The following is a 144,179-nucleotide window of genomic DNA, read 5'->3' on the forward strand; positions in this document are numbered from 1 at the left end:
CGCGTCTCCCTCCTAGGAGATGCCAGTGCTCGCATCTGCCCGGCTCTGCACTGGTCTCTAGGGTGCGCACGTGCTCATTACAGGACTTAAAGGGCCAGCGCGGACATGAAATTAATTACAAAAATATCCCCAGATAACCCTGTACTATAAAAAGGGCTCTGCCGATCTTTTAGGTCCATTTTGCCTAGAAGACACTTGACCCACATTCTCCTGCCTTTCCCCCCTCTTTTCCCTCTTTCTCTCACTCCCATTTATTCCTTCCTTATTAATTTTTTACATGTGCCAATATTTGGAATATATCTGTCTGTCATGATTCGATTTATGGGGAACGCCCGCGGCTGCTACTTGCATTGTTTGATGTACAGTTTAGCCTTCCTTGTAAATGTTCAATAAAAAATACTGAAACACAAAAAAAGGGCTCTGCCCTTTCACTCCTTGCCTGAGTGTTGTTGTGTATTCCCATGTTAGTCTTAGCAAATGGTCCCTTAGTCGTTGCCTGATCCCAATGTTCCCCGTGCCCTGCTACCTGTATCTCATGCTGTGTTTGTTCCTGTACCCTCTCTAGTGTTGGAATTGTTATGTGCTATCTGCCACGTCTGCTGTCATACACCACGTCTGGTGTCATCTGCCACACCTGGTATTATCCGCCTCGTTTAGAATTATCTACCGTCTAGTTCCATCTGTGTCTAAGCCTCTGCTACTGTCTGGACTATTACAGGAACTCTTGTGCTAGGACTTTGCATAGACTTTGTATACTATTGTTTGGCCAGCTGCTTCTCCGCTACGGCAGTGCGGCCTAATAGGTCCACATACCCATGGATCGTGACAGTGGTGCTCTGTGTGGCACCTTATTGCTGAGTTTTTTGCTACTGGAAGCAATGCTATAGCATCTGATGGAGAATGTCGTAATTGTTTTTTGTCTTGGATTCATATTGTGTTTGAAATCTGAGACATACAAAGTTGCAGTAGGGTCCCATTAAAGCCTATAGCTACCTTTATTACAGCTCCATACAACTTGGAAGTTGAAAGGAGTCACAATACAGTCATGTGAATGAGGCTTAAATGCTGCTAAGGTGTTATTAGTATATTAGTAATCTGAGCTATAGATATATATTACTTAGAATCTTTGTCTGTAAAAAAGTAATCTGTCCATGATTTCTCATTTTTGTGTCCAAGAAAAACAGAGGTTGGCAACCCTGGTGGTAAGCACCCAGGCTATAATGAGTGTGTGTGAATGTTATTTCAACACCCTACAGTATAGGCTTGGCTCATCATACGGTGTGAACTTTCCCTAAAATTGATAACTAGCTACTTGCCCCTGTTAAATAAATGCACATATGTTTTTAAGTGTACGGTGATATTTTTATAAAATATAATAAAATAACATATGCAGGTGATATCCTGGATATTTTTTTCAAGTCCTATCACTGAGGCTATAAGGTCAGATTGCACAGTGGTCATCAAAACTAATTTAACTTGTGGCGCATCAGATTAGGGGTGAATTGCTCCCAGCTTTTGCTTACTGTTTTGTTCCAGATGCTGCACCGTGCAGACCAAATTATACAACACAGGTCTTCTTCTACATCAGAGGATAGGCTTACTTCTATGGAAGAAATGGGTACTGCAGGCTGAGGGAGCAGAAAACACTCAAGGTCTGCTCCCTATGCTCTCTTGTGACACCTGAGAGTATGGGGGGCAGAGTTTCTTCAACTTATGGATGTAGTCGCAGTGAAGAGGTAGCATGATCAGGCAGCACCTGCAAAGAGGTGGAGGCAGTCTTACTCTTACGGCCCTTGGCCAGGAGGTTGGATGCAGATAAAGATCTACATACTCTGAAATACAGCCAGATCGGCGGGAGCTCAAAGATGATGGTTCCTCACACCGCCATGCCATGAACCCTCCCCCAGGTAATGTCTCTTTTCTACAATTCTCCTTCATATGAGCCTGCTGTAATGGTCTCAATCACAATGTTCTCAACTTCAATCACAATGTTCTCAGCTGAAATCACAACGTTCTGAGCTGCAATCACAAAGTTCCCAGCTTCAATCACAATGTTCTCAGCATCAATCACAATGTTCTCACCTCTCCCCACATGCCATCCTGCGGGAGCAAAAGTCTGTAGAAAGATAATATTCAACAGTAAATTGTTTCACAACACTTTTAAAGAAAACATTTGCAGGGTGTTTGCTGCCTCTCTTCCATGTCTCCCACTCTCTACCCCTCCCACACCATATTGTGTTATTCTGAAGTTCTCCTAAATAAACATATACAATTGGGCCTCATGCACACGAATGCAGCCGCATGCATGGTACGTGATTACGGCAAGGACGGCCCGATGAGTCTTATCTGTGGTCCGTCCACAATCACGGACTGTGCACATACACATACACATACACATACACATACACATACAAAATGTGCACTGACTTTAAGGAGCCCAGACCGCAAATGTGGCCCATAAAATGGAGGGAGCTAGAGACATTGACGTTTAGTAGATACAAGGGATATATATAAGAGAAACTTGCAAATATTTTTGAAGCAATAATGATAAGAAGGTCAATTCTCTGAAACGTGTTACTATGTAGCTGGTAATATTGGTAACTCTACCTATTTTGGAACTGCAAGAGCAACTTAAATGACATCTCCAGTCATCACATACTGTAACTTCATAATGATGACTACCCTTGTATGATTCTGATGTATACTTTATCTGTATGTTATTAAGTTATTATACATCATTCCCAACTGCCAGTTACTGAACTGCCACCCTGGGCTGAGCTTAGTAGGAGAATGTCAGTTTGTGCACCCGACAACTACAGCGAGTGACAACTGCTCTAAGAACATATGAGTTGCCCACTTTATCTTATGTTTGATGCACTCACCTGGAAGGGAAGGACATTTTGTCGCATAGAGTTGAGGATGGGAACCATTTACCACAGGGGAATAAGACAGGACAAACAATTAAAACTCACCTCTACGCAGAGCATCATGAGTCCTATGTAAACTTCATTTAGCAGAAATGCCAGTGAAACTATTATAAGCCACATGATTTCCAGTATCGATAATAAATTATAGGCCATATTGGCCACTATGTGAGCACAATAGGCAAAAAAAAAAAATTAACTAAATACTTCTCCAAAGAGCAGTGAAATGTATCTTGAGTGAGTTTCTAGTGAGCACTAGTAAAAAATCAGACAGATTCTAAGCCTAAATGGTCCCAATGAAAGTAATTGTGATGTCATCAGCTTCTAGTATCCATGGCAACAGTCATGTAAGGCATAATATAGGACAGATAAAGATATGTAAGTTTATATATATATATATATATATATATATATATGTATATATATATATTTATTTATTTATTTTTGACATATTTATATATATATATATATATATATATATATATACACTTTAAATATCTACATCACCAATTTTAAAGGCTACCTTTGCAGCCCATTTTTTTATTGATAATTAAAAGATACATTTTGCAAATAGTCTTGAATAAAAATGTCCTATTGTTTTGTGACTGCAACCTGTGTCTTCATGGTTACAGACTACAAACGAACACTGTGTAGTCTGAGACTGCAGTCACAATCCCCTCTATCCTGTCCACTACTTCTTGCTAACCTATCTAATGTATTTGACCAAGATGTAAGTCTCATCTGGACAACCCCATTTTCAAATGAAGACAGCCCATCGATCAACAGACTGATTAAACAGATTCCTATTCGGAAATCCCTGGCAAGCAGCTGATACTACAATGTAGTATTAGATGGCTCGCCTTTCAAATGAATGCTTCATCATGTAATACATGGCTAGGGCAAGTCTGCCAAACTGAGAGATGATTTTTGTTAGTGTCTCTCCTTTCTGACTAACATAAGGGGTGACCCAAGCGGGGGGTCCCCCCTCGATGACATCCATTTAACCTAATAGACAGGTTGCGAATTTGCGCTAATAAAAAAAGAAAGAAATGGAAATATAAGCCAATGGAATCACTCTTGAGTGAATATTTTCTTAATACTATAGTCAGTTAGTTTTTAGTTATCTTAGTCGAACAGATGCTGAATATCCAAAAGGTGACAACAACTTAAAGGGGTTATCCAGGCTTTAAAAATTGATGGCATTGCAGTGTTCATTCACCTAAATGGGACAATGCTCCAATGCCTTTAAGGAAGCTATAATGCCAAAACAGTGTTCACCAAGCTTGTCATGGCCAGAATGGCAAATTTTCAGTTACCTCCCATGTCATGTCTTATTTAATGCTACCATATTGTGTAGTCACATAAGCTGTTTTATTTTATTCAAGTGCCAACAAACTTGAAATGTGGAAACATGTAAACTTTTTGTTTTTCGATTGGAAACTCTTGAGCTCCTGATTTCCCTGTTTGAGCTGCAGACAAAAAATTACGACACAGACTTAACAAGAGAAAGTAATTTATAAACCAGCTACACTTTTCTAACCTAAACATTTTTTTCAATGTTTTTAATACATTTTACTACCTTTTATAAGCACTGTTTAGAAAATAACCACCCAGGATTCTGCCTATTGCAACCATCTTCAAGTAAAGATTATTCAGGACGCCGTATGCTTCCTAACGAATATCGTACGCAATGCCATTGAAAAGTACATATGGAATTCTAGTAAGCCCAGAGGGAGAGGGCCAGGGAGGTGGAGCGTAGCTAAATACTTCCCATACAATAAATCACAATATGGAAGCTCCTGCCCCCATTTATGCACAGAGAACGCTTTAACACATAATAAGTTAAAATAAAAATGTCTATATCTCAATAAGCGTACCCTCAATCAGCACATAGCAGGTGTCGTTGGAATTGTCTGTTTATGTTTTGTTTATGAAATTGGAGGTATGATGTAAGTATAACAGACACCTAGGGAACGGAGACAAACAGAAAGCAAATGAAACAAAATAATTACCATTGAAATCCATGGTAACTCTAACGGAACCGTTGCTTTCTGTATAATCTTTCGATCCTCTCTTCCTGTGATGGAAGAGAGGTAAACATATACTAGCGGTAGTGTGAAAGAATATATTATATTATTCTCAAATGGATATTTCTGTCTCTCCGCTCAAAAATAGTTTCAGACATTTCTAAAGAAAATAATCTGCAGTGTAATCATTGTCTCTCCTGCATGAAAAAATAAATAATAATAATACCTTGGAAAAAAAAACATTGTTGCAGCATGACAAGCAGTGGCGGATTAAGAAGACCATGGGCCCTGGGCTGTTACCCAAACTTGGGCCCCCCTTCTCCACCGCCACCCTGCTGCGCCATAACTATTGCTAACACTACCTTTTTGCACAAGCATTAACAAATGGGTGTTACGATTCCCCTTTCACAGGGCTGTGTCCCTACATACTGAGGAAGCATACCGCGAAACGCGCGTTGGGGTTTTCCATACGTCCGTCAGGCTCCTAATATACTTCATTATGGGTAAGATACACCTTTTCATTTGGGTTATACTTGCAAACCTTACTAATCATTAGATTGAATGTTGACTGCTTTACATTGCTTACTATAGGATACGACTCAGAAACTTACACATGCATTACATTGTGTTTCTGATTTGTATTTCTGTACATTTATATCATGTCATGCTCTTTGGTATTCATGTTTGCCCCTGTTCACACATGACAATGGTAATCTTCCTGTATGTTCATACCTGAGTTACTGAGCCTGCCCTTCTGCATTGGAAATTTCACAGAGTCACTCTTTCCAATTGTACCTCTTTTTAAAATTCTTCTGTGTTATGTGTATAACTTATGTAATAAAGGTTTATTTTATCATATGGCTTCTATACTCCCTGTTCCTCTTTGTGTATAAAATGCTTATCTAGGAGTGCCTTCCTAATAGATTATTCTGGTAGTATGCTTTACGCTTATAGCATCTAACCCTTTATACCACTTGCAAGAGGAGCCCTTTTTGTGTATTACATACTGACAGTATCACACTGTGCAGGGACACATCCTCCTGACAAGGGGATTGGTAACACCAATATTTCTATCAGTCCTGGACTGCACAAAGACTTTATGTGGAATACAAGGATTTCCTATAATAAACATGTCAGGAGAGGTGACAGATTCTCTACAAATCCAGTGACTCACAGGTGATGACGTCTCAGATGCTAGTAGTTTATTATCCTCTTTTCTTCTCCATCTGGTCCAGAGCTCATGACAAATTCTCCTGGCCATGACCCATTTCTGCAGCCCTTAAATATAATATCACCATGCACTGCTCCCCTGAATATAATTGTGTCACACACTGTAATGTAAAGCACCACATACACAGTGCCCCCTGTAGATAGCGCCAACCCCCCATGTAGACAGCGCCACATACACACCTCCTGTAGATAGCGCCACACACACCCCCTGTGGATAGCTCCACACACACACACACACACACACACACACACACACACACCTGTAGATAGCGCAACACACACAACCCCATGTAGAGAGCATCACACTGCCCCCTATAGATAGAGCCACAGCTCCCTATAGATAGAGCCACACAGCCCCCTATAGATAGAGCCACACAGCCCCCTATAGATAGAGCCACACAGCACTCCCCCTTGTATATAGTGCCACACAGCGCTCCCTTCCTTATATATAGTGCCACACAGCGCTCTCCCCCCCCCCCCTTCTATATAGTGCTACACAGCGTCGCTACAGTGCAGCCCTGGGATGACATTTTATCCCATATGACTGCTGCAGTCTGTGATTGGCTGCAGCGGTCACATGCAGTGAAACGTCATCCCAGGAGGCCGGCCTGGACCAAGAAACAGAATTCTGGGCAAGTACAAGATTTTTTTTTTTTCTAAACTGTGATTTTACATAACATCTGTTATTTGTTGCGGGTTTTACCTTCCCATTGAATTAAATGGGGAAAACCCAAAACAAATTAGCAGCGTTTACGCAAATACAATTGACATGCTGCGGAATAAAAACCCGCACCGCAGGTCAATTTCTGAGCTTGTTTTCCCCACTTATCATTTACGCAGCGTATGGATGAGAATTGTTCACATCTAATCTACTCTGCTGCTACTGTATTAGGGCTTGTCCATACTTAACGGAATTGCTGCGTAATTTCCGCCCGGAAAATACACAGAATACAGTAGTGGCAAAGTGAGTGAGATTTACCAAATCTCATCCAGACGCTGCGTAAAATTTCCGACCAGACATTTTGTCCTGCGGTGTGTATTTCTCGTACTGCAGCATGTCAATTCCTGCTGCGGAAAGTGGACAGAATTTCTGCGTTTTTTCAGAGGAGATGTCACCATCCCCCAACATTGTGAAAAACGCAGCAAAATACGCACCATTTTCTGCAGCAAAAATGCAGGAAATGGTGCTTTTTTTCTGCAGCGGAATTTCTGCTACTTTCTGCAGAATTGCTGCAGAAATATATATATATATATATTTATATATATATATACACACACTATACATATATATATATATATATATATATATATATATATATACATACATACACACACTATATATATACACACACACACTATATACAAACATACACACACTATATATATATATATATATATATATATATATATAAACACACACACACTATATATATACATACACACACTATACACACACACACTATATACATACATACATGCATACATACACACACTATATATATATACACACACTATATACATACACTACCGTTCAAAAGTTTGCGGTCACCCAGACAATTTTGTGTTTTCCATGAAAACTCACACTTATATTTATCAAATGAGTTGCAAAATGACTAGAAAATATAATCAAGAAGACATTGACAAGGTTAGAAATAATGATTTTTATTTGAAATAATAATTTTCTCCTTCAAACTTTGCTTTCGTCAAAGAATGCTCCATTTGCAGCAATTACAGCATTGCAGACCTTTGGCATTCTAGCTGTTAATTTGCTGAGGTAATCGGGAGAAATTTCACCCCATGCTTCTAGAAGCCCCTCCCACAAGTTGGATTGGCTTGATGGGCACTTCTTGCGTACCATACGGTCAAGCTGCTCCCACAACAGCTCTATGGGGTTGAGATCTGGTGACTGCGCTGGCCACTCCATTACAGATAGAGTACCAGCTGCCTGCTTCTTCCCAAAATAGTTTTTGCATAATTTGGAGGTGTGCTTTGGGTCATTGTCCTGTTGTAGGATGAAATTGGCTCCAATCAAGCGCTGTCCACAGGGTATGGCATGGCGTTGCAAAATGGAGTGATAGCCTTCCTTATTCAAAATCCCTTTTACCTTGTACAAATCTCCCACTTTACCAGCACCAAAGCAACCCCAGACCATCACATTACCTCCACCATGCTTGACAGATGGCGTCAGGCACTCTTCCAGCATCTTTTCAGTTGTTCTGTGTCTCACAAATGTTCTTCTGTGTGATCCAAACACCTCAAACTTCGATTCGTCTATCCATAACACTTTTTTCCAATCTTCCTCTGTCCAATGTCTGTGTGCTTTTGCCGATATTAATCTTTTCCTTTTATTAGCCAGTCTCAGATATGGCTTTTTCTTTGCCACTCTGCCCTGAAGGCCAGCATCCCGGAGTCGCCTCTTCACTGTAGACGTTGACACTGGCGTTTTGCGAGTGCTATTTAATGAAGCTGCCAGTTGAGGACCTGTGAGGCGTCTATTTCTCAAACTAGAGACTCTAATGTACTTGTCTTGTTGCTCAGTTGTGCAGCGGGGCCTCCCAATTCTCTTTCTACTCTGGTTATAGCCTGTTTGTGCTGTCCTCTGAAGGGAGTAGTACACACCGTTGTAGGACATCTTCAGTTTCTTGGCAATTTCTCGCATGGAATAGCCTTCATTTCTAAGAACAAGAATAGACTGTCGAGTTTCACATGAAAGCTCTCTTTTTCTAGCCATTTTGATAGTTTAATCGAACCCACAAATGTAATGCTCTAGATTCTCAACTAGCTCAAAGGAAGGTCAGTTTTATAGCTCCTCTAAACAGCAAAACTGTTTACAGCGGTGCTAACATAATTGCACAAGGGTTTTCAATTGTTTTCTAATCATCCATTAGCCTTCTAACACAGTTAGCAAACACAATGTACCATTAGAACACTGGAGTGTTGGTTGCTGGAAATGGGCCTCTATACACCTATGTAGATATTGCATCAAAAACCAGACGTTTGCAGCTAGAATAGTCATTTAGCACATTAACAATGTATAGAGTGTATTTCTGATTAATTTAATGTTATCTTCATTGAAAAAAACTGTGCTTTTCTTGCAAAAATAAGGAAATTTCTAAGTGACCCTAAACTTTTGAACGGTAGTGTGCATACGTACATACACACACTATATACACACACACACACACACACTATATACATACATACACACACACACTATACACACACACACTATATATATATATACATACATACATACATGCATACACACACACTATATACACACACACACACACACACTATATACATACATACATACACATCACAGACACACATGAGTATGCACATTATACACATATAAAGTACACATTGTAAACACACATGCACTTACTGTTTATGTAGTGTATTTGTGAAGGGCATTCAGCAGGTTGATGTGGTGGGAGTCTTCACACAGCGTTTCTCCTGCTCACAGACCGACACAGAGCCCGCAGACAGTCTCCCCTCCCCCATGTCCCGTTTGCTAGCAGCAGGAGGAGAGATGTGTAGAGCAGGGAAGGGGGGCTGGAGGGGGAGTTTCAGCACAGACCACGGCTGCTAAGTAGGACAGAAGCTCACCTCACCTCATGACAGGTGCGGTCTTGGCATCGGGGCTCCCTCCGGTGCTAGCAACGCCACCGGGCATGAGGGGGTTCGGGCCGCTTTGGGCCCCGGGTGGCCACCCGAACTGCCCTAATGATGATCCACCACTGGTAATTTTTCCCTACAAGCACAGCACCAGAAGTCAGGGGCGTAACTAGGAAAGACTGGGCCCCATAGCAAACTTTTGACTGGGGCCCACACCTCCCCGGGTGTCACACAACCCCCCCTTGTAGATAGTGCCTTTTTTACAGCCCCCCCCTGTAGATAACGCCATACAGAACCAACCCCTCCCTGTAGAAAACGCCATACAGCCCCCCCCTGTAGGTAACGCTATACAGCCCTCCCCTATAGGTAACGCCATACAGCCCCCCCCCTGTAGGTAACGAGATACAGCCCCCCTGTAGGTAACGCCATACAGCCCCCCTGTAGGTAATGCTATAAAGCCCCCTGTAGGTAATGCCACACAGCCCCCTGTAGGTAACGCTATACAGCCCCCCCTGTAGGTAACGTCATGCAGCCCCCCAAAAAAATCCGACCTATAGTGTGTCCTACAAAAGATATGTATCCCCTATCCACAGGATAGGGGATACATGTGTGATCGCTGGCACTGATAAGGAGAACGGGGGATCGAAAGTCCCCCGAAGTTCTCCATGACTAACCTCTGACATTCGGAGTCTGCGCAGCTCAATAAAAATGAAAGGAGCGCTGGTCATGCATGCGCACATGCGCGACCGGCGCTCCATGCATTTCTACGGAGCTGCCAACACAGACCCCGGAAGTCCGAGGTTTCTCATGGAGAACTTCAGGGGACTTTCGGTCCCCAGTTCTCCCTATCGCTGCGAGCGATCACACATGTATCCCCTATCCTGTGGATAGGGGATACATGTCTTATGTAGGAACAACCCCTTTAATGGCAGAGTGGGGAGATACCTCCCTGCTCTGCCGTAGTGTTCAGTGGCGTCGCGCTGTAGCAGCCATAGCGGCAGCTAGCGGAGCCTCCGGCCATGGTGGGGGACCGTGCCGGCGGGCGACCTATAGCGGTAGTTACGCCACTGCCAGACGTGCTGGGGGCACTTTAGTCTACCAGCCCTTGTGCAGAATAGAAGGTGGCCACGCTGATCTACAGAAAAGTGCAGAGATCCAATGTGGACTGGTCACTTCTGGCTGTTTCTAGACAGTCGCTCAGACTCTTAGCCCTTACTCACACGACAGGGTTTCCCGGCCAGGTGACGGCCGTTCATAAAACGGCTGTCATCCGGCTGCAGTAGGAACAAAAGACCCCTAATGGGGCTATTCACAAGACCGATTTTCTGACGGGCTGGGAAAACCAGCCGTCAAAAAATGGGACATGCCCTATTTTCGGCCGTTCACCCGGCCGCCCGGCTCCCATAGAAGTCTATGGGGCCGGGTAATACACGGCCATCACCGGAATGTGTCACGAGTGACGGCCGTGTCTACCGTCGCTCGCTCTCTCCTCACAGCGCAGAGTGCATGTGAGGAGGAGGAGTTTATGCCATTCAGACGAATGACTGTACGCTGGAGGTAAGTTTCTACACTGTGTGGCAGGGCCCGGGTGTACAGCAGGTGGAAGGGAGCACTGCGCTGGCTCCCTTCCCCTGCTTGTTTTAAAAGCGCCCTGGCCCGGCGACACCTCCCATGGCCGATGGCGCCGCTAGCACCTGCTGCGGCTGCTACTGCTGTAGCGACGCCACTATAGCAGAGCAGGGATGTATCTCCCTGCTCTGCTATGTGCTAGCCCCACTTTAGCTCCCTGAAGGAGCGGAATCCCTGTGTGCGACCTTCTTACATGTATCTATGACATATGGCCTTTTTCTGTGACTTTAAGTAAATTTGATCCCATTTTCTGGGATTCATTAGTATTTTTAGTGTAGGGACTCGCAAGATGATGCAGACACTTGACGCAGATTGCGAGCTTGTGTATTTTTGCCAAAATATCAACTAATACCTCATGTTTAACATTTTTTCAGGATGCAGTCTGGCTTTGTGTTGGTGTGGGAGGGGGTGGGATAGGGGGTCAGTACTATGTGTAGTACACTTAGAAGGTGCTGGGCAGCCTGCCTAATCCAATAGTATGTGCGTAACTAATAAACTGTAAGTCAGCATGGTGCACTACATCTAACCGTGTCACTAGCACCTTATAGAAGCCTTATCTGTGTGCAATTGTAATACTAAGCAGCCGCCCCCCTCATGGATGATAGGCGTGTGAGTGGAGGCTCATTAGTATTTTGCACCTGTTCGATCTCCGTTATATAACATTGTGGTTTGTCTGCATCCTTCTGGGAACTGGTGTTTCAACCTGCTCTTGTATTAGTGAGTATGACCTTTTTCTGTGAATTGAAAGTAAATTTCATCCTATTTTCTGTCATTTACATATTGACATATCAGAAGATAATTTTAACTGTATCTCACCTTTCACGAATACTGAAAACAAGAACGGAAGTCTGCGGTCTCCATAGACACCTAAGGCCTCATACACTCGGCCTTATTACGGCTTACGGTTTTGTACAGAGCTGTAATAGAGCACTCATAGAAGTGTATGGAGCTCAACTCTACTTCTGTAAGCTTCCGATTTCATACAGAGAAATGGAGATTTTGTTTTGTAAGATTATTTACTCTGAAAGAAAAAAATATTGAAGCATGCTCAATTTGATGACGCACATAGACAAGGGCCGCCATCTGAAATTTCAGGACCCCATACAGTGAGATTGGTCAGGGCTCCAGGGAGTTTACCATTTGAGCCTTTAAAGGGAAGAAGTGAGCAGAATTAGTTTAATAGGACTTTAGGTTGAAAATAGATCAAATTGTTATGTACTTATCTTAGTAATTCTATGTCATTCCTGCACCGCAGGTACCCGCGTGTCCCCAGTCATCTATTTACCTTGCTTTCACAATGAGGTGATGTGTTCATGTCACGTGATTGTGGCAGCCAGTCACCAGCATACTAATTAAGGGTACTGGAGGTGTGGGAACGGCACAGTATTTACAGTAAACACAAATACAATTACCTTTATTTTTAAAGTTCTAGCCCTGTTGAACCTAATTTAAATGGAATCTGTCACCGGGTTTATGCTGCCCTATCCTAGGGCAGCATAAAGTAGCGCCGGTAACCCTGATTTCATTGATGTGTCACTTTCATTGATGTGTCACTTGTCAATATGGTGTAGTTGTCATAAAATCCCAGTTTATCAGGTTCAGCGCGAGCCGAGCCAGGGGTCCTCCTAATGATGTGCACCCGCTAATTCAGGAGTCCTCCATATTCATTATATGCGGGATAATCCCATCCACCACCGCTGATTTACAGCTTTCTTCTCTATGCACAGTAATAGGGAGGAAGCTGCCTGCTCCGCTCAGCTTGTGCTGCAACTGGTAAACAGTAATTTTATGAAAACTCCACCATATTGACAAGTGACAGACCCCCAAAGTCAGGTTATCTGTCAATACTTTATGCTGCCCTGAGACAGGGCAGCATAAATCTGGTGACGCGTTCCCTTTTATCATAATGAACAACATCAACCACCTCTCACCTACCCCTTCTCATATACAGTGTGTGAATTTTTATATATATATATATATATTTTAAAAAAACTCAAAAAAGGCCATACTTACTAAGTGGGTGGGTGAAGACCCGTTCCCAGCAGGACGCAGACAGGTCAAAAAATACTGCAGAAGGAGGGTGCATTAAATAGTGATAGCCACTCCCACTAGTCTTGAGGGGAGTAGCGAACTAAGTGCTCACAAGTGTGCGATAAATGAGTGTCAGTGTTAGTGTAGTGCTAGGGTGTGAATGTATGCGAAAAAAGAAAAGTGTATGTGTGAAAGTGTCAGAACTGTGTGATAATGTAATAAGAAATAAATGTGTGATGAATGGTAGTCAGTGCTGTGAATAGTACATGGTGTGTGAGTACTATGTGTTATACGTGGAGGGACAATGTGCTGGTCGTCAGGCATAGCAAATCTTGCCGAATCACAGCCTATTTGTAACGCCGCTACTGTTAGCTAAGTTGGGCTGCTCTGCATGCCAAACCAAACGCCAGCACATCATGCCCTCCCAGCGTATAAGACCTGGCCGCGTCCTGAAAAAAAGTATACATAGTAAACATATCCATGAAACATGGGGTATTAGTTTCTATAATATATTAGTGATGGTTATCACTTGCCACTCGACCAGTCCACAATATCTTGCTGTTGAGAGCAGAATGTATTGGCTCCCCTTGCCGGCTCTGTCTTCTTCCATGCAAGCACAGCACGCAGCAAACATATTTTAAAATTGTGTCAGGCCCTAAAGTCTCTCATCTAGTGTTTTAATAAACTTGCATTACGTAGCGACGCAACGTTGGCATCACATTACATCGCTAGGTCCCCATGGAGATAAAGGCAGGGCTCATGGGCCCTGGTGTAAAAGTTCTTCTTGGCCCCCCCCCCCAAACTTCTCATGGTCGACGGCATGCAGCTTTCAGCTATATCGCTGGGTCTCCTAAGTGACCCAACGATGCAGCACCAGCAGCCAGGGGCGTCACTAAGAACTTAAAACGTCAGGGGAGAAAATATATATAGCACTACGACCCTATAGCTATGGATAGGATTAGATACAGTGGCTCCGAAGACTAAAACACTGCATAAAAAGAAAGAGCATGTCATATCTTGAGCCGTTTTTGGAGCTGTTTTTCATAGGGTCAATGGAAAAACAGCTCCAAAAACGGTTAAAAAAAACTCTCAAAAAACTTTTTCAGCTTCAAAAACGGCTCCGTCATTTTCAGTCGTTTTTGATTCAGCGTGTGAACATACCCTTAGATACAGGGCCCGAGCAGACAGTAATCTTATACAGTAGGGGTATGTTCACACACCGTTTTTCCCATTGATTTCAATGGGCAGATGTTCTTAGGCGTTCAGCTACAGTTTTTCAGGCGTACAAATAAGCCTGAAAACATAGCATGTGAACATACCCTAAAAGATTACTGTCTGCTGGGGCCCTGTATCTAAGCCTACAATGTGGTAGGCTTAGATACAGGGTGCATCAGACAGTATCACACATGGGCCAGGTATCTAAGCCTACCATGAGTTAGGTATAGTTACAGGGCCCATCAGACAGGATCACACATGGGCCATGTATCTAAGCCTACTATGTGGTAGGCTTAGATACAGGGCCCAGCAGAAAGGATCACACCATATACCGTATAAAATTCCTTTCTGCTGGGGTCCTATATCTAAGCCTCCATGCGGTAGGCTTAGATACAGGGCCCATGTGTGATCCTGTCCGCTGTGGCCCTGTATCTAAGCCTACCATATGGTAGGGTTAGATACAAGGCTCATGTGTGATACTGTCTGTTGGACCCTGTATCTGAGCCTGCCACAAGGTAGGCTTAGATATAGGGCCCAGCAGAAGGATCATACCATGTGTGAACCTGTTTGATAGGTCCTGTATCTAAACCTTCCACATGGTAGGCTTAGATACAGGGCCCCAGCAGTCAGTAACATTATACTTACCCTCCTCTTCGGCTCCGGGCGCAGCGGAGCATTGTTTCACGTTGTGATGTCATGAGAAAGGCTTGAGAAAGACCCTTTACTCACCATGGGTTGAAACGTTGCCAATTTGTGCTGGATATTGACAAATAAATGTAATCTTTGATGTAATATCTGGAGACGTCTGCTATTGTCCAACCACTAGCTTCTGAATACTACATCATATCAGATTTGGTTTGTCTGATTTGACAGCGTGACACCGCCCTGGTTATCGGGACCTGTGCTGCTTTAACCTGCCTATTTTTAGGTCATGACGTCAAAGACATCGGGACCGCCGCTGCACTGGGAACGAGGACGGTAAGCATACAGCCTATAGTAACAGAGGAAATGTGTGGAAGACCACCTATCACACAAGATTGTCAAGAGATCACATAGGTGTGCACCACCCAATAAAGTCATATGATTGAGGAAGGGAAAGGGGGAAGAAAGTATGTGATCTGTAATTAAGAGTTAACTTTTATTGGTATACATTAAATGAACAATTGAACTCAATTGTTCATTTAATGTATACCAATAAAAGTTAACTCTTAATTACAGATCACATACTTTCTTCCCCCTTTCCCTTCCTCAATCATATAGTAACAGAGGCCCATGTAGTTTATTACATAGGCCCCAGTTACTATAGTAACTTTTAATAGACGCAATTGTGACTGCTGTGACCCCTATAGCTACGTCACTGTGTCCAGCTGTTTAGCCCGGGCCCCTGATTGGAGTACCATCTGTACTGCCCTGATGGCGACCCTGCACATAGAGCACCCGACGTAGCATTGTACAGCGGCACATGGAGGCCCTGTGGCTCCATTGTACGAAGTTGTGCGGGACTCAGTGTGTTGCAATGCAGCAACCATGCCATGTGCTCATGCCTAATATTAACTTCCTGCACTAAAAAAAAACCACAGCAACTTCAGTTCCTACTGATATTTCTCATGGTTTACCTACCACTATACAAAATAAAAGACATTTTTCAGTCTATATAATATTTTTATTAAACATAATTTAAATCAAATTGAAACAACATATGTAGGTGATGTTCTTCTACAATTCTGCTTCATAAGAACCTGCTGTAATTGTCACAATGTTCTCAGATAGACATACAATATGTCTGTGTCCCTCCACTTACCATGCAGTGGGTATAAAGAAAGCTTGTAGAAAGAAATATGGTAAGAAGTCTGTAATTTGTTAGGATTAAAAATTGCCTTATATTGCCAATATTTAGGCTTCGTTCACATCTGCGTTGGGACTCTGTTCATGGGTCCATCATGAACCATGAACGAAATCCAAACATCACCATTGATTTCAATTGTGATGGATCTGGTGTAATGATGATGTAAATGGAAATCTTCGGTTTCCATTTGTTTCATTTTATATTCCGTTAATGTTTCCCCTGACGTAAAGCTCAGACGAAACCCATGAACGGAGTCCCAACGCAGATATGGACGAAGTCTTAGGGAGAGATGTCAAATGTTTATCAAACATAGTGGCTATATATAGTATTTGGTAAACTTGCATACATTTATGCATCTACAATGGTTGGAAGGTTAATATCATGAAACCGCATCGGTGGCAGCGCCAAAAAATGCCTAAACCCCCCCCCCCCCATTGATTTAAATGAGAGGCGGAGGCGTTTTTTTTCCCGAGCAGCTTTTAGCTGCTCGCAGGAATAAAAAGCTGCTTGTCCTTTCTTGCTGCGGTTCCGCCTCTGCCCTCCCATTGAAATCAATGGGTGGCAGAAAAAGCGTCTTTTGCAGCGTTTTTTGCCCGCGGTTGGTGGTTTTGGCAACTTTTATTATTGAGACACCACAGGAGCATCCTAAAGCACATCTCCTGTCATTATATGACCCCACAACAATGGCCGTAAGATATGGATGAGGCTTCACAATTACAAAACATATAATCACATTATCTTTATGTCAGTAATTCACAACTTTAATTTTCTATGGCAGCATTACAGTGTCTGAGTCTGCAAGCTACAGGTTGCTCAGTGAACAGATCTGTTGCCCACTTTGCCTTATGATTCATGCACCCACCTGGCAGGGAATGAAAATTGTGGGGTATAGAGCTGAGTATTTCCATAAGGAAAATAAAACTATTTTAGCTCACGTCTCTGAACCACATCATAATTTTTTTGAAAATGTGATTGTGCCATAACATCAGCAGAAGAATTAGAGGCTGCTCAAATTTCAGCACCCAAAAAATTGTCTTGTCCATATTTGCCTCCATTTGGGCACAAAAGGCAAAGAATGGAAATACTTCACAGACCAGTAAAATTAATATTTTCATTAAAAAAGAAATGAAAAATGGCCCCAAAGAGAAGTGAAATCTTTTGATCAGAGTCTAGTGAGCACTAGTGGAAGATTCTTATCCTGAATGATCACAATGGAAGTCATTATGATGGCATCAGCTTCTAGTATCCATGGCAATGGTCATGTACAGAGTTGCCAGGTCTAAATTTCCAAACCAGCCAAAGCCGATCTGAAAAATAGCCCAATGTTTACATCGCAAACACACACAATATATTTTAGTAAGAAATAGATGGAACATTTTATTACATTATGTAGATAAGATCATACGTGTTTTTAACAAATAAAGTAGTGACAGCAAGACATCCCCAATTATAGTGACAGCCACAGTGCCCCCGGATATAGTGACAGTCCCCCCAGTATAATTTAATTCTTTGTACTGTGGGTGAAGCCTGTCTGAGCAGGAGGGAGCAGAGACTCTCTGATGGTGATGCTGCCACCTGCTGGCTATACTTGTTATATGTCTTCTATACCAGCGGTCCACAACCTTTTTTGCACCAAGGACCAGTTTCATGCAAGAAATCTTTTCCAGGGTTCGGTGAGGGGGGGGGGGTTGCGATTGGGTGAGTTAGGGTCCGTTCACACGTTGCGTAAATACCGCTGATTTTCCACAACGGAATTTTTTGCGAAAAATGAACAGCATAATACAGTAGCAGCAACGTGGATGAGATAAAATAAACCTCATCCACACACTGCGTAATAGTCAGAAATTGACATGCGATGCAGAGTTTTATTCCGCAGAATGTCAATTGTATTTGCATAAACGCGGCTTATTTGTTGCGGGTTTTCCCAATTGAATTCAATGGGAGGTAAAACCCGCAACAATTGGCAGTTGTTGCGTTTATTGCGGCGTAACTTATACTTACCCAGAAGTCTGTGTTATTCCTCCAGGCCTGCTTCCTGGGATGATAATTTATCCCATGTGACCACTGCAGCCAATCACAGGCTGTAGCGGCGGTCACATGGGATGAAACGTCATTCCAGGAGCCTGGCCTGGATGACGTCAGAGGGCAGGCCGCCTGGGATGACGCTTCATCCCATGTGACATCCGTTGCAGCCAATCACAGGCTGCAGTGGTCTCATGGGATAAAACGTCATCCCAGGAGATAACCTGCTAGCAGACCGGCTAAATGCTCAGCAGTTTTCCGCAGTTGACATTCAAAAACTGCACCACAATTTGGTCAGTTTTTTCGGCCAGAATTCCCTGCAACCACCGGGGCGGATACTAGATACCGCGGTACGGTACTAAATGATCCATGGCCCGGTATTGGTTCGCGGCCCAGTGGTTGGGGATCACTGATGTAACACATATTACAGGATATAAATTATGATATTCAGGATCAGTGTTAGAGACAATTGGGCCCTGGGCATCCCTAAGTTACCCCTCTAGTGGTATCAAAATGCTAGCCATAGGGAAAATAGGGCCGGTCAGACAAAAAAAATTAAGAATGGATTTTTGATAAACGTATTATTTTTGTTTTTTAATTGTATTCTGTTACACTAGCAACATATAGCTCCATGTTTTTTTGATAATAATGGATGTCGGATTCACCAGAGCCTTCACACTTATTACACGTTGTGTAAGGTTGCCGTTTTTTTTACGGAATCAATAGCGCAGTCGACTGCGCTATTGATTCCGTCAAAACAAACGGAAACCTTACACATCGGTGACAAATCAATGGTAATGCAAACAGAACCTATGGTTTCCATTTGCCTTTCCGTTGAGGGGTTCCTCCAACGGAACGCCTCAATGGAAGCCAAAGCTGGTGTGAACAGGCCCTTATACAAGGAAACAAAAATTATTCACACCTTCCTATGGTGTAGTATTGTGAGGCATATGGAGATTGAACAAATACATGAATATATACTCAGATGGGACAAATGACTAAAGGGCTTGCCTCGATCATGTAGATATCCATAGAGGAGGCTATCCGTGTCAGAACATGGATTTAGTGTAGGGAGTGAAAGAAGAATAAGTAACTACTCATAAAACCGCTATGCAACATAAAATGTAAATAAAATATGAATACAATAGTTCCCCCTTACCATTTCACATCCTCAAATCATTAGACTCTTACCTATTTGTTATAACCTACAAGCTCCACATTATCATATGCCATTTACTTATGCTCCCTCGTATTCATCTGCGGACTGTGGTCCTATCTTTATGTAACTTCATGAACGCCGTCTATACATGAACACCAAGAACCGTATGCGTGCCTGTGCACACCCCATCTGTACATTTCCATTCTGTGCATGCACTTCCCTGCCTCAACCTTTTCTGTGTTTTCTCTCAATTCATGCATGCCCATCGTACAACACACGCCTTATACGCTTATTTCCTTTGCCTGATCTTCAGCAAGCTGTTTTGTACAATCCATGCATGGGCTCTATCTCAGAGTACATGTATAGTATATCATTATTTCTTACACTAGTCTACCAATCTTTTCCTTAACATCATATTTGCTTTACTTTAATACTATGTACTGTGCTACCATGGGTCGCCATGTATTATGCCTTCCCCCCCCCCTAAACTATGCCTGGTGTGCCCAATGCATTATGCCGGCTGTGTCCTCATGCACTATGCTTGCCGTGCCCCCTACGTTCCCTTGCTTTTCATGTCTTCCACCAAAGTTACCAAGAGACATTACATAAATGTTGGATGATCTTCATCCTTTGTTCTCCTCGGAGATAAGTGCTGACAGATGTCTGAAAGTGGCTTGTTCCCCCGCTCCTTATTAAAATAAACATGCATGGTTGTCTGACCTGAGCGTGCATGTTTATGGGGAAGTCTATCAATATCAGATTGGTAGGGGTCCGACTCCCGGTACTTCCACTGATCAGCTGATTGAAAGGGCCACAGTGCTCTGGTGAGTGTCGCGTCCTCTTTATTATTTACGAGACACAGCCACGTACATTTGGTAGTGGCTGTGCCTGGTAATGCAGCTCACTCCAATTCACTTGAATAAGACAGAGCTGCTTTGAGCTGCAATACCAGGCACAGTCGCTACTCTACGGAGCTGTGATTGGTAAATATTGAAGAGACCACACCGCTCATGAGAGCGCAGTGGCCCGTTCATTCAGCTGTAATATTGATGGCCTATCCTGAGGATAGGCCATCAATATAAAATTCCTGGAAAATCCCTTAAGGCTATATTCACACAGAGTTTTTTGATGAGTTTTTTGACGTGGAAACCGCGCCAAAAAACTTGTCAAAAACGGCCCGAAAATGCCTCCCATTGATATCAATGGGAGGCGGAGGCGTCTTTTTCCCGCGAGCGGTAAAACCGCCTTGCGGGAAAAAGAAGCGACATGCCCTATCTTCCGGCGTTTACGCCTCTGATCTCCCATTGACTTCAATAGGAGGCAGAGAAAGCGTATTTTGCGGCGTTTTATGCCCGCTGCGCTCAATGGCCGCGGGCGAAAAACGCAGTGAAAATCGGCATGCAGGGAGAGGAAAATCTGCCTCAAACTTCTAAACGGAATTTTGAGGCAGAAATTCCGCCTGCAAAAAAACTCTATGTGAACATAGCCTTAAACTCCAGTATTTTGATCATATAAAAGGATACTAAAATATAGTAATAACTTTAAAAAATAACAACTTTGAAGGAAAGATTGCTGTATGCGTCTTGAAAAAAACTATTGAGGATCTTGGGATTTTAGTATGTAAAATTTGGAGCTGCTTCATGACTGTGGACATGGCAGACTGAAAGTTACTGTAGCATATGATATAGTATGTCTTTTCATTCTCTGCTGATATTACTAAGTGTGTGTATCTTCTACTGCGGTACTGGGAGATCACCCATTACAAAGCTTATTATGAGAAGGGAGAAAATAAAAAGAAATTAAATAATTGGTATTTTATAGTAAACCATAATCTCTTTTTACATCAGCAAGGATATAAAAAAAAGCCTGTAAATATTCTCTACGTGCCTAAGGAACAAGTAGGAACGAATATACACTGACTCGTGAGTAGTAGAATAGAAGAATATTAAATACAAGAATCTGTAAATGAAAACATTGTTTTAAGGATAATTAGTGAATGTCTAAGGGCGGGTTCACACATGGCGGAATTTCACTTAAATTCCGCTGCGGACACTCCGCAGCGTTATTCCGCAGCGGAGCCGTTTCTCCATTGACTTTCACTTTAATTTAGCAGTGTTCGTTTACACGATGCGTACAATTCCGCTGCGGAGCAGAGGCTGCGGAGCGGAATTTGGTGTCCGCAGCATGCTCTGTCTGTTGCGGAGCAGTGGCGGACTCATGGCGGAATTTCTCCATTGACTTCAATGGAGATTCAAAGTTCCGCAATGAAGTCCGCAGCTGTCATGCACATGTCATGTGTGCTGCGGATGCGTCTTGCTTTTTTAACTTGACATTTCTTCATTCTGGCTGGACCTATGTATTTCTAGGTCTACAGCCAGACTGAGGAAGTCAATGGGGCTCCCGTAATGACGGGAGCGTTGCTAGGAGACGTCAGTAAATAGTCACTGTCCAGGGTGCTGAAAGAGTTAAGCGATCGGCAGTAACTGTTTCTGCACCCGGGACAGTGACTACCGATCCCAATATACATGTATCTGTAAAAAAAAATGAAGTTCGTACTTACCGAGAACTCCCTGTTTCTGTCTCCAGTCCGGCCTCCCAGGATGACGTTTCAGTGTAAGTGACGGCTGCAGCCAATCACAGGCCAAGCACAGGCTGCAGCGGTCACATGGACTGGCGCGTCATCCAGGGAGGTCGGGCTGGATGCCGAAGGAGGGACGCGTCATAAAGACAACGGGCGGTAAGTATGAATTTCTTTTACTATCACTAGGGAAAGTGCTGTCCCTTCTCTCTATCCTGCACTGATAGGGAGAAGGGAAGCACTTTTCCCGCAGTCCGCAGCAGCTAGTCCGCATCAATTTTCTGCACATTTTGTGCAGATCCGCAGCCGTAATCCGCAACCCGGATTAGGTGCGGCATTGATGCGGACAGTTGCGGAGGAATTCCGCCATGTGTGGTCATGCCCTAAAGCTCCAGTCTACTGATCTAGTTAATGACCATAACAGATAATACCGGATTATCTTGACAAATACATAATTAGAAGATCATTCATTTGAATAATACACATGACATTTTTCTATAATTTTTTTATTAATTTTCATTAGTTTATATAAATACAATTCTCAATCACAAATATTGTTTGTGATGAATTGACAAATGACATATAAAGTGTATATACCTCTAAAAACATCTCATTATACATACATAAAGTAAGCTTTAATATGATGTGTTCCTTATAATTCACCCTTGTCCCCTACACCCCTTCAGACACTATGTCCCTAATGCAAAAAAGTTTTTTAAGACTTCTCTTTTATCAAAATTAATTTAAAAAAATGTAATTAAATGTGTCAGCAGATGTTAAAGTTCGAGTTATACTTGCAGCTGGGTCTCCCATCAGAAGGTTAAAAGTGATAGATGGAGATGCAGTCGAAAGAGCAGGCAGTCCGGTTACCTAGGCAACCATTGGAAAATTGGAAGGTTCTCCCGCGAAAGGTACACTTTAGAATATTGAACAAATTGAAGGTTCCCATGTCTTGTATAATTTAAATAGAATGGAATAACTCAATGGAAAATAAATGGAAATGGAAACAATAAGATTAATTTATTCTCAAAACTTTGCAAGTCGTGTGCTTGATTACAATTAAGCCATCGATCACGTCTGGTAACATTATACAAATAAAACGGAGACGCCAGTGCTTGTTTGAGCTTGAGGTTAGCAAACCTACTGTATCAGCTTCCGATATGTATTCATCATTGAACACAGTAAGTTAAATAACCTGGGATCATCCTACTTGTTACTTTCTTATAGGCTATCCGTTGCCAGATAAATGTTGGGAATGTTTGCTTCAGAAAAACCCTAATTTATTATTCAGACTGCGATGATTTTGGCAAAAAAATGCACAGGTTAAAAAGCTGCATCTGAAATTGTGCCAACATTTCTCTTCTCACGCAAAGTTTATAGCAGGCCTAAAAAACAAACAATACCAAATGGTCCACGTGTATTAACAGGCATGCACCTGTTAATAAGATAGGCGCAATAATGCCAACTACCCTCTCAAAGTTAAATTAATGCAAAATACGCCGTTATTAATAAATATAGGCCAAAATAATTTCTGTTTCATTAATACTGGAAGTATCCTCTCCTGGTACAGTAGATCTGCAACCTAATCATCTTAAAGGGGATGTCTGACTTTATAAATGCATGCGCGCTGCCGCTCCTTTCATTCTCTATGGGACTTAAGGGGATAGTGCAGCACTATACTTGGCTATCTCCGTTAGTGCCATAGAGTATGAATGGAGCGGCATCGCTTATGCGTGACTGCCACACCGTTCAAACAAGGGACTTGGGACCCCCAGCGATTCGACACTTATCACCTATCCTGTGGATGATCAAAGAGTATATTCACCAGGGAGGGTGAGTATATTCTTTTTTTAAATTATTTTAAAGTTGAAAAAAATAATGTTTTCTTCTAGTTGCGACTTTTACTTTGGGAATAAAGCTATTCCGCAGCAAAAAAAAAGCAACATTTGCCATTTGTTGCAGATTTTCCCTGCCCTATTAAATCTCATCCACTTTGCTGCTACTGTAATATGCTGAAGACGGAAAATCCACAGCAATTACGCTACATGTGAACATAGCCTTAAAATAAACATGTCACTGAAAATGCTGTCCAATCTAGGTACAGCATGTTATAAAGCATGAGAGGCTTAGCAGATTGATATACTAGTATAGTTTTGTGGGAACAGATTCAGTATTACTAATATTTTATTTATAATGTTCATTATGGGGTTAGGAGTCCCGTGGGCTTTCTCATTCAATGATTGACAGCCTTCCCTGTATGAGTTTGTCAACAGAGATAGCCGTGTGTACGCCCTGTGATTACGGTACGGCTGGGCTGGTGCTCACATTAAAAAGTATAGGAGCTCCGTCCGTAAATGCAAAAAATAGGACATGTCCTATTTTTTGCGGGTCATTTCTACGGGCCGGACTCTTACCCATAAATATACGGGAAGGTGCCCGTGGCCCACAAAAATTAATGGATCAGTATTTTTATCCGCAATTACGGATCCGTAATTGCGGATAAAAATTTACGGTTGTGTGCATGAGGCCTCAATCACTAAGTAGGACTGCCCACTGGACTCCTAAGCTCAGAGAGAGCAGAGCTGTATGTAATGTATCAAATGAACACCTATTAACACATTGCTTACTTTACCAATGTCTTACGTTAAAGCAAATTCTCACTCCTGAAGCTAAATATCACCTCAGTATTATCCAGCTCACACTGTGACTTCTTCCTGTGAATCTACTGATAATACAATCTTCCTCCATCCTTTTTATGCTTTTCTGTTTTCATCTTTTATGCACTAATTGAATTTGTCTGTATTTTTATACATAGAATAGTTTGATACAGGAATGACTGTAGTTCATTGTTAAGGTAAATGCAAATGGATATAGGCTACTCAGCAGTACTTTCAACATTTCTTATCTCCTATGTCCAAACTGGTTGTAGATCTTCTTATCATAATAGTTCATATTTTACGGTTTAATTTAGCTTTTGTTAATCCTTTAGCGACTGTCAAAAAGGATATGTTTAGACCAATGCTCTAATAAACCGTAAAAGGGCTTTCATTCTAATGCATTTCATTTTTAATTTGTCCTAGGATTAATATAATAGTCTAAGAAAGGTTAGTTCTACACTGGGTCTTCACGGGTTTCTTTCATATATTAGTGTATATGTCTGCACAAGATTTTGCCACAATTTTTCATGCGAGACAAAGAGAAGTCGACCACATGCAACTTAATTATTTTGTAATGGGGAGACTACTTTCTGCAAATACTGACTCTCCAACATCCTCATGTCAAAAATACTTACAAATCCCAGACCTCCCTGCCCTCACCCCACTTGTTACAAGCTTGAAATCAAACCATGAAACCCCAAAAATACAGTCCTTCAATCAGCAATGGTGTGTATGACCTTTGCATTCGCAAAGGGCACATCACTTATAACTGCTCAAGTAGGCACTACGAATGGCGGAGTAACTCCTATACCGCTAGGGGCCGAGTACGTTAATGGAGAATGGGTCTAGAGGAAAATTCCTCCCCACAAAAATGTTTCGTTCGGTATAGGCAACATCAGCTTACCAATGTGTGGTATGTGGAAGACGAAATTAAAGTATTCCACTGTTGCCAAGTATTTATGTAGCGGGTGGTTGCCACTTGGGTTTGGGCAATAAGATCATCTGAACCAATGCAACCTCCTGGAACCATTCATCCAGGGTGGGAGACTCCGTTGATTTCCACTTGCGTGGAAGAATTGCTTTTGCTGCTTGTAATAAGTCTGGTGAGGGATCATTTATATGCGTAAATGGGCATGGGGAACATAAACAATAATGTCGCCTCAGGGGAGTCAGGGACTAAGACTCCATTGGTTTCATGGATGAATCTAATCACTGCCTTTTAAAAAGACCTCAGTAAGGGGCAACCCCACCAAATGTGTGTCATAGAGCCGCCAGGTACGCCACACCGCCAACAGTAATCAGGGACCGAGGGGTACCATTTATGGAGTATAGTTAGGACATGGAACCATCTAGATACAATTTTAAAGCTGCTTTCTTGAGCATGAGTGGCTATAGAAGCCTTATGGGAAAAATAGAAGAATCTATTCCACTGTGCATCAGTGAATTTTTTACTTAATTCACATTCCCAGGCTTTGCAATATGTGGGAAGCTGTTGTGACCGTTGGGTAGATGGTAGAGTGAGGTTATAGCACGTGTAGGGGGTGTGGGGAAGGTGCAGATTCGCTCAAAGTCAGTCAGTGAGCGGTGGAGGTTCGCATGTTTTTTCTTAGTAGTGTTGAGATGTTTCAACTGGTTGTATTCATATAGTTGACGATCAGAAGGCGTGGTGTCCGATAATATTGTTGTTAATGGGAGTAAAGAGGAATCAGAGAGGACATGTGTAAAATGAAAAGAACGTTGGAGGGAGCCGCCGAGGAATAAGCGGTGGACTTGGCCATAGGGAAAATCTGGATTGTCAGTAATTGGAGTTAGTGGACCTAGAGCATCTATGAGGGATCCACCTGATCCCGCTGAGCGTAATACCATAAGGGTTTGTGAAATAGTGAAAGAAGTTTGAAGTGTACCTCTTTTAAGTGAGTGCTGTGTCCAGGGGAGGGTAGAGAGAGCAAATGGCTTGAGCCAGGCATACCCATAATTTAGAGTCTCAGTTGTAAAAGAGATCTAGGATGCACAAATGGGTTACTGTCAAATAATAGAGACGGCAGTCCGGCAAACCCACCCCACCTGCATCTTTAGGACGAGTGAGAACAGCCCTACTTATCTGAGGGCAACCTGAGGACCAAATAAAGGATCCAAAGCATTTTTGGATGCAGAGCCAAAAGGATGAAGGGGTGAGGATGGGAATGGTCTGCAGGAGGTATAATAGTCTGGGAATCAGTGTCATTTTCAAAATGTTTATCCTCCCGAACCAAGAAAATTCCCGCTTAATCCAAGTATTCAGGTCCCTATGGAAGGAAGCTAACAGAGGAAGGAAGTTAGTGGTATATAATTGCGATAGATCGGCCATAATTCGTATTCCTAGGTAGGTTATGCTCTTGGAAGGAAGGCCAAGCGAAGAGGAAGTTGGTTTTGAGAGTGGCGACCAGTGTGTCTGGGAGTGACACATTAGGGGCTTCTGATTTGGAAAGGTTAATTTTAAATTTGGACCATGTTCCAAATCGAGACAGTTCCGACATCAGGGAAGGAAGGGAGATATGTGGGTTTGTGAGGTAGACCAGTAGGTTGTCAGCAAAAGCCAAGCATTTATATTCTACTCCCCCTATAGCAATGCCCTGAATGTCGGGATTGTCTCAAATAGAAGCCATAAGATGTTCCATGACCAGTAAATATAGGAGAGGGGAGAGGGACAACTTTGTCTAGTGCCGTTGTGTATGGTAAAGGGTTCCGAAAGAGAGCCATTAATTTTGAGTTGTGCAGAAGGACACAGAAAAAGGGCTAGAATTTTTGTAATAAAAGAGTGGTCTAGTCCTATGTGTTGGAGGGTAGTACAGAGAGCGGGCCAGTAGATTCTGTCAAATGCCTTTTCGGCATCTAATGAAAGACTCATGAGAGGGGTTTGGTGGGATTGGACATGGTGGATCTAGGGTCTAGGGTCTTGAGGATTTTGTCATGGGCCTCCAGGCCAGGCACGAATCCCACCTGATCAGAGTGTATCAAGGTGGGTAGGTGTTTGTTTAGTCTATTGGCCAGGAATTTGGCATAAATATTTAGATCTACATTGAGTAAGGAAATGGGCCTATAGCTGGTTCACAGTTCGGGGTCCTCACCCTGCTTAGGGAGGACAGCAACAAGTACTAATGTAGAGTTAGAGGGGAAAAGGACCTCAGGGGAGATTGCATTAAATTATTTGAGTAAGAGGGGTGATATTTGGTCAGCTAAGAGTTTATAAAATTTGGCAGTATATCCATCCGGTCCAAGGCTCTGCAAGAATCTCTTGAGCGGAGAAGTCCTTCTGTCACGTTGGGTGCATGGACCCACTGGTCCGTACCGCCTTAATGGTATGGCAGATGGGCAGCAGGACACAGATCAAAGTCTATAGTTCAAATAGGTGTACTTGTGGCAACTTCGGACAGTGGCAAGACAGGCTCGGATTAGACTTTGGCAGCAGGCAGACACCAGGCGTGGGGTAAAAGGACAGGCGTAGCACTTAGCGCAGCATGACTCCAACTCAATACGGCACTTGGTTCTAGATCGCACGGGACACAGGATACAGGGAGCAGGAACGTGAACACTGGGAACTAGGAAACACTAAGGGACCATTTGCAGAGACAAACAAAGGAAATGACAACAATGCTCAGGCAATGCAAGAAGGGGCTGGGCCCTTCTTATAGTCCAGGGTGCCCATGGGCAAATTTGGTACTTTTAACTACGGGACCCGGCCAAGTGAAGCGGAAGTGAGTGCTGGCATCTCCTGAGGAGGAGATGCGGGCCAGCTCTCACTTATCCATTGCTGCGGCCGTCAGGAGGTGTGTGAACCTGACGGCCCGCGGCCATGGGCATTAAACTTTCTCCATATCTGAGATGTTTTCTACGGATAAACATGCAAATTTAGAGGGGGGAGAGTCCTGAACTTCCGTTGGTGGGGATGGAGGAGGGCGTAGGTTATGAAGATTGGAGTAGTAGCTGTGTAAGTGTTTAGCAATATCAGGTGTGGTGTGGGCTAAGGCCCGTTGGTATTTGATACTAGGAATGTGAGATTGGGAGATCTGGTCTCTCATCACCCTGGCCAATACGGTAGCATTTTAGGGTCCTTACTACAGCTACAACATCCAGACCCCATATTATCCTGCTAAACTGGTCATCGATCATTGAACCCTATGATCCAGTTGTTGCAACTATAATATGGACTACAAAATGTTGCTGTATTATGACCATCTGAAAGAGGCTCATGTAAATGATAGAGCAGCCTGTACAGTGGCACATGAACTCCCTATGGCTAATAATGAGAACTCCATGTGCCCCGGTATGGTGCCTCCACACAGCACCATATTAGAGAAGTATTCTCCCCTAGAAGCAATGAGTGTCTCCATAATATGGCATCCAACGGAGCATGTCGTAATTTTTTTTTTCGGAACGGATTGCATTTGAATCCCACAGAAAAATTTTTTTGGGATGTTATTCCCAAACAATTCCAAATTGTAATATGTCATATTATAATATCTGCCACATCAGCTGTAGCGTTCAGATGGAAAACATGTAACATCCCGACCATCACAGACATCATTAAAAAAGTCAATACAAACTATCAATATGAATATATTTATGCCTGTAGCATACAAAGACATGACCGGTTCTGTAAAGATTGGATGTGTTGGAATAACTCTGTATATGCCGTAGCACTCCCTTTCTAGTGGGAGCCCATACATTGTCTGTTGTATACATTTTATTTTTTCTTTATGATGACCTGTATATGTTCTTCACAACATTTATTTTATTTACCTTTCTTTTATTATCCATATTATTTTGAATCCCATTTTCTCAAAATGTTAAAACTCATAGGAATTAACGATTTAATTATTATTTGAGACTTTAACTATTTACTTCTACCTGCGAGTAGAACTGTTCACATATATTTTCTGATGTCTCAACTGTTTAATAACAGAAAATTGGAGGCATACATTGGTACAGTATTATGGCTCGGTACAACTCAGAGCCATCATATGGAGCCGTAATACATCTGTGTGTGTGTGTGAATGTGTCCTAAGAGTGTTTCTTCACACATTCTTGCAAATAGTGATCTCCTACAAGGGACAACTTAGTTACCGCTTTACGAATAACAAGATTTACTAATTATCTAAATTAATGTCCAAACCTATTAAAATATCACAACCCATACAGAATGAAAAATCCATCAACAAGTCATGTAGACAGAAAATATCCTAGAAAGAAAATGAATTTTATAACAAATAGATACTGTTGTTTGAAAACTGGACCCCTTAAGGCTAAGTTCACACTGAGTTTTTTGCCGAGTTTTTTGACGCGGAAACCGCGCCACAAAACTCGTCAAAGACGGCCCGTAAATGCCTCCCGTTGATTTCAATGGGAGGCAGGGGTGGTTTTCTCCCGCGAGCGGTAAAACCGTCTCGCGGGAGAAAGAAACGACATGCCCTATCTTCGGGCGTTTCCGCCTCTGACCTCCCATTGACTTCAATGGGAGGAAGAGAAAGCGTATTTCGCAGCGTTTTATGCCCGCGGCGCTCAATGGCGAAAATCAGCCTGCAGGGAGAGGAAAATCTGCCTCAAACTTCCAAACTTCCAAACGGAATTTTGAGGCAGAAATTCCGTGTGAACATAGCCTAAAGTCTATGTAAAGCTTTGAATGGCATTTCTTTCTTTTTTTTTAAATAAACAGGTCAGTCAGTGTGATTGGTTCAACTTTATAAATAGAATTTATTAAAAATGATTTTTACTTTTTAAGATACAGCTGCTCTGTATCCTGTATACAGAGCAGATGTATCGTTCGCTAAATCCTGTTCCCATCAGGTCCGCGGGACTGACGGGTTCAGAGAAAGCGGGTCCTGTGTGAATCCACCTGTAATCTATTACATCTAAGTTCATAATTTAGATGTGATAGATTACAGGTGGATCCGGCATGTCAGAGACACTGAAGACACTGAACCCGTCAGGTCCGCGGGGCTGACGGATTCATGCCATAGCAAAAGATACAGCTGCTCTGTATAGAGAATACAGAGCAGCTGTATCTCAAAAAGTAGAATTCATTTTTAATAAATTCTATTTATAAAGTTGAACCAATCACACTGACTGACATTTTTATATAAAAAAAAAACATAGCCTTTAATGATATAAAAGTTACAATATCACAATGCTAGGTCATAGTCACATAATGCCTCATTTATATTGAGTTTGAACAAATCTCATCCACATGCTACAGAAAAAATCCACCGAAAAAACGTTCATAAATTGACCTGCGGTGCATTTTTTTAATCCGCAGCATGTCAATTTATGCTGTGGATTCACTGGTTTTCTGTTTCGCGGGTTTTCCTCATTAAATTTAATGGGGAGGTAAATCCTGCAACAAATAGCAAATGTTGCAACTTTTGCTGCGAAGAAGCTGCGATTCCACCGCAAAAATCTCAACTCAGAAAAAAAAAAATATATATATTATACTTACCCAGATCTCTATACTCCTGCGTCCAGCCTGGCTTCTTGAGATGACGTTTCATCTCATATGACGGCTGAAGCCAATCACAGGCTGCAGAAGTCACATGGGACGAAACGTCATTGCAGGAGGCCCGGGTGGCAGGACATCAGAGGGACACAACGCCAAGATGACAGGTGAGTATAGTTGTTTCTTGTTTTTTTTTTTACCTGCTGCTTTTCGCAGCTGACATCCCGCCCGAAAAAACGCACCACAATTTGGTGCAGTTTTTCGGCCAGAATTCCCTGCGGCGTCCAGGGCGGATACGCTGTGTGCTTTTATGCAGCGTATCTGCCCTGTGTTAACATAGCCTTATAGTGAGACTGCCCTTATGAGCTTAGCTGCCAAAAAAAATATAATAGCACACTGCTTTTAGGTTATCTCGCGGGTACAACAATATTACATCTAAATAACCCATCTATCTACTGTACTTAGTTTGGGTAGTCTATATACATGGTTAAAAAAATTTGGGTGAACATTCAGTTAGCAGCACATATGGTAATATCAGCCACACAGCCTAAATGTGCACCTACTGTTTTGTCAGTACTTCTTGTATCATCTGCTGTAATGGAACTCTAAATCTAAAATGCAAATGTATTCATGTAAAATAGCTAGACTAATCTTGAGCAAAGTAAAAGTTTAAGGAGCTTATTAGAATTAAATATAATTTAGAACAAAATAGCGGCATTTTTCTAGACTTTTCTCAGTAGACCAATTAAAGGGGATTCCCATCATAAGAAGTGATAGCATATTGCTAAGGTATGACATACCTTCATGATATGCAGGGAAACTGTGTGAAGGAGCTGCAGCTCCTTCATTCTGAGGATTGTTGGTGTTATGGGAGTTGAACTCACACCAATCACGAAGTGATGACATATTCTAGTGATAAGCCATCACTTCTAATGTGAAAAATACCCTTTAATTGCAGTAAAACCAATCATTTTATATTGTTCCAGAAAAGACTTGTATAGTAAGTACTTTATGTCTTTTTCTCCAAAGTTCAGCTTCTTTTTCCTCCAGGTATATAAATACAATGGTCTTAATTTACAGTTCGCTAGAGAAGGATGTGCCTAATTTATTAAGAGGTGCATTATTTAGAGCTCATCTCTGGCCGTCTGTGTGCCAGAGTCTCAAATCTATGCCAGCTACAATCTATAAACTATAGTAAATGTGTCAGGCCGACGGTGTCCCTACCTCTTTCACTAGGCACCGCTGATAATTAAGAACGGTGTCGTGAGCAGCAAATCGGCACTAAAGTTTATGTTTTTCCTGCAAATTTTGATTTTTGTGCCATTTGTAGTTTTTCTACCCAGAAAACTGGTGTAGAATAGTGGATAAATTCCATCCCAATGTCGGTTTATGGGGATGCAGTCTCCTTCTCAGATTACAAGCCGGTGTGCTTTCATCCACATGTTCCCTTTACTTTTCTTCCTTCTTCCCAGTCAGTCAGTGTGAATGCTCTCCCATAATGATGCCCCTTCTGCCTCCCATTTGGTACAGCATGACATGTGCAGAGAGCGAGAGACAAGCAGAAAATAATGGGACAATCCACAGCAAATCCTCAACAAACTACGATAGATAAAGTATGCTATGGTTTAAAAAAAGAAGGGGAGTGTGCTCGAAAAAAATTGTATTTTTCAGCCAGAAAATAACATGAATGGCACACGTGACCCCAGAAACACCCAAAACTCAACTTCAATTTTTAAAACCATCACTAGAAAAATGACATCTAAATGTTGACAGCATACAATCAGCAATAAGTCCAATTTTTACATAAACAACTTACAATCTGGATGAATGTTGACTACGTTTAATCTTCACACGGGAAAATATATATATAAAAATATATATAAATAAATTCTTGAAAATAAATTTCATTGTGATCTTAGGCTTGTGTGCAGCCATGGAAACATGCGCACAGTTCTTGTGCTGATGTCAATTCCAGAGGCAGTTTGGAACTAAGTGAGTGATACAACAGAGGATAGGAGATTTTTACATGTCACTCGCTTCAGCACTCGGCGGTCCCGGCAGTCAATGAGCTATTCAGTATGACCAATACTACTACCAATGTTTGTCTATGGACATTACATGGCTGTGTGCTTGACTTTATGAACCTGCAATGGAGGTAGCTGAAAACATCTGAACTCAATAATTATTAGGGAGGGCGTCCACATAAATTTAACCACACAGTGTATATGTACAGTGGATATAAAAAGTCTATGCTCCCCTATTAAAATGCCAGGCTTTGTCATGTCAGAAAATCAGTCCAAGCTCAATCATTTTAGAACTTTTCCACCTTTAGGCTATGTTCACACGGGGTCTTTTGCCGAGTTTATTGACGCGGAAACCGCGTCGCAAAACTCGGCAGAAACGGCCCGAGAACGCCTCCCATTGATTTCAATGGGAGGCGTCGGCGTCTTTTTCCCGCGAGCAGTAAAACTGCCTCGCGGGAAAAAGAAGCGACATGCCCTATCTTCGGGCGCTTCCGCCTCCGACCTCCCATTGACTTCAATGGGAGGCAGGAGAAAGCGTGTTTTCTGCCCGCGGCGCTCAATGGCCGCGGGCGAAAAACGGCGCGATCATTGCTATTCACACGGAGTATTTTGGGGGAGGAATATCTGCCTCAAAATTCCGTTTGGAGCTTTGAGGCAGATATTCCTCCCCCAAAATACTCCGTGTGAACATAGCCTTAGGCTATGTTCACACGGAGTATTTTGGGGGAGGAATATCTGCCTCAAAATTCCGTTTGGAACTTTGAGGCAGATATTTCTCTCCCTGCACGCCGATTTTCGCGGCAATTATCGCGCCGTTTTTCGCCCGCGGCCATTGAGCGCCGCGGGCATAAAACAGCGAGATATACGCTTTCTCCTGCCTCCCATTGAAGTCAATGGGAGGTCGGAGGCGGAAGCGCCCGAAGATAGGGCATGTCGCTTCTTTTTCCCGCGAGGCAGTTTTACTGCTCGCGGGAAAAAGACGCCGACGCCTCCCATTGAAATCAATGGGAGGCGTTCTCGGGCCGTTTCTGCCGAGTTTTGCGACGCGGTTTCCGCGTCAAAAAACTCGGCAAAATACCCCGTGTGAACATAGCCTTAATGTCACCTATAATCTGTACAATTGTATTGAACAACAAACTGAAATCTTTTAGGGTGGAAAAATAAAATAAAGAACAAAAATAATGTGGTTGCATAAATATTAACATCCTTAAACTAATACTAGTTGAATTACCCTTTGACTTTATGACAGCAGTCTTTTTGGGTAGAAGTTTATTAGCATGGCACATCTTGACTTGGCAATTGTTGCCCACTCTTCCTTGCAAAAGCGCTCCAAATCTGTCAGATTGCGAGGGCATCTCCTGTGTACAGCTCTCTTCAGGTCACACCACAGATTTTCAATGGGATTCTGGTCTGGGCTCTGGCTGGGCCATTCCAAAACTTTGATCTTCTTCTGGTGAAGCCATTCTTTTATTGATTTGGAGGTATGCTTTGGGTCGTTGTCGTGCTGAAAGGTGACATTCCTCTTCATCTTCAGCTTTTTAGCAGAGGCCTGCAGGTTTTGTGCCAATATTGACTGATATTTGGAACTGTTCATAATTCCCTTCACCTTGACTAAAGCCCCAGTTCCAGCTGCAGAAAAGCAGCCCCAAAGCATAATGCTGCCTCCGACATGCTTCTTTTGGTGATATGCAATGTTGGCTTTGCCCCAAACATACCTTTTGGAATTATGGCCAAAAATGTCAACCTTGGTCTCATCAGACCATAACACATTTTCCCACATGCTTTTGGCAGACTTGATGTAGGTCTTTGCAAAATATAGCCAGGCTTGGATGTTTTTATTTGTTAGAAAAGGCTTCCGTCTTGCCACCCTATCCCACAGCCCAGGCATATGAAGAATACGGGAGATTGTTGTCACATGCACTGCACAACCAGTACCTGCCAGAAAGTCCTGCAGCTCCTTTAATGTTGCTGTAGGCCTCTTGGTAGCCTCCCGGACCAATATTCGTCTTGTCTTTTCATCAAGTTTTGAGGGACGTCCAGTTCTTGGTAATGTCACTATTGTGTCAAATGTAATCCACTTCTTCATGGCCGTCTTCATTGTGTTCCATGGTATATATAAGGCCTTGGAAATTCTTTGGTACCCTTTTCCTGACTGATGCCTTTCAACAATTGGATCCCTTTGATGTGATGTAAGCTCTTTACGGACCATGGCTTTTCCTGTCACATGCAACAAAGAAAATGTCAGGAAAATCCTAATAGAACAGCTGAATTTTATATGGGATTACTCAAAATCACTTTAAATAATGGCAGCTGTGTACTGACTACTATTTAACATGAGTTTAAATGTGATTGGCTAATTCTGAACACAACCACATCCCCAATTATAAGAGGGTGTTCACACTTATACAAGCATATTATTGTAGTTTTGTTATTTTTATTTTTCCCCTATAAATGATTTCAGTTTGGTTTTCAATGGAATTGTACAGATTATGCTATGATTAAGAACACCTGTTCGAAATGTGTAAGCTGTGACACGCCTTACCTGTGTCCTCTATAGATTTTTTTAAAGATGATCTAATAAAGCTCTTTTTATACCATATTTTGCGGATGTGCTGAGAAAAAAATTCTCTTTGAAATCATTGTACAGATTATGGGTCACATTAAAGGTGAAAAAAGATTCATCTTGTACTGATTTTTGACATGACAAAAACCTGACATTTTAACAGGGGTGTGTGGATTTTTTATATCCACTGTATATATTTGTGTATATGTTTATACCTGAAATAAAAATGACAGCGGCAGAGTAAAGAAAAATAAAAGTTGGTGTACTACTAAAAGGAAGGATCCTCAGTCTATATAATCCACAAACAGAAGAAAAGTAGCATTCAACTTCAATATCATAAAAATTTACACTGGAGGACAACTAAATCTGGCCATAGACACAAGATTTTTGGCAATGGATTATATAGATGTTAATAAGATCCATGGGGTGTAAGGGGCACAGCAGACTCATCTTTTTCTTTATCTTACCCAGTGATCAGTGGTGCCAGAGACGATGCTTATCTCCCCTGTTCTTTTTAAACAATATGTATATCCAGGTAATTTTTCAATATTAGGTAAAAAATTCTCTGGTTAAACTGCCATATTATAGACTAACTGTATTGGCATTTCTATTAATCTACACGCACCATTACTTCTCTGATTTGACATACTTTGCTAATTCCTGATAAACCACTGAAGATTATTTATGAAAGTCGTGAATTTTCGCACTCTCCAAAAAATAGATTGGGCATTTCTTCAACTATTTTGTACCAAACATCCTCCTTGGCTGAAAAGGCATTCATGAGAATTGTAGTGCTCACAGTAATATTACTGTACAACAAATGAGCAGATTGCTGAAGACAGACACAATATATCACGCAACATGCCCGGAGAGGATAGATTGTTCCCAGATCTGATGCTTATATCATTATTCTTGGAGGGGAACCTGCATAAATATTCGTCTGTCACAATTAGACGCATTTACATAGAGAAAAAAAAACATGTTTTTAAATAGAAAACGAAATATCCTACATAAATGAAAGGCAACTGATGCGTACTGTTATATATTGAATTAACCTTTGCGAAGTGTCGTTACACCGCATGTGGTTATTTTTAGATATTTTCATTTCCAGATACTACACAAGCCATTCTTAAATCGTGCTGTGTAAAATGATGAGAGGAGAGCACAGATTGGGGAGGAACAAGACCACTATTGTCAGTTTACTGTATTCTGTTGCTACCTAGCAGTTTATGACATGGTTTGTAGTGGGAGGTCTGAAAGACTGAACCCAGGCACTCTGGAAGAAATGCCATTCCTGGTTAAATCACTATGTAATCTCATTGTGGAGACTGCTCTTTCTGGTTACAGGGAGCTGCTGCCATGTGAGTTTTAATTCAAAACAAAACTGTATATTTGTTCAGCTTTTCTGGATTCTCATCTGTTAGCTTTTTTCTACAATGTGGTGTTGGACAGTCAACAAGCTGAGCAGATCCGTGATGGGGAAACTAGATTCCTATGGCATGGACTGCCTTCAATTCAAAAGGAACATGTGAAGTTTATAAAATCCTGCTGGAATGTTATCAGGCTGGACATTTAAAGAGTAAGGAAAAGACAAAGACGGCACAGGATGGAATAGCATTCATAATGTGCAACTCCTGTAAGTCACTTAACTCAATATGTTTTCTGTTGTGTGTTTTTCTTGCTGTCTTTATTATTCAGTAAATGACTTGTATTGTTTGCACTAATGTATCTATTTCCTTATTTGAACCATGTTCTTAATCAATTTCTAAAGTCAATTTTAGTTTATCCCCAGGCTGCAAAGTGAGTTACCAGCTGGTGAAGACAGTAATAATACACCAAGCTGTTGTAATGACTACATTATTGATCAGATGTCAAATATACAGATTCACGTTAAGATAACCATATTAGCATGGAGATTTTGTCAGTCGTGTTCTCTGTTTGCTCCTACTAAACGTGTTACTATTGCAATTGTTTTTCTCAGATTCCTCAGGAGGTGAAGGACTTGAACACTGGGAGAAAGATTACAGTTTAGGATGATTGTCTCGAGCGGAAAACTTCCTAATGCAACATCAGTTCAGACGGGATTAAATGTATTTGCTATCTGATGCCTGAGTATAAAAGGAACCGTAGAAAATTGCTTTAGTGCCCTGCAGTTGTGGTAAGGAACCTATGGATCTTACAACCTATAGACTTAGCGCGGACACCCAAGTGAGCTTCTCAGTAGAATGCAGGACCATCTCTTATGAATTTCTCCATTGTGGATTAAAAGCAGTCCAATGCTTGAGAAAAGTTACTCCCTTCTGTTCTTTCATATCATTTATCTGCAAAACTCAGGATTAAATATGGATATTCTTGAAAAGGGGAACTTTCTGAATATCTCCAAGAGCTCTTTCTTTCAACTAAACTCTGACAAAGAATCCTACAACAGTGAACCCACTGCAGGAGGGGTTAATACAACTGATATTTTCAACTGGACCTTGACTTCGGAAAATGTAACACATCCCACTACAGAGGGAAGTTCATTTTCTTTGGAAAAGAACTGGCCAGGCTTTCTGATAGTCCCAGTCATCTTGGTGACCATTGCTGGAAATATACTAGTGATTATGGCCGTTTCTCTGGAGAAAAAGCTTCAAAATGCCACAAATTATTTTCTCATGTCCCTTGCCATAGCGGACATGCTTATAGGCTTCCTTGTTATGCCCATCTCTATGCTAAATATACTGTTTGGTAAGTACAATATAGCAAACACTATCATTTATAATTACAAGTGTACATATCCGAATACCCAGCAATGTTATAGGAACTATGTTAGGCAATAGAGCATTTAAAAAGCCAGATACACACGTACTGTCATTTATTATGACATGAATATGGAGTCTTTGGTGTTTGGAAAATACTGTATGTGATATTATAGTGCACAGAAAAAGACATGTTGCTGAAAAATGCAATCTGTTAAAGGAGTAGTCCGGTCATGGACGGTTTTTCGTACTGATGACCTATCGACAGGATAGGTCATCAGTATATAATCGATGGGGGTCAAACACCCGGACCCCGCACCGATCAGCTGTTCAGGCTGCTTTTGGGCACCGGATGTTATGCAGTGTTCCGAGCTGGAAGCAGATGGCTCCGTACACTGCATAGTGGCCATGCTGCAGAACTGCAACTCTGCTCTTATTGACTTGAATAGTAGCAGAGCTGCAGTACTGTGACCACTATACTATGACCGGAGCCATCTGCTTCCGTCACGGACATCCGGTGTCCGGAGGCAGCCGAACCAGATTATCGGTGCAGGGCCCGGGTGTCGGACCCCCACCTATCATATACTGATGACCTCTCCCGTAGATCAGTATGTTAAAAAGTCCTGTGCCCAGACAACCCCTTTTTAAGGGTATGTTCACACGGCCTATTTTCGGCCGATTTTCCGTCCGTAAACGACCGAAAAACGGCTGAAAAATCGGAAGCAGAAAACGGCGTTCTGTTCCGACGGAACGTTTTTCGCTGCGTTTTTTACGCGTAAAAAAAGGCCATGAAATAGAAGTGCAGGACACTTCTCGGGACGTTTTTGGAGCCGTTTTTCATTGACTCTAGCGAAAAAAGCTCCAAAAATGGCCGTAAAAAACGCAGCGAAAAACGCAGCGAAAATCGCGAGTGGCTTAAAAACGGTCTGAAAATCAGGAGCTGTTTTCCCTTGAAAAGAGCTCCGTATTTTGAGACGTTTTTGCTCACTGCGTGTGAACATACCCTAAGGCTATGTTCACACAGAGTTTTTTTTGCAGGCAGAATTTCTGCCTCAAAATTCCGTTAGGAAGTTTGAGGCAGATTTTTCTCTCCCTGCACTCCAATTTTCGCTGCGTTTTTCACGGTGTTTTTCGCCCGTGGCGATTGAGCACCGCCGGCATAAAACGCCGCAAAATACCCTTTCTCTGCCTCCCATTGATGTCAATGGGAGGTCAGAGGCGTAAACACCCGAAGATGGGGCATGGGAAATCAATGTCAAAAATCTCATCAAAAAACTCTGTGTGAACATAGCCTAAGGGTATGTTCACACGCTTAACAAAAAACGTCTGAAAATACAGAGCTGTTTTCAGGGTAAAATAGCTCCTGATTTTCAGACGTTTTTTGAGCAACTCGCGTTTTTCGCGGCGTTTTCGCTGCGTTTTTTACGGTCATTTTTGGAGCTGTTTTCAATAGTCTATGAAAAACGGCTACAAAAACGTCCCAAGAAGTGTCCTGCACTTCTTTTGACAAGCCGTCATTTTACGCGCCATATTTTGACAGCGACACGTAAAATTAATGCTCGTGGGAACAGAACATCGTAAGACCCATTGCAAGCAATGGGCAGATGTTTGCAGACGTAATAGAGCCGTGTTTTCCAGCGTAATTCGAGGCGTAAAACGCCTGAATTACATCTGAAAATAGGTCGTGTGCACATACCCTTACTGTTTTTTCCCATATTCACAAGAGTAAAATAATTATTATAGACCAAGTTCATAAATATACATATCACATGGAGAAGACTATACAGTCAGTGGTTTGTGTGGTGCTTTATTCAAGAGCATTCAGATATCCATCATGTCAATAATAATTCTCAATTGAGAAAGGACAATGCATCACAAACATACTATTATATGTGTGTTTTATTATACAAGGGAAAACATATGATGACTATATTATTAATGCATTTTATTGTGTTTTGTTTTAAACATATTGGCTAGTAGTAGTCAGAAGTATTAACCACTAATGACATACATTTATAGTTTTAGTTTAGATGCACACAGCAAAGCAAATATGAATAGCAAATAGGCATCTTTTTAGTATTGAGGGAATTTCTGTAGCACTAGGACTCCCCCTGCTGGTGACATTTAATTTACATTACTACAGGCAAAGTAGATGATAGTATTGATGCTATAATTCATTCTACTTGACAAGACGAAACTGAGGAGAGAGAAAATTACCTTTTTATTAACAGTGTAGTGAAATTATGCAAATAAGTCCGCATATCGTCCCGTCTTAATGTAACATCTTTAGCCGAGAAATAAGCAATTCATACAACGTGTCTTCAAATTCTGCCAAAAACTGGACTTTAGCTGTGCTCTATCTATCATCAAGTCAACAAGTACATGTAGGCTATGACTGCCCCAAGCTGCCTGTGTTTTCATAGGAACTCTCTTTTGACCTTTACTTTTATATGAATTAGAGATTCACAAAGATATTAGACAACCCCGGACACAATCAAGTGGGAAGCAAATAGTAGAAATGTTCTAATACTGCACACGGCCGTAGCTGTGTCTACGGTCCGTGATTACAGCACGGACAGGCCACGGAGTGTCATCCGTGGGCCATCCACAATCACCAACCGTGCACACAGAAGATGTACATTGATTTCAATGAGCCCGGCCCGCAAATGCGGACCGTATAATGACATGTCCTATTTTCTTTGCGTTCCGGGCTCCGAGCAATGCATGGACCTTTGAAACCACGGTCGTGTGCATTGGCCCATAGGAAGGCATGCATTCTATACTATACGCAATTGCAGATAGTACATGGCCGCAAAACTGTGGTCGTGTGCATGACGCCTAAGACACATACTTTTAAGGAGGCAAACTTTTTGATCATTTCAACCATGTATAAAACCATATATCCAATATACTGGAAACAAACAGACAAGCAAGGATGAAAATCTAAACGCAATAAGGTTTTCGAAGCCTGAAAACTGTATCTGTAACCCAAATAGCAATGTGATATAGCAGACAATAACAGCTGACCCTTCAGTATAGTCCAGCCTAGAAAGGACAGCAGGTCAAGAACAATTCCCCATCCTTGTTAAAATTATATTAGGCCTTCTGTACATCTAAAAGGTACAAGAAAATAAAGATCATTCACAAAGAACACTTCTGTATGGGCCTGAGGGACTAAAAAAAAACCTGACTGCTTAAGGGTATGTTCACACGCTAGCTGTCATTTACGGCTGAAATGACAGCCTGTTTTCAGAAGAAAACAGCTGCCTCGTTTCAGCCGTAAAAGCTCCTCCTCGTAATATACGAGGCGTCTGTGACGCTCGTATATCTTGAGTTGCTCTTCATTGAGTTCAATGATGAACGGCTCAAATTACGTGGCAAAGAAGTGCCCTGCACTTCTTTGCCGAGGCAGTCAATTTACGCGTCGTCGTTTGACAGCTGTCAAACGACGACGCGTAAATTACAGGTCGTCGGCACAATACGTCGGCAAACCCATTCAAATGAATGGGCAGATATTTGCAGACGTATTGTAGCCCTATTTTCAGACGTAAAACGAGGCATAATACGCCTCGTTTACGCCTGAAAATGGGTCGTGTGAACCCAGCCTTAGTCCGATGCTAAATTACAAGAATGCAGAATTATCAATGCCAGTCTGGTCATGCTTGAATTCACGATCATTTATTACCTACAGTTATACTGTATGATACAGTATAATCTGCCATATTCTAGCCACTAGATGCCTTTCTCACTCATCAATAGACTAGGAAACTGTCCGACTATCATAACCTATCCCATATACATTAACCCTCATGAAAGAGGCTTGCTATATACTATCCAACAAGAAAGCGGCTTTGCTTTCTATATTAGCCTTCTTAGTGGAATGCTTTTTATAGTTGCTAAAACTATGGATTTAAGGAACCAGGGAACAGACATGCAGCATATTCCCAGAAGTGGTGCTCAGACATATGTGAATTTGATGCAAGTTCTTTATATTGGAATATATCCCCCCAAATCATTCATAGATCAATGCAATAAAGCTATCAAATTAAAATTTCAGCAAGAATGCAAAGACGTCATTAAAAAAATTCTGGCAGAACAAAAGACACTTTTGGGGGAATTTATCAGCCTTTCTACGCCCGTTTACGCCGCCATCGCCACTTTTGTGAAAGCGATGTGTCTTCCAAAATGGGGGCAAATCCACAGCAGCCCAAGAGATGTATTATCATTTACACCAGAAAACTGACATAAATTATAGTGGAAATCTACGCCAGTTTCTTGCTGCCTTAGATTTTAATCTCTGGAGCGTACTTTGCTCCCTCACATCGGAATATTCCCCCATCAGACAATTCAATTTAAAAAAGTATGCTCACCTTACCGATCCTCTTGTATCCTCTTGGTCCCTTAGCATGCTGCTTCTCAAACAATGTACTGACGCCGCTCAGCGTGAGGACGTTGTGCGTGATGCAGCACTGATGACACTGAGTGCTGCGTCGCATATAAGGCCCTGACGCTGCTCGACATCAGGACCTTATATCATACTTCCCAACTTTTTAATTTGGAAAAGAGGGACATTTTAAAGCCACGCACCCTAACCACACCCAATATCCCGCATAAACACATCAAATCACGGCCAGATCCTTCTTCAAATAACGCGCGCACATTCTCACTGCGGATCTCTAGACTGTCTGGATATTACAGATATTATGGATCCGGTTATATCGTGTTTATGTTACTTTTCCTAACTTGGGTATAACATTTGCTTATCACGGCAGCAGCAGCTGCAGGACAAACCAAAAGGCTGAGAACAATGAAAGTCAAGAGGGAGACCCTGTGGTGGATGACTTTTCAATTGACAGATAACAGAGTTACATGATAGGGAATTTTTTTGTATAACTCTGCTACCTGTCAATAGAAAAATCTTGCACCAGAGGGAAAAATGTTTCCCCATGGCAGAGTACCACAAAGAAACACCTGGGAATCAGACATGATGGGGAGACATTTTTTCCCTGTGGTGGATGACTTTTCAGCTGACAGGTAGCAGAGTTACATGAAGGGGAATTATTTTTCAATGATGTCTAGTTTCTATTCCAGCGCAGGGAAGACAGAAGTCGCTGGAGGTGAGGAGAAGTTTTTTAATTCTTCATATTACTAACTTTATTTTTTTGTTTTGCAGGTTCCGCTGGACTGTTTGGACTATGTCGTAGATTCGTGCGACTACTGCGATGATCTACGGTTTTTTTAAATAAAATTGTGAGAGAGGGTTGTGTGGGGGAGTACTTATTTCAATAAAAAATATTTTCTTATGTCTCTATGGTTTTTTTAATACTTTATTAGCGCCTTGGTAATGGCAGTTGTCTGACCGCGTCCATTACTAAGTTGGGGCTTAGGGTTAGCCAGTAAAAAGGCTGCAACTAACCCCCATTATTACCCCGGTACCCACCGCCACCAGGGGTGCTGGGAAGAGCCGGGTACGATCCAGTACTCGACCATCTGTAATGATGGGCGGGCATTGGGATGACCGCAGGCTGTTATTATTAGGCTGGGAGAATCCAGAAACAGTGACCCTTCTCAACCTGGTAACGCCAGGCTGTGTTGTATCTGGCTGGTTATGAAAATGGGGGGGGGGACGCAATGTCGTTTTCCGTGGTGTCCCCCCCGTTTTTCATAACCAGCCAGACACAACATAGCGGCAGCAGGCTAGTATTACCAGGGTGGGAAGGGCCACAGTTTTTGGCCCTTTCCAGCCTCATAATACCAGCCTGCGGCAGCCCCAGTACCCGACTATCACTACAGATGGTCAGGTACCGGATCATACCCGACTCTTCCCAGTACCCCTGGTGGCGGTGGGTACTGGGGTAATAAAGGGGGGTTAGTTGCAGCCTTTTTACCAGCTAATACTAAGCCCCACCTTAGTAATGGACGCGGTCAGACAACTGCCATTACCAAGGCGCTATTAAAGTATTAAAAAAAAAACACAGAGACATAAGAAAATAAATATTTTTTTATTGAAATAAGAACTCCTCCACACAACCCTCCTACCCCACTTTATTTTATTTTTAAAACGTAGATCATCACAGTAGTCCAACGAATCTACGACGTAGTCCAAACAGTCCAGCGGAACCTGCAAAACAAAAAAATAAAGTTAGTAATATTTACAAGGGGGGGCTGTGTGTAGATAGCGCCAGACACAGCTCCCCTGTAGGTAGCGCCAGACACAGCCCCCCTGCAAATAGCGCCACACACAGCCCCCTGTAGATAGAACCACACACAGACCCCCTGTATATAGCGCCACAAACAGTCCCCCTGTAGATAGCGCCACACACAGCCCCCCTGTAGATAGCGCCACACACAGCCCCCTGTAGATAGCGCCACACACAGCCCCCTGTAGATAGCGCCACACAAACACCCTGTAGATAGCTCCCCACACGGCCCCCCTGTAGATAACTCCACACACAGCCCCCTGTAGATAGCTCCACACAGTCCTCCTGTAGATAGCCCCTGTAGATAGCTCCACGCACGGCCCCCCTGTAGATAGCTCCACACACGTCCCCCTGTAGATACCTCCCCACACGGCCCCCCTGTAGATAGCGCCACACCTAACCTCCTTGTAGATAACTCCACACACGGCCCCCCTGTAGATAGCTCCACACACGGCACCCCTGTAGATAGCTCCACACACACCAACCTGTAGATAGCTCCACACATGGCCCCCCTGTAGATAGCTCCACACATGGCCCCCCTGTAGATAGCGCTACACACCACCTCCTTGTAGATAGCTCCCTACACACGGCCGCCCTATAGATAGCTCCACACACGGCCCCCTTGTAGATAGCTCCACACACAGCTCCCTGTAGATAGCAAAACACACAGCCCCCATGTAGATAGCTTCACACACGGCCCCCCTGTAGATAGCTCCACACACGGCCTCCTTGTAGATAGAGCGACACACGGCCCCCCTGTAGATAGCTCCACGCATGGCCCCCTTGTAGATAGCTCCATGCATGACCCCCCTGTAGATAGCTCCACACACAGCCCCCCTATATATAGCTCCACACACGGCCCCCCTGTAGATAGCTCCACACACGGCCCCCCTGTAGATAGTGCCACAAACCTCCCTGTAGAAAGCTCCACACACCGTCCCCTTGTAGATGGCCCCAGTAGATAGCTCCACACATGGCCCCCCTGTAGATAGCTCCACACACGTCCCCCTGTAGATAGCTCTACACACGGCCCCCCTGTAGATAGCACTACACACAACCTCCTTGTAAATAGCTCCACACACTGCCCCCCTGTAGATAGCTCCATACACGGCCCCCCTGTAGATAGTGCCACACACCTCCCTGTAGAAAGCTCCACACACTGTCCCCCTGTAGATGGCCCCAGTAGATAGCTCCACACATGGCCCCCCTGTAGATAGCTCCACACACGTCCCCCCTGTAGATAACACTACACACAACCTCCTTGAAAATAGCTCCACACACGGCCCCCCAGTAGAGAGCTCCACACACGGCCCCCCTGTAGAAAGCTCCACACACAGCTCCCTGTAGATAGCTCCACACACAGCCCCCCTGTAGATAGCTCCACACGCGGCCCCCTGTAGATAGCTCCACACATGGCCCCCATTTAGATAGCACCACACACGGCCTCCTTGTAGATAGCGCGACACACTGCCCCCCTGTAGATAGCTCCACACACAGCCCCCCTGTAGATAGCTCCATACACGGCCCCCCTGTAGATAGCGCCACACACACCCCCCTGTAGACAGCTCCACACACCGCCTCCCCTGTAGAGAGCTCCACACACGGCCCCCCTGTAGAAAGCTCCACACACAGCTCCCTGTAGATAGCTCCACACTCAGCCCCCTGTAGATAGCTCCACACGCAGCCCCCTGTAGATAGCTCCACACGCGGCCCCCTGTAGATAGCGCCACACACGGCCTCCTTGTAGATAGCGCGACACACGGCCCCCCTGTAGATAGCTCCACGCATGGCCCCCCTGTAGATAGCTCCACACACGGACCCCCTGTAGATAGCACCATACACGGTCCCCCTGTAGATAGTGCCACACACACCCCCCTGTAGATAGCCCCTGTAGATAGCTCCACACACAGCTCCCTGTAGATAGCTCCACACACAGCACCCCTGTAGATAGATCCACACACGGCCCCCCTGTAGATAGCTCCACACACGGCCCCCCTGTAGATAGCGCCACACACGGCCTCCTTGTAGATAGCGTGACACACGGCCCCCCTGTAGATAGCTCCACGCATGGCCCCCCTGTAGATAGCTCTACACATGGCCCCCCTGTAGATAGCTCCACACACCCCCCCCTGTAGATAGCTCAACACACATCCCCCTGTAGATAGATCCACACATGGCCCCTGTAGATAGCTCCACACACGGCCCCCCTGTAGAAAGCGCCACACACGGCCCCCCTGTAGATAGCTCCACACATGGCCCCCCTGTAGATAGCTCCACACACGTCCCCCTTGTAGATAGCACTACACACAACCTCCTTGAAAATAGCTCCACACACGGCCCCCCAGTAGAGAGCTCCACACACGGCCCCCCTGTAGAAAGCTCCACACACAGCTCCCTGTAGATAGCTCCACACACAGCCCCCCTGTAGATAGCTCCACACGCGGCCCCCTGTAGATAGCTCCACACATGGCCCCCATTTAGATAGCACCACGCACGGCCTCCTTGTAGATAGCGCGACACACTGCCCCCCTGTAGATAGCTCCACACACAGCCCCCCTGTAGATAGCTCCATACACGGCCCCCCTGTAGATAGCGCCACACACACCCCCCTGTAGACAGCTCCACACACCGCCTCCCCTGTAGAGAGCTCCACACACGGCCCCCCTGTAGAAAGCTCCACACACAGCTCCCTGTAGATAGCTCCACACTCAGCCCCCTGTAGATAGCTCCACACGCAGCCCCCTGTAGATAGCTCCACACGCGGCCCCCTGTAGATAGCGCCACACACGGCCTCCTTGTAGATAGCGCGACACACGGCCCCCCTGTAGATAGCTCCACGCATGGCCCCCCTGTAGATAGCTCCACACACGTCCCCCCTGTAGATAGCACTACACACAACCTCCTTGAAAATAGCTCCACACACGGCCCCCCAGTAGAGAGCTCCACACACGGCCCCCCTGTAGAAAGCTCCACACACAGCTCCCTGTAGATAGCTCCACACACAGCCCCCCTGTAGATAGCTCCACACGCGGCCCCCTGTAGATAGCTCCACACATGGCCCCCATTTAGATAGCACCACACACGGCCTCCTTGTAGATAGCGCGACACACTGCCCCCCTGTAGATAGCTCCACACGCAGCCCCCTGTAGATAGCTCCACACGCGGCCCCCTGTAGATAGCGCCACACACGGCCTCCTTGTAGATAGCGCGACACACGGCCCCCCTGTAGATAGCTCCACGCATGGCCCCCCTGTAGATAGCTCCACACACGGACCACCTGTAGATAGCACCATACACGGCCCCCCTGTAGATAGTGCCACACACACCCCCCTGTAGATAGCCCCTGTAGATAGCTCCACACACAGCTCCCTGTAGATAGCTCCACACACAGCACCCCTGTAGATAGATCCACACACGGCCCCCCTGTAGATAGCTCCACACACGGCCCCCCTGTAGATAGCGCCACACACGGCCTCCTTGTAGATAGCGTGACACACGGCCCCCCTGTAGATAGCTCCACGCATGGCCCCCCTGTAGATAGCTCTACACATGGCCCCCCTGTAGATAGCTCCACACACCCCCCCCTGTAGATAGCTCAACACACATCCCCCTGTAGATAGATCCACACATGGCCCCTGTAGATAGCTCCACACACGGCCCCCCTGTAGAAAGCGCCACACACGGCCCCCCTGTAGATAGCTCAACACACATCCCCCTGTAGATAGATCCACACGCGGCCCCCTGTAGATAGATCCACACGCGGCCCCCTGTAGATAGCTCCACACATGGCCCCCCTGTAGATAGCGCCACACACGGCCTCCCTGTAGATAGTGCCACACACACCCCCCTGTAGATAGCCCCTGTAGATAGCTCCACACACAGCTCCCTGTAGATAGCTCCACACACAGCACCCCTGTAGATAGATCCACACACGGCCCCCCTGTAGATAGCTCCACGCATGGCCCCCCTGTAGATAGCTCCACACATGGCCCCCCTGTAGATAGCTCCACACACATACCCCTGTAGATAGCTCCACACATGGCCCTCCTGTGGATAACGCCACACACACCTCCTGTAGACAGCTCCACACACCGCCCCCTGTAGATAGCCCCTGTAGATAGCTTCACACACAGCTCCCTGTAGATAGCTCCACACACAGCACCCCTGTAGATAGATCCACACATGGCCCCCCTGTAGATAGCTCCACACACGGCCCCCCTGTAGATAGCTCCACACACAGCCCCCTGTAGATAGCTCCACACAGCCCTACTGTAGATAGCTCCACACACACCTCCCTGTAGATAGCTCCACACATGACCCCCAGTAGATAGTTCCACACACAGCCCCCCTGTAGATAGCTCCACACATGGCCCCCCTGTTGATAGCTCCACACACGGCCCCCCTGTAGAAAGCTCCACGCACAGCTCCCTGTAGATAGCTCCACACACAGCCCCCCTGTTGATAGCTCCACACACGGCCCCCCTGTAGATAGCTCTAGACACGGCCCCCCTGTAGATAGTGCCACACACGGCCTCCTTGTAGATAGCGCGACACACGGCCCACCTGTAGATAGCTCCACGCATGGCCCCCCTGTAGATAGCTCCACGCATGGCCACCCTGTAGATAGCTCCACGCATGGCCCCCCTGTAGATAGCTTCACACACAGCCCCCCTGTAGATAGCTCCACACATGGCCCCCCTGTGGATAACGCCACACACACCCCCTGTAGACAGCTCCACACACCGCCCCCCTGTAGATAGCCCCTGTAGATAGCTTCACACACAGCTCCCTGTAGATAGCTCCACACACAGCACCCCTGTAGATAGATCCACACATGGCCCCCCTGTAGATAGCTCCACACACGGCCCCCCTGTAGATAGCACCACACACGGCCTCCTTGTAGATAGCGTGACACACAGCCCCCTGTAGATAGCTCCACCCACAGAGGCCCCCCTGTAGATAGCTCCACACACGACCCCCTGTAGATAGCTTCACACATGGCACCCCTGTAGATGGCTCCACACACAGCCCCCCTGTAGATAGCGCCACACACAGCCCCCTGTAGATAGCACCACACACAGCCCCCTGTAGATAGCTCCATGCACAGCCCCCCTGTAGATAGCTCCACGCACAGCCCCCTCTTGTACATAGTGCCACACAGCCCCCCTCTTGTACATAGCGCCACACAACCCCCTCCCCCTTGTATATAGTGGCACACAACCCCCCTCCCCCCTTGTACATAGTGCCACACAACCCCCCCTCCCCCTTGTACATAGTGCCACACAACCCCCTCCCCCTTATACTTTGTGCCACACAACCCCCCTCCCCCTAAACTTTGTGCCACACAACCCCCCTCCCCCTTATACTTTGTGCCACAATGCCGCCAGAGCGGTGAGCGGTAGAGGTAGCCTACTGCTACCACTCCCCGCTCGGCCTTCACATCACTCACCATTAGGAGAAGGCAGGAGGTCTTGCAGGGGCATTCTGACTGGTGTCGATGATGGCCCGGGAGTGGACAAGTCCTGCCACCTGACCTGTCACCTGACCGGTGAGGTCAGATGACAGGTCAGGTGACTGGACTGGTCCACTCCCGGGCCAGCATCGACACCAGTCAGGACACCGCAGCAAGACCTCCTGCCTCCTTCTGACGCTGATTGCTAATCGCTGCTGCAGTCGTCTGGCATGCAGGGCGCCTGTCAGCAGCGATCAGCTGTTTTGATACAGCTGCAGCGCCCATTGGGACATTTTTCAGACAGCCCGGGATGGCGGGACAGCGGTGAGAAACTGGGGCTGTCCCGCCGGATCCGGGACGGTTGGGAGCTATGCTTATATGAGCCGCAGCATGCTGAGGGAGCCTGTGGAGAGAAGAGGAGTAGTGAGTGGAGTATACATCGTTTTTATTTTATGTCTGATTAGAAGGGGGTGGGAGGATGGCACCCGGTCAGCCTAAAGATGCAACATATGTGAGTGCAACTAATGTCAACACAGTGAGATGCAACAAATGTGTTGCATCTCACTGCAACTTTCTAGATTAGTGTATTAAATGCCAGTCTTAATAAATTCCCCCTTAGTTCACTTATTTGGTGCATAATGTTGGAGTAACTTTATAAATGGGAGTTGCACTTATGCACAATTTTTGACCTTGCACACACACACGGAAATCTCCCGGCCAAGTTTGAGGTTAAGACTTCCATTCACCAGAAACTATTAGCAGAACATTTGGTACATTAGTTTGTGGGCAGAGTTGTTCATTCTTTTATATCCAAATTATACATACCTATGGTCATTAGAATATGAAATGGAAGGAGTCCTTTTTGTTATAGATTTTTTCTAGATTTCGAATATTTTTTATTACACGTGGAAAATCTCATAAGTATGTTTTCTCAATAAAACATGCTGGTCAAATTTTCCAGTGCAAATTGTTGTGGCAAGTGTTTAAGAAACGTACAGTACAGGCCCTGGAGCCATAATAGTAATGTTGTTGAACCCTTGGATATAACCGCCAGAGATGTTGCGCAATGCCTAGCGGCAATTAAGTTGCACATACTATTATGCCAAGTACTGCAGATGTAATGCAAATCTACAACTAGTAACGTGCCAGTGATACAATGCAAAACGTCATGACAATGGGTCATTGTATCCCTGATACCCACAGGCAAGTCCTCATGGTACCTTCCTACTATCCCCTCATTACAGTAATAATTCTAATACAGTATTAAGAAAGATTATGAACAACAACAGCTTCACACTATGGAACAACGTATACCTCAGACAGAAGGAAAAAACCGCAGAGTGAAAGGGGCCTTACTTGTTCCTATCTCTCCATTCTGAAATGTTTCTCTTCACGGTCTATTTAACCCCATATGGAAAATTTCTCATTTAAGGTATGTTCACACGATAGCAGGCATTTACGGCTGAAATGACAGCCTGTTTTCAGAAGAAAACAGCTGCGTCGTTTCAGTCGTAAATGCTCCTCCTCGTAATATACGAGGCGTCTGTGACGCTCGTATATCTTGAGCTGCTCTTCATTGAGTTCAATGAAGAACAGCTCAAATTACGTTGCAAAGAAGTGCCCTGCACTTCTTTGCCGAGGCAGTCAATTTACGCGTTGTCGTTTGACAGCTGTCAAACGACGACGCGTAAATTACAGGTCGTCTGCACAATACGTCGGCAAACCCATTCAAATGAATGGGCAGATGTTTGCCGACGTATTGTAGCCCTATTTTCAGACGTAAAACGAGGCATAATACGCCTCGTTTACGTCTGAAAATAGGTCGTGTGAACCCAGCCTTAGAACTCTGGAGACGACAAGTGTTTTTATAACAATATCATTGCTTATTATAATAATAATAATAATAATAATAATGGGGAAGGGAAAGATTCTTACAATAACTGTAGTTCTGTCCCCTTCTCATTATGTGCAGGTCCATTTCAATAAACAGAATCTGGAACTTTTGGGAAAAACTAAATAAAATAGGTTGGCTGCCAGTGTATAATAAAGTCACTGCTATAGATCTACATATATTTGCTTTTTCAGAGTTTTGCTGATGGACAAATTCCTATTATGGAGTCATAATTCCCCTTAGATAAACCAACAGTAGAATATAGATCTATATTAAAATATTTCAGCCTCCAGTTTCTTATATTAGGAAATACGGTTGCGTATTGGGAAATTTGCTTGTTAGCGAAACGCCTGCAAAAAATAAGTGCAAAGTTTCATCAGCTCATCACTAGACACTACAGTGTAGATAGTGTACATACAGATGAATGTAAATGTGAATTTATTGTATTATAGCCAGCACATTCCATCCACGACATTAGGATCCTTTAATATGATATTTTATGATGAATTGTCGTACTCAGACGTACCTAGAATTGTACTAATGTGAAATATGAACATTAAATCTTTTTATTATATACTGAGCCTTGAGTCCAATGGCAGCACTGTAGTTTAGGTGTCATGTAATGCCCGGTGCCAATTAACTGTGTTGATGCTAATGAAAGAGCAAGTGACAATTTGTTAACAGTTATTTCAGGTGGAAAGTCACTGACCTTATGGCCAGAATGTTAACATTAAACTTTATAACTTTATAACTTTGCAGAGTATTTGAAGTAGGTAACAGTAAAACTGACCTCCAACTTCTCTGAAGATATATTAGTAAATGAGTCAGCACAGAGTGTTGGACCTACAATGTCATAGACCTTTCTAGCCTTGGCTCTCTAAGGATCTTATGGTGGGCCAGTCCAACCCTGGACATGCTGCTGAAAGGTGGACATTTACTTTAAACATTTTACATATTTAGTATGTTAACAGATTAACAACTTTAACCCCCTCCCAACATCCGCCATATATATACGGCTCACTTCAGGTGGGGGAGTATGGAGCGGGCTGAGCCCACTTCATAGAACGAGCGTGTAGGCTGTGTGTTACAGCCGACACTTCAGGGTAATGAGTTGGATCCAGCTCAAGCACGATCCCGCTCGTTTAACTCATTCAATTGCGACCGCAGCATTTAAATGACTAGAAACAGGGGGCAGTCCCCTGTAACATTGCACCGCCCCCCCACGATGCGATTGCGTGGTGCCGTTGGTTGGCATCGCAGCCTGGGCGCCTGATGAAGGCCCCCAGGTCTGCCGTCTTTGAACTCCTATGAAGCCCTGGGCTTCATAGGAGTGTGTCAGTATCACAATATACTGCAATACATTAGTATTGCAGTATATCATGCAAGCAATCCAATGATCGCTGGTTCAAGCCCCCTAGTGGGTCAAGTGAAAAACAGTAATATGAAGTTATTTTTAATAAAAATTAAAAGTTAAAAAAAAAAAAACTTTGCCCATTTCAATGTAAAAAAAAAAACAATCTGTGTTTTTTGATCACTTCATCTTCCACAAAATATTGAATAAAAAGTAATCAAAAAGTCTCATGTACCCCAAAAAGGTAGAAATAGAAATTACAGCTCGCACCACAAAAAATAAACCATCATATCGCTCAATTGACAGAAAAACGTAAACGTTATGGCTCTCAGAATATGGCATTTTTTCCTTGTAAAAGTAGTAAAACATAAATAAAATCTATATAAATTTGGTATCGCTGTAATCGTATTGACCCACAGAATAACGTTAACATGTCATTTTTACTGCACGGTCAGCGCCGTCAAAATAAAACGCCTAAAAGATTGAGTAATCACAGTTTTTTTCCTATTCCACCGCACAAATATTGTTTCCCAGTTTCCCACTACACTATATGGTAAAATAAATGGTGCTGTGAAAATCTACAACTCGCTATGCAGTGTATGGGGCCAACTGCTTCCGGCGCCGTACATTGCATATTGTGCAATGTTTTCCCATGCCCGTAGGCAGCCAGAGCAGCTGATCTGTGCGGGGTCCGGGTGCCGAACTCCCACCAATGATATACTGATGACCTATACGGTAGATAGGTCATCAGATGTCCGGTAGTGGACAACCCCTTTATCAAACTATTCAATTATCTGAAAGGAAACAACTGAATGGGTGTTATCATTAAATTACAATATCCCTAGTCCTTGAAAAGTCTAAGAACTTTAAAGCGCTTTTGGGTTTAAACTAAATGTATTCATAATACATAATGTTTGCTAGGCAACTTTTCCTCCTAAGGCCTTATTCACACAGTGCAGATTTAATACAGATTTCGCATGTATTTTTTTAAGCCATAACCAGTAATGGAGCCTAAACAGAAGAAATATACAAAGAAAGGCCTCTTGTGGATCCAATTCTGGTTTTGGCTTTAAAAAAAGCATGCAAAATTTACATAAAATCTGCACTGTGTGAACAAGGCCTAAATGGAATGTACAAGAATAAGTCTTCTTGCCCCTTCTCTGCCCTCAGTTCAGTGTCCATTCCTGATGTGTACCTAGCAACTAGCTTGTCAGATGTAACTCAGCTGTGCAGCTCAAATCTAGATTGGCAGCAGTCATACCATTCTAGTCCTCATCTCAAGCTGTAATATTAATCAATTTTATTAAAAACAAAAATAAGTAGAAAACTTCTTTCTATAGGTAGTGCTTACATATCATATATAAAGACAAATTGGCTGAATTGTTACTTCCAAATAACTGAGAATAGCACTGTAAATTATTTTGCAGAAGGAGTAATATATGACAACTGTATGAAGTCACAAAAGATTAGATCACTTCAATGATGAATTGCGGCAAAGATGTATAGGAAATGTGCTAGTACTGGATTTTTACCTAAAACATGAATCTGGCCATATATTAGTAAATCAGAAGTTAAAGCAGTAGCTGAAGTTTGGTAATTGTGTTTGAGAAATATCAGCATTTGTTTATTCAGTTGTGGCAGACATTTTGCAAAAGTAAGAACAGGCAATACAGCCATGTAGGTTGTCACCATTTATTGTTGATCTTCATTGATCATGCTGCCATAAAATGATCATTATCAGCAGCACGATTGTAAGTGTAAATGCTGCTTGTAGCGACATTTACATTTACACAATGCATCGCAACTCTGCCCTCGCTAGGCAACAACGACTCTTCTTGACTGGCGGAGTGAGTTACCTCTCCACTGGCTGCAAAGATCATACTGATAGAAAGTACCATCATGCCCCCAGCCACAATTTTATAAACCAACAATGTTTAGTTTTTAGAGATTAGAAAATTGATTCTATCTTAAAGTTTAGCTCCGGTTATGAATAACTTTGCATAAATCAATAATACAAGCAAATGTAAGAAACTTTGTAAAATATCTTATAAGAAAAAATGTCTCTTTCTCCAGTTATCAGAATCCTTTTCTACTCCCCCCCCCCCCCTTATTTTCTTAACTGTTAACTCACTCTGAATTTACTCCTAGAATATGTATTCAGTTAAGGCCCTTTTCCACGGGCCAATCATCAGGCAAATGAGCGTTCACAGAATACTCGATCCGGATCATTACCCTGTGTAAACAGGGCAACGATCAGCCAATGAACGAGCAAACACTCGTTCATCAGCTGATTGTATCATCTATGCAGCCAAAAGTATTATCGTTGTTGGCAGCACATCTCCCTGTCTTAACAGGGAGGCGTGCTGCTGACATAATAGAAATTTTATGGGGACGAGGGATCATAGTAATGAGCGCTCGTCCCCATACATAGCTCGTGAAAGGAGCAAACAAGTGCCGATCAACGAGCTGTCTCGTTGATTGGCGCACGTTTACACGGCCCACGCCGGGCCATGTAAGAGGACTCTTAGGCACAGAAGAAATGGTTGCTAAGCTCCACAGAGACATTATGTTACAGCTGCCAATACAAGTCTATGGAAAGGGGAGGCAGGAGCAAAAAGGAGGAAGCTGAGGAGTGAGAGAAAGACAAAGACTTCTGGTATGTGTTTTGCTGTCTCACCCCAGTCCTGGATTCTCAGCTACACTGCTCCTGACTGCTGTGCAACTCCTCTATGCTGCTTCTAGTAACTGTTATATCTCACCACAGTGATAGATTCTCAGCTACACTGCTCCTTACTCCTGTAGAATGGATCTTGTCTGTATGCAGTGTATGTAAGACAGTTGGGCTGGGTTTTCATGTCGCGGTCAAAATGCATTTTTTGCCGTGGATCCACAACCGTGACATTTTGCCGCAAATCGTGTCAAAATATGCATATTGACCACAGCATGAAAACCCAGCCTTAAAGTGAACCTTTCAGCTCCTATTTGCCTACCAAACTGGTTCCAGTGTTTGGTAGATCTTATAAAACTATGTGCCCACATACCTTTTATTTGGTATGTATTACCCTGTTTGTCTAGATAAATGACCTTATTGCCAAATTGCCTTATCCAATTGTCTCTGTGAGTGCCACTTGGGCGGTCTGTTTCCCCACAAGTGTTCCTGTTTTCGACATTTTAGCATGACTCCGGCCACTTGCTCAGGATTGATATTGTCACGTTATAGCCAAGTCACTCTCATCCTTACAGAGTGGGCAGAGTTGAGCAGGCTAAAATGGTGAGTACAGGAGCACTTGCAGGGAAATGGACCTCCCGAGTGGCACTTGTGGAGTCATTTGCATATGGCAATAAAGTTGTTTATCTTGACAAACAAGGTAATACAAACCAAACAAAAGGTATGTGGGCACATCGTTTTACAAGACCTACCAAACGCAGGGACCAGTTTGGTAGGCAAACAGGAGCTGACAGGTTCTTTTTAACATGTCTCCTGCCTCCTCCTCTCACTCCCCTCTCAATAGACTTCTATGGGCAGCTGTCATTTGATCTCTCAGCATAGCTACTATAAGTGAATTCTGAGTGTGAACAATTAAAGGGGTTTTCCCAACTTAGACATTCATGGCATATCCACAGAATATGCCATAAATATCTAAGTTGGAAATACCCCTTTAAGAAAACAGAGGGGGTAGAGGAAAGGAGTGTGATAAATGGAGAAAGGCATTTTTCTTTAATAAGATATAATACAAAGTTTATTATATTCCCTTGTACTATTGATTAATGGAAAATAGTTTGATACACTTTATCTAATTTGGTCCAAAATGCCCCAAAATTTTGGACATGGGGCAAATCGGGGCAAATTTTTATGGATTTGAAAAAGGATAACTTAACCTTGGAGGCCTTCCCCATCATGACTTGCAGGCAGCTTTCGCAAAATGCACTGCAGTCATCCCTCCCTCTAACCATAGTTGCTGTCACTTTGACATTGCTAATTCCGGCTTGGCATTAAAAAAAACTTGAAAGGTATTGGATACAGTCCTATAAGACATCAGAGAGTCAGACACCGGTTCTCAGGGAAATCGGGGGAACTTGCAATTGATGGAAAATTCAACCAAATTAGACCCGAAACGAACTTCGTGAAATTTGCTCATCTCTATTAGTCGGTTGTTTAAAAAATCATGGTGTGTAAATAAACAACCAAGATCATTGTGTGAAATATATTCTACACTACAGAATGTACGTAAAGGATCTTAACAACGTTTTTTAGATATATATTTTATATAGTCAATTTAGTAAAACTGTACATATACTAAATATATATATATATATATATATATTTTTATATATATATATATATATATATATTTTTTTTTTATATATATATATAAATAATTTATTGCATATTATTTGTATAGTTAATATAGTAAAATATAATTATATATTATTTATTGCATATTATACATATAGTCAATGTAGTGAAATATTTAGTTTATATTTATATATTATTTATTGCATATTATATATATAGTCAATGTAGTAAAATATGTATTATATATTCATTATTTAATGCATATTATTTATAACGTTAATATAGTAAATATATATGATTTATTGTGTATTATTATATTAATGTATGTAGAAGTAGTAATAAACTACAAAATATAAATATTTTGTTTTCAACAAATGTTCTTTTTATTTTTTCAATTGTAATTGTAGAAATATATATCACGTTATTCTACAAATATTGCTTCTTATTATCTCATAGATTATGAATGGCCTTTACATAGAAAAATTTGTCCTGTCTGGATATATTTGGATGTACTGTTCTCCACTGCTTCTATCATGCACCTCTGTGCAATTTCTTTGGATCGGTATATTGCAATACGAAATCCTATCCATCACAGCCGATTCAACTCAAGAACCAAGGCTTTCGCTAAAATAATTGCTGTATGGACTATATCTGTGGGTAAGTGCAGTAATATTTCAGGCATAGGAAGCTAGATATACAGACAAACTATGACAGAATAATAGCAACCTAACAAATACTAAAGACCTGAGAAATTGTGAGTTATACAGCTCTTCTTTTTATTAACATCCTTAATACTTCTTTATTGTGCCAATAGAAAATGTAGAAATGAACTTCCCCATTCTATTTGTAATAGTAAAGCAATGATTCATTGGTAACTGCCTTCACGGAATACACAAAAATATATTGTAAAAAGCGATAAGCTTGCTTGTACAGTGCATTCAGAAAGCCTTCAGACACTTTCACTTTTTTGACATTTTGTTATGTTGAGGTCTTATGCTGAAAAAAAAAAAAATTCACGTTTTCGCCATCATTCCACCCCATAATGACAAAGTGAAAAAATGTTTTCGACATTTTTGCAAATTTCGCATGGACAGAAGTATTCTGACCCTTTGCTATGACACTTGCAATGTTGCTCTGGTGGCCTTCCCTTTCTCTAGATCATGTATGAAATGTTTCTACACCTTGATTGGAGTCCACTTGTGGTAAATTCATTTGATTGGACATGATTTGAAAAGACACACCCCTGTCTATATAAGGTCTCACAGCTGACAATGTATATCAGAGCAAAATCCAAGCAATGAGGAGGAAAGAACTAGTAGTAAAATTAAAATATATTTCTAGCTCACCGGTGTCCAGCGTCTTCAGTGATCCAGTGCACGGACCACACCCTGGCCCACGCGTGTTTAATAGCAGCAAAAAAACTATGGCTATGACTAAGAACGCAGTTGGTGTTTGAAACACGTAAGCGTACTGGTCCTTTGTCTTTCTGTGCTGGGTGGATTTTTAATTCTTATACAATTATGTCCTGAGATTTCTTCATGAAGTGCTGGATCATACCTTTTTTTTCTGTGGAGGAAAGAACTACCTGTAAAGCTCAGAGTCAGGATTGTGTGGAGGAACAGATCTGGAGAAGGGTACAAGAAAATTACTGCACTGGAAGTTCCCAAGAGCACAGTGGCCTCCATAATTCTTAAATGGAAGAAGTTTGGAACAACCAGGACACTTCCTATTGCTGGTCGCCCCACCTAACTAAGTAATCGGGGGAGAAAGGCCTTGGTAGGAGAGGTGACCAAGAACCCAATGGTCACTCTGGTGAGTTCCAAAGATCCTGTGTGCATATGGGAGAAACTTCCAGAAGATCAACCATCACTGTAGCACTCCACCAATCTGGGCTTTATGGCAGAGTGGCTAGAAAGAAGCCTGTCCTTAGTAAAATTCACATGAAAGCCCGCCTGGAGTTTGCAAAAAAAGCACCTAAAGGACTCTCAGATTGTGAGAAACAAGATTCTGTGGTCTGCTGAAACCAAGAATGAACTTTTTGGCCTCAATTCTAAGCATCATTTCTGGAGAAAACCAGGCACTGCTCATCACCTGCCCAATACCATCCCTACAGTGAAACATGGTGGTGGCAGCATCATGTTGTGTTTTTTTTTTCTTAGCAGCTGCAATAGGGAGACTGGTCAGCGTTGGGGGAAAGATGAATTGAGCAAAGTACAGAGATATTCTTAAAGAAAACCTGATCCAGAGTGTCTGGACCTTAGACTGGGCCGAGGGTTCACCCTCCAACAAGACAATGACCCTAAGCACACAGCCAAGACAACACAGGAGAGGCTTAGGGACAACTCTGTGAATGTCCTTGAGTGTCCCAGCCAGAGCCCTGACTTGAACCTGAGACCTGAAAATGACTGTCCACCAACGGTCCACATCCAACCTGACAGAGCTTGAGAGGATCTGTAGAGAAGAATGGCAGAAAATCCCCAAATCCTGGGGTGCAAACCTTGTGGCATCATACCCTAGAAGACTGGACAGTGTTATCACTGCCAAAGGTGCTTCAACTAAGTATGGAGTAAAGCGTCTGGATACTTATGTCAATGCAATATTTTCGTTTTTCCTTTTCAATAGATTAGCAAAGATTACTAACATTCTGTTTTCACGTTGTCATTATAGGGAATTGAGTGCAGAATGATGGGGAAAAACTTGAATTTTTTTGTATTTTAGCACAAGACCTCAAAATAACAAATAAGAAAAAAATTAATGGGTCTGAAGACTTTCTAAATGCATTGTATACAAATAAATATTCAATCTGTATTGGTGTTATCCTCAATAAAACAAGCAATAACTGTAACACCAGTGCTTTGCGCTCGTCGGTGTATCATCTCTCACAGCAGGCACAGCTGCCAGGTTACCTTTGGTACACGCTGTACGGTTCCTTGATTGCCACACTGCCGTGCATGTGCACTTCCTTCTGCTGCTGATGTTGCTGGGCCTGCCCATAGGGAGGCCGCACGCTCACTTCCTGCATCTTATAAAGCCAGCACGTGCACCCAAATCCTTCCCCAGCCTATCCCTGTCAATCATCAGGAATATTAGTCTGCTTCACTGGACACACCCTGCTTGAGCAACATTGGAACAAACCAGTTGTCTCCTGAAAAGGTTCTTGTTTGCAGCTGATTCCAGTCCGCTATTGCTCTCTGTTATCAGCCTGTATCCAGCTATCTGTTACCAGTCTGTATCCAGCTCTGTTATTAGCCTGTATTTAGCTATCCACTAATGGCCTGTATCCAACTCTCTGTTATGAGCCTGTATCCAGTTATCTTTTATCAACCCTTATCCAGCTACCTACTACCTGCCTGTGTCCAGCTGCCCACCTGTGTTCAGCTACCCAACTGTGTCCAGCTACCTGCCTGTGTCCAGTTACCCTACTGTGTTCAGCTACCCGACTGTGTCCAGCTACCTGCCTGTGTCCAGCTACCTGCTACCTGCCTGTGTCCAGCTACCTGCCTGTGTCCAGCTACCTGCTACCTGCCTGTGTCCTGTCCCGCCAGCCGCTACGCTAACCGGGGGAGTAACCCAGTGACTCCACAACCCAATAGTTATAACAATAGCCAAGTTTAACTCAACAATGAAAAGAATCATGCAAACAGTGATACAATAAAAATATTTCCATAAGATTTTGGAGTGTTTCTGTGGGAACATTACCCTTCACTGGAAAAAAAGGTCCTAGCCCAAACAATTAAAACCGGCCCGTAACCCGTTATCCCTCCTCTACCAAATTTTACAGTGGACATTCCAGTAGCTAGCGTTGTCCGGGCTTCCACTTATCCAAGATTCATCCATCAGACCACCAGATAACGAACCATGATTCATCCCTCTAGAGAACACATTTCCACCGCTCTAGAGTCCAGTGGCTGCGTGCTGTACAGTACTACAGCTGACGCTTAGCATTGTGCATGTTAATCTTAGCCTTGATGGCAGCTGCTTGTCGATGGAAACCATTTCATGAAGCTCCTGACGCAGAGTTCTTGTGCTGTCACTTCCAGAGGCAGTTTAGAACCCTGTAGTGAGCGATATAACAGGAGATAGGAGATTCTTACCCTTCATGCACTTCATCAATCAGCAGACCCGCTCCGTGAGTTTGTATGGTCTAATTATTCATGGCTGAGCTGATGTTATTCCTAGATGCTTCCACTACACAATAATACCACTTACAGATCAGACTTACATCAAGCAGATCAGATATGTAACTAACAGACTTGTGGCAAAGGTGATATCCTACAGTCATGTCTAAAGTCACTGAGCTCTTTAGTACGAGTTATATTTCTAGCAATGGAAATTGCATGGTTGATTTCTTTATTTTTTTTATCTTGTTTGCAATGCATGTGGCTAAAATACCTGGTTTCAATAATTAGGAGAGGTGTCCATATACTTTTGGCCATATAGTGTATCAACAATTAATGCCCAGCCTTAGTGTCTGTGCTGGTGACTCTAAGGCCAAGTTTCGTCACATTTATTATATTATTAGATTTGTCCATAAAATCCCCAGCACTGGCATAAGCTAAACACACACTAACAGCTCCCTCCATATCCTTTTTGCAGCAACATTTTAGTAAAGTATATATTACATTGTATAAGAACACCAAGAATTTGCACAATGTTTTATATCAATACAGAAGATAAAAAGAGCTTGTTAGGGTGCGTTCACATATAAAAGTTGCATCAGCATCAGTTTTTTTGTCTCTCAGTTATTACATCTGATACAAAAATTAATGTACAAATGTATCAGTTGCCATAAAACGTATTAAAATTTTTCTTTACTACAAAACCATCAGTTGTCATTGTTTGTCGGTAGTTGTCATCGGTTTTTACCATTCGGTTTTTTAAACAGTTTTTACTACTATGGTCCACCAAAAAGGTCGTCTAGGGTCTGAAAATGTGCCAATTTTATCAGAGTGGTGCATAGTTTGTGATAGATTGGACACATGATAGGTTAGATACATGTTGTGTACTTGTCATTTCACAAAACTTCTGATGTGATCCTGGCATGTCAGGGCTCTCCTTCTCTGCTCTGGCCTCGGCGCTATACTGAAGTCTGACACACATACACTACCGTTCAAAAGTTTGGGGTCACCCAGACAATTTTGTGTTTTCCATGAAAACTCACACTTATATTTATCAAATGAGTTGCAAAATGACTAGCAAATATAGTCAAGACATTGACAAGGTTAGAAATAATGATTTTTATTTGAAATAATAATTTTCTCCTTCAAACTTTGCTTTTTGTCAAAGAATGCTCCATTTGCAGCAATTACAGCATTGCAGACCTTTGGCATTCTAGCTGTTAATTTGCTGAGGTAATCGGGAGAAATTTCACCCCATGTTTCCAGAAGCCCCTTCCACAAGTTGGATTGGCTTGATGGGCACTTCTTGCGTACCATACGGTCAAGCTGCTCCCACAACAGCTCTATGGGGTTGAGATCTGGTGACTGCGCTGGCCACTCCATTACAGATAGAGTACCAGCTGCCTGCTTCTTCCCGAAATAGTTTTTGCATAATTTAGAGGTGTGCTTTGGGTCATTGTCCTGTTGTAGGATGAAATTGGCTCCAATCAAGCGCTGTCCACAGGGTATGGCATGGCGTTGCAAAATGGAGTGATAGCCTTCCTTATTCAAAATCCCTTTTACCTTGTACAAATCTCCCACTTTACCAGCACCAAAGCAACCCCAGACCATCACATTACCTCCACCATGCTTGACAGATGGCGTCAGGCACTCTTCCAGCATCTTTTCAGTTGTTCTGCATCTCACAAATGTTCTTCTGTGTGATCCAAACACCTCAAACTTCGATTCGTCTGTCCATAACACTTTTTTCCAATCTTCCTCTGTCCAATGTCTGTGTGCTTTAGCCCATATTAATCTTTTCTTTTTATTAGCCAGTCTCAGATATGGCTTTTTCTTTGCCACTCTGCCCTGAAGGCCAGCATCCCGGAGTCGCCTCTTCACTGTAGATGTTGACACTGGCATTTTGCGGGTACTATTTAATGAAGCTGCCAGTTGAGGACCTGTGAGGCGTCTATTTCTCTAACTAGAGACTCTAATGTACTTGTCTTGTTGCTCAGTTGTGCAGCGGGGCCTCCCACTTCTCTTTCTACTCCGGTTAGAGCCTGTTTGTGCTGTCCTCTGAAGGGAGTAGTACACACCGTTGTAGGAAATCTTCAGTTTCTTGACAATTTCTCGCATGGAATAGCCTTCATTTCTAAGAACAATAATAGACTGTCGAGTTTCACATGAAAGCTCTCTTTTTCTAGCCATTTGGAGAGTTTAATCGAACCCACAAATGTAATGCTCCAGATTCTCAACTAGCTCAAAGGAAGGTCAGTTGTATAGCTTCTCTAAACAGCAAAACTGTTTACAGCGGTGCTAACATAATTGCACAAGGGTTTTCAAGTGTTTTCTAATCATCCATTAGCCTTCTAACACAGTTAGCAAACACAATGTACCATTAGAACACTGGAGTGATGGTTGCTGGAAATGGGCATCTATACACCTATGTAGATATTGCATTAAAAACCAGACGTTTGCAGCTAGAATAGTCATTTACCACATTAACAATGTATAGAGTGTATTTCTGATTAATTTAATGTTATCTTCATTGAAAAAAAATTCGAAGTGACCCTAAACTTTTGAACGGTAGTGTATTGTAATGAAGACAGGAGCAAGGCAGCACATCCAAAAAAAGAACTTTATTCACCCAGTGCAACGTTTCAGTCCAACAGGACCTTTCTCAAGCATTGCAACGCTTGAGAAAGGTCCAGTTCGACTGAAACGTCGCACTGGGTGAATAAAGTTCCTTTTTTTGGATGTGCTGCCTTGCTTCTGTCTTCTTGTCTATCTTAGGGGACCCTGGATCAAGTCCTATTGAGGCCTGCACCCATATCATATATATCCAGTGCTGGGATACTTTGTATTTTGTATACACACATTGTAATGTCACGTATGTCATATTCGTACAGCGCTGAGGCCAACGCTGAAAGGTAGAGCCCAGAAGGCAGATTCTGTCCACTCACCTCAGCTCAGATCTTCGAAGCAGCCTTGTGAACCTGCAAAGGCGGCAAACAATAGCCCTAACTTCAGAGAGGAGCTAGTTTTTGGCACCTTTACAGCTACCCAATCCCACGCCTCATTTTTTACCCACCCGATACCATGCCGGGATTGCTGTTGTCGCTATTCACACGACAGGGTCCAGGTGTCAGCTGGTAAAATGGTCCGTTTTTGACAGCAGTTTTGCATCCGTTCCGTGTCCGTACTTCCGTTTTTGATGGCCAATTGTGACCTGTTTTGCATCTGTTTTTCACTGTTTGTTTTAAAAATTGATACATTTCATTTGTAGATAATGCCACATTGTCTTCTATAGATAGTGCCACACCCCCTGTAGATAATGACACAGTGCCCTCTGTAGATAATGCCACAGGGCCCTTCGTAGATAATGCCACAGTATCTCCTGTAGATACTGCCAAACAGCCCCCTGTAGATACTGCCACAGACCTCTGTAGATACTGCCACACAGCCCGCTGTAGATAGCGCCACAAACAGCCCCCTGTAGATAGCTCCACCCACACCCCCCTGTAAGTAGCGCCAAACTGCCCCCTGTAAGAAGCACGACACAGCCACCTGCAGATAGCGCCATACAAACCCCTGTAGATAGCTTCACGCAGTCCCCCATAGATAGAGCCACACAGCCGTTTTGCATCCGTTCCGTGTCTGTACTTCCGTTTTTGACGCCCAATTGTGACCCGTTTTGCATCTGTTTTTCACTGTTCATTTTAAAAATGGATGCATTTTCATTTGTAGATAATGCCACAATGGCTTCTGTAGATAATAATAATAATAATAATCTTTATTTATATAGCGCCAACATATTACGCAGCACTTTACAATTTAGAGGGAACATGAAACAAACAATATCAGACATTTCATAGTGACAAAGTTCATTTACAATTCAAACCTGGGGAGTGAGGACCCTGCTCGCAAGAGCTTACAATCTATGAGGACATAAGGGAGACACAAAGTGTAATAGTGTTTGTTCTGTACAATGGTCCGGCCATTTTTATACACATGCGGTGGTAACATAAAGCTGCATGAGCCGGTCACCAGCCAGTATCCGTGTATGACGGACATGAAGAGAAGGAGTGTGAGGGAATCTTATTCTGATGACTAATCTAAATGGAGGGCCATGGAAAGGAGTCAGATTAGGGAATGTTATAGGCCTGTCTAAATAGATGTGTTTTCAGGGCACGTTTAAAACTGTGGATATTGGGAATTAATCTGATTGTCTGGGGTAGCACATTCCAGAGGACGGGTGCAGCACGAGAGAAATCCTGGAGACGGTAGTGGGAGGTTCGGATTATGGAGGATTTTAATCTAAGGTCGTTGGCAGAACGTAGAGCCCGAGTAGGGTGGTAGACAGAGATGAGGGAGGAGATGTAAGGAGGTGCAGCACTGTGGAGAGCTTTGTGGGTGAGAGTAATAAGTTTGAATTTTATTCGGAAGGGGATGGGCAACCAGTGCAGTGACTGGCACAGATTAGAGGCGTTGGTGTAGCGGTTGGTCATAAAGATGAGCCTGGCTGCTGCATTGAGGATAGTTTGGAGAGGGGAGAGTTTAGTGAGGGGAAGACCGACTAGTAATGAGTTACAGTAGTCAAGACGAGAATGAATCAGAGCAACAATGAGAGTTTTGGCAGTTTCCTCCGTAAGAAAAGAGCGGATTCTGGAGATGTTTTTGAGGTGAAAATGACAGGAGCGTGAAAGTGATTGTATGTGAGGAGTAAAGGAAAGATCTGAGTCAAAAATAACCCCGAGACAGCGGGCGTGCTGCTTAGGAGTTATGATAGTGCCACACACAGAGATGAAGACATCAGGTTTAGGGAGGTTAGTAGATGGTGGGAACACAAGGAGCTCAGTTTTAGAAAGATTCCGTTTCAGATAGAGAGAGGACATGATGTTAGAGACAGCGGACAGACAATCACTGGTGTTCTGTATTAGAGCAGGGGTGATGTCACGGGAAGAGGTATATAATTGGGTGTCATCAGCGTAGAGATGGTACTGGAAGCCAAATCTGCTGATGGTTTGTCCAATAGGAGCTGTGTAGAGAGAAAAGAGGAGCGGACCTAGGACTGATCCCTGAGGAACCCCGATATCAAGGGGAAGAGGAGAAGAGGTGGAACCAGCAAATGACACACTGAATGAGCGGTCAGAGAGATAGGAGGAAAACCAAGAGAGAGCCGCGTCCTTGAGGCCAATAGAGTGGAGCATGTTAAGTAGGAGTTTGTGGTCTACAGTGTCAAAGGCTGCAGAGAGATCCAAAAGAATCGGGAGAGAGGATTTACCGTCCGATTTAGCCGCCAAGAGATCATTTGAGACTTTAGTAAGGGCAGTTTCTGTGGAGTGTAGAGTGCGGAAACCAGATTGTAAGGGGTCAAGAATGGAGTTAGCAGAGAGATAGCCGATAAGGCGAGAGTAGACCAAGCGTTCCAGGAGTTTGGAGATGAAGGGCAGATTAGAGACTGGTCGATAGTTGGCAGCACTGGATGGGTCAAGTGTTGGTTTTTTCAATAATGGGTTTATAATGGCATGTTTAAAAGCGGAGGGAAAGATACCAGAGGAAAGAGAGAGGTTAAATATTTTATAGTGCCACACACCACCCTGTAGATAATGTCCCAGTGCCCCCTGTAGATAATGCCACAGGATAATGCCTGTGTAGATGCCACAGTGCCTCCGATAGATACTGCCAAACAGCCCCCTGTAGATACTGCCACACAGCCTTCTGTAGATCCTGCCACACAGTCCGTTGTAGATAGCACCACACACAGCCCCCTGTAGATAGCGCCACCCAAACCCCATTTAGTTAGCGCCACATGGCCCCCTGTAGATACTGCCATGCAGCCCGCTGTGGATAGCACCAAACACAGACCCCTGTAGATAGTGCCACACAGTCCCCTGTAGATAGTGCCACCCACACCCCCTGTAGTTAGTTCCACATGGCCCCTGTAGATAGTGCCACACAGCCCCCTGCAGATAGTGCCACACAGCTCCCTGTAGATAGCGCCACACAGCCCCTGTAAACAGTGCCACCATTCCCTGTAGATAGCACCACACAGCCCCCAGTAGATAGCGTACACACAGCCGATGTAGATAGCGCCACACAGCCCCCTGTAGATAGCGCCACACAGCCCCCTGTAGATAGCGCCACACAGCCCCCTGTAGATGGTGCCCCTTATGCCCCCAGCAGATAGAGTGCCCCAAAGCCCCCTGCAGAGAGTTCCCCACAGCCCACTTGTAGAGATTGCCATGCACGCCCCCCCCCCCCTGTAGATAGCTCTATCTCTCTGTAGATAGCGCCATTGGGGCTCCCTCTAGGAGTGAAATCCCCAGCCAGAGCGTTGCTAACGCTCTGGCCGAGGATTCCGCTCCAGGAGGAGCCGTGACATCACAGTTCTTATATGGACAGGGACCTCCGGGGCTCCCTCTAGTAGCGGATTCCCCAGCCAGAGCGTTGCTGATGCTCTGGCCAGGGATTCCGCTTTGAGAGGGAGCCTCTGATGTCCCTGTCCATATATGGATAGGGGAGCCCATGATGTCCCTGTCCATATATGGACATGGACCTCAGGGACTCCCTCTACGAAAGGAATCCCCAGCCACAGTGTTGCTGATGCTCTGGCCAGGGATTCTGCTTTAAGAGGGAGCCTCTGATGTCCCTGTTCATATATGGACAGGGACCTCTGGGGCTCCTTCTAGGAAAGGAATCCCCAGCCAGAGCACTGCCAACGCTCTGGCCGGCGATTCCGCTCCAGGAGAAGCCACTGACATCACTATCCATATATAGATAGTGACTTCAGGGGCTACACCTAGAGTGAAATACCTGGCCAGAGCGTTGGTGACGCTCTGACTGAGGATTCCGCTCCTAGAGGGGGCCCCTGATGTCACTGTCCATATATGGACAGTGACGTCAGGTACGCCTCATGGAGCAGGATCCCTGGCCACAGCGTGGCCGATGCTCTGGCTGGGGAATTCCACTTCTAGAGGGAGAACAATGGCGCTATCTACAGTGGGGGTCGTGGGAGGCACTATCTACAGGGATAGCGTGGATGCCACTATCTACAGGAGGCCTGGTTGGAACTATCTACAGGGGGCCCGTGGGTGGAACTATCTTAAACTGGAGCGAAATTCCGGCCAGAGCGTCGACAACGCTCTGGCTGGTTGTTCCGACAGGGACAGGGACATCATGGGATCCCCTATCCATATATGGACAGGGACATCAGGGGCTCCCTCTAGTAGTGGAATCCCCAGTCAGAGCGTCGGCAACTCTCTGGCCGGGGATTCCCACACCGGGTGTTGCCAGCAGGTGGATGCGGCAGCACCCAGCGTTCATGCGGCGAATAATGCATAAAGGGGTTGTCTACCTTCTGACAGCTTATGACCTATCCACCGGATAGGTCATCAGTTGTCATCGGTGCGGGTCCGGTGCGGCTCCGGTGGCCTGCGGGCACAGGGATGTTGTACCACATAATGCTATGTACGGAGCATGGAACCAGTTGGCTCCGTACATAGCATAGCAGCCGTGCTGCAGAAATGCAGGTCCGTTCCAATTCACTTGAATAGGAGCAGAGCTGCAGTACTGCAGCTCAGCCGCTATGCCGTGACCGGAGCTATCTGCTTCCGGCTGGTACGTCCGGTGCACGGAAGCACCGGACCAGCTGATCTGTGCGGGGCCTGGGTGTCAGACCCCCCACATATCATGTACTGATGACCTATCCGGTGGATAGGTTATCAGTTGTCAGAAGCTGGAAGACCCCTTTAAGATAGGATATGGCGCCAGACCTCCCAGGGAGACGGACACAAGAACACTGAAGGTAACGTTTTTGGATCCGGGTCCTGCACAGGTCCAGTGCCACAACTTATGTCCAATATGTCAGAACAGATCCCGTAGAAAGCTATAGAATACGTTCTAGCATCAGTTTCCCTCCGGCTTTTCAGCAACACGACGGGGGAAACTGACAGGTGCAACGGATATATGTAAACGGCCCCTTAGTCTGCAAAATATTTTGTGAAGCTGCAGCACTCCTTTGCTTTAAAGTGAAGTCTGAACCAGCTTGCTACATAATTTCTAGCCTCTTCCTCCACTAAGGCTGGCCATACATTTTAGATAGTTGTCGGCCGAACTACACATGCACGCTATGTTGAGGGTGCATTTGTTCTCAAAAGGGAGAAGGGAGAGAGCCGCTGCCAGGACACCGCAGTACACATTAGATGGTCGGATGGTCCCACTGAAATCGGCGGGTTCGGCTAACATGCATCTAATTTGTATGGCCAACTTAAAGGCTGCAAACTGTATGCACTCTAGGGATAAGGGGTCCCATAAGGTGCTGGAATAGTGCACATCAATGGCCACTAAAAACCATCGACTGCTCATAATCTTTGCTCAATGTAAAGGGAATGCTTTATGTGTCAAGGTTGGTGGGGCAACAGACGTGGACCCCGGCCTATTTTTTAAACCATTTGTAGCTAGTTGTATCTAGTTGATCACCCTATGCAGGAACAAAGGGAGAGTTATCAGAAAAGACACATTGCTGTGGGCAACAAAACCAAAATAGAAAAGAACAGGAAAGAAAAAAACATCCTTCTCTCCCAGCAGAATTTGCATAGCGATTGTTAAAAAGGTCAGAAACATTATGTTGTCCCTTAATCCCCTTAAACATAAAAGAAAAGAGCAAGAGAAATTTGCTAAGCTATAAAGATGCAGTTTCCTGCGATTTCTCCTTGACATTTAAGGTCGCTACTACTTAAAATGTGCTAAAGGATGCCAAAATTTGGCCAAAAAAGAGGTGGTATAAGGAACAGAAAAGTGTCAACACATGTTTAGCAAGATGCACCAAATTTATCATACAGTGTGCGCCACTGTGATAAATTTGGTGCATCATCTGACTGCCTGGTTTAGGTTTACGCTGTCTAAATCTTAGACAGTATTAGTAAATCTGCCCCAATAAGTATAACTGCAAAAACGTAACTTGAATAGAATGAAGAGTTAAAAAGTTAGTTAGAAAATAAAAATACTCTTATAATTTTGCTTTGCCTTCATTCATGCGGTAAGTACATAGCGATCGTTAGAACACTTATGGGAGATTTTCTTCTTGGAAACATCATTAATGCCGCTTTCCTTTGATCGTCAAAATAAATCCAGAGCATTAAAATTTCATTTATCACACTTAACAAATTTCCAAAAAGATCTAAGGCAAATGTATCTTTTCTAGGCAGTAAAGGGCACAATTTTAGCAATATGGTTAAAAGATAATATGCTTTAACATACACCCACACATGCTGGATTGGCCCCATACCATATATATGCCAAAATATTTTATTTCCTTACGGATGAATAAGTAAAAAATTATCTTAATTGTACATTTTGACAATTAAACCGTCTTTGTGAGGAAATATACTGAGCTAAATGCAGTATATACATCTTCTGTAGCAATTTATAACTATACAGATTCTAAAAGTTACTTTAATGCCCAATACAATACAAAGGCATTGCTCCATTTTTGCTTTTCTTTGGTAGGCAATGCTAGTAATAGTGGGATATAGAGCTTTGTCTATCATGTCCTTGACACAACTATTCCCACAACTCTTCTCCTGGTATGCTGATCATGCTGTACTCCATTTTGTCTTATATATACATATATTCTTTACCCCTCTTTTAGGTCCCCTTGTCACCCAAATTGCATAAGCCAATGTTGAAACAGCATACGTGAAGGTACTGTTACAGGACCAGCAGGTCTTCTTCTCCCAGGAAGGACTTACCGTAGTTCACCCATTAAGAGACATAATAAATATTCTTTCTTCACAAACCTTTTACAGACAGGGAGCAAAGTGATCCTGCTCATGGTACATTACAGCTTGTACAGGGTTAGACACAGGCAGTTAAGAAGCTGACCTTTGTACCAGCTGAGAAAGGAAGCTGCAGTTTTGAGGATCTAAAGACTGTAAATAAATGGGCTCAGAAAATGCTGAAATGCTGAAATTTATACATTATTTTTGATGTCTAACTGAGCATACTTACACTATTTTAATCAATGAGTCTGGAATATTTCCTTAGTTTGCCATGCAGTCTAAAATTCATGGTCATCCTAGTCTGGCAATGTGATAAAATTCCCAATGGTGAACTGCTAAGAAAATTGCCTGATAGTCTGGCATTTTGCAGGGTAAGACCTAAGCCTTAAAGAGGCTATGTCACCGCATTATAAGTGCCGTATCTCCTACATAAGGAGATCGGCATTATAATGTAGGTGACAGTAATGCTTTTTATTTTAAAAAAACGATCTATTTTTACCACTTTATTAGCGTTTTTAGATTTATGCTAATAAGTTGCTTAATGCCCAAGTGGGCGTATTTTTACTTTAGACCAAGTGGGCGTTGTACAGGGGAGTGTATAACGCTGACCAATCAGCATCATGCACTCCTCTCCATTCATTTACGCCGCGCATAGGGATCCTGTTAGATCGTTATGTGCTGTCTTATACTATTACACATTAACAATACTGAAGTGTTTAGACAGTGAATAGACATTCCACGGGATGTCTATTCACAATCTCTGCACTTCGTTACTCTGTCTGTGGTAGTTACAGCAGAGGACAAGGTTACAACGAGACCACGCTTCCTCGGCTGTAACTACCATAGAAACAGTAACGAAGTGCAGAGATTGTGAATAGACATCCTGTGGAATGTCTATTCACTGTCTAAACACTTGGTAGGTTAGGCAATGATGTCAGGGCTCTTTGATGGTGTTGTGCGGGCCACTCGAGTTCCTTCACACCAAACTCGGCAAAGCATATCTTTATGGACCTCGCTTTGTGCACAGGGGCATAGTCATGCTGGAACAGGAAACGGCCTTCTCAAAATTGTTGCCACCAAGTTGATACAATTGCCTAAAATGTCTTATTATGCTGTAGTATTAACATTACCCTTCACTGGAACTAAGGGGTTGAGCCCAAACCGTGATAAACAGCCCCAGACCATTATCTGTTCCCTACCAAATGTTACAGTAGGCACTATGCATTTTTAGTAGGTAACTTTCCTGGCGTCCGTATGAGTATGACTCATAAATCGGACTACAGGATAGTGAAATGTGACTCATCACTCCAGAGAACATGTTTCCACTGCTCCAGAGCCCCGTGGCGGAATGCTTTACACCACCCCAAACGACACTTGATTTTGCACATGGTGATTTTAGGATTGTTTGCAGCCGCTCTACCATGAAAACTCATTTAATTAAACTCCCAACGAACATTTCTTGTGCTGATGTCCCAGGCCCTGCAGTTAGCTTACGTGGTCTACCGCTCCATGGCTGTGCTGTTGTTGCTCCTCGATTTTCCCACTTCACAATAATAGTGTTTACTTACTTACCGGAGCAAATCTAAAAGATAAGGCATTTCACAAACTGACTCCTGGCAGTGCCATTTTTACAGTCAGTGACCTCTTCCGTACGACCCATATTACTACCAATGTTTGTCTATAGAGATTGCATGGCTCAGTGCTTGATTTTATGTACTTGTGTCCAATCAGTGTGGATGAAACACCTGAAGGCAATAAGAAGAAGAGGTGTCCACAGACTTTTAGCTGTATAGTGTATTTTCCTAAATATTGTAATGCCATATGACTATTTTTACAGCTTTTCATTTCATCCAAAGCTCCAGTGGTACTGTAAAGGTGGCTGCTTAAAAACAGCATTTATGGGTTTCGGACTATATTCATGCAGTTCATTTAAGTCCTGCTGAAATACAGCCATTAAGAGTGATTATAGCTCTCTGTGTAACGGGTTATTTGAAGTAACATTGTATCCTATGGAGAAGCTTTGCACGAGTGCATTTTCCATCTTTCCCCAGACACTGTAACCGGCATTTAAGCCGCTGTAACATTGTTGTTCTGCTTCACAGCAGCTCTACATAATAAGTATCTCCAACCAAAGGACATATTTCCCCAATTATTTGAAACTTTATCTCTTGTTTCCCTGTGCAGATGTTTTACATTTTGATGAATATGCAATGAGTAAAAATGTAAAAATTCATAGTCTCAGAAAAAAGTGAAAATGCACAATAAGAACCTGCCTAATGTTCAGTTCGGTCGCTGAGGATGTCTGTGAGAAAATGACACCAGACATCCCCAAGATATACACATTGTAAATCTACATACGTATATAAATCTACATACATACATACATACATACATACATACATACGTCCAGTGCCGGCCTTAGTTGGATGGTGCCCTGTGCGGGACTCCCTTTTGCCGCCCCCTACACAAACCAAAAATCAACCACATATATAGACACGCACATACTGGAACATATATACTGTACATACGTAAATACAGATATTTAGACATACAGGCAAATATACATACACACATCTGGAATATATACATACAGGTAAATATAAAGAGGTACCGACACATATAAACACACACACACACACCGGCAGATAAATACACAGACAGGGACAAATACAAATACATAAAAGGCACTTATATATAAGCAAAGAGACACATTCACAAACCGACCCATATATACCCAGTACAGATAATTTCATGTGCAACACCACAGATAACACACAGTGATAACTGAGTACAGATAATGTAGTAGATGTTCACTACAGTTCTATGTAACACCACAGATAACATACATTAATAACAGAGTACAGATAATGTAGTAGATGTTGCCTGCAGTCCTATGTAACACCACAGATAACACAGTGATAACTCTCGAAGTACAGATAATGTAGTAGACGTTACCTGCAGTCCTATGTAACACCACATATAACACAGTGATAACTCTCTGAATACAGATAATGCAGTAAATGTTACCTGCAGTCCTATGTAACACTGCTGATAACACAGTGATAACTCTTTGAGTACAGATAATGTCGTAGATGATAACTATACCCACAGACACATATAAACACACACACACAGAGGCATATATATATAAGGGCAGCAGAGTATATAAGGGGCAGCACGGTTTATAAGAGGCAGCAGGGTTTATAAGGGGCAGCAGAGTATATAATGGGCAGCAGAGTATATAAGGGGCAGCAGGGTATATACAGGGCAGCAGGGTATATAGGGGCAGCAGGGTATATAAGGGGCAGCAGGGTATATAGGAGGCAGCAAGTTATATAAGGGGTAGTAGGATATATAGGAGGCAGCAGGATATATAGGGGCATCAGGATATATAAGGTGCAGCAAGCTATATAGGGGCAGCAGGATATATAGGGGCAGCAGGGAATATAGGAGGCAGCAGGGTATATAGGGGGCAGCAGTATATATAGGGGCAGCAGGAATGTATAGGGGAAGAAGGATATATAGGGGCAGCAGGGTATAAGGGGGCAGCAGGGTATATAGGAGGCAGCACAGATATCTTTGTTTTATGAACACACACTTTTACAAAGATACATAAACACATGCAGAGAGAGACACACACACACACACACACACACACACACACACACACTAACATATACACATACAAACACACAGAGACACACTGTATACACACACAGAGAAACACACACACACACACACACACTGTAACATATACACAGACACACATACTGTATACACACAGAGCCCAGTGGCGCCCCCTACATGCTTGGAGGGGGCAACACCCTGTGTGCTCGCACAGCTCGCACACCCCTAAGGCCGGCCCTGCATATGTCAAACCCTTAATATCTTCCCTCCTTCTAATTAATACTGCCAATGGCCAATGCCAGTGCGAACAGCTGTGATGAAAAGGGGCAGTCTTGCCTCATTTCCCTTCCTATATTAAAGCTCTGTGTCCTCTGGATTAGTATATAATAATTAGGTCCACCTGATAAAATTTCCGCAAAACAATCCATAGGTAATCCCGGTTTACTGAATCAAACGCCTTTATGGTATCGAGTGAGAGAATTCCTCCCCAGATTCCATATCACAAACCTGTATGTTAGTTAACAGCCTCCTTGTATTTGCCATTAAATTCCTACCTAGGATCAATCCTGTTTGGTACATATAGACCAAACTCCCATCCACTTGCCAGTCTGATAATCAGTACTTTTGTTAGTATTTTAATATCAGTATGTAAGAGGGAGATTGGTCTATATAAACCAGGCATCCAAGGCTCCTTGTCGGGCTTCAGTAGCAGGGCCGCCATCAGGAATTTCAGGGCCCCCTACAGCTAAATTTTCTGGGCCCCCCTACCGTGGCACCGCCTGTTAACGGTACTCCGTCCAGCACTATATCATGGTACCCAGGGCCGCCATCAGGGGGGGTATTATGGGTACTGATGTGAGAGGCCCGGCCAAACCTAATTGAAAGGGGGGCCTGGCAACTGCCGCGACTTGCCTTTGGTAGAAAAAAATTATGGCGGCCCTGGGTAGCATGGGGGTCGTCATGGGGGCCATCAAACACTGCCGCCCGTGCGACCGATCGCGCGCACCCGCAAACTCCCGCGCATGCGCACCCGCGACCGCCTGAAACCGCGCACCGAATTTTGAGGCAGATTTTGACCTGCCCACACTATCTTGCCGCGTTTTTTGCCCGCGGCGATTGAGGACAGCAGACAAAAAACGCAGGGAAAAATGCATTTTCTGCCTCCCATTGATTTCGATGGGAGGTCAGAGGCGGAACCGCGGCAAGAAAGGACGTGCTGCTTTTTCTTTTTTCCACGACTTACTCCCATTGATTTCAGATTAAATCAATGGGAGGCGGTTTTGGAAGTTGTTTGGTGCTGATTCTGACGCAGTGTCCGAGTCAATATCAAGGCCCAAAAACTTTGTGAACTGGGCCTTATTGTTAGGGCTTATTCAGACGAACGTGTAATACGTCCGTGCAACGCGCGTGATTTTCACGCGCCTCGCACGGACCTATGTTACTCTATGGGGCCATGCAGACTGTCAGTGATTTTCACGCAGCGTGTGTCCGTGTGTCCGCTGCGTAAAACTCACGACATGTCCGATATTTGTGCATTGTTCGCGCATCACGCACCCATTGAACTCATGAAAATCACGCCCAGCGCTTCCGCAGCCGTATAAACTCTGAATGAAAACAGAAAAGCACCACGTGCTACAAACATACAAACAGAGTGTCATAATGATGGCGGCTGCGCGAAAATCACGCAGCCACGCATCATACGCTGCTGCCACACGGAGCTGTTATGGACCTTTTGCATGCGCAAAACGCCACGTTTTTGCGCACGCAAAAAGCACACGCTTGTGTAAATCCGGCCTTAGGGTAGGAACACACTAGGCATGAACGCTGCGGATTTTATGCAACACATTTTATTGTGGAAAATCCGCAGCGTATTACAGTCGCAGCCGAGTGGATGAGATTTGAACAAATCTCATCCGCACACTGCAAAAGTAATGGACCTGCAGTGTGGCTTTTTAAGCCACAGCGTGTCAATGTATTCTGTGGAATCGCTGCTCCTCTGTTGCGGAAATGCTGCGGTTCTGCCGCAAAAATCACACATTGGTCCAGTAGAATTTGGAATTATTTTTTTTTGTCAACCAGCTTAAAAAAATACAAAACTTTTGTGTTAGGGCCTGTTCACATCACCGTTCGCTTCCATTCCGGGGTTCCGTCTGAGGTTTCCGTCGGGTGAACCCCGCAACGGACAGTGAAAGTGACAGCACAGCTTCCGTTTCCGTCAGCATTAACGCAGTCGACTCCGCTATTGATTCCGTCCGAAAACCTGCCGGAATGGTGACGAACGGAAACCATTAGCGATGTTTCCGTCACCATTGAGATCAATGGTGACTGAAACGGAAGCTGTGCTGTCACTTTCACTTTCCGTTGCGGGGTTCACCCGACAGAAACCTCAGTCGGAACCCCGGAGCGGAAGCGAACGGTGATGTGAACAGGCCCTAACACAAAAGTTTTGTATTTTTTTAAGCTGGTTCACAAAAAAAAATTATTCCAAATTCTACTGGACCAACTGCCTATTTAGAGACCGGCAGCAGCTCCAGGAGGGACATCATAAGGGACACACTAGGCGGATATGCTGAGTAAAACTACACAGCTTATCCGCCCCGGTAGCCGCAGGGAATTCTACCAGCAAAACCGCACCAAATAGTGGCGCAGGTTTCGTGAGGCATGTCCGCTGCGGGAATCCTGCAGGGAAAAAAAAGTTTAGACTTACCCCGGCCGTAGTCCTGGTGACGCATCTCTCTCTTCTGAACGTAGCCCCGCCTCCTGGGATGACGCTGTAGACCATGTGACCGCTGCAGCAGTCACATGGTATGAAACGTCATGACAGGAGGCCGAGCTGCGCTAAGAATAGAGGATCGCGTTACCAGGACTACGGCCGGGGTAAGTCTAAACTTTTTTATAAATGTAAAAAAGTACCTTTTTTTTTTCTCATGTGTGATTTTTGCGGCAGAACCGCAGCATTTCCGCAACAGAGGAGCGGTGAGCCCACAGCATAAATTGACATGCTGCGGCTTAAAAAGCCAAAAGCCACACTGCAGGTCCATTATTTTTGCAGCGTGCGGATGAGATTTGTTCAAATCTCATCCACTCTGCTGCGACTGTAATACGCTGCAGATTTTCCACAATAAAATGTGTTGCATAAAATCCGCAGCGTTCATGCCTAGTGTGTTCCTACCCTAAGGCCGGATTTACACAAGCGTGTGCTTTTTGCGTGCGCAAAAACGTGGCGTTTTGCGCATGCAAAAGGTCCATAACAGCTCCGTGTGTCAGCAGCGTATGATGCGCGGCTGCGTGATTTTCGCGCAGCCGCCATCATTATGACACTCTGTTTGTATGTTTGTAGCACGTGGTGCTTGTCTGTTTTCATTCATAGTTTATACGGCTGTGGAAGTGCTGGGCGTGATTTTCACCCACCCATTGACTTCAATGGGTGCGTGATACGCGAACAATGCACAAATATCGGACATGTCGTGAGTTTTACGCAGCGGACACACGCTGCGTGAAAATCACTGACAGTCTAAACGGCCCCATAGAGTAACATAGGTCCGTGCGAGGCGCGTGAAAATCACGCGCGTTGCACGGACGTATTACACGTTCGTCTGAATAAGCCCTAACAATAAGGCCCAGTTCACAGAGTTTTTGGGCCTTGATATTGACTCGGACACTGCATCAGAATCAGCACCAAACAACTTCCAAAACCGCCTCCCATTTATTTAATCTGAAATCAATGGGAGCCAGTCGCGGAAAAAAGAAAAAGCAGCACGTCCTTTCTTGCTGCGGTTCCGCCTCTGACCTCCCATCGAAATCAATGGGAGGCAGAAAATGCATTTTTCGCTGCGTTTTTTGTCTGCTGTCCTCAATCGCCACAGGCAAAAAAACGCAGCAAAAAACGCGGCAAGATAGTGTGAGCAGGTCAAAATCTGCCTCAAAATTCTTTAAGGAATTTTGAGGCAGATTTTATCGGCCTGCAAAATACTCTGTGTGAACAGGGCCATACAGAAACAGCACTTTGAGACACTTTACTCACCGTGTCAGAAGAGCTGCTCCCACTCCAGTCCTCGTCAGGCGATGTCTTCGGTCCAGATGTCGTCCTTCACCTCCAGGCAATGGCGGGGATCGAAGAACTCCTGCCGCCGCGCAAGAACTGGACTCCTCCCCCTCTCCTTACGCAGCTACGCTCTGGAGAAGAAGGAAGAGGAGGCGGAGGCGGACGAGGAGGCGGAGTCGGACGAGGAGGCGCTGGACGAGGAGGCCGAGGAGGAGGACGAGGAGGCGGAGGAGGAGGACGAGGAGGCGGAGTCGGAGGCGTGCCAGCAGGTAATTAGACTGTGCGCCGCTGTCCTGGCTGTTCTTCCCAGTTGATTGGTCGCTGTACATTTGGTGCGTGCGCACCGCATCCCTCTCGGCGGCGGGCACCAGCGGGTTGCTTTCCTGCGTGTCCGGTCGTTCGCGCATGAGCGCGTGTTTGCGGTAACGACGGCGCCGGTGCGCGCTTGCGGTCATTCGCGCGCGGTGTTTCGCGGCGGTATTAGATGAGAGGGGGGCCCGCAGCTCACGGCGGTGTTTGACGAGAGGGGGGCCCGCAGCTCACGACATTGCTTTGGTGAAAAGAACAGGCCCCATTGCAGGGGCCTGTTTTTTTCTACCAAAGGCAAGTCGCCGCAGTTGCCGGGCCCCCCTTTCAATTAAGTTTGGCCGGGCCCCCTACAGTAGTACCCCTAATACCCCCCTGATGGCGGCCCTGTTCAGTAGTACAATAAACACTGCCTCTTCCATGATGGTGGGAGCTGCCCACTGATAAACGAATTTTCCTGCACTCCCAGAAGTTTTGGCAGCAACAGTCTACTGAACTTCCTATACATCTCAAAGGGTATACTGCCACACCTGGTGACTTTTCATTAGCAAACTATTTTAGTGCTTCCTCTGACTCCTCTAACATTATAGGAACATTTAACGCATCTGTAAAGGATCTGCCAGGCACAACTTCTGTGTATACGCCCATAGGTAATCAGTCTGCACCTGAGTCTATGTCTCTGAGACTGACTCCATCTTCCACCACTCAGGATGGCAGGCTTAGGAGTGGGAGAGCCTATCGCAGCCTGGCCAGACGGAGCTAACTCCCGCCCTCTGTCTATTTATACCTGCCTTTCCTGTTCCTCCTTTGCTTGTGATTCTTCTCGTGTGGTTTCCTGGCCCAGCTACAGCTTCTAACTATTTGATCCTGCTCCATACTGACCCTGGCTTACTGACTACTCTCCTGCTCTGCGTTTAGTACCTCGTTCACTCCTGGTTTGACTCGGCTCGTTCACCACTCTTGTTGCTCACGGTGTTGCCGTGGGCAACTGCCCCATTGAAGAATGGTCTCTGCTTCTATTGTGGGGATGACAAGCATCAAGTGAACACCTGTCCTAGGAGTAAGAATAAGCAGCCGGAAAACTTCCGCGCCTAAGTGATCATCGGGGAGGTCACTTGGGCGCACAGGTATTTCCCGTAAATATGAAACGTAATAAAATCTTGCTTCCCTTTCAGGTCTCTTTTGGTGGTAGGTCTGCTACCGGCAGTGCCTTCGTGGATTCAGGGTCTTCTGCTAATATCATGTCTGTGGAATTTGCTATGTCTCTAGCTATGCCTTTGATTGATTTGCCTAAACCTGTCCCTGTACTGGGTATCGACTCCACTCCTCTTGCTAATGGTTATTTTACACAGCATACCCCTGTTTTTGAACTCCTTGTTGGCGCCATGCATTTGGAGCAGTGCTCTGTACTGTTGATGCAGAGATTATCGTCCGATTTGGTTTTAGGCCTTCCCTGGTTGCAGTTGCATAATCCCACGTTTTACTGGAATACTGGGGAGCTTACCAAATGGGGTAATGAATGCTTGACGTCATGTTTTTCTGTTAATTCTATTTCTCCCCCTGAGGAGGTGAACACGCTACCTGAGTTTGTTCAGGACTTCGCTGATGTTTTCTCTAAGGAGGCCTCCGAAGTGTTACCTCCTCATAGAGAATACGATTGCGCTATCGAATTGGTACCAGGAGCTAAGCTCCCTAAGGGTAGGATATTTAATCTCTCTTGTCCCGAACGTGAAGCCATGAGAGAGTATATCCAGGAATGCCTGGCCAAGGGTTACAATCGCCCCTCTACTTCTCCGGTAGGTGCTGGCTTCTTCTTCGTAGGGAAGAAGGATGGTGGTCTTAGGCCATGCATTGACTACCGTAACTTGAATAAGGTCACTGTAAGGAACCAGTATCCCCATCCTTTGATTCCTGATCTCTTTAATCAGGTTCAGAGGGCACAATGGTTCTCTAAGTTTGATCTACGGGGGGCGTATAACCTTATCCGCATCAAAGAGGGGGATGAGTGGAAGACTGCGTTTAACACGCCCGAAGGTCATTTCGAATACCTCGTCATGCCCTTTGGGTTGTGTAATGCTCCTGCGGTCTTCCAGAATTTCATAAATGAGATTTTAAGAGATTCCATTTTTGTGTCAAATCCTCACTCCTCATGAATTCCGCATGGACCCCGCCAAGGTGCAGGCTGTGGCGGAATGGGTCCAACCTGCCTCCCTGAAGGCGTTACAGTGTTTCTTGGGGTTCACTAATTATTACAGGAGATTTATTGCTAACTTCTCGTCATCGCTAAGCCTCTTACGGACCTCACTCGCAAAGGTACTGATCTCCTCCACTGGCCTCCTGAGGCTGTCCAGGCTTTTGAGGTCCTTAAGAAGTGCTTTATCTCGGCCCCGGTGCTGGTTCAGCCCAACCAAATGGAGCCATTTATCGTGGAAGTTGACGCATCCGAGGTGGGAGTGGGGGCTGTCTTGTCCAAGGGTACCAGGTCCCTCACCCATCTCCGTCCCTGTGCCTACTTCTCCAGGAAGTTTTTCGCCCACTGAGAGTAACTATGATATTGGCAACCGCGAACACTTAGCCATTAAATGGGCATTTGAAGAGTGGCGCCACTTCCTGGAGGGGGCTAGGCACCAGGTAACGGTCCTTACCGACCACAAGAATCTGGTTTTCCTAGAATCTGCCCGGAGGCTAAACCCGAGACAAGCTCGTTGGGCGTTATTTTTTACCAGATTCAACTTTGTGGTTACCTATAGGGCTGGGTCTAAAAATGTTAAGGCTGATGCACTGTCACGTAGCTTCATGGCCAGCCCTCCTTCGGAGGAAGATCCTACTTATACTTTGCCTCCAGGTATAATCATTTCCTCTATTGATTCTGATTTAGTCTCTGAAATTGCGGCTGATCAAGGTTCAGCTCCCGGGAGCCTTCCTGAGAACAAGCTGTTTGTTCCCCTGCAATTCCGGCTAAGGGTACTTAGGGAAAATCATGACTCTGCACTATCTGGCCATCCAGGCATCCTGGGTACCAAGCACCTCATTGCCAGAAACTATTGGTGGCCTGGGTTGCCTAAAGACGTTAAGGCCTACGTCGCCGCTTGTGAAGTTTGTGCTAGGTCCAAGACTCCCAGGTCCCGACCAGCGGGCTTACTATGTTCTTTGCCCATTCCTAAGAGACCTTGGACCCATATCTCCATGGATTTTATCACCGATTTGCCTCCATCTCAAGGCAAGTCGGTGGTGTGGGTTGTAGTAGACCGCTTCAGTAAGATGTGCCACTTTGTGCCCCTCAAGAAACTACCCAATGCCAAGACGTTAGCTACCTTGTTTGTCAAACACATCCTGCGTCTCCATGGGGTCCCTGCCAATATTGTTTCGGACAGAGGGGTACAATTTGTTTCATTGTTTTGGAGAGCCTTCTGTAAAAAGTTGGAGATTGATCTGTCCTTCTCCTCTGCCTTCCATCCTGAAACTAATGGCCAAACGGAGAGGACTAATCAATCTCTAGAACAATATTTAAGGTGTTTTGTCTCTGACTGTCAATATGATTGGGTCTCATTCATTCCCCTCGCCGAATTTTCCCTTAATAACCGGGTCAGTAACTCGTCAGGGGTCTCCCCCTTTTTCTGTAATTTTGGGTTTAATCCACGGTTCTCCTCCGTTTCACCTGGTAGTTCCAACAATCCCGAGGTAGAGATCGTTCATCGGGAACTGTGCACAGTCTGGGCCCAGGTTCAGAAGAACCTAGAGGCGTCCCAGAGCGTACAAAAAACTCAGGCTGATAGAAGACGTTCTGCTAACCCCTTGTTTATGGTCGGGGATCTGGTGTGGTTATCGTCCAGGAACTTGCGCCTTAAGGTCCCGTCCAAGAAGTTTGCTCCCCGGTTTATTGGGCCGTATAAGGTCATTGAAGTCCTCAATCCTGTCTCCTTCCGACTGGAGTTGCCCCCATCTTTTCGAATACACGACGTGTTTCATGCCTCCCTCCTTAAACGCTGCTCCCCGTCCTTGGCTCCCTCGAGGAAACCTCCTGTTCCCGTTCTCACCCCTGAGGGGGTGGAATTAGAGGTGGCCAAGATTGTGGACAGCAAGATGGTCCAAGGCTCCCTTCAGTACCTGGTCCATTGGAGAGGATACGGGCCTGAGGAGAGGACTTTGGTACCCGCCCGGGATGTTCACGCTGGGGTATTGGTCAGGAAGTTCCACCTTCGTTTCCCCAATAAACCAGGTCCACTTAGAAAGGGTCCGGTGGCCCCTCATAAAAGGGGGGGGTACTGTAAAGGATCTGCCAGGCACAACTTCTGTGTATACGCCCAGTCTGCACCTGAGTCTATGTCTCTGAGACTGACTCCATCTTCCACCACTCAGGATGGCAGGCTTAGGAGTGGGAGAGCCTATCGCAGCCTGGCCAGACGGAGCTAGCTCCCGCCCTCTGTCTATTTATACCTGCCTTTCCTGTTCCTCCTTTGCTTGTGATTCTTCTCGTGTGGTTTCCTGGCCCAGCTATAGCTTCTAACTATTTGATCCTGCTCCATACTGACCCTGGCTTACTGACTTCTCTCCTGCTCTGCGTTTGGTACCTCGTTCACTCCTGGTTTGACTCGGCTCGTTCACCACTCTTGTTGCTCAAGGTGTTGCCGTGGGCAACTGCCCCATTTCCCTTAGCTTTGTGAACCCTTGTCTGTTTGTCTCATGCACTTACTGAGCGTAGGGACCGCCGCCCAGTTGTACCCCGTCGCCTAGGGCGGGTCGTTGCAAGTAGGCAGGGACAGAGTGGCGGGTAGATTAGGGCTCACTTGTCCGTTTCCCTACCCCCATCATTACAGCATCATGATCTTCTTTTTCTGCTTTGAGAACTACCATCGTGTCTATATACCCTTCCAAGACTACATCCGCTTCAATCCATGTTTTCCTGAATAGTTTGTAATAATATTTGGCAAATTACTTCATTATTCCGCAGATGTCTTGCTCCTCTATAAATAGAGCTAGTATATAATTAGAATCCCTTTAACCAAACGAGACAACAAATGGCCCGACCTATCCCCTTCTTAAAAAGATCTTTACTCGTGTAGAGAAAAAAACGATTGCCTTGCCTGTTCCAAATCCTAAAATCTCAACAGACACGGCTTCCTCTGACCTCTTCTTTTTTTCTTCACTGGCGTTTTCATTATACTCCTCTTGACATATCTTCACCTGTAGACATAGAAATGTTTACCTTTCCTCCTTCCTCCTATCATGTTTGGAGAATTCCCTTCTATATATTGTCATGCCCGCGGCCGCGGACTGCCGGCATCTCCCTCTTACCGGCAGCCGCAACTGCAGGATTATGCCTCCCTGCCGGCGTCTCCCTTCCCAGGGACATGGGAACGCTCTACTCTCTGCCTGTTCTCCCTGTCTGTCCCGTAGGGTGCGTGCGCGCACTTGCGCCAGTTCTTAAGGGGCCAGCACGCACACCAGTAAAATTGTCCCCAGTCTATCCCTGCACACCCTGGCCCTTATAAGTGGCCCTGTCCTTTTCCCCAGTGCCTGAGCATAGTTGGACAAACCTAGTGTAATCCTGCGAAGGTTCCGTTCCCTGTATTCTGAGTCTGTTACCTGTTGGTATCCTGTATCCCAAGTCTGTTACCTATTGGTATCCTGTATCCCGAGTCTGTTACCTACTGGTATCCTGCATCCAGAGTCTATTACCTGACCATATCCTGTGCCCCAGAGTCTATTACCTGACCATATCCCATGCCCTTTGGGTGCCTTCAGCCATCCGGCACCAGCGTGCTTCCAGCAATCCGGCACCAGCCTGCTTCCAACAATCTGACACCAGCCTGCTTCCAGCAATATGGCACCAGCCTGCTTCCAGCAATCTGGCATCAGCCTACTACCAAGGTACCACCTCAAGAGGTAGCGACCTGTCAGTCTCCGCGCAGCGAAGACCATATCTCTGTAGAGGGGTTAAATGGTCAAGATGGAGAGGCTGCTTAGACAACGCCCTTAGAGGTGGCCCTATAACAAACCTGCTGGTCACGACATATATGTGTCCTAAAAAAGCTTTGGCTGCATCCTATACCCATCTATTTGCTGCTATTCCTTTATTTATCTTAAAATATATATATATATATATCTTCTATCTTTATGTTAGCCCCTAAAACTTTTAATGTATGTGGAAAAATTGTAAATGGAATTCTTTTAACCTCTTCTTCAGTCTTAAAGAGGCTCTGTCACCAGATTTTGCAGCCCCTATCTGCTATTGCAGCAGATAGGCGCTGCAATGTAGATTACAGTAACGTTTTTATTTTTAAAAAACGAGCATTTTTGGCCAAGTTATGACCATTTTCGTGTTTATGCAAATGAGGCTTGCAAAAGTACAACTGGGCGTGTTGAAAAGTAAAAGTACAACTGGGCGTGTATTATGTGCGTACATCGGGGCGTGTTTACTACTTTTACTAGCTGGGCGTTGTGCATAGAAGTATCATCCACTTCTCTTCACAACGCCCAGCTTCTGGCAGTGCAGACACAGCCGTGTTCTCCAGAGATCACGCTGTGACGTCACTCACAGGTCCTGCATCGTGTCAGACGAGCGAGGACACATCGACACCAGAGGCTACTGATGATTCTGCAGCATCATCGGCGTTTGCAGGTAAGTCGATGTAGCTACTTACCTGCAAATGCTGATGCTGCTGCAGAATCAACTGTAGCCTCTGGTGCCGACACGATGCAGGACCTGTGAGTGACGTCATAGATCTGCACTGCCAGAAGCTGGGCGTTCTGAAGAGAAGTGGATGATACTTCTCATCAGAAAGCCCAGCTAGTAAAAGTAGTAAACACGCCCCGATGTACGCACATAATACACGCCCAGTTGTACTTTTACTTTTCAACACGCCCAGTTGTACTTTTGCAAGCCTCATTTGCATAAATACGAAAATGGTCATAACTTGGCCAAAAATGCTCGTTTTTTAAAAATAAAAACGTTACTGTAATCTACATTGCAGCGCCGATCACATGCAATAGCAGACAGGGGTTGCAAAATCTGGTGACAGAGCCTCTTTAAATTCAACTAATAAGAAGGAATTTATCCGAGATTCCCGAGCTTAATTTTTTAACCTTTATTATCTTCTTATACATGATTACATATTACATATAGCCATGTTTAGTGTAATCAAAGCCCTGTATGTTTTAGAATAACACAAAATTTATCTTTCTTTGGGTTTTTTAGTTCTCATGTGTCCACCCTAGATCTTATTTCAATTTTGTGAAATGAGTGGGGCGTATATCATTTAATTTGTCCCTTTTTGTTTTCCTAACTATTGTAGGGCATATTACTGTATTAAAGTCCCCGCCATTAACATGGAGTATTCAGTATTATCCTCCTCTATTAATATATTAATTTGATAATAAAGGAGGGGGTTTATATTTAATAGCAAATATACAAATATACAAATAGCCCTTCATTGTCCACCTTACAAGAAAATAAAATAAATTTGATTTATTTGTGGACCAACACAGATACTCCTTAAGAAAAAACAGAGAAGCATGAGTGATGTTCCTGACTATCCCAATTTATTTTCAACAGATCCACTATTTCTTTGCCAAGATGAGATTTCTGTATACAGACAATTGCCGGGAGATGATTGTAATAATATTAAAACAGGTGAATCTCTTAAATTTATCTGCCAGCTCCCTCACGTTAAACAAAACAATCTTCACCATTTCTCATAAGCAATATAAACTGAAGTGAAGAAAAAAAAAAAAAAAGACTGTGTGATTGACCCCTCCCCCCAAGCTACCCACTTCCCAGAAATGCATCTCTGAGGAAGGGTATCTTTATCTAAGTCATCTTCCTTACTCACTGCACTAACTATTGCATTTGGCTGAGAAAATAGAATAGTAATTAAAAAAGGGCAACATTCAGTTTCATCCGCCAATTGAGTCAATCTAATTGCTAACTTTCTTGGGATTACCGAAAAACTTTGTTTCATCAATGTAAATTGCATTTAGCAGGGTATATTAGTGAGTATTTAATTTCTTCTCTTGACTTTAATAAACATCTGCCTGTCCCTGTGGACCTTCAGGGGAAAATCTTGAAAAAATCATTATTTTCTCATTGTTAAACCATCCTTTCTCTGACTTTATGAATCACCACATTGCGGCCTATCGAAGTCAAGAATTGAATAATCACAAGTCTCGGCTTACGTCCTGGGGGCCATGGCCTTAGTGATATCCTGTGTGCTATCTTCACACAGACCCAGGCAGAGAAGGTCTCGTTGCCAATTATTTCCAGAAACCAGTTCTTGAAAAAGACAATGGCCTTATACCTTTCACAGCCCTCTGGGAAGACAATACTTTTTACCTCTTAGCTTTTTGATCTATTTTTTAAGTCCAGTATCTTTGCATGGTCGAATTTCAAATTATCACTTAACCCCTTCAGTGATTTGCATATACAGTATGGTCAACTTTGACTTTCACCTGGGTGATCCTGCTCTCCACTTCCACCATTTTATCTCTTATTTTTTTGCATCTCTGCCCTAAAAATAGTCATCTCATTTTTTTTATTTCCCCAACTTGTGAGTGTCACGATCCATGGGTATGTGGACCCACTAGGCTGCACCGACATAGCGGGGTAGCAGCTGGCTAAACAACAGTGTACCAAGTCAATATAAAGTCCGAGCACCCGGGTACCCATAATAGTCCAGACAGTAGCAACGGCTTAGGCACAGATGGGACCTTGGCAGCAGGTGGTGCAAAACGTGTCAGATGACACCAGACGTGGTGTAAGTCAGCAGGCGTAGTAGACGACACAACACGACTCAAACACTAGAGATGGCACAGGAACAAATGCAGCACAGGATGCAGTATACAGGTAGCAGGGCACGGGAACACAGGGAACAGGATTGACCATTTGCAAGAATAACAGAGGAATACAAACAACGCTTAATTGTTTTAAAGCTGGGCGCGAGCATGCGCGCGCAGCCTACGGGACACAGCAGAAGTGAGCGCTGGCGTCTCCTAGGGAGGAGATGTGGACCAGCGCTGACAAGTCCATGGCTTCGGACGTTGAGGGGTGAGTAGTCCCGACGGTCCATAGCTGTGGTTGTTACAGTGAGCTTACATTTAGGATAACACCATTGCATTTTTTAATTTCCACTAGTTTGCAGTTAGCGGATCCGATGCATATGACCCTTCTCCTAATGGGTGTAACTATAGGGGGTGCAGAGGTAGCAGCCGCAATCAGGCCCTGGTGCTTGAGGGGGCCTAAAGCCCCCTCCAACATATAGGAAGACACCAGCTTTGTAAATAGCACATGGTAGGTGTGGGGCCCTTTTACCAATTTATCATTGGGCCTAGGAGCTTCAAGTTACGCCTCTGCTTCTCCTTTAGCAAATAATTGCTCACACCTCATTTTACCCTCTGCCTTCTCCCCCACCATGGACGAGTCCATATTTTTTCCATAATCTGTTGATGTTTATCAGGAGGCGGTAATAAGGGCCAAAGCGACTCCTGACCCCCCACTTTATGGGTCTCCACACTCTTTTTTTTTTTTCAATCTGTGGGATGACAGAAATATTTCCATACAAGGAGAGAGACTTTATTTGCTAAGTTAAAGCTTTTCCCCAGTGACTTTATCACTGGTCTTGGCCACTTCACGTCAGAATCTGCTCTGGCAGCTTTTTCTTCCCAATTAACAATATGAAGATGCGTCTCCACCGGCAGTCTCTAGCCATTAGTTGGATTTGCTCCACGATGGTGGATTATTAACAGTTTATACAGAGCTCCAGATCATCAGTCAATCACAGGGAGCAATAAATATCCTGCTCTGGTACACACCGACAGTATAACAGATGTATTTATGCTTTTAATGCACAGCTTTACTAGTTTATATACAACTGGTGTTTCCTCGTGGGTAGACTCCTCTATAAATTTTCAGTTTATAATTTCCAAGTTTAATTTCAAACATTTTTTCCTTACTGCAGTAGCCTTCTGAATCAGTTCAGTCAGCTTTTTTCAGCATAGTGACACGTGAAGAAGGCACACTTGGAGCTGAGCGAAACTGACTACAAAATGGTAGGATTTAAACACCCTCAGTCAGATTTTTCAGCCCTATTCCAAATTACTTAATGTGATAACTCTGATAATTGGCTATTTTGCATCAGTTCAAACAAGTTGATCTTATATAATGGACTGTAGGAAGTACTCTGTGATTTCAGCTTGTCAGCCTGTACACCTGTATTCAACACATTGGGCAGATTTCAATGTCATTAGTACTGTGTCACATACAACTTCCTGACGCTGAGCGGCGTCAGTACGTTGTATGAGCCGTGTCATGCTGAGGGGATCCGAAGGGGCGAAGAGGATCGAAGAGGTGAGCATTATTTTTTTTTCTATTTATTTGTCTGAAGGAAGGGAAGTTGTCTGATCTGGGGGCAAGGTACGGGCCAGGCATGGCCCTCTACCTTGCTAGGTCCCACAGAGTGAAATCTACACTGGCTAAAATCTGGGGTAGACTTCAATTATAGTTTCACCAGTTTTCTGTCGTAAATTATAATTAATTTGTCAAGCCGTTGTGGCCCTGACCCCATTTGGAAAATCACGTCACCTTTCCACAAAAGTGGTGACGCTGTCATAAAAAGGCCCTTTTGCAACTTTTCTACACCAGAAAACTAACGTAGAAAGGTTGATAAATCCCCTTAGTCAGTTTTTCATTTTGAATAAAGCAAAACTGATTATACAATGAGAGAACTCACGGTTTTGCCCCCCATTACATTCCCTTTTTTTTTCTGTTTTAATGTGACCCTCCGCCGCCTATCGTGTACACATTGTCTCCACTCTTTCTCTTTGCTTGACTATGGAGCTTTGATCTCCTGTGCCTATAAGTCCCTATAGTTGGGGAGTCCAGGCTGCATCACTACTGCCATTTTTTTCCCAGTTGCCTCCACTATACAACACCACCACCGCTACCACTTCAGTCCTGTGGAACCGCTCGTTCAAACTCATCCAAGCCACCATTTACCAACCTATACTAGCACACATGAAACGTTGAGGAACAGCGCTTTGTCTGGAGTGCAGAGAGAAGCGGAAATCACTTCCGCCTACACGGATCCGCTCACATGACTGCTCCCTCAACTATATTGGTAAGTTAGCTTAAATCTTACTATAGGATTAATAGGCAGCTGTTTTGTTTCTCCTGATAAACCTTTTAACTCTTTCCTTAAAAAAAGAGTTGGGGGCCTTCACACAATGTTTTGCCTAAGGGCTCTCCACATACCTTGATGGCCTTATAATTGATTCTATTACTAATTAGGATAAAATGTAGTGCTCAGTTAAATGAACAGTAATATCTAGTATCATTCTGCCCACTTACAAATTGTATGATGTCCCTCTACATATCTATTCTCTTTCTTCTGGTCCTTGTAATCCCCTCGACTGCGCTATTGATTCAGTCGGCAAAAAGGAAACCTGCCGGAATGGTGACGAACGGAAACCATTAGCAATGTTTCCGTCCCCATTGATATCAATGGTGACGGAAACAGAAGCTGTGGTTTCAGTTTGACTTTCCGTTGCGGGGTTCACCCGACGGAAATCTCCGATGGAACCCTGGAACAGAAAGCCAACGCTGATGTGAACAGGCCCATACATATTGCTAACTAACTGCTGAGGCACAGCTTCTCAGCCTGCCTCTCTTGTCCCTGCATGGACTATTCTACAGGGAACCTGTTACCAGCATTTTCACTAGGTAGGATGCTGTGGGTTTAGAGGTGAATATGCTGGTGACAGGTTCCCTTAATAAATGTGTTGTTTTAGTGAGCAGATTTATCCAAACTGTCTTAAGGAAAAACTGTTGCCTATAGCAGCCAATCACATCACAGCTTTCATTTTACCAGAGCAGTTTAATTAAAGGAAAGCTCAGCTCTGATTAGTTTCTATGGACAATACAAAATCACCTAGAGACCGAGAGCAATGTAATACAAGTACATACACACAGGTCTGGCCTTAGGTTGGATGGTGCCCTGTGCGGGACTCTCTATTGCTGCCCTCCACAAACCAAAAATTAACCACATATATAGACACGCACATACTGGAACATATATACTGTACATAAATAAAGGCACATATTTAGAGAAACAGGCAAATATATATACACACATTCTGGAATATATACATACATAATGGTAAATATGTAGACATACAGACACATACCTACAGACACAAATATACAGACACAGTGGTGTAACTACCGCCGTAGCAGCCGTAGCGGCTGCTACGGGGCCCGCAGCATGAGGGGGCCCGTGTCGCCCGCCGGCACGGGCCCCCACCATGGCCGGAGGCTCCGCTAGCAGCCGCTATGGCTGCTACAGTGCGACGCCACTGAACACTACGGCAGAGCAGGGAGGTATCTCCCCCCTCTGCCATTAAACAAAAGACATGTATCCCCTATCCACAGGACAGGTAAGATACATGTGTGATCGCTGGCAGCGATAAGGAGAACGGGGGACCGAAAGTTCTCCATCACAAACCTCGGACTTCCGGGGTCTGTGTCGGCTTCACTGTAGAAATGAATGGAGCACCGGTCGCGCTTGTACGCATGCGTGACCAGCGCTCCTTTAATTTTTATTGAGCTGCGCAGACACCGGAAGTCAGAGGTTAGTCATGGAGAACTTCGGGGGACTTTCGGTCCCCCGTTCTCCCTATCGCTGCCAGCGATCACACATGTATCCCCTATCCTGTGGATAGGGGATACATGTCTTTTGTAGGACACACTGTAGGTCGCATTTTTTTGGGGGGTTGGGGACGCTGTATGGGCTGTATAGCGTTACCTACAGGGGGGGCTGTATAGCCTTACCTACAGGGGGGGCTGTATAGTGTTACCTACAGGGGGGGCTGTATAGCGTTACCTACAGGGGGGGCTGTATGGCGTTACCTACAGGGGGGCTGTATGGCGTTCTCTACAGGGGGGGCTGTATGGCGTTCCCTACAGGGGGGCTGTATGGCATTCCCTACAGGGGGCTGTATGGCGTTCCCTACAGGGGGGGCTGTATGGCGTTCCCTACAGGGGGCTGTATGTCGTTACCTACAGGGGGGGCTGTATGGCGCTATCAACAAAGTGGTGGAGTGATGGCATATTAGGGTGCAGACTTTTCTAGAGCAAGTTGTATTTTTACACACAACAGGCTTTATTGCTAGTTTATTATCTATCTTAACACTGCTGAATTTGACTTGCCACATTATTGACGTTTTCGATTTATTAGTTGGCTTTTAAGTGATGACCGCAATGCTTTCATTCTCCTGGGGCAAAAATTAAGTCCACTACCCTAGCTCTGTAGCTAGATACCCCGGTGAAGGTAGATTGACTTGCAGGTCCCCGCCCCTCTGGCAACCAGGGCAACTGCTCCACTACCCCCAACCCCCCGCCCCATGTTTCTGAATAACGGAGTCCTTGTAACTGATCTCCTATGAGTTCCATTCTACTATCTAGGCCTTGTATGGGTCAGTTATTTGTGATTAATTTTACTTTGGAGATGTAGTCTAAAGCTCATATTCCCATACACTACAAAATTTTACTAAACTTTTTAAACTCATTGGAATGACGTTTCAGTGTATTCAGACAAAAATCGAAAATGGACACTATGTTATTTTTTTAATCAGTGTTTTTGCCCATGTGTCTTTGGTTAGTAACAAATAATTAATTTCTTAACTGATAGCTATCATTATGCATGGGAGGTTTGGCAGGGCCGGCCTTTGGGGTTGTGCAACCTGTGGGGGGGCCTGGTGCTAGCGACTGCCACATTCACTTATATCTGCATCCTCAGGACGCAGATACAATTGAATAGTATAGGCTGCAGGCCACGTTAGGCCTGCAACCTATAAGATGCTGAGACAGAGTCCCTGCATCACGCTGGCCTACGCATGTGTCCTGTCTGGAGGCCATGGAGCGCTCCATTCGTCGCGGGAACGGGACTAGGTAAGTAAAAAAAATTATCGTTTTTTTGGGGGGACTGTGTATCTAAAACGAGGGGGATTGCTGTGTGGCACTATCTACAAGGGGGGCTGTGTATCAAAATTGGGGGGATTGCTGTGGGGCACTATCTACAACGGGGGCTGTGTGGCACTATACAGGGAGGAGGGCTTCTTGGCACTATACAGGGGGAGGGTTAGTGGAACACTATACAGGGGGATGGCTGTGTGACACTATACAATGGTAGGGCTGAGTGGCACTATACAGGGGAAGGGCTGTGTGGCACTATACAGGGCGGTGGGCTATGTGGCACTATACAGGGGGAGTTCTGTATAGCACTACAGTGGGAGGATTGTTTGGCACTATCTAGGAGGCTGTTTGGCACTATATAGGGTGGCTGTATAGCACTATCTGCAGGAGAGGGTGGCACTAAATACAAGGGGGGGTGTGGCACTATCTACAAGGGGGCTGTGTGGCACTATCAACAAAAGGGGGCTGTGTGGCGCTATACAGGGGGGTGGGCTGTGTGGCACTAGCAACAAGAGGGGGGCTGTGTGTGTGGCGCTATCTACAGGGGACGCAGTGGCACTATCGTCAGTGGGCACAAAGGGGACATTATTACTGTGGGGGCACAAAGGGGGCACGGTTACTGATGGGACACTTTTATTATGTTGAGCACTTAGGGATCATTATTACCATCTCTGGCACTGTGGATTACGAGTTTGTTTAGAGGATGCGGTATAGGTGTGGAGGGTGCTGGAAAAGCGAGAAACCAACATGTCTGTGTGTCAAATTCTGCAGAGACAAGTCATGGCTGGAATAAGTTGTGACAGTGGTCTTGGTCGGATGGAGAAAAAAAGGGAAATGGAATGACTCTAATGAGAGAAAATATCACCTGTGAGTCACCATATAAATGTGCTAAATCAATTATATGGTCTACAGAGCTCCTGTGTATAACTGGCATCTACCGCTATATGGTCACTACAGTGAAGGAAATAAGTATTTGATCCCTTGCTGATTTTGTAAGTTTGCCCACTGTCAAAGATTTGAACAGTCTAGAATTTTTAGGTTAATTTTACCAGTGAGAGATAGATTATATTTAAAAAAAAACTGAAAATCACATTGTCAAAATTATATATATTTATTTGCATTGTGCACAGAGAAATAAGTATTTGATCCCTTTGGCAAACAAGACTTAATACTTGGTGGCAAAACCCTTGTTGGCAAGCACAGCAGTCAGACGTTTTTTGTAGTTGATGATGAGGTTTGCACACATGTTAGATGGAATTTTGGCCCACTCCTCTTTGCATATCATCTGTAAATCATTAAGATTTCGAGGCTGTCGCTTGGCAACTCGGATCTTCAGCTCCCTCCATAAGTTTTTGATGGGATTAAGGTCTGAAGACTGGCTAGGCCACTCCATGACCTTAATGTGCTTCTTTTTGAGCCACTCCTTTGTTGCCTTGGCTGTATGTTTCGGGTCATTGTCATGCTGGAAGACCCAGCCACGAGCCATTTTTAATGTCCTGGTGGAGGGAAGGAGGTTGTCACTCAGGATTTGACGGTACATGGCTCCATCCATTCTCCCATTGATGCGGTGAAGTAGTCCTGTGCCCTTAGCAGAGAAACACCCCCAAAACATAATGTTTCCACCTCCATGCTTGACAGTGGGGACAGTGTTCTTTGGGTCATAGGCAGCATTTCTCTTCCTCCAAACACGGCGAGTTGAGTTAATGCCAAAGAGCTCAATTTTAGTCTCATCTGACCACAGCACCTTCTCCCAATCACTCTCAGAATCATCCAGATGTTCATTTGCAAACTTCAGATGGGCCTATACATGTGCCTTCTTGAGCAGGGGGACCTTGCGGGCACTGCAGGATTTTAATCCATTACGGCGTAATGTGTTACCAATGGTTTAATTGGTGACTGTGGTCCCAGCTGCCTTGAGATCATTAACAAGTTCCCCCCATGTAGTTTTCAGCTGAGCTCTCACCTTCCTCAGGATCAAGGATACCCCATGAGGTGAGATTTTGCATGGAGCCCCAGATCGATGTCGATTGACAGTCATTTTGTATGTCTTCCATTTTCTTACTATTGCACCAACAGTAGTCTCCTTCTCACCCAGCGTCTTACGTATGGTTTTGTAGCCCATTCCAGCCTTGTGCAAGTCTATAATCTTGTCCCTGACATCCTTAGAAAGCTCTTTGGTCTTGCCCATGTTGTAGAGATTAGAGTCAGACTGATTAATTGAGTCTGTGGACAGGAGTCTTTTATACAGGTGACCATTTAAGACAGCTGTCTTTAATGCAGGCACCAAGTTGATTTTTAGCGTGTAACTGGTGTGGAGGAGGCTGAACTCTTAATGGTTGGTAGGGGATCAAATACTTATTTCTCTGTGCACAATGCAAATAAATATATATAATTTTGACTATGTGATTTTCTGTTTTTTTTTTTAATATAATCTATCTCTCACTGGTAAAATTAACCTAGCCTAAAAATTCTAGACTGCTCATGTCTTTGACAGTGGGCAAACTTACAAAATCAGCAAGGGATCAAATACTTATTTCCTCCACTGTATATGATGGTAATATTGGTCTTTGGATAGTGGTTTTTATTTAGTTACAGTATGGGGGTATTATTCAGTCGCTATGTGGTTATGGTGTAGTAGTATTATTCAGTAACAGTATGGGGGCATTATTCAGTCACTATGTGGTTATGGTGTGGCGGTATTATTCAGTAACCGTTTGGGGGTATTATTCAGTCACTATGTGGTTATGGTGTGGCTGTATTATTTAGTATCAGCATGGGGGTATTAGTCAGTCACTGTGTGGGTATGGTGTGGTGTATAGTAATAGTGAGTTGTGTTCAGTAACAGTATGCAGATATTTAATCTGGTATAGTGGTATGATTTAATAACTTTACATGTGTGTGTATGTGTGTATATATATATATATATATATATATATATATATTATTTTTATTTATATATATATATATATATATATATATATATATATATATATATATATATATATATATATATATAATAAAAAATAGAATAAAGCAGCACAGCTACTGCAGTGGGTGCAGGCCTCCTGTGTTGAGGCTAAAAAGCCTTGTCAATACAAAAATTCAAATGAAGGGACAGTACTCCAAGGAAAAAGGTGATGTGTTTATTCACCCCATAGGCAGGCAACGTTTCGATCCGTCTCAATGGGATCTTTGTCTCTTCATTTGAATTTTTATATAGATTCATATATATAGATAATTTTTTTGTGAGAAGGGGGACATATGCTTTGGGGCTTGCAACACTCCTAGACACACTAGAAATCAGCAATGCAGTTCTCTGCACATAGATCTCTGAATTGATTGCATTATTCATACAATAATTCATCATTTGGGGCCCCACTTTTAACTTTGTCCAGGGCCACACTTTGTCTTAAACCGGCCCTGGTGCCCGGGCCTGTAGACTCTGCAGCTGCCTTCCGGCCTGGCCGGTTTTTCTCTGCTCCGGAGCTGGCGCTGCACTGATACTGAAATGTGATGTGTCATGTGACATTACAATGCAATGTATGTCAGAACTCAGTGCAGCACCAGGGCCAAAGCAGAGAAGGAGCGCCCAGTGGTAAGTGAAAACCAACCAATGCTCACTCCCCGGGCCTCCAAGGCATTGTTTATACTTTGTGTGAACACTTGGGGCAGATTATACTTTGTGGGGGGCACTAAAGGGGACATTATACTGTGGAGGAGGGCAATAATGGGCATTATACTGTGTGAGGGCATTAAAGGGGGCATGATACTGGGGGGCAGCTATGGGGGCATTATACTGTATGGGGCAGCTATGGGGGCGCTATACTGTGTGGGGGGCACTAAAGGGGCATTATACCTTGTGATGACATTAAAGGGGGCTTTATAGTGTGGTGGGAACTAAAGAGGGAAATATACTGTGTGAGGATCACTAAAGGGGGAATTATACTGTGTTACATAGTTACATACACCGTGTTCCAAATTATTATGCACATTGGATTTAAGTGTCATAAACATTTAATTATTAGTTTTTGAATTAAACTCATGGATGGTATTGTGTCTTAGGGCTCTTTGGATCATTGTAATCAATCTCAGACACCTGTAATAATTAGTTTGACAGGTGTGCCAAATCAAAGGAAAACTACTTAAGAAGGACGTTCCACATTATTAAGCAGGCCACAGGTTTCAAGCAATATGGGAAAGAAAAAGGATCTCTCTGCTGCCGAAAAGTGTGAAATAGTGCAATACCTTGGACAAGGTATGAAAACATTGGATATTTCAAGAAAACTTAAGCGTGATCATCGTACTGTGAAAATATTTGTGGCTGATTCAGAGCACAGACGGGTTCGTTCAGATAAAGGCATAATGAGGAAGGTTTCTGCCAAACAAATTAATAGGATTAGGAGAGCAGCTGCTAAAATGCCATTGCAAAGCAGCAAACAGGTATTTGAAGCCGCTGGTGCCTCTGGAGTCCTGCGAACCCCAAGGTGTAGGATCCTCCAGAGCTTTGCAAGTGTGTATAAAGCTTTTATTCGGCCACCCCTAAACAATGCTCACAAGCAGAAACGGTTGCAGTGGGCTCAGAAATACATGAAGACTAATTTTCAAACCGTGTTGTTTACTGATGAGTGCCGTGCAACCCTGGATGGTCCAGATGGATGGAGTAGTGGATGGTTGGTGAATGGCTGCCATGTTCCAACAAGGCTGCGACGTCAGCAAGGAAGTAGCGGAGTCATGTTTTGGGCTGGAATCATGGGGAGAGAGCTGGTAGGCCCCTTTAGGGGATCCCAGACGGTGTGAAAATTACCTCTGCAAAGTACGTAGAGTTTATGACTGACCACTTTCTTCCTTGGCACAAAAAGAAGAACCGTGCCTTCCGTAGCAAAATTATCTTCATGCATGACAATGCACCATCTCATGCTGCAAAGAATACCTCTGTGTCATTGGCTGCTATGGGCATAAAAGGAGAGAAACTCATGGTGTGGCCCCATGTTCCCCTGACCTAAACCCTATTGAGAACCTTTGGAGCATCCTCAAGCAAAATATCTATGAGGGTGGGAGGCAGTTCACATCAAAACAGAAGCTCTGGGAGGCTATTCTGACATCCTGCAAAGATATTCAAGCAGAAACTGTCCAAATACTCACAAATTCAATGGATGCAAGAATTGTGAAGGTGATATCAAAGAAGGGGTCCTATGTTAACATGTAACTTGGCCTGTTAAGTTTTTTTTGATTGAAAGAGCTTTTGATTTCTGTAAATATGACCTCCTGATGCTGCAAATTCAACAAATTACCATTTTAGTTCTCTTTACAACCTTTAAAATGTTTTGATCTCTGTTGTGCATAATAATTTGAAACAGTGCATTTTGAGTTTTTTACTTCTAAAAAAAAATCTGTTATCATTAGGAGATTTGTTCAATAAAATTTGCATTATACTCCAACGGTTGATGGCTTGAAGATTATACTGACTGTCATTTGCATCGACTATTTAGGAAAATCAGCGAAAAATAACAAATGCATAATAAATTGGAACGCGGTGTAGTTAGTACGGTTGAAAAAGACACATGTCCATCAAGTTCAACCAAGGGATGGGAAAAGGGAAGCTAAAAATTTCTACACATAGGAGCTAATATTTGTTTGTTCTAGGAAATTATCTAAGCCTTTTTTAAAGCCATCTACTGTCCCTGCTGTGACCAGCTCCTGCGGTGACTATTCCATAGATTCACAGTTCTCACAGTAAAGAAGGCTTGTCGGCTCTGCAGGTTGAACCTTTTTTTCTCCAGACGGAGGGAGTGCCCCCTTGTTTTTGAGGGGGTTTTACATGGAACAGGATTTCACCATATTTTTTGTATGTGCCATTAATATTTTTATATAAGCTAATCATGTCCGCCCTTATTCGTCTTTTTTCAAGGCTGAATAGGTTTAATTATTTTAATCTTTCCTCATAACGTAGATTCTCCATGCCCCTGATTAGCTTCGTTGCTCTTCTTTGTATTTTTTCCAACTCCAGGGCATCATTTCTATGAACTGGAGCCCAGAACTGAATTGCATATTCTAGATGAGGCCTCACTAATGCTTTGTAAAGTGGTAATATCATATCCCTGTCCACCGAGACCATGCCTCTTTTAATACACAACATTATCTTGCTGGCCTTTGAAGCAGCTGATTGAAATTGCATGCTGTTATTTAGTTTATGATTTACAAGTACACCCAGATCCTTCTCAACAAGTGAATCCCCCAGTGTAGCTCCCCCTAGGACATATGATGCATGCAGGTTGTTGGTACCCAGATGCATAACTTTACATTTATTTACATAAACTTTATTTGCCAACTGGACGCCCAAACACTTAGTTTATTTAAATCCGCTTGCAATTCACGAACATCTTCCATAGACTGAACTATATTACATAGCTTGGTGTCATCTGCGAAAATAGAAATAGTGCTATTAATCCCATCCTCTATATCATTAATAAATAAGTTGAATAATAGTGTTCCCAGCATGGAACCCCCGGGGTACACCACTTATAACCGGGGACTATTCAGAGTAGGAATCATTGACCACAACATTCTGGATACGGTCCTTGAGCCAATGCTCAATCCAATGACAAACTATACTTTCTAAACCTATAGTCCTTAATTTACCTATTAGATGTCTATGAGGGACAGTGTCAAATGCCTTTGCAAAAGTCCAAAAACACTATATCCACAGCGGCCCCTCTGTCTAGGCATCTACTCATCTCTTCATAAAAACAAATCAGGTCAACTTCTGTCCTTAGTAAAACCGTGCTGGCTGTCACTTATAATACTATTTTTTGTATATATAGTCCCTCAATAGCCCCTGAAACATTTTCCCCATTTTACTGGTCTATAATTACCCAGGGAAGACCCAGAGCCCTTTTTGAACATAGGCACCACATTTGCCCTGCGCCAGTCCCTTGGCACTATACCAGTCACTAGAGAATCTCTGAATATTATGAAGAGGGGGACATAAATAACTGAACTAAGCTCTTTAGGAACTCTAGGGTGTAACCCATGTGGTCTCGGGGCCTTGTGTACATTTATTTAATTTCATTTAGCTTGGACCATATCTATATTCATCCAATTCAGTATATCAACTGATATATTAACAGCACTGGCACCATCTACATCAGCTGCTCTTCCTTCTGTTGTATATACAGAGCTAAAGTAACCATTTAGTAACTCTGCCTTCTCTTGATCCCCTGTGACCAACTCCCCATTACCACTATCTAGGGGTCCTACATGTTCAGACCTTGGCTTTTTTGCATTTATATACTTAAAGAATTTTTGGGGATTTGTTTTACTATCCTTGGCCACCTGCCTTTCATTTTGTATTTTTGCTAATTTTATTAAATTTTTACAGATTTTATTAAGCTCTTTATATTTTACAAAGGCTACAGCTGTACCCTCAAATTTGTATTTTTCAAATGCCCTTTTTTGTCATATATTGCCCTTTTTACAGAAGGTGTAAGCCATGTGGGGTTTAATTTTAGTCGTTTATACTTGTTACCTATAGGAATAAATTTTGCTCAATTACCCAAAGTAGATTTGAAAAACTCCCATTTATCATTTGTACCATTATTTGACCTTAGTTCTTCCCAGTCTATATCCTAAATTGCAGCCATCATCCTGGGGAAATTGGCCTTCTTAAAATTAAGTGTTTTTGCCCTCCCAGCCTGTGCTTGTTTTTTACAGTATAGGTAAAATTTAACTATATTGTGATCACTGCTACCGAGGTTTTCACAAACATTGACATTCCAACAAGCTCTGCATTATTAGAAATGACCAAATCCAATAGAGCTTGGGGGCATAAGGGGGTATTATACTGTGGGGGCAATAAAGGTGACATTATACTGTGTGTGGGGCACTAAAGGAGCATTATACTGTGGGGGGCAGCTATGGGGGGGCATTATACTGTATGGAGCAGCTATGGAGGCATTATACTATATGGGGGGAACTAAAGTGACATACTGTGTTTGGGCATTAAAGGGGCATTATACTGTGTGGGGACACTAAAAAGGGCATTATACTGTGTGGGGGCATTATACTCTTTTATGGGGGTTTTTTTATGATGGGGTGGGGCGCCGAAAGAAAATTTTGCACAGTGCACCATCTATCCTAAGACCAGCCCTGGGTTTCGGTGACAAGCTTATTACTTTTTTTTTTAGTCCATCAGACCCAAACTTATGTGCTTCTCTCTAAGTCTGAAGTCACAACCCTGATGGTTTAATTATTGTAATATATAAGCATCATCAGGATGGCATGTGTCACTCTGTTGTGGTAATTCCTTTGTGTGCTTCCTCCACATTACTCTAATAGCATACACCAAATTAATATATATATTTAGAATCATTGCATTTTGCAGTATGCAACTTGTTTCTATTATTTAAAAAGCTCTTTGATCAATAACATCTCTGAATCTGTTTATTTTCTTTCCCATATGTAACCTAATATGTAAATTATTTATGTTACCAGTACTTTATACATGCGGTGTGCAATAATAAACACAAGTCTTATGTACGATACATAATGGAATATGTGATAAACACTGTTGTTTGCATTATATAATCGTCTTTGAAATGTGAAATCTTGTTGAAAGAAGAAAGAACAGTTATAATACATAGATATAAACAAATACATTTCCTAGTAAGAATAAACTTGTGCAACTAATAGCTCCTGCATGTACTATATACAAGTCATTTGGTGTTGCTAGCGAGAGCATAAAGTTGCCATCTATTGAGGAGGAGAGAGGAGATATCATGTTGTCGGCGCCCTGTAAGGAGGGCTGTGGAGGCCGAGATAGTAATGTTGAAAGGTGCCGGACAGCCTATATTTTAGTAGTAACAGGGACCACTTAACTGTGGAGGTTTGATGTACCTTGTGCAGCGCACAGGTGACACATGCTAGGACCAGCCCTGGATGCAATTAAATGCCTCTATCGTGTAAGGCACCATGCACACGAATGTGTTTTTGCGGCCGCAATTCACCCGCAAATATGCAGGTGAATTGCGGCCCCATTGCGGTCCCATTCATTTCTATGGGCCCATTCACATGACCGTGGTTTCCATGGTCCGTGCATTGCCCGGGAGCCTGGACCGCAAAAAGATAGGACATGTCTTATTACGGCCGCATTTTGCGGTCCAGGCTCAAGTGAATACACACGGGCATGTGCATGGCCCGCGATTTGCGGGCGGCCCATGGGTGACACTCCGCGGCCGTCTGAGCCGCAAATCACAGCCGTGCACACCACTACGGTCGTGTGCTTGAGGCCTAACTGTTGTACTAAATGATTTCTAGCCTAGGTCTTAGCCTACAATAACTAATGGAATATGTTTTATCCTAAGTTTAAAAGATCCTAAAAAGAGGAACGTAAGATAGATAGATAGATCTATCTGTCTGTGCTTGCTGCTTAATAGGCAGAATACACATTGTTGTATGCAGCAGCCAGCATTTTGCTGGCAGATTTGTAGGGTACCAGTGGGGATTTCCTTGAAGCTCTGAAAGCTAATCATTAGATTTTACCAGCTTGTAAAGGCGAATCTACCTTCACCTACAGTATGTTTATTAATACCTAAAGGGTTTGTCTCATGAAGATAACCCCTATCCAAATACCCATTAGGGCATATGGATGTCATAGTGTTGGGTCCTGTGCCCAGGATCCTCCTCTATGAGCCAGAATGCAGAGCTGCTCTGGTGGACTCGAGCTGTCCATCTGAAGGGCTGCCATGCAATACTACATGTCCCCTGCACCGAACTAGCTGGACCTGGCTAAATTAGTTGTGGCTCCACCTTAAATTTCAAAGGTAAAGATTGCAAAATTGTTTAAACTACGCCCCTGGGTTTAGCTCTAGCCTGATCTAATAATCACACAGTAGGTCCACGATCCTGTCCCAAGGCCTAACCGAGGCAAAACTAAAACAAAGAAACAACAGGTTCTAAATGTGCATTACGTGGAGATAAAAAATGGTTTTAGTGCAAGACTTTGTTCCAGGAAAAAAACTATGTGTGATGCTTTGCTCTCTCCAAGGTAGTATTTTCCTACTTATGCGGCTACGTGCAAGGAAAGCTAATAGGTCAATCTTCACTGTAACGGAGGAATGAATCCTTCTAGACCCTGGGCAAGTCTTGTATTGAATCTATTTAACATTTGTCAAGTTCAAATGTATATAACCACTTTTAGCAGCATTACAACAGAGATCAAATTACTGTACTTGAACATGAGATTTTCGGTACAAACATAACAAATTAAAAAATTGAGAGGTTGAAAATCAATATAATAATTTGTATTTGTACAAACAAAAATCATTAATAATTGCATATAAAATACTAAACAAAACACATGCACACTGTACTGTATAATAGAAGAGAAATTACTATATAGAAGATAGATATACTCTATAGTTATTTACTGAATGGGGCTGAATATTATCCATTAGAGACCTAAAACAAGGAACACATGCTGTACATGTTTTGTATTAGATCCATTCTTTATAAAACTTGTATTATATAATATTAATGCATGGTAGATAACAAGTTAACACATACGTTTTTTTTTATTATTATTATTCCCTGTTGCATTTTACAACATCATTTTGAAGAATGAGAAATGTAAAAAAATATTGACATTCTAAGTAGGACTCATGAACCACTAATGCTCTACACTGCATGGGGATTTCACATTGCGACTTACTCTAGATGACCTAAATCTTACGCTTTCCGCAGCCCCCCTTCCTCACTTCATGACTCATGCCTTAGTCTGTTGCCGCATGAAAGGAAAAACTGATAAAGATGGCAAAAAAGAAAAGATGGTTTGGGAGAGATAAGGACAAGAGAGAATGAGAAATATCTTTTGTGGATGTTGGGACTTTGTGATGTTGGGTAAAAAGATAACAAGGAATAGACAGTGTGCCATATAAAAGTACAGCACATTGGAAAATAGAATATAGACCATAAAAATCTATTAGGTTGACTGATGAAAATATACTTATAGATTTGGGAAGTGCATGTACAGGAATTCCTTAATTTTTACTTATTATTAAAATCACATAATGAAAGGTCTTTAAATGTGAAATTATGTAGCCTTTAGGAAAATTCTCTATATGTGTTTTATATACTGCCACAACTGTTACTGGATTAATAATTTTTGAATTGTTTTATGAAATCATTTAAATGTGTTGTATGAGATCTGAAAAACATGTCTGCTTTCTTCCATAAACAGCGCTACTTTTGTCCAGTGGCTATGGCTGGCATTGCAACACAGTTTCATTCCCTTGGTATTTTTTGTGTTATAAAGCAGCCAGTTTTTCAGAACTATTTTAAATTATGAAGTCTGATTAGTTCATTTCTAATTATTTTCATATTTTTTTTGTGATAATGTTTGATTCTAAAGTTTCCAGTTTCTAAAACCAGCTTTCCTAGCTGATATCAGCTACATGACAAAGGCACGTTACTAAGCATTTCCACCATAACAAAAAATATGAAATGCATGGTACCCTCTTCAGTTAAAGGGGTTGACCCAAGATCAACATTTATCATGTATCCACAGTATGTTTTATTGCCGGGAGTCCACTGATGAGATCCCAACTGATCACTAAAACGGGGGTTCCGGGCCACCGCAGTTCCTCCTCACTTCAACCCCCACAGTGAGGAAGAGCTTGAATGGAGCGGCAGTCGAGCATGCACCCTGCTCCTCTATTCAATGTCTATGGGACTGAAGAACAGTGCACTCAGCTGTGCCTGTCAGTCCAATAGACTTTGAATGGAGCGGCACAGCGTATGCTGACCCGTCGCTTCATTCAAAGTTCTCCTCACTGCAGTCGTGCAGTGGGGAGGAACATGGGGCTTGGGATCTTTGTTCTAGTGATCGTTTTCTACCGCAGCAGATTAATTAATGTCTTTCTACCAGCTTTCTGGAACACATGCATTTAAAATATAACATTCAGCCCCAATGCCATATTTGCAAAGCCCATGCGGCACTTTGGAAACAGAACCCATTGACTTTAATGGTTTTCGTTGGGTTTCCGTCAGGGCGTCTGTGGTTTTGCCTGAAACAAAAGTGCAGCGCTATTATTGTTTCTTGTATTCTCGGCCAGATCTGCGGTGGAGGCCCGTAATGGAGCTTCCAACGCAGATGTGAACGAGGCTTTATCGTTTCTTTCAACGCAATTATGCCAGAAAACTAACGTAATTGCATTGATAAATTTGCTCCAATACAAGGGTGTACATATCATAGAGGCAGACCATGCAGCTGCTATGGGGCCCTTGGATATAGGGGGCTGAGTCATGTTTGGTCCCATCCCCTTTTCTTCTGGGTGGTAAGAACCCAAACAACCAAAAAAGGGGTGAAGAATTGGCAGAAAAAGCGCAAAGAGGGGGAAACAAACACTAAACGCTTCTGTCCTGGCTTACAAAACCTGGCACTATAATGCGGGGTACAGTTTTATTATTGCTATTATCCCCCCTTTCTTCTGTGTACGCCCTTGGACACAATAGGTCATAAGGTTGTCCAAACAAAACTATTAAAAAGCTAATTGTGATAAGGATCCTCACATCACTAGTAAAGTGAACCTGTCACTTAATGTTAGAGCACTAAAACACCAGCATGTGTTTAGCGTTCTAAACATGCCCTCTCTAAACTGTCCGTTTTTCTCTAAAAAGAAGTTATAATACAGCGGGTTCTGTATGCATATTACCAGAGAAGAGTCCAGGTGTACTGGCCTCGTCTTCATCTGACCACTGAGCATGTGCAGGATGCCGTTGGACTCATCTCAGGACTCTTCTCTGATCATTTATATTCAGCGCACACTGTATTGTATCGTCTATTTAGACAAAAAAGGCATGTTTAGAACACTAAACCCCAGCAATATAACAACATGGTGCTTCAGTGCCCTAAAATCTAGTGACAGGTTCCCTTTAAGTTCTGACTATCCTACTCTTTACACTACAATCTGTCTGTGGACTCCTACTTGGTTCCATTTTGCTCTTTACATAATTACATCTGTTGCTTTGCCTTGTGCTTACTTACATAATCACAAAAGAAAAATCTCACAACTCTCACAATATCAGCAAGATATTCTGAAGATATGGTTGACGGCCGGATGTTCTATGCCCCAAAGTACATGAAAACACAATATATATGAGGAAAAAAAAGTGTGCCGACAAATAATGTGAGGCGCCACATTGACTTTTGCCATCATTGACTTTTATCCCCTGCATAAACATATCTTTAAATGAAAACATATTGTCGATAGTTATACTTATCATAGTATTCAGTACTTTAAAGAAAATGCAAGTGGGACAGGACTGGAACATCTAGACAACAAATATATCTAGAGGCTAATGTGTATAGGGGACCTGAGCTTGAAATCCAACTTTACTGGATTTGATCAATTAGTATATGCTCACACAGGGCAGATACGCTGCGTAAAAATACACAGCATGTCCGCCCTGGACGTTGCAGGGAATTTCGGCCGAGATGCCGGCTGCAGAAAACAGCACTAAAAAAAAAAGTTACTTACCCATAGCCATGGTCACGTGTCCCTCTGACGTCCTGCTGCCTGGTCTCCTGGGATGAAGTTTCATCCCATGTGACGGCTGCAGCTTGTGATTGGCTGCAGTAGTCACATGAGAGACTGGGCTAGACGCAGGAGCAGAGAGATCTGGGTAAGAATAATTATTTATTTTTCTCAGTTGCGATTTTTTTGGCAGAATCGCAGCTTGTCCGCCGCAAAAATCGCAACATCTGCTATTTGTTGCGGGTTTTACCTCCCCATTGAATTTAAAGGGGAAAACCTGCAACAGAAAAGCATAGATTCTGCGATATAAATTGACACCGCAACGCAGGTTAATTTATGAACGTTTTTTCAGCTGTTTTTTTACGCAGTGTGTGGATGAGATTTATTCAAATCTCCTCCACTATGCTACTACTGTATGTATATGCTGAGGATTTTCTGCAATGAAATCCATTGAGGAAAATCCGCAGTGTTTACGCTACGTGTGAACCCGGCCTTACAGTATTCTTAGTGATATGTTGTTATTAATGCTAATTTATCTCTTATATTTAGCCTACAGGCCAGTCATTATATAACACTTTTCTTATGTTTTATTAAGGTATTTCCATGCCAGTTCCTGTGTTTGGACTGCAAGATGACAGTAAAGTGTTCAACCAAGAAAACTGCTCTTTAGCCGACGAGCACTTCATAATTGTTGGTTCCTTTGTTGCTTTTTTCATTCCTCTAATCATAATGGTGGTCACATACTTTTTAACCATAAAATCACTCCAGAAAGAAGCTGACCTGTATTTTAATAACCTGGGGGCAAAGAGCAAGCTCGCTTTGTTCAGTTTCCTGCCACAAACATCTATTTCATCAGAGAAATTATTCCAGCGCTCCTTGCAAAAAGAATTTGCTCCATACGGGAGAAAAACGATGCAGTCCATCAGCAATGAGCAAAAAGCCTCTAAAGTCCTAGGGATTGTGTTTTTCCTTTTTGTGATTATGTGGTGTCCATTTTTCATCACTAATGTGATGGCCGTATTCTGCAAGGACTCATGCAATGAGCATATTATAGGAGAACTGCTGAAAGTATTTGTGTGGATTGGTTACTTATCATCGGCAGTTAATCCGCTTGTATACACACTTTTCAACCAAACCTACCGCTCTGCATTCTCGCGCTATATTCAGTGTCAGTATAGGGAGGAAAAGAAGCCTTTACAGTTAATTTTAGTGAACACCATCCCAGCACTGGCATACAACTCAAGTCAACTGCAGCTAGCACAAATGAAGAACCTGAAGAAGGAAACCAAAAAAAATGACTATTCTTTGGTTACCATAGGATTGCCCCCATTAGATAAACCATCGGTTAATGAAAATGTTAGTTGTTTGTGAATGTGGTAATGCTACAAATGTCAATGTGTGTTGTATACTGACTGGACGTGTAGCCAGTGATAAGAGTTTAATATCGAAAACAAAGATCTTCTTAAAGAAAAAGAAAACCGATCTATTATTTTATCATGGAAACCAGGGTGGGATTTTCTATAAGGACAATGTAGAAATATCCAATATACATATATTTATTTTTCACTGTCTATAAGATAGAGAAGAGTAACAAAAAGCTTTTATATGAGGCATACCTCTGCATTCCTTTGTACCTCAAATAACTCCCTATATCTGTGATTGAGCACTTTAATAGTCTATGTTCTAGCATAGGGCAGCCTACATTTAAAGGGGTTTCAACAGATACTGTGCCCATTAAATTGAAACCTTTCAGATTTACCTAAAGTATTATTCCACTTTTAACAGCCGTTTAAATCTATATAACAAGTTAATACCTTTATACACATTTTGCTCTATTGTTATTGAACCTATTTTGAGTTATTTTATGCCCTTTTTTTACCATTCATAGGAATAGCTGCTTTCGATGTTCCCTTGTTTGCCCTTGGAAACAGAGAGTGATTTAGCTCCACACTAGTGTCAGTCACGCTTATCTCTAATTAGGTAATTATCATCTGAACTCCCATAATGAACTGCTCTCCGGTAACAGGAATCCAGCAAAATTCCTGTTACCAGAAAAGGTGGTTTTATACAGGCAGATATCGCACGTGTTTATTGCATTTAAAACGATCACCGATTGACAATACAACTCGCCGATCGGCGCTCGTTTGCTCCCTTCAAATTGAGCAATGATCGTTTAGTATGTTTACACAGGGAGATGTGCTGCCGACTGGCATCCATTTTTTTGGCCGCATAAAAGATGCGATCAGCCAATGATCGAGCATTTGATCGTTCATCAGCTGATTTTTGGTCTGTTTATACAGGCCAGGGATCATGAACAATCATTCGTATGAAAATGCGTTCACCCGATCACTGGCTCGTGGAAAAGGAGATTTAATTTAGCTTTAAACATGAAGCTTTAAACATATTGTAATTCAAAAATGGTACAGATAAGTAAAGTATTTACAGTAACTGAATATTATATGTAGATTTTAATTCTGCAAAGTTGTAAATTGTGATTTAAAACATACTTTAATCACAACCATCTAAATTATAATAATTCCACTAAAAACCTGAAAATGCAGGTGTAACTGCAGTCAATCCTAATATCCAACAATCCTTCTTTCCCATATTCCCATGTGGAATTTGTTTTGCAGGGCCCTCTTAGACCTTCCTCTCATGTGGTGGTTATCAATGGTCAATAATAATAGTTTCCATTGACTACAGAAATAGAATAAGGTGTGTGTGTGGGGGGGGGGGGGTTACTGCAGTCACACCTACATTTTCAGGTTTTGAGAAGTTAGGCTTATAGCAAATCAAAATATTAGGCACGTAAAGTAGCAATGTATTGCCTTGAATTAAGACAAATTCAGTGTTAGAGCGTTTTACATGTCAAATAAATATACCTCTTATTTACCTGTTCTGCCAAGTTTTGTAATTTTAAAGGTAAACTGTTACCAGGACTAGGTTCTTTAGATTACAGTAGTAGCAATTGTATCCACTAAATGGCCCTAATGTGATGATCAAGAAGCCAGAAAAACAAGTCCAGCGGCACCAATTCCCTTAGAAACAGGAAGTCCTCTCAGGCATTTGTCATGTTGTTAATGCATGGCTTTACCAAATGCCTGAGAGGGCTTTCTTTTTCTTGGAAGTTGGGTGGGGTGCAGGGATAACTTCTTCTGGCCTCATGACTAGCACTTTGTAGGGCCATTTAGTGGATGGAGTTATACCATAATCTGAAGTGAACCTGTCCTGGTGACTATTGAAGGCTTTTCCTATGAAACTAATATTTAGCAACTCATATTGTACTTAGAAGAATTGATGCGGTTTTGAAAGCAAAGGGTGGTCACACCAAATATTGATTTGATTTAGATTTCTCTTTTGTTCATTCACTTTGTATTTTGTTGATTGATAAAAAACTATTAACACTTCTATTTTTGAAAACATTCTTACTTTGCAGCATTTTTCCACAACTGCCTAAAACTTTTGCACAGTACTGTGTATAAGCATAGTTAAAAAAACTTCTAAATATTACATTACATTACAAATCTTAAACTGGTCCTAAGTTACAGCTTGTATTAAAGCACACCGCAGAATTCCAAATTCTGCTGTTGCTATTGGAAGCAGTCAACAAGTTTATTGACAAACACATTTCTAGCAGCTTAGCGGAGCTCTTATTATGTAGTGACATGGTTTGTTTTTCCTACATCAGAGTATTGTACAGTGACGTGTCTAAACACTCTGTTCAGACATTGAGCCAGCAAGGAATTTGCAGAATTGTAAATACAGCTCTAGATTTTACAGACTGTAGGATCAGTAAAAGATAACATATGTAATGTATTTGAAAAGTCAAGTATAAAGTAGATTTTTTTTTTTATATACAAACTGTACAGTAGCTTTCTCAGGTGAATAAAGCCTGACCTTATACCTCTTTCATATTCATAACCACCAGCTGAAAGTCATAGTAATTCATTATTGGCATGCTTCGTTTTCAGTGCTTCGAATTGTCTTCTTAGGGTATGTTCACACGTGGCAAATTCAAATTCAGAAATTTATGCTATAAAATCTGTTCCATACATCTAAATAGACTTGTTTCTGTAGCATGCACATGGATTTCTGCAAACCCTATTCAGATTTTTAGGCAGTCGCAGAAAATCTGCTGCGTGTGAATATATCCATAGCCCTTAATGATTTGCAGGACTTTTGTCAGGATATATGTTAGAGATTAACATATTAAAAATTAGATTTACCTAAAATAATACAAGTTTAACAATATAAGCTCAATGCAAACATCAATCCAGTGGAATAATTTCCTTGGCTTGCTCTTACTTAGTGGATGTCCCAGTGCTAAAAGCGTGGCTCAAGAAACAAGATTTTTCTATTTATTTGAAGTGGGTGACTTGTGAGAATACATACCACCTCATGTTTAGTAGTAATGAGTTTCTTACTATGATATTTATATTGTTAACAACTATTTATATGGTTATCTGAATATTTTATGGCTACATCTCTTGACCGTACCTTAACAATGCAACATGATGATATCACTGGATTGTGGCTTTTCTGTATACTTTATCTTAAGCAAATACTCATGACAATTGAAATCAATTGAATGTACCTGTGGCACTTGTACCCATTAATCTGCATTTCTCAAAGTTTTTTCCATCTTCTGTTATTTAATATATTCGTGTTTTTAATTTGAAGAAAATGTAAATGGTTGAATTATGTGAAAATGCATTGTATATTTTTGAGCAATATTATAAATTAAATCAATGCAGTTATTTTTAATATTGTGTTCCGTTTAGGTCACTTAGGAAAATTTAAGGCACATAACTCAAACAAGAACACATTTTTTACCATTGAAAATATCTTGTGATAATTAATATTATTATAGTCAGTGTCAGAGTAGCCTGGGTTTGGGAGAGCTAAAGGTACTCTAAGAATCCAGCCTCGGAGTCCAAATCAAGATGACGATGCATCGGAGAGATCACACAGACACGGAAGTTCATCACTATCACACATGTGGCATTTCTCTGGTGCTTGGGGCCTTGTGACATTTGTTTATACACATTAAGGCAATACAAAGTTTGAAGACTAATAGAAATCATATATGATTCAGTTCCAGCCCAGTAATAGAGGTAGCTTAACCAATCACATTAAAGGTCACTTCATAGTATATGAATATATTACTTGCATAAAAAGTACTACTAGCATAACTATATATGGCCTCAGGAAATACTCTTGAGCCCCCTCCATTGGAATTAAATTTTCATCTTTGTTAATATTGCACCTGAAATCTTGTTTGGAGAAGATAAGACTTTCAGTCTCATTAAAAACTAAAAGTCTTGGGGTTGTACAGACGTCAATCTATTATAATTGTTCTAAACAATTATTCACTGAGACTTTCAAGGTCTAACACATGTTTTCACATACTTATTAACTCTCTATACTATGGACTTTTCTACTGAATGGTAAATGATAAACAACAATTACTCTCAAAGACCCACTGTAAAGGATTTAACAGACACAGCTTCTGTGTCGACGCCCGTGATTAATCAGTCTGCATCTGCTCCTAGGTCTGATAGAGTGACTCGATCTGCTACCAATCAGGCTGGTAGGCTGAGGAGTGGGAGAACCTATCACAGCCTGGTCAGATGGAGCTAGCTCCCGCCCTCGGTCTATTTATACCTTCATTTACTGCTTTTCCTTTGACTGTGATTCTGTCCTGTTTCCTGGCTCTGCTGTTCCTGCTTGTACTATTGACCTCTGCTTCAATTTGACCCTGGCTTTACTGACTACTCTCCTGCTCTGTGTTTGGTACCTCGTACACTCCTGGTTTGACTCGGCTCGTTCACTACTCTTGTTGCTCACGGTGTTGCCGTGGGCAACTGCCCCATTTCCCTTAGCTTCTGTGTACCCTTGTCTGTTTGTCTCTCGTGCACGTATTGAGCGTAGGGACCGTCGCCCAGTTGTACGCCGTCGCCTAGGATGGGCCGTGCAAGTAGGCAGGGACTGAGTGGCGGATAGATTAGGGCTCACCTGTCTGTCTCCTTACCCCGTCATTACATCCCTCTTTTGTTTATTAATTTATCTTTCAATCGTCACAGGCATTGGCACATGGCAGGGGTACTTCTACACAAGCCGGGGTTTGATGCCCAACAGGTGTAGGGAGACTTCACCTATCCACTTCACTCCATTTCCCCTGGACTAGAACCTGCCTGATGTGCAGTTTCACTCTCTTTGTATTGTATCAAATTCAGTAGCTATTTGTCCTATCCTGTACAGACTAATAGGTCGGGAGTTTTGTCCTGGTGGCTGGTGGCTGGCCTGTGGGTGAATGTTTTCCAGAGATCTATCCACCTATCCCACTAAACCAGTTAGCTGGAGCCACTTCCTTCTCATTTCACCACATATTTACTCTTACCTGCATGTTGCCATGTGGATCTATATAGTGGCCGCAGGTCAGACCAATTACCTGGCACATTCCACCTTGTGCAGCAGTGAGATAATCTAGGACTATTTTATGCTGGCTGATTACTATAATTAACTGTACAATATATATTCAAAGCATCAAACATACATTCCGTTACATTACCAAACAATTTAGCAAGCTTTTCTATATTATGTGCATTTCAATTTACAACTAGTAGTATCCCTTAACTTAAGTGCCATCACATTGACCCTTTTCCAATGACCCACTCATGGTCAAAAGCATGCCTCACTATTGGAAGAGGGACACTAACATTTGTCCACTTATTGTCCCATTCATCTTTCAAATGTTCATTTAGGGTTGAGGCACAGGGTGTCATCAGGCAGATGAGGACGACAGTCCAGGCTTCTGCACCCACTTGCAGTGGCTGTTCGTGGTCCCATGTCAGTTTCCCCTTGAGCTTAAGTGAAGTGGCCATGGTAGTGCCCGTCAATCCTTGGCTTAAGGCTTTTCTTCACGTTTCTTTTGAGGACGACCCAATCTCCGGGTTGTATTGTGTGTGTACCGTCTGTGGAGTTAGGGTCCTGAATAGAAGAAAATAAACATTTATGCACTTGTTGTAAATGCTTCTGTAAGGCCCCAAAATACTGAGTAAAGTCCCCATCCATTGCCTGTAGCTGCTGTAACTGCTGAGGGAAGTACAAGCTTGTCTTGGGTACACTTCCAAACAAAATTTCATAGGGGCCAAGGATCAACTTCCAGTTAGGCGTTACCCAGACTGAGCACAAAGCAAGGGGTAGACACTCAGTCCAGAGCTTCCCTGTCTCTTCCATTGCCTTTTTGTATCCTCAACTTCAGGGTACCATTCATTCTTTCTACCCTATCACTGCTCTGGGGGTGGTAGGGAGTGTGGAAAGCCAGTTCTATCCCCACTGAACCCATGACCTTCTTCATAATTTTCTCCAGCAAAATGGTTCCCCTGTCACTTGCTATGATCTCAGAGACCCCATATCTACACACAACTTCACTGAGAATTTTCTTCGCCATATTTTTTGCAGTGCGGGAAGATACTGGCCAGGCTTCAGGCCACTCTGAGAACAGGTCTACACATACGAGCACATATTCATACACACCTACCTTGGATAGTTGTATGTAGTCGATATGCAGATGGCCCCAACCTCAGCCTCCTGGCCGTGTCACACGGTCTCCTTCCCCAGGCTTAAAGGGCCAGCGCGCGCACTCACTAAAGTTTCCCTAACCTATCCCCAGATTACCCTGGACTATAAAAAGTACTCCACCCTTCCACTCATTGCCGGAGTGTTGTTGTTGTCTACCCATGTTCCTATTGCAAATGGTCCCTTAGTTGTATCCTGTTGCCAGTGTTTCTGTGCCCTGCCACCTGTATCCTGTATTCCGTGCCGAGCCTTTTCTGGTGTCGGAGTCGTGTCGTCTTGCCACACCTGCTGCTGTACACCATATCTGGTGTCACCTGCCACACCTGCTGTTATACACCACGTCTGGTGTCATCTGCCTCCCCTGGTATCATCCGCCAAGTCTGGCACTACCTTCCACGTCAAGTTCCACCTGTGCTAAAGCCTCTGCTACTGTCTGGACTCTCTCAGGTACCCTTGTGCTAGAACTTTGCATAGACTTTGTTTAGACTGTGACTTGGCCAGCTGCCACTCCGCTACAGCGGAGCAGACTAGTGGTTCCACATAGCTCTAGATCATGGCAGTACACTCAGACCGGGGAACCCGCTGGCCAACCTAAGACCACGGTTCAGGTGATGCAAATGGATATGCATGACCTACGTGCATGCCAGGATCAACTCCTCGTGGTAGTAAACTCCATCATTGCCCAACTGGATCAGCCTCCTGCTCCTCCTCTGGTTTCTGCTGCCATTCCACTGCCCATTACTCCTCCTATCTGTTACGGATCCACAGTTTCACTGCCTCTTCTTCCTCGCTATGATGGTGACCCTAGAGCCTGTACAGGTTTCATCAACCAATGTATCGTTCATTTTTGACTACGAGCTCATCTCTTCCCCTCTGATGAGGACAAGGTAGTGTTCATCATTTCCCTTCTCGCTGGCAAGGCCTTGGCATGGGCGAACCCAATCTTGGAAGGAGAGGCACCTGAATTCTCGGACCTGGCTAAACTCTTAGAGACTTTTTGTACTGTGTTAGAGGAGCCGGGTCGAACATCCTCTGCAGCGGCCACTCTGCTAACCCTCAAGCATGGAGGGTCCACGGTAGGAGAGTATGCCATCTCCTTATGCACCCTGGTAGCAGAGTTAGCATGGAACAATGAGGCGTTGGTGGCGACCTTTTGGCAGGGACTGTCCTCGTACATCAAAGACGAGCTAACACCCGCGATCTTCCTTCTACCCTTATGCCCTTATCCTGTTGGCTACCCGAGTCGACATGAGGATCCAGAAACGTGCACTAGAGGTTTGGTGGGAGAGCGGTTTCCACAAACTGGAACCTTCGTTCCAGAGACCACTATGGCCTTCTCCTGTGGCTTTACCTGAAGAACTTATGCAGGTAGACAGAATCAAATTGTCCGAGCAAGAGAAACAGTGCATACGCTCTTCAGGTCTGTGTTGCAGCTTTAAAGGCCATTTTGTGTGCCAATGTCCACAAAAACCTGGAAACCCCAGCGCCTAGGTTTGGTTGGAGAGACGACCATAGGTGGGACGATTCCAAATGTCAAAGCCTCTCCCAAGTTATCTATTACTGTGAACATCATCTCTGGAGAGACATCACACTCCTCCTCTGCCTATCTTGATTCCAGAGAAGCTGCAAATTTTATCCAGCAGGATCTAGTAGATCACCTACATCTACCCACAGTTCTTCAGGAGAGTCGACTGGCTGTTGCCTCTGTGAATGGAATACCTTTGCCTGATCCCATTGTGTCCGTCACTAAACCACTGACACTACAAATTGGAGTTCTTCACTTGGAACAGATTACCTTCCTCATTCTACCTAAAGCTATCAACCCTGTTCTGCTGGACTTGCCTTGGCTTAGTCTACATGCTCGGGTTCTTGACTGGAGTTCTGGAGAAGTTCTCCAAATGCCTTGGCCGCTGCCTGCCACAGGTTCGTCCTGTTTTTCCTCCGCTGCCTCACTCACTCTCCGATCTACCATCATATTTGCTAGTTTTGCGGACGTCTTCGGTAAGAAGGATGCAGAGACTCTTCCCCCTCATCGCATCTACGACTGTCCTGTAGAATTACTTCCTGATGCCTCACCACGTTGAGGTCGAGTTTATCCTCTCTCCCTGCCAGAGACCCAAGCCATGTCCGCCTCCGTTAAGGAGAACTCCTACGAGAGAGACGGTTCATCCGGAAGTCATCCTCTTTGGCCAGAGCCGGATTCTTCTTCGTGAAGAAGAAGGACGGATCTCTTCGTCCATGTATAGACTACCTGGGTCTGAACCAAATGACCGTTAATAATAAGTATCCACTACCGCTCATCCCAGAAATTTTTTAAAGAATTTGTGGGGCCAAGGTGTTCACAAAGCTGGATCTACATAGCGCTTATAACTTGATCTGTATCCGCAAAGGTGACGAGGGGAAAACCGCATTTAACACATTACGAATACCTCGTGATGCCCTTTGGACTATGTAACGCTCCAGTTGTGTTCCAGGTGTTTGTAAATGACATTTTCCGGGACCTGCTGTATGTCTGTGTGGTGGGCTATCTGGACGAGATCCAGATTTACTAACCTGATTTGATGACACATCGGAAGCATGTTCGCCACGTTCTGTCATGGTTAAGGGGAAATTGCCTACATGCTAAACTCTAAAAATGTGTGTTCGAGAAGAACTCGCTGCCCTTCTTGGGCTACATCTTATCTGTCCGTGGCCTCAAGATGGAGATGAAATCCATCTTAGAGTGGCCAATACCACAGAATCTTTGGTCTATACAATTTCTGGGATTTGCAAACTTCTATCGGCAAATCATCCCGAACTTCTCATCTCTGACTACTCCAATGTCGGCCCTCACCAAGAAGAGGGTGAAAGCCAAGGTTTGGTCTCCGGAGGCAGAATCAGCGTTTACTAATCTCAATAGCGCTTTGACCTCAGCACCTGTTCTCCATCACCCTGATGCTTCTCGGCAGTTGTTTCTGGAACTGTACGCATCTTCTGTTGGTGCTGGAGCACTACTTTATCAAAAAAACTCTAAAAGCAAGTTGGTGGCCTGCGGCTTCTTTTCAAGATTATTCTCCCCAGCAGAACGCAAATATTGCATCAGGGATCAGGAGTTGCTGGCCGTCAAGTTGGCATTAGAGGAATGGAGACATTTGCTGGGGGGCGCAGTTCACCCTATTATCATTTATACGGACCACAAGAACCTTACGTACCTACAGTCAGCACAACGACTAAATCCTCGCCAAGCCAGGTGGTTGCTGTTCTTAGCTCAATTTACATTTTTGCTCCATTTCCGTCCTGTTTATAAGACTGTGAAGGCTGATGCCCTGTCTCGATCATTTGAGACTAATGACTCTGAGGAAATTCCTCAATATATTATAGGAGAGTTTATGCAGGAGAAAAGAGGATCATTCCAGGGGCGCTGCTGAGTGGTGGTAATAACAGGATCGAAGTTCGGAGATAATAAAAATGAAGGACTTTATTGGCATTAAAGCCAATAAAGTCCTTCATTTTTATTATCTCCGAACTTCGATCCTGTTATTACCACCACTCAGCAGCGCCCCTGGAATGATCCTCTTTTCTCCTGCATAAACTCTCCTCTCAAACGGTCCTTTTGGATGCCGTCTCGGATCTGGCAGCAGCACTGTGGTTACATTTATATGCTTGTTAAACTCCCTACCTAGGTGAGCATAATACTTATATTACGGCATCATTGCCCTACCTTTACCGACTGATCTGCACAAGGTGGCGCCGTGTTTTTTCTCTCTTTATTCCAATATATTATAGATCCTTCTAGGATTATTGTCGCTTACCCTTTGCAAATTAGACACATTCCTCCTGGAAAGACTTTAGTTCATCCTGCAGACAGGAAGAGAATTCTCCGCTGGGGACACGGCTCCAAACTGCCGGGGCACTTAGGTGTTTGAAAGACTCAGGACTTCATTGCTCGTCATTACTGGTGGCCCACGCTGCCTAGAGAAGTTGCGGACTATGTCTCTTCATGTACGAACTGTGCCACGAACAAGTCTACCCGCTCCAAACCTGCTGGTGTGCTCCTACCCCTGCCTGTTCCTGATGCTCCTTGGCAGCATATCACTATGGACTTTATTACAGACCTTCCCTTCTCTACTGGGTGCTCTACAGTCTGGATAGTAGTGGATCGTTTCTTCAAAATGGCACATTTCCACTGATTGGTCTTCCATCTTCTCCTTGCCTGGCGAATCTGTTTATTGTACACATCTTCCGTCTACATGGACTTCCCCTGCCCAGATGTTAAGCTGGACTTCTCTTCCGCCTATCACCCGCAGTCCAATGGCCAAGTAGAGAGGACCAATCAAATTTCGGAGAACTATCTTCGTCATTTTGGAGTTCTCCTACAATAATCATACAAGTGAGTCTACTGCCTCTTCTCTTTTCTACATTGTGTACAGCCAACATCCACGAGTTCCTTTTCCTGTGCCAGCCATGACCCAAGTACCAGCATCTAACTCTTCTTTTGGGACTTTTATTCACATCTGGAAGCAAACCAAGGCTGCGATTCTCCAAGCAGTGGAAGCATGAAAAAGCATGCCGATAAAAGAAGAAGAGTTCCTCCTTAATTCTGGAGTCAAAGTCTGGCTATCCTCGAGAAACATTTGACTCAAGATGCCTTCTCACAAATTCGCTCACAGGTTCCTCGGTCCTTTCGAAGTTCTGCAACGGATAAACTCTGTATCCTATAAACTTTGGTTGCCTCCTACTCTCAAGATTCTCAAATCATTCCACATATCTCTCCTTAAGCCTGTGGTCCTGAACCGCTACAGTAAAACTCTTAGTTCTGCAGTTGCTCCCAGCGGTTCTTCTGATGTGTTTGAGGTGAAAGAGGTTCTGGACTACAAGAGAGTAGGAGGAAGGACTTTCTATTTGCTGGACTGGAAATGATTTGGTCCTGGGGAGAGGTCCTGGGAGCCAGAAGAGAACCTCAATGCAACTACCCTCATTAAAAAATTCCTCTTACGCTCTGGACCTAAGAAGAGGGAGCATAAGGAGGGTACTATAGCGACTGCGGCCACGGACCACCGCTGCTCCCCATCAGTGGATGGCCGCGACAGCAGCCTCCTGCCCGTGTGCCATCGTCTGCTTCCCCAGAGACGCCAGCTAATGTGGCCTTCCTGTCCCGGACTAAGCATTAGGGTGCGCATGCGCGCTCGTCCCCGGTCTTACAGGGCCAGCTCGCGCACTTACTAACGTTTCCTTAACCTATCGACAGATTACCCTGGACTATAAAAAGGGCTTCCACTGCTTGCCTGAGCGTTGTTGTTGTCTACCCATGTTCATACTGCAAATGGTCCCTTAGTTGTATCCTGTTCCCAGTGTTCCCGTGCCCTGCTACCTGTATCCGGTATCCCATGGCGTGTTTGTGCCTGAGCCTTTTCTAGTGTCGGAGTCATGTAATCCTGTCACGCCTGCTGTTATACACCATGTCTGGTATCATCACCCACGTCTGGTGCTACCTGCCACGTCAAGTTTAATCTATGCCAAAGCCTCTGCTACTGTCTAGACTCTCTCAGGTACACTTGTGCTAGAACGTTGCATAGACTTTGTATAGACTGTGACTTGGCCAGCTGCCACTCCGCTACAGTGGAGCGGCCTAGTGGGTCCACATACACCTAGATTGTGACAGGTACTTTTGATGTTTTACCTATGTTATGCTGTGCGCTTATCATTCAGGCTGCCACAAACCTAGTGGCAGCAATATTGAATCTAGGGGCTAGCCAACTGATACCTGGCTGCACATACTCTCCTTGGAGAGATGCATACACCCGTGTGCCAGGTGTGTCATCATTGGGTATAGAGACCTTGGAAGACATAACTTAGTCCCTACAACCCAGAGGCCATCCTCTTTCAGGACAGCCTTACTCTTGCCATTGGTGCTTCTCCACCTTGTTTCCTGTGGCTGGAGGCCCTTCAACACCTGGAGGTCTACTCCTGTCACTAGCACGTGAGTGAATGTGCTAACCCCTCCTCCACCGTCCATTGGCAGCATTGCAGCTGCTTTGACAGCCTCATCCGCCTTTCTATTGCCCACTTGGGCTTGCACTTTATTATGGCTAATTGACTGGGTTCTAACAGAGCCTGCAATACTTTGGCTACTGCTCTTGCATTCTTAATTGGCTTACCCGATAATCCAACAAAGTTCCTCCTACACCATAATCGTGGGCGATGCAAAAAGCGTACCTAGAGTCAGTGTAAATGTTGTCCATCTTACCTTGCCAGGTTACAAGCCTCAGCGAGTGCCTCCAGCTCCGGTTTTTGAGCACAAGAAGGTTGGAGTAGTCTTTAGATGATTACCTCGTGCATCGTGACTGCAGCATATCCTGTCTTGTTGTTGCCTTCATGGTGGAATCTGGAACCATCTACAAAAAAACTCAAAATCTCGGTTAAAAATTGGGATCTCATACACATTTTGTAAATATGTATGAGACCATTAAGCTCTGAGTTCATTAAGTCAACACAATTGTGCGGTATCTTATTGAGATGTAACTGATCAGTCTCCTCACTACTGATCAGTCTCGTCATTACTCCCCTCTTTTGGACCCTTTGGAAGTAATGTAGCAGGGTTCAAAACTGATCATCCCAGTATAGTGAGATTGAGTGGGATGAGCAAGGCAACTTAATACTTGGTGAGGTGGGCTGCAGACACTCCCTACAGTATCCCACCAGTCCCAGAAAAGCACTAAGTTGTCTGGGAATGGCTGGGACAGGTGTGTCTCGTATTGCTACCACTCTATCTGGGGACAAATGTTTGGAGCCCTGGGATATGCAATGGCCTAGAAAAGTGACTTTCTCCTGACAAAATTACATCTTATCTTTAGATGTCTTGCAGCTGTTTGCTGCCAAAAACAACATGAGACTCAGGGTGACATCTAGGCACCCTGAGTCTCATGTTGTTTTTGGCAGCAAACATCTAGGCAGTCTTGTTCTGACTCACAGGCCAGAAGTAGGTCATCAACATACTGCAACAACTGGGTTCCAGAAATGGGTGGGGCCCAGCCTTGCAGTACTGCAGCAAAGGCCCCATGCACACGACCGTGTTCGGTCCGTGATATACGGTTCGAATGTCGGCCGCATGTCCCAGACCGAGCACAGTGCAGGGAGCCGGGCTCCTAGCATCATACTTATCTATGACGCTGTCACTGCCTGTCCACGGAACTACTGTCCCGTACTGAAAACATGATTACAGTACTAGACAGTTGTCCCGCAGCGAGGCAATGACACCTAGCATCATAGATAAGTATGATTCTAGGAGCTCCCTGCACTATATTTGGTCCGGGACATGCGGACCGTATGTCATGGACCGAACACAATCATGTGCATGGGGCCAATGGCTGTACTGAATTGAGTGGGGCTGTTGGCCGTGCCCTGGGGTAGCACCACCCAACAGTATTGCTCACCTGCATGTAAAAGCAAATAGCAACTGTAATTCTTCATCTAGTGGAACAGAGAAGAAAGCGTCTGCTAAGTCAATTACTGTAAAGCAACAAGCTGTGTGTGGGATCTGACTAAGCAAAGTGTGTGGGTTGGGAACAGTAGAGCTCTGTACCTCAGTGACTTCATTAGGAATCAATACCCTGTGTTTCACTCTTTATTAATCTTTAAGCAATCATGAGGAGCGTCAGAATTTTCAATATCTGTATTTTACATTTTCTTCCTCACATACTTTTGGACCCAGCGAAAGCAATGCGGAAGCAATGTAGCTAGGTTCAAGACACTACAGCATTAGATAATAACAATGAAAATGCAAGGAGTGAGACTTTAAACTTAGTGAGTCTAGTCTAGCGCCACCACTGGTGAAGACACTTCATCCCTAGCGCTATATTTCCAGCAGTCCATATTTGTAGTCTATCTTTTATGCAGACAAATACTTGGTCTGAGCTTGTTCTAGTATTTCACTAAGAACAGCAGTGTGGAGATAAGACACAATTGCAGTAACATTACTTCTGAAACTCCCACATACTCTCAATAGTTGCCAACTGAACCACTCACCCCCCCCCCCCTTCCCTCAGACCCATTGTTGTAGAACTATGAGTCTCAGCAGGAAAAAATGCTGAAAGAAACGAAGACTGTATTTATAATTCTAGTACCTGACTTTACACAGCTAACTTTAGTTATTTAAACCTTATAGATAAGGTATGTTAAAAAGCCAGCCTATTTACACAAACTTGTACTAAAGTTCAGTGGTTTTGGAGTTTTTTACACACTCTAAAATAACTAACAGTTCAATTAGTTCAGTAGATACACAAAATGTTCTCAACCTGGATCCAGACAAACATCTAACATCAAACAGTATAGCTGGCTAGGAGTAGAGACAATGTAGTATAGATCTAAAAATGTATCTTATACTGTGGCCACTTGGTCTCCCAGCCATGCAATACCTACTCAATTGGTAAGCTTTGCTACCCTTTTCCTTTGTTTTCTTTCTGTTTGTTTTCCTAACATTGGGAAGGGATTTCCCACATTTGTCAGTCCATTCTCATTTGCACCAGTCTTCTCCTTAGACTCATCTTTGACACACACACACACACACACACACACACACACTGTTTACATGTCTGCATCATACTTCTCGTCATAATCCATATTACTCACTGAAATGTACCTAGATCTATTAGCATTTATCATCACCAGTACAGTCACTCTTCTTGTCAAAATCATTGCCTGTATACAGATACCATTCGTATCAACTTCCCTGTAACCAGCTTGTCCAACATTCATTGACACACTCTTCCATAGCTCTGCTTTTCCTATCAGTTCATGGTCTTTCAACATAAAGCATTCTTGTTCTATGAAAGTTTTCCATCTTGAACTATCTAAACAACCTCCCTTTGCCATTCCTGCTCGGTTTAACATTCTGTCACAATCTTCTACCACCTCCTTTCCTTCTCTACTGGCAACTATTACAACTGCTAGATGTCCACCATCCCCCGGACAGTGTTTACTTGAAGAACTACCCATTTGGAGTTCTTCTACTACCAGTTCCTAGAACTTGGAATTCTATTCTAGTCAGTACTTTTTATAGTCTTTTTAGTCACTCTAAAACAACAAGGTGGTAGGATATCTCTACTGGCCACTGTATCAACTGCTAGATGACCACCATCCCCCAAACGGTGTTTACTTAAAGAACTACCTTTTTTGAGTTCTTCTACTACCAGTTTCCAGAACTTGGAATTAATGTCACTTCCTGGTGCCAGTCCTTTTTATAGTCTTACAATAGGATATCCTTTTATCTGGTCTCTAGTAATCCTTATCATCACACACAGTACAAACTTAAAGAAACAACCTCCAAACGAGACAATTCCAGACACACAGTCAAGGTCTACAAAAAAAATTGCCAATACAGGTTGTTAAATTCATACTGTTCTGCAGGTTGGAGGCTATTGGAGCCAGCTTGGGACAGCCCACCGGCTAATGCCACAGGCATGAAGGATGTGTGAAACAATTTGTAATTATCAAAGTTTCTTACCGCGGTTTTGTAGTTTCACTGATCCTTCGGTTAGCCGTTAAACTGGCCCATTGTGGGTCCCAGGTTTCGGCACCAACGAAATGTCGGGGTAGCCTGGGTTTGGGAGAGCCAAAGGTACTCTAAGAATAAAGCCTCGGAGTTCATATCAAGATAACGATGCATCGGAGCGCTCACACAGACACGGAAGTTCATCAGTATCACACATGTGGCATTTCTCTGGTGCTTGAAGCCTTGTGACGTTTATTTATACATAATAAGGCAATACAAAATTTGAAGACCAATAGAAATCATATATGATTCTGTTCCAGCCCAGTTATAGAGGTAGCTTAACCAATCACATTAAAGGTAACTTCATAGTATATGAATATATTACTTGCATTAAAAAAAACTACAGAAGCATAGCTATGTATGGCCTCAGGAAATGCTCTTGTGCCCCCTCCATTGGAATTATTAATTTTGCACCTGAAATCTTGTTTGGAGAAGATAAGACTTTCAGTCTCATTAAAAACTAAAAATCTTATCATCTTGGGGTCGTAAAAACTTCAATCTACTATAGACTTTCAAGGTCTAACACATGTTTTCATACTCATTAACTCTCTATTCTACGGATTTTTCTAGTGAATGGTAAATGTTAAACAACAATTACTCTCATATCAGCAAGATCCGTGTTAGGCCCATTTCTTTTTATTTAATGACGCTGTGGATGGGATTGAAAGTCAAATGTCAGTTTTTGCTGATCATATCAACCTTTGTAACTCAGCTTGGTTCTAAAATATGACAGAAAGACATTGATAAGATGGCAACATGGACAAAAAGGTGGCAGATGAAATTTAATGTCGATAAACGTAAAGTAATTCACCTATGCCACAGTAATAGTATTAATGCATATACATTAAACTGAATACAGATGGGAATACCAGAAGAGGAGGAGGACCTGGGTAAGCCAAGCAGTAATACTCAATGCAAATCAGCAGCTGCAAAAGGGCACTGCACACAGGTTCTGATGCCAGCTAAATTTGTATGTGCTGCCGCACACAGCATCCAGGTACTGGTCAGCATCAGTACCTTGTGTGACAAGTCTTAAAGGCCAGTGGGCCCCCTGGACTGAGGAATCCGGTCACAACTGCAACCCTTATAGTTACTCCACTGTTGTGATCCAAATGTATTATTGCCTTTCTATAAATCCCTAGTAAGGCCCCATGCACACGACCGTGCCCGCAATCACGGCCCGCGATTGCGGGCACGGCCGGCCGCTGACTGACAGCCGCATTTTCGGGCCGTGCTCCCATACAAAGTATGGGAGCACGGCCCACAAAATGCGAAAGAATGGACATGTTCCATAATTCCCGGAACATTTCCACGGCACTGACACCCTTCCGTAGTGCTACGGAAAGGTGTCAGTGTTCAATGAAAGTGAATGGCTCCGTTTTTGCGGACCGCAATTGCGGTCCGCAAAAACTGAGGTTTTTTACGGTCGTGTGCATGGGGCCTTAGGCAACATCTCGAATATCAGGCAACAGTGTTTACGTGTGGAGGAAGGGTGCTTTAGACATCAATATAGGAAATGGTTGATAGTCAAACTATAAATTGCCCTACCCCAAGAGGTAGTGATGGCTAATACAATGACAGCATTAAAAAAAAAGGTCTACATGTTTATCTAATGACATATGGCATCAAGGGTTAGAAATACTTTTGCATTGATTTATATATAATTGATCCGAGAAAGGTTGAACTTCATGAACATGTATTTTTTCAACTTAAGTAACTATGTAACATTACCAATAACAATTCATTACAGATTGCAGGGTGGCTCTGTTGCCTTGCTGCACTGGGATCCAGGATTCTCATCCAACCAAGGGCAAAATCTCTTTAGTGTACATTCAGTACTGCAGATTCTGGCTTGATCTGTTAAACTTAAAGTGTACTGTACCTTCAACGAGGCAGGTTTCCACGGCTCCTGCTTGAACTTTAAATCTCCCACCTGGGAATCACAACAAGGAGAGCGGGTGGTCCTGTTTCCGAGGCAACTATAGGACGTTGAAAACCTCTCCTGCAAAGCTCCCATTATAATTAATAGGGGCTCTGCAGGAGAGGCTTCCAGCATTGTATGGCATCACTGTTATAAGTGAGAGAAAATGAGGTATAACAGTCTATCAATTACCTAGGTCAATTCTCTTAATGTACATGGATGACTGCTATCTCGGCCGGGAGCTTTGTGAATGTTTCATTTGCTTAGACTCAACTGTTTTTCTATTAACTTCATGAAATATTAAATGAAGACATTTTATTATTGGTCTGAGTAAACAGAGGTGAACTAAAAGGTTAGAAAGGCATGGGACATTTAATGTAGATAAATGTTAGGTGTCACATTTTATGATTACATATTGTCTTGGAAAAATACTTGGTAAAAGCAACACTTTAAGAGACTTGAGAGATTAGTGGACAGTAAACTGAACGTTAGCACATAGCTTCTGTCAAGGCAAATAAATTGGACATATATATGAATGGGCACTACAGAGATCTGTCTAAGGATCTGTTTATATCTAAACCTGTAACATGACAAGGGGGCATCCTCAACGTCTAGAGAAAGGAAGCAGGAGTGCTACTAATCAATGATTTTTGTTATCTCTGTGTTTGGACATTGCTAGGAAATGCATTTGGTCTAGATTTGGTCATTTAGCTTTGTCTGGTTAATTAGGACGGAGTACTTTTCTTGGGCTTATATATACTTCAGACCTGGATTACTCAGGTGCTGGTTATACTGTTTCTGGCATTGCTAAACTCTTTACAGATTCTATTTGGTGACTTTGTTCTTGTCTATGTGTTTGTTTGTACTGTGGGACCTGTTGGTCCTCTGAGAGATCTAGTTTTTTTTAATAGTGGTTTTATGTGTATCCTGCGATCAGTAGTTCCACTGGTTTGTTTGCCTTTCCTGTGCTTTTGGTCTGCTGCCAACCTAGTTACTTGCGCCTTTTGTTTTCGGTCAGTATTGATGTGTGCTATAACCAACCTGCTTTCCGCTTTAGTGTATGTGATAGCGATTGTCTGGTATTGCAGTCTTGAGCACCACCAGTGGGGTAACACATCATGGTTATTCTGATTACCATATTGGCAATGAAAAGGAATCTTTCCCCTAATAAAAGGCAAATTGAAACTGCCTCATACAGTAATGGTTGTGTAATGGCGGGGTAAGGAGACAAACAGATGAGCCCTAATCTACCCGCCACTCAGTCCCTGCCTACTTGCAACGGCCCGTCCTAAGCAACGGCGTACAACTGGGCGACGGTCCCTACGCTCACTAAGTGCACGACAGACAAACAGACAAGGGTACACAGAAGCTAAGGGAAATGGGGCTGTTGCCCACGGCAACCCCGTGAGCAACAAGAATAGTGAACGAGCCGAGTCAAATCAGGAGTGGACGAGGTACAAAACGCAGAGCAGGAGAATAGTCAACGAGCCGAGTCAAACCAGGAGTGGATGCGGTACAAAACGAAGAGCAGGAGAATAGTCAGTCAAGCCAGGGTCAATATGAAGCAGAAGACAAGTAGTAAGCAGCAGCAGCAAAGCCAGGAAACAGACTGAAAGAATCACAGGCAAAGGAGGAGCAGGAAGTGAGGGTATAAATAGACAGAGGGCGGGAGCTAGCTCCGTCTGGCCAGGCTGTGATGGGCTCTCCCACTCCTCAGCCGACCAGACTTAGGAGCAGGTGCAGAGTGAGTAACCACGGGCGTCGACACAGAAGCTGTGTCAGGCAGATCCTTTACAGTACCCCCCCTTTTATGAGGGACCACTGAACCCTTTTTAGGTGGACCTGGCTTATAGGAGAACCGAAGATGGAACCTCCTGAGCAATACTGCAGCGTGAACATCCCGGGCGGGTACCCAAGTCCTCTCCTCAGGCCCGTATCCTCTCCAATGGACCAGGTACTGGAGAGAGCCTTGGACCATCCTGCTGTCCACAATCTTGGCCACCTCGAATTCCACCCCTTCAGGGGTGAGAACAGGGACCGGAGGTTTCCTCGTGGGAGCGAAGGACGGGGAGCAGCGTTTCAGGAGGGAGTCATGAAAGACGTCGTGTATTCGAAAAGATGGGGGTAACTCCAGTCGGAAGGAGACAGGGTTAAGGACTTCAATGACCTTGTACGGCCCTATATACCTGGGAGCAAATTTTTTGGACGGGACTTTAAGGCACAAATTTCTTGAAGACAGCCACACCAGATCCCCGACCGCAAACAAGGGGTTAGCAGAACGTCTTCTATCTGCCTGGGTCTTTTGTATGCTCTGGGACACCTCTAGGTTCTTCTGAACCTGGGCCCAGACTGTGCACAGTTCCCGATGAACGACATCTACCTCAGGATTGTTGGAACCACCAGGTGAAACGGAGGAGAACCGTGCATTGAACCCAAAATTACAGAAAAAGGGGGAGACCCCTGACGAGTTACTGACCCGGTTATTAAGGGAAAATTCGGCGAGGGGAATGAAGGAGACCCAATCATATTGACAGTCAGAGATAAAACACCTTAAATATTGTTCTAGAGACTGATTAGTCCTCTCAGTTTGGCCATTAGTTTCAGGATGGAAGGCCGAGGAGAAGGACAGATCAATCTCCAACTTTTTACAGAAGGCTCTCCAAAACAATGAAACAAATTGTACCCCTCTGTCAGAAACAATATTGACAGGAACCCCATGGAGACGCAGGATGTGTTTGATAAACAAGGTAGCTAACGTCTTAGCATTGGGTAGTTTCTTGAGGGGCACAAAGTGGCACATCTTACTGAAGCGGTCCACTACCACCCATACCACCGACTTGCTTTGAGATGGAGGCAGATCGGTGATAAAATCCATGGAGATATGGGTCCAAGGTCTCTGGGGAATGGGCAGAGAACATAGTAAGCCCGCTGGTTGGGACCTGGGAGTCTTGGACCTAGCACAAATTTCACAAGCGGCGACGTAGGCCTTAACGTCTTTAAGCAACCCAGGCCACCAATAGTCTCTGGCAATGAGGTGCTTGGTACCCAGGATGCCTGGATGGCCAGATAGTGCAGAGTCATGATTTTCCCTGAGTACCCTTAGCCGGAATTGGCGGGGAACAAACAGCTTGTTCTCAGGAAGGTTCCCGGGAGCTGAACCTTGATCAGCCGCAATTTCGGACACTAAGTCAGAATCAACAGCGGAAATGATTATACCTGGGGGCAAAACACAAGCAGGATCTTCCTCCGAAGGAGGGCTGGACATGAAGCTACGCGACAGTGCATCAGCCTTAATATTTTTAGACCCAGCCCTATAGGTGACCAAAAAGTTGAATCTAGTAAAAAATAACGCCCATCGAGCTTGTCTCGGGTTTAGCCTCCGGGCAGATTCTAGGAAAACCAGATTCTTGTGGTCGATAAGGACCGTAACCTGGTGCCTAGCCCCCTCCAGGAAGTGGCGCCACTCTTCAAATGTCCATTTAATGGCTAAGAGTTCGCGGTTGCCAATGTCGTAGTTACTCTCAGTGGGTGAGAACTTCCTGGAGAAGTAGGCACAGGGACAGAGATGGGTGAGGGACCTGGTACCCTGGGACAAGACAGCACCCACTCCCACCTTGGAGGCTTCAACCTCCACGATAAATGGCTCCATTTGGCTAGGCTGAATCAGCACTGGGGCCGAGATAAAGCATTTCTTAAGGATCTCAAAAGCCTGGACCGCCTCTGGAGGCCAATGGAGGAGATCAGCACCTTTGCGAGTGAGATCCGTAAGAGGCTTAGCAATGACCGAGAAGTTAGCAATAAATCTCCTGTAATAATTAGCAAACCCCAGGAAGCACTGTAACACCTTCAGGGAGGCAGGTTGGACCCATTCCGCCACAGCCTGAACCTTGGCAGGGTCCATGCGGAATTCATGAGGAGTGAGGATTTGACCCAAAAAAGGTATCTCCTGCACCCCAAACACACATTTTTCGGTTTTAGCAAACAGTTCGTTTTCCCGAAGGGCCTGGAGCACCTTCCTGACATGCTCAATGTGGGAGGACCAGTCTTTGGAAAACACCAGGATGTCATCAAGGTACACTACAAGAAATACCCCCAGGTAGTCTCTTAAAATCTAATTTATGAAATTCTGGAAGCCCGCTGGAGCATTACACAACCCAACGGGCATGACGAGGTATTCGAAATGACCTTCGGGCGTGTTAAACGCAGTCTTCCACTCATCCCCCTCTTTGATGCGGATAAGGTTATAAGCCCCCGTAGTTCAAACTTAGAGAACCATTGAGCCCCCTGAACCTGATTGAAGAGATCTGGAATCAAAGGAAGGGGATACTGGTTCCTTACAGTGACCTTATTCAAGTTTCGGTAATCAATGCACGGCCTAAGACCATCATCCTTCTTCCCTACGAAGAAGAAGCCAGCACCTACCGGCGAAGTAGAGGGGCGAATGTAACCCTTGGCCAGGCATTCCTGGATATACTCTCTCATGGCTTCACGTTCAGGACAAGAGAGATTAAAAATCCTACCCTTAGGGAGCTTAGCTCCTGGCACCAAATCGATTGCGCAATCGTATTCTCTATAAAGAGGTAACGCTTCAGAGGCCTTTATAGAAAAAACATCAGCGAAGTCCTGAATAAATTCAGGTAGAGTGTTCACCTCCTCAGGGAGAGAAATAAAATTAACAGAAAAACATGACGTCATTCATTCATTACCCCATTTGGTAAGATCCCCAGTATTCCAGTTAAATGTGGGATTATGCAACTGCAACCAGGGAAGGCCTAAAACCAAATCGGACGATAAACCCTGCATAACCAGTACAGAGCACTGCTCCAAATGCATGGAGCCAACAAGGAGTTCAAAAACAGGGGTATGCTGTGTAAAATAACCATTATAACCATTAGCAAGAGGAGTGGAGTCGATACCCACTACCGGGACAGGTTTAGGCAAATCAATCAATGGCATAGCTAGAGACATAGCAAATTCCACAGACATAAAATTAGCAGAAGACCCTGAATCCACGAAGGCACTGCCGGTAGCAGACCTACCACCAAAAGAGACCTGAAAGGGAAGCAAGATCTTATTAGGTTTCATATTTACAGGAAATACCTGTGCGCCCAAGTGACCTCCCCGATGATCACTTAGGCGCGGAAGTTCTTCTGGCTGCTTATTCTTACGCCTAGGACAGTTGTTCACTTGATGCTCCTCCTCCCCACAGTAGAAGCAGAGACCATTCTTCCTGCGGAAGTCCCTACGTTGTTGGGGAGACACGGAGGCCCCGAGTTGCGTTAGTTCATCCGAGTTTTCCGTGGAAGAACGAAGCAACGGAACTTCGGGAGCCATCATGGGGGAGCCAGAGGAGAAGGCACAAAAACGTTCAAGTCGTCGTTCCGTGAGACGTCGGTCAAGTCGTACCGCTAAAGCCATAACCTGATCTAGAGAGTCAGAAGAGGGGTAGCTAACTAACAGGTCCTTCAGGGCGTTCGACAGACCCAATCTAAACTGGCACCTCAAGGCAGGGTCATTCCACCGAGAAGCTACACACCACTTCCTAAAGTCCGAACAGTACTCCTCAACGGGTCTCTTACCCTGACGTAAGGTCACCAGCTGACTCTCGGTAAAGGCAGTCTTGTCAGTCTCGTCATATATGAGCCCGAGAGCAGAAAAAAAAGGTCAACAGAGGAAAGTTCAGGGGCGTCAGGAGACAAGGAGAAGGCCCATTCTTGGGGCCCATCCTGGAGCCGGGACATAATTATACCCACTCGCTGGCTCTCGGAACCTGAGGAGTGGGGCTTTAGACGGAAATAGAGCCTACAACTCTCACGAAAGGAGAAAAAAGTCTTCCGGTCCCCTGAGAACCGGTCAGGCAACTTGAGGTGGGGTTCAAGAGGTGAGGTGGCGGGCACTACCAGGGTAGCATCTTGCTGGTTGCCGCTCTGAGCCAGGGCTTGGACCTGTAGGGAGAGGCCCTGCATTTGCTGAGCCAGGGTTTCAAGGGGGTCCATAGTTGTGACAGGGACCAGGGTAGAAAAGGTATATGGGCCTGTGATTATGTAATGGCAGGGTAGGGAGACAGACAGGTGAGCCCTAATCTACCCGCCTTTCAGTCCCTGCCTACTTGCAACGGCCCGTCCTAAGCAACGGCGTACAACTGAGCGACGGTCCCTACGCTCACTAAGTGCACGACAGACAAACAGACAAGGGTACACAGAAGCTAAGGGAAATGGGGCTGTTGCCCACGGCAACCCCGTGAGCAACAAGAATAGTGAACGAGCCGAGTCAAACTAGGAGTGGACGGGGTACAAAACGCAGGGCAGGAAAATAGTGAACGAGCCGAGTCAAACCAGGAGTGGAAGAGGTACAAAACGCAGAGCAGGAGAATAGTCAGTCAAGCCAGGGTCAATATGAAGCAGAAGACAAGTAGTAAGCAGCAGCAGCAAAGCCAGGAAACAGACTGAAAGAATCACAGGCAAAGGAGGAGCAGGAAGTGAGGGTATAAATAGACAGAGGGCGGGAGCTAGCTCCGTCTGGCCAGGCTGTGATAGGCTCTCCCATTCCTCAGCCTCCCAGGCTGATTGGTGGAAGAAGGGGTCACTCGACCAGACTTAGGAGCAGGTGCAGAGTGAGTAACCACGGGCGTTGACACAGAAGCTGTGTCAGGTAGATCCTTTACAGGTTGTTTTTCGTTTTTCGTTTCTCTGCTCAACATTGTACAATCTTAGGTTGAACTTGATGGACTTTTTGCATCCTTACTATTTTACTGTATGAAGAGTTAAGTGATACACTGGAAAATATTTTAATTTGGCATACTATCTTGAATTACCATGATCTGTAATATGAAATATATTGTTTTATATGTGCCTAACATTACTTATGCAAATGTAGATTCAATAACTTTTTTCTACCAAAATATACCAGTATGCATCAAGACGTAGATCTGAAATAATACATTTCAGTGGAAACATTTAGATTGCATTTAAGGTTTTGCTTCACCAAATATGTATAACCTACTTTCACATAGTTAAAAATAAAACAAGCAGTTTTAAGTTCATCACAAATACATGGGTGACCCTGAGATATTAACAATGTTGTCCATATAAGCTGGATTCAATTTTGACCCCTGTGCCTCTAACTGTAAAATGTTTATTTTACACGTCTTTGGATTTATTCTATATAAAACCATACCCATACCCAACTGATATAATACTATACATGTTTCAATGGTTAACAAAAAAAAAATTCTTATTTGGAAAAAAGTCTTTATTCCCTTTGGATGGATCATTTGGTAATGTATAACAAATGCTTAATATTTTATTAGTTAGTAATGAAAAAAGTATAAAACAAGTCTTAAAGGAAAAGCATCACAAACACTAAAGCGGAAAGCAGGCTGGTAATACAGTGTATCAAAAATAGGTAGGTACAATAATAGAAGTGCAAAAAGAAAGTGCATAAGTGCATTAACATAGTAAGGAGACACCTTGTTTCATAAGCAGTACAAATGCAGTAAAATCATGGGAGCAAAATAATGCACTTTATTTTTTGCACTCCTTTGATGCTCCTTTTAAACTTGTTTTATACTCATTTTCATATGAACTAATAAAATATTGATCATTTATTAGCCTATCAGCACCTTATTTTGTAGGAGTAATAAGATTATTTTTAGTGTATGGAAGTTGATTAAATTTTTGTAGTGGCCATTTTTTATAGGCAACCAGATATAATGGCAGAATAAGATGAAAATATGTAATCCCTTTAGAGAATCTGTCACTCCTTCCACCCTTCTGAAATAAACGTTGTGGAGTGGACAAATTCTCTGTATTGTGCCAGACTCTCTCCTGCCGCAAAGACAAATCAGGCATCCAGGAGGGCCAAATATAGCGGAACCATTTAACAAGCCAGCAGCCACAGACCACAGGCTTTATGCAGATAAGTAACAATACTACATCTCTCTTTAAGTTCCCACAGTATAAATATTAATATAGCAGATAGCGGCACCCTGGCCAGAGGCTCATAGATTTGCTGAAGGCTTGCGGTTTTCTAAGTTATTCTTCGAAAGCACTTAAATGCATAAAGCCGAGTCACATCCGCTACAGCTTTGGAAGCCACAGAGCGCCAGAAATGAGATCTGGAGTATCTGTTACACATAGCTTCTCCATTGGGGCTGAAGTTCCAAGAAAATGTCAATCTGATAGCAACTTTACAAGCAGGTGACGTGAGGAATGGATCCAAATTGACAGCACTGCAGCAATATGCTTCTACCAAAGAATCTTTTTTGTTACCAATAATCTTCCAGATTCGCCTTGGTTAGTATAGCAATATAATATTTCACTATTTCATAATTGTCATCTATTCCAGTGGACTTTCTCTCTTTCTATATATAAACAAAATCATATGGAAATTAAAGCAATTATGGCTTCCCTATATAAACATACATATATAAATACACAGGCATATAAGAATTACAAGGTTGAATATACAGTAAGTATACACGCCCTGTACGGTGGTCTGTGGATGAACCAGGTTGCACCAAACTGGACGTTTTGTTTTACATGACATATTAAAAATTCTTTAGTATTGGAGTTGGGCTTCCTTACCCTTTACAAATCGTAGACTGCATTTTTATGGCAGGTAGTGTGGAGCTTTCATCATATTAACTGTTTTTTAATGGCTGCATGAAGAATTATGTAGTTAAAAAAGTAGATCTTGAATATCCATTATGGCTACAGTTTACAGTGTAAATAACCAATTTGTACACATGCAGCAACAGTATGATCATTAACCCAATGGAAACAGTGTGTATATCTCTTGTATGTATAAGATAATCTAGTGATATATGTACAACCGAGACTGTATACCGTTGGAAGATCATACAAGTAAACCAAATATAATTTGGTACTTTGACCGAGCACATACAAAACAACCTATAGAGGAAATGGTCAAGTACAACTCAAACATCATACGTAATAGAAAAAACATCTTTATTAATGGACAGATACATGAACAATTAAAATATGAGTCATACAATGTAAAAAGGCGTCAACCCATGCAGGATATGTGAAATACTAATGGGATATGAACATATATAGAGAGACCCAATTACATGGATGCTGATGTTAAAAGTAATAGGCTAATATCCACATGATTTGTAAAGAACAATGTGTATATAAAGTGCTAGTGCTGGTGTGCAAAGGCAATGTGCTTCCTATGAAAAAGACACAATACATACAAGTAGAAACAGGTCAGGTAGCAGTAAATGCAGAGGGCTGATATGCCCAAGATATAGCCTGAATGCAGTCAATAAGCAGCTAAAAGAGTCAGATAGCAAAAGTGATGGTACGTACCCGGATTCATATCACCGCATGGAGGAGACGCCAGACCCGACGCGCGTTTCGGCAGATGCCTTCGTCCGGGGGTGGCGTCTTCCCAGCGGGACCCTCCCTTGTATATTAGTAGAGTCAGATGTGATCCTAATCAGTGAGGCCAGCGAGAGATGGTTAATGGCGACAGGCCGGGGGTAGCAAGATGGCTACTGCCCCACTTCCGGATCCGAGTCATCGGAGCGGACATGAGCCAGCAGTGTCTGACAGTGCCGCCCACGTCCAGCTGCGATTGGAGACTCGGCCGAAGGTGCGTGAGCCACTCCCCCACCCACAGCCAGCGCACACCCCTCCCCCTGGATCAATGAAGGGAACACAGAAACGGCAGCAAGTGTTGAACTTAGGAAAAAACGTACGTATATCCATATAGGACAAATCGAGGCACTAAAGACATGCATACATTTAACAAGGTGCATCATATAAATGCTCAATATCAGCGGGAATAGTGTTTGAAGGACAAAATCTCTGTCTCATAGAGACAATCGATGGTGCTATAAGTGAGTGGGTGCATACAGAAATAGAGTGAGTGAATGAATGAATAAATAAATAAATCAGACGATCCAAGAAAAATAAATAATACACAATATGTATCATAAGGGACCGATGGTAACAAAGAAATAACATACAGAAACATACAAAAAAACGCACATTAAAAGAACATATGAGTGAAAAGAAAACCATAATTATGAATTGTGACAATTAGAGAATAGGGATAATACAAAGATATATGTCCATATCAAAAATGTAATAGTTCATAAATATAATAAAGAAAGTTAATAATGCATAAAATATATTACATGCATAATTACCAAAGATTACAAATACATTAATAGTAACGATAATCGCCACCAATGTATCAAAGATATGGACATATACATATACTCACCATTCTCTATATAACAATATGTGTCCATGAGAACGCGCACACAGAAATTGTGTGCACGCAAATCACAGAAATAAATAGAAAAATTAAAAATTAAAAGAATAATAATAATATATATGTGTGAATATAACTGACTATAGGAGTCCACTTTCATCTCCCAACAAGAGATGTCAATGTAAGTAAAAAACAAGGACAAATTATACATAATGGCTGACCATTGAGCATACATAAAGATGCATATTGAACAACATAGATCCTATTTTGATCTTTTCCAGTATCCATGGCCTCTAATATCATCTGTATATGATTCCAAAAATAGCTGCGTGTCTATGTACCTTAAAGAATTGAAAGGACAAAATTGAGGGTAGTTAACAAAATGACAATTATATACATAAAATAACAATTAATTAAAAACATGTTAAAAAACCTAGACCCGCAAGGAGTCAGTGGTTCAGAGAAATGGAGCGAAATTCAGGGCTTCATTCAGGCCCAGTGGATGCATTGACCCAAGGGTCCAAATCCAGCGGGTTTCACATTGTGCTAGTCTTTGTTTAATGTCACCCCCTCTCATATTGGTAACAATATGATCAATGCCTCTCACCTTCAATTTGGTAGGATCGCAGAAATGGTGTGTCTTAAAATGTCGTGGTATAGGTTTTAAGGTTTCCACAGCTTCCTCGTTGGCTGCTCGTCTAATGTCGGACATATGCTCCCTTACCCGCACCTTTAGTTCCCTTGAAGTAAGACCAACACATACTTTAGGGTATGGGCAAGTTGCGTAATACACTACTGCCTTCGTGGTGCATGATATTGGATGTGTTATGGTATATGTTTTTGTACCTGTCACATTAGAGAAAGTTGTTGTTCTCTCGATATTGGGACATGCCACACAACGTCCGCAAGGGGAGCACCCCCATTTCGCGCCCTTCGTCCCGAAAGGATGTTTTCTTGTAGTCGGGTCATAGTGGCTCCTCACTAGATGATCTTTCAGATTTTTTGAGCGTCTTGCTGTGATACTGGGATACCTAGTTACATAGTTTGCGAGAATTGGGCCCGTAAGTAAAATTGGCCAATATCTCTTGAAGATCTCCCTCATTTGTGGCCACCTAGAGTGATAATTAGTTATGAACCTCACCTGTGTCTGTGTTTCTTTTTTCCTTTTTGAAAAAAGGAGATCATCTCTATTTGTGTTCTTAGCCCTATAATACGCTTTCTTAATGGGCCGCATGCTGTAACCTCGATCAATAAACCGACTTTTCAAATCCTTGGCCTGTTTCTCAAACAGAGTATCAGAGGAGCAGATCCTCCTTATTCTCAAAAATTGCCCGATAGGGATCGCCTGTATCGTCCGTGGTGGGTGGGAAGATGAAAAATGTAATAGAGAATTAACAGAGGTCTCCTTACGATATACATCAATCTGTAAGAAACCATTAATATCTTTGGTTAGTTTGATGTCTAGAAAGTCCATGCATTGGTTGTTGAATTTATAAGTAAATTTAAGATTGAACTGATTGTTGTTCAAGTAAGACATAAAATTGTCTAACTCTAGTGATGTACCCTTCCAAATGACCAGGATGTCATCAATGTACCTTGCCCAGAAAAGGACCCGGTCCATTGAATCATCCTGGTCATTTGTCAATAGGTCTTTCTCCCACAGTCCAAGGAACAGATTGCGTATGAGGGTGCACAAGCAGCCCCCATTGCCGTTCCCTGGAGCTGCAGGTAGAAATTCCCATTGAAGGTAAAAACTTTATGCGTTAGAGTATATTCAAGTAAATCAACAAGAAAATCACGCATGGATTTTTCCAAATTCGATGTAGAAAGAAAGAATTTTGTGGCCTTAATTCCATCCGCATGCCTAATACTGGTATAAAGAGACTCAACGTCAATCGCAACCAATAACATATCATCATCAATGCTGATGCCGCTAACCTTCTGAAGAAGATCTGCGGAGTCACGGACGTACGAGGGTAAATTTACAACTAGATCTTTCAAGTGATAATCAATGTATTTACAACACTTTTCTGTAATGCTGCCCCTACCTGAAATTATTGGTCTTCCTGGTGGTATTGTGTCATTCTTATGTACTTTTGGAAGTAAGTATAACGTGGGAATAATTGGTTCATTAATTGTAAGTGATGTTAATAAATCCTTATTAATCACATCTTCCTGTAAAGCCTTAGATAGTATCTGTTGCAAAATGGATCTGAAGGAAAATGAGGGGTTAAATGTCAATTTTTTATAACACTGTTTATCACGTAGTTGTCTGTAGGCTTCAGCCTCATACATGTGGCAAGGCCATACAACCACGTTACCGCCTTTGTCGGCAGCTTTAAACACAACATCTTTCATTTTTTGTCGTTTATTTAAACTTTCACATTGTGTTACAGTTAGATTGTCATGTTTAATGCTGTCGGGAATGTTTTGAAATTCTCGTGTGACTGCCTTAAAACCGATACCACGACATTTTAAGACACACCATTTCTGTGATCCTATCAAATTGAAGGTGAGAGGCATTGATCATATTGTTACCAATATGAGAGGGGGTGACATTAAACAAAGACTAGCACAATGTGAAACCCGCTGGATTTGGACCCTTGGGTCAATGCATCCACTGGGCCTGAATGAAGCCCTGAATTTCGCTCCATTTCTCTGAACCACTGACTCCTTGCGGGTCTAGGTTTTTTAACATGTTTTTAATTAATTGTTATTTTATGTATATAATTGTAATTTTGTTAACTACCCTCCATTTTGTCCTTTCAATTCTTTAAGGTACATAGACACGCAGCTATTTTTGGAATCATATACAGACGATATTAGAGGCCATGGATACTGGAAAAGATCAAAATAGGATCTATGTTGTTCAATATGCATCTTTATGTATGCTCAATGGTCAGCCATTATGTATAATTTGTCCTTGTTTTTTACGTACATTGACATCTCTTGTTGGGAGATGAAAGTGGACTCCTATAGTCAGTTATATTCACACATATATATTATTATTATTCTTTTAATTTTTAATTTTTCTATTTATTTCTGTGATTTGCGTGCACACAATTTCTGTGTGCGCGTTCTCATGGACACATATTGTTATATAGAGAATGGTGAGTATATGTATATGTCCATATCTTTGATACATTGGTGGCGATTATCGTTACTATTAATGTATTTGTAATCTTTGGTAATTATGCATGTAAAATCTTTTATGCATTATTAACTTTCTTTCTTATATTTAATATCAATTACATTTTTGATATGGACATATATCTTTGTATTATCCCTATTCTCTAATTGTCACAATTCATAATTATGGTTTTCTTTTCACTCATATGTTCTTTTAATGTGCGTTTTTTTGTATGTTTCTGTATGTTATTTCTTTGTTACCATCGGTCCCTTATGATACATATTGTGTATTATTTATTTTTCTTGGATCGTCTGATTTATTTATTCATTCATTCACTCACTCTATTTCTGTATGCACCCACTCACTTATAGCACCATCGATTGTCTCTATGAGACAGAGATTTTGTCCTTCAAACACTATTCCCGCTGATATTGAGCATTTATATGATGCACCTTGTTAAATGTATGCATGTCTTTAGTGCCTCGATTTGTCCTGTATGGATATACATAAGTTTTTTCCTAAGTTCAACACTTGCTGCCGTTTCTGTGTTCCCTTCATTGATCCAGGGGGAGGGGTGTGCGCTGGCTGTGGGTGGGGGAGTGGCTAACGCACCTTCGGCCGAGTCTCCAATCGCAGCTGGACGTGGGCGGCACTGTCAGACACTGCCGGCTCACGTCCGCTCCGATGACTTGGATCCGGAAGTGGGGCAGTAGCCATCTTGCTACCCCCGGCCTGTCGCCATTAACCATCTCTCGCTGGCCTCACTGATTAGGATCACATCTGACTTTACTAATATATAAGGGAGGGTCCCGCTGGGAAGACGCCACCCCCGGACGAAGGCATCTGCCGAAACGCGCGTCTTGTCTGGCGTCTCCTCCATGCGGTGATATGAATCCGGGTACGTACCATCACTTTTGCTATCTGACTCTTTTGGCTGCTTATTGACTGCATTCAGGCTATATCTTGGGCATATCAGCCCTCTGCATTTACTGCTACCTGACCTGTTTCTACTTGTTGTACTTTGACACACATGTATTGTGTCTTTTTCATAGGAAGCACATTGCCTTTGCACACCAGCACTAGCACTTTATATACACATTGTTCTTTACAAATCATGTGGATATTAGCCTATTACTTTTAACATCAGCATCCATGTAATTGGGTCTCTCTATATATGTTCATATCCCATTAGTATTTCACATATCCTGCATGGGTTGACGCCTTTTTACATTGTATGACTCATTTTTTAATTGTTCATGTATCTGTCCATTAATAAAGATGTTTTTTCTATTACGTATGATGTTTGAGTTGTACTTGACCATTTCCTCTATAGGTTGTTTAGTTTACAGTGTAAGTAGACGAAGCGTTTTAAGGGGAATTGCAGTTTCATCAAATAAATGTTACTCTTAGTACAGGGTGGGCCATTTATATGGATATACCTAAATAAAATGGGAATGGTTGGTGATATTAACTTCCTGTTTGTGGCACATTAGTATATGGGAGGGGGGAAACTTTTCAAGCTGGGTGTTGACCATGGCGGCCATTTTGAAGTCGGCCATTTTGTATCCAACTTTAGTTTTTTCAATGGGAAGAGGGTCATGTGACACATCAAACTTATCGAGAATTTCACAAGAAAAACAATGGTGTGCTTGGTTTTAACGTTACTTTATTCTTTCATGAGTTATTTACAAGTTTCTGACCACTTATAAAATGTGTTCAAAGTGCTACCCATTGTGTTGGATTGTCAATGCAACCCTCTTCTCCCACTCTTCACACACTGATAGCAACACCGCAGAAGAAATGCTAGCACAGGCTTCCAGTATCCGTAGTTTCAGTTGCTGCATATCTCGTATCTTCACAGCATAGACAATTCCCTTCAGATGACCCCAAAGATAAAAGTCTAAGGGGGTCAGATCGGGAGGCATTTCTTCTGCGGTGTTGCTATCAGTGTGTGAAGAGTCGGAGAAGAGGATTGCATTGACAATCCAACACAATGGGCAGCACTTTGAACACATTTTATAAGTGGTCAGAAACTTGTAAATAACTCATGAAAGAATAAAGTAACGTTAAAACCAAGCACACCATTGTTTTTTTTTTGTGAAATTCTCGATAAGTTTGATGTATCACATGACCCTCTTCCCATTGAAAAAACTAAAGTTGGATACAAAATGGCCGACTTCAAAATGGCCGCCATGGTCAACACCCAGCTTGAAAAGTTTCCCCCCTCCCATATACTAATGTGCCACAAACAGGAAGTTAATATCACCAACCATTCCCATTTTATTTAGGTGTATGCATATAAATGGCCCACCCTGTAGAATGAAAAGTTATAAAAATTTTCAATACACTTTCGGTTTCAATTCCTTTACAGTTTTCAAGATCTTTGCATGCTGTCGTTGAATAGGAACCTTCATTGTTTACTTTCCCTGGATAATCATCTGTCCTGGTCATGTGATGGACAAACGATTATACAGTGAAAATTCCTATTAAATGACAAGAAGCAAAGATCTTGTAAAAGATATAAACATAGTCCAAAGTATGCGAAAAACTGAACATGAAATTTTTTTTTGTGGTTGTTGAAAACAAAGACAACCCCTTCATTCTTGGAAGACGGCTGATCGCCACCTCTCCAGACATTTCCATGTAAATGGCTATCCATATAATACATGAATAGACTGGGTCTGCCAGAGTGGTGGCTGCCCTTACAAAGGGGTTCTCCATTCTGGCTCATAGAGGGGGATTCCCCCTTCAACAAGGTCCATATGCCCTTATAGAGCATTTGGACAGGGTAGTCTCCATGAGACAACTGCATTAATATGGGGTTGATCCCCACTTTGCTAATTTAAAGGTGCTTTTCCCACTATTGATAGAATATGCTATAAGATTGGTGGGAGTCCAACCACTAGAACCCCTGCTAACTCGAAGATTTCCAGCAGAGAGGTAGCGACACGTGTTACTCTGAACTGAAGTGTATGGGAGATATGGTAAAATCCAAGTGAGCACGAATCCTACTAAATAGAATGGATGTCCACACACTTTTGGCCATACTATGAATGTGTTCTAATAATGACCTAGTAAACACTATGATTCAGTACATAAAAGCTGGAGCTATCTAAATAAAAAACATTGGGAGACCAGACTACAATAATTTACAATAAATGTCATCTATGCTCCCAGCTTTGTTGCTGATGTGTTGTAGAAGGATCAGAAGATAAAGAAGTGTAATTCATTTATTAGAGCTCTCGATGGCTCTCTCGATTGATAATGACAAGGAGCAGCGGGATGCTATAGAGCACTCGTAGCAATGCTTTATAAGACACATTATAGAACATGCTTCTTTGTTTCAGAAAAATAGGTAACAACGAAGTGGCCACAACTGATATGTTTTGTCATTATGTTTGAGTGAGACAAGATGAGCAAAACGAAGCAGAAAGTAAAGGATGTTCGTGTAAATGTTTAGTGGCAGATCCATTAGACGTGTGTGACATTTTTCCCTTTTCGAGACTACTTTCACAGCAAGTCCACTTTTCTGGAAGAAGCGGAGTATTATGGTTACCATGGATAAAGCAAGTATCAAGGACGGTCACCTAATGACTGAGAAAACACACATCAAAGGAAATATATCAAGGCTAAGGAAAGTTAGCCCACCGGCCAGCGAGGATGTATGCAAAAGATTCAGTATCTACTATCATATACCGGACTGAAGATATTATGTCTGGTACACAGTTATATTATTACACGGAGGAGAAATAATGCTGCTCTATGGAATGATGCTTGCATTGAAAGGCCAATGTACAAATCACTGAGAACTACATTGGTATGATCACATACTATACCTGTCGCCAAGGAATAAGACCACCCTTTCCACACATGTAGCTGTAGCCCTCCCTGCTTCTGTGTTGACAGTGTCAATGTGGCTATATACAGGTGGGTGTCACATAGTTCCTGATAACCTATACTGCGGTGGTACAATAAGAATCTGATCCTATAATACCGGCAACCCGTTCTAGCTATTGGGCATCTTAGGTTCACACTGAGTTTTTTGCAGGCAGAACAATCTTCTCCTACACGAATTTTGAGGCAGATTTTGACAAAAACGCTTTCTCAGCCTCCCATTGCTTTCAATGGAAGGTCAGAGACGGAACCACGGATAGAAAGAGCATGTCCCTTCCTTTTCCCGTGAGTGTTTTTCGCCGCTCACGGGGAAAAAAATGCCTCCACCTTCCATTGAAACCAATCGGAGACGACTTCGGATGTTTTTGGGCACAGTTTCCGACGCAGTCAAAAACAGCGCCGAAAAACTCTGTATGAACTAGGCCTTCCAGCTATATTCAACTCAACTTCATCTGCTTTTGGGGACTCTGGTAACAGGGACATAGTGAAAAAAATCCTCTTTTTAATATGCTCTGGTTTATTACTGGGTTTTGATAAAATATTCATATTATACCCACTTTGTATAAAGATAATCACATTGTCTATTTATTATCACGATGTCCC

The 144,179-nt window shown here is 43.4% G+C and overlaps 1 protein-coding gene across 1 annotated transcript; it reads left to right on the forward strand.

The window, feature by feature from the left end:
- The first annotated feature begins 37,088 nt into the window (after positions 1–37,088).
- On the forward strand, positions 37,089–112,021 carry HTR2A (5-hydroxytryptamine receptor 2A). Its single transcript, XM_075852248.1, has 4 exons — positions 37,089–37,631; positions 37,977–38,722; positions 58,381–58,581; positions 107,872–112,021. The coding sequence occupies exons 2-4, from the start codon at positions 38,272–38,274 to the stop codon at positions 108,645–108,647; spliced, it is 1,428 nt and encodes a 475-aa protein (XP_075708363.1). The 5' UTR covers positions 37,089–37,631; positions 37,977–38,271; the 3' UTR covers positions 108,648–112,021.
- Positions 112,022–144,179: the final 32,158 nt, after the last annotated feature.

Source organism: Rhinoderma darwinii, chromosome 2 (genome assembly GCF_050947455.1).
Source record: "Rhinoderma darwinii isolate aRhiDar2 chromosome 2, aRhiDar2.hap1, whole genome shotgun sequence".
Lineage (NCBI taxonomy): Eukaryota > Metazoa > Chordata > Amphibia > Anura > Rhinodermatidae > Rhinoderma > Rhinoderma darwinii.

Coding starts and splice junctions, on each gene's coding strand:
- HTR2A (XM_075852248.1), top strand. CDS start 38,272: ATGCTTGAGAAAAGTTACTCCCTTCTGTTCTTTCATATCATTTATCTG. Junction 38,723..58,380: donor TATGCTAAATATACTGTTTG/GTAAGTACAATA, acceptor ATTATCTCATAG/ATTATGAATGGCCTTTACAT. Junction 58,582..107,871: donor TGTATGGACTATATCTGTGG/GTAAGTGCAGTA, acceptor TGTTTTATTAAG/GTATTTCCATGCCAGTTCCT.